The sequence below is a fragment of the Ovis canadensis genome, chromosome 3 (genome assembly GCF_042477335.2).
Source record: "Ovis canadensis isolate MfBH-ARS-UI-01 breed Bighorn chromosome 3, ARS-UI_OviCan_v2, whole genome shotgun sequence".
Classification (NCBI taxonomy): Eukaryota; Metazoa; Chordata; class Mammalia; order Artiodactyla; family Bovidae; genus Ovis; species Ovis canadensis.
The window spans coordinates 137,941,562-138,076,606 of NC_091247.1; the positions used below are offsets into that span (position 1 = coordinate 137,941,562).

The window sequence follows — 135,045 nt, forward strand, 5'->3', positions numbered from 1 at the left end:
CCTCCTGGTTTCAGTTCTGTTCCAGGTATCTCTCCACCAGAGTCTGACTTCCAGATAAGTAGACTCTTCTCAATTCCCAAGCCTCTGAGACACGCTGGTTTCCAGGTTTCTAAGCTTCTGAAGAGTACACATGCTAATGCAGGAGACACAAGAAATGGGGGTTCGATTCCCGGGTTGGGAAGATTCCCTGGAGGAGGACATGGCAACTCAGCCCAGTATTTTTGCCTGGAGAATCCCACGGACAGAGGAGCCTGGTAAGCTATTGTCCATAGGGCCACACAGAGTCAGACACAACTGAAGCTACCTAGCCTCACCTGTCATTCCCCAGCCTCGCTTATTGATCTCCTTTAATCTTCCCCCAAACTCCACTGAATAGGTATTATCATCCTTATCTCCATTTTCCCTTATAAAGAAACAAGCCTCAGGAAGGTTGAGTTGCCCAAAGTCATGTAACCAGTGAATGCAGGGACTCAAGATCTGAATAACAACAACATTCTACTTACTCTACACCACAAAAAGGTGCAGAAGTCAAAGGTCAATACCGAAATCAGCTTGATTATATTCTTTGCAGCTAGAGATGGAGAAGCTCTATACAGTCAGCAAAAACAAGACCGGGAGCACAGATCATGAACTCCTTATTGCCAAATTCAGACTTAAATTGAAGAAAGTAGGGAAAACCACTAGACCATTCAGGTATGACCTAAATAAAATCCCTTATGATTATACAGTGGAAGTGACAAACAGATTCAAGGGATTAGATATGATAGACAAGAGTGCCTGAAGAACTATAGATGAAGGTTCGTGACATTGTACAAGAGGCAGTGATCAAGACCATCCCCAAGAAAAAAAAGGCAAAATGGTTGTCCAAGGAGGCTTTACAAATAGCTGAGAAAAGAAGAGAAGCTAAAAGCAAAGGAGAAAAAAAAAGACATACTATACCAGTTTGAATGCAGAGTTCCAAAGAATAGCAAGGAGAGATAAGAAAGCCTTCCTCAGTGATCAATGCAAAGAAATGGAGGAAAATAATAGAATGGGAAAGACTAGAGATCTCTTCAAGAAAATTAGAGATACCAAGGGAACATTTCATGCAAAGATGGGCACAATAAAGGACAGAAATGGTATGGACCTAACAGAAGCATAAGGTATTAAGAAGAGTTGGCAAGAATACACAGAAGAACTATACAAAAAAGATCTTCATGACCCAGATAACCACGATGGCATGATCACTCACCTAGAGCCAGACATCCTGGAATGTAAAGTCAAGTGGGCCTTAGGAAGCATCACTGTGAATAAAGCTAGTGGAGGTGATGGAATTCCACTTGAGCTATTTCAAATCCTGAAAGATGATGCTGTGAAAGTGCTGCACTCAATATGCCAGCATATTTGGAAAACTCAGCAGTGGCCACAGGACTGGGAAAAGTCAATTTTCATTCCAATCCCAAGAAAGGCAATGCCAAAGAATGCTCAAACTACTGCACAATTGCACTCATCTCACACGCTAGCAAAGTAATGCTCAAAATTCTCCAAGCCAGGCCTCAACAGTATATGAACCGTGAACTTCCAGATGTTCAAGCTGGATTTAGAAAAGGCAGAGGAACCAGGGATCAAATTGCCAGTATCTGTTGGATCATTGAAAAACCCAGAGTTCCACAAAAACACCTATTTCTGCTTTACTGACTACGCCAAAGCCTTTGACTTTGTGGATCACAATAAACTGTGGAAAATTCTGAAAGAGATGGAAATACCAGACCACCTGACCTGCCTTCTGAGAAATCTGTATGCAAGTCAACAAGCAACAGTTAGAACTGGACATGGAACAACAGACTGATTCCAAATCGGGAAAGGAGTACGTCAAGGCTGTATATTGTCACCCTGCTTATTTAACTTCTATGCAGAGTACATCATGTGAAATGCCAAGCTGGATGAAGCACAAGCTGGAATCAAGATTGCTGGGAGAAATATCAATAACCTCAGATATGCAGATGATACCACCTTAATGGCAGAAAGCAAAGAGGAATTAAAGAGCCTCTTGATGAAGGTGAAAGAAGAGAATGAAAAAGCTGGCTTACAACTCAACATTCAAAAAATGAAGATCATGGCATCCTGTTCGATTTTCACAGCAAATAGATGGGGAAACAATGGAAACAGTGATAGACTTTATTTTCTTGGGCTCCAAAATCACTGCAGATGGTGACTACAGCCATGAAATTAAAAGATGCTTGCTCCTTCAAAGAAAAGCTATGACCGACCTAGACAGCATATTAAAAAACAGAGACATTACTTTGCCAGCAAGTCTGTCTAGTCAAAGCTATGGTTTTTCCAGTAGTCATGTGTGGATATGAGAGTTGGACTATAAAGAAAACTGAGCGCCCAAGAACTGATGCTTTTGAACTGTGGTGCTGGAGAAGACTCTTGAGAGTTCCTTGGAATGCAAAGAGATCCAACCAGTCCATCCTAAAGGAAATCAGTCCTGAATATTCATTGGAAGGCCTGATGTTGAGGCTCAAACTCCAATCCTTTGGCCACCTGATGCTAAGAACTGACTCATTTGAAAAGACCCTGATGCTGGGAAAGATTGAAGGCGAGAGGAGAAAAGGACGACAGAGGATGAGATGGTTTGAGGGCATCACCAACTCTATGGACATGAGTTTGAGTAGGCTCTGGGAATTGGTGATGGACAGGGAAGCCTGGCGTGCTGCAGTCTATGGGGTCGCAAAGAGTCGGACACGACTGAGTGACAAGTGAACTGAACACCACACAACATACTCCCCTCTCTAGATTTAGAATTAAGCTCCAGGGGTTATGCTGGACTATTCTGGACTCATCTATCAGCCTTCATGTGTCTTAGGTTACGTGTAGGGCTCTGCTACCCGGGAATAACCCACAGATGCCAGGACTGGGAACCTCAGTCCTCTCCAACTCTCTGGACCCTTGAGAGCCACAAGCTCTTTAGACCTGATAGTGGGGCTCAGTGTCCTGACTCCTGAGTCAATCCTCTTAGAATTCTTATATATGGAAAGGAACCTCTTCAGAGACCTTTTTTTTTTCATCCTATCCTCACCCAAACTGGAACACAAGGAAAAACCAGTGGATGGCTTAGGACATCTGGCTCCACCATCTGGGCCTCAGTTTATATCTCCCTTTCCTTACTTGAGTAAGAGGGGCCTCACTATTCCCTGGTCCCAGACCCCCTCCAACACCTCCCCCAGCCATCCGGGGTAACCGCCAGGCTCTGCAGCCTAGGATAACGCCCAGCCCTCCCTTGCACCCTGTGGCTGCCTCCCCTTTCCGTCTGTTGAGAGAGGAAGCCAGGGGGTGGCGGGTGCAATCCTGCAGGGCACTGATAAAAGGGCCAGCCCTGCCTCCGCCCCCTGGGGCCACTGCGGTCAGCCCAGCAGGCAAGCAGGCCAGGCAGCCAGCTCCCTCTGGGACCTGTGGCCCTCCCCTGGTTTCACCTCTACCCACCCCGCCCTACTCGGGAAGCTGGTTGCATAACCCGGTAGGGTGTTTGGCAACACGGCTGTGGCTTGCCCTGATGCTGATGGTGGTGTGCACACGCACTGGGGTGAGAGTGGGGTGAATTGACCAGAGGTGACAATAAGACAGGCTTTTGGGGGTGCATGAGCAGCATGGATGAAGAACAGTATAACAGTAAAGATACGTGGCCATGTTTTTCTCCACACTCTGTCTCTGCCACTTTGGCTGAAGCAGGAGGATCTTGGGGCTAGGAAAATCTTAGGTATTCTGCCTTGCCTAGCTGCAGGCACTGTCCAACCCATTCAGGCTCCTAATATCCTGTTAATCTTACATCAAGCAGAGGAGATTTAAGATAGAAGGAGGTTGACTCTAGACAGCAGGAATCCGAAAGGAGGGGATTAAAGGAACCATCCACACCCGTGGGGGGCTGTAAAGAGTGTTCTGGGACTGCCCTTGAGGTACAATAGATAGGAATCCACCTGCCAATGCAGGGCACATGGGTTTGATCCCCACTCTAGGAAGATCCCACATGCCGCGAAGCAACCAAGCCCATGTACCACCACTACTGAGCCTGCCTGCATTCAGAGCCCAAGAGCCACAACTACTGAAACTCACATGCACCCAGGACCTGTGCTCCGCAATAAGAGAAGGCACTGTAATGAGAAGACCACACACCGCAGAGAGAGCAGCCCCAACTCTCTGCAACTAGAGGAAGTCCGTGTGCAGCAGCAAAGACCCAGTGCAACCAAAAATAATAAATAAACACATTAAAATAAAAAAAGAATGTTCTAGAGGCAGAACACAGCCTGCTAACCACAGCAACAGCCTCTTCCTACGGGAGGGGAATAGGGTGAGGTGGGAGAGATATCCTGGCCAGCCGCCTAAATGAAGGCTGTCTGTTGACTTAGCTCAGCCTGTCCGACCATGTCTGTCCCCGAAAACAAGTAAACTGCTTCAAACATGTCTTTGACTCGCACATGGGATGAAACACAACCTCCCTAGTTTGACTTTTAAGACTTTTACATCTAGCCCCAGTCAATCTCCCCAAGCTTATTTTTCACTACTTCCTACCCCACACTCAACCCTAGGAAACCCTGAGTACTCTTCTTGGTCTGATGCCTCTGGGCTTTCACACCTCAGCTTGGAATACCCTTCTCCCCTCTTTTCCTGATGAACCCTGAATCATTCTCCACAGCCCAGCTCAGTTGTCACCTCCTCTGTGAAGCCTGCTCTGAATTTCCCCAACAGCAGTTCAGCTCCATAGTACCTTTTTTTTTTTTGATGTGGATCATTTTTGAAGTCTTTATTGAATTTGTTATGATATTGCTTCTGTTGGTTATGTTCTGGTTTTCTGGCCACAAGGCATGTGAGGTCTTACCTTTCAAGCCAGGGATCAAACCCATACCCCTGAACTGGAAGGAGAAGTCTTAACTACTGGCCCTCCAGGGAAGTCCCTCCATAGCACCTTATATAGACCTTTATTACTATATCTGACTCTTTGTGGCCCCATGGACTGTATTCCGCCAGGCTCGTCTGTCCATGAGATTTTCCAGGCAAAAATACAGGAGTGGGTTGTCATTTCTTTCTCCAGAGGCTCTTCCCAACCCAAAGACTGAACCCGCATCTCCTGAGTCTTCTGCGTTGGCAGGCAGACTCTTTACTACTAGCACCGCCTGGAAAACCCCAAATTCCCTGCGTAGGCTGTTAATAAGGACACAGACTGTTCTTATTCATCTTTGTGTAGTTCTGGAGTGGGAAACATAGTAGACCCACAACAAATATTTGTTGAATGAATGAATGATACGTAGACACTCCATAAATATCCATTCATTCATTGGATAACTTGTGTTATAATTCTTTGTGCGATGCCACAAAGAGTGTCCTGAACTGGTAGCTTTCATTCAGCAAATGTTTGTTGACTATCTGATACCATTGACTATCTGACAACCTGATACCATTACTGAGTCAGACACAAGTATGACTATCACCACCTCTCATCCCCTCCAATGGGCCCAAATAAATACATAAGCTACCTGAGTACTCATGTTTGTGACCTAGATTCATACCCAGGTCATCAAGAGATTCTGAACCTGCATGTAACATGCAATGAAGCCATGAGTCCCCTCCTGCCCCACACAGGTCATGCATGCAGAATTATGATCTGCTGGGGTAGGGATTCAAATCACTGAACTATAGGTTTGGCATGGATGTTGATCAAACCGACACACACAGGCTGCAGGTATCACATTGCCTCTTGAGTTGCTTGGTTGTGTTATTGGATTGGGGGCATCCTGAGAGAGAACTGGGGTGGCTGACATAGTACTGTAATGATGGGAAACACTTGGAAGACTCCCAGAAGCTATTCTTTACCAAGTGGGACAGAAAGTTTTCATTATTTTAATAGTGAACACAAGCCTATCACAGAATGCTGGCTGAATGCCAGTCCTGTCTTAGGGTGGTACCTGCCTACCTCCTCAGTCAATAACTGCTTCCAATTTAACTTGAACATCATAAGAAGGAAAAAAAAAATAGAAAAAAGTGTAAGCTGCAGCTGTAAGGAGTGAAGCTAGACATAGGAAAGACTTTCCTTAGAGCTGAAAGCTACTAAAAGCTAGGAGGAAGCCAGACTTTTCTCCTAGTCTCTGGAGAAAGGATCTGTTTGGCCTGGAACTTGGGTTGTGGCTTGGAGACAAATGGATGAATGAGTGACTTCCAGGGGTACTTACTGGCCTGCCCCAGAGCTGCTGTGAATGCTGGGGTGGACCTGACACCCTACACACATGTCCTGTTCTGTCCAGAGTATGCGGCTGCCCTGTGACTGGGGTGACTGCCTGGAAGAAAGGACAGAGGGCATCTAGGGTCCCCTTTAAGGCAGGTGAATAATGTCCCTGCCAGGCGGCTCCCCCCCAACCCCAACTCCCCTCACACACTGACAACAAACCTGGCCCAAGAAAGAGGCCTTTGTCCTAGGATATCTGAGGCTGCAGGGGGAGGGGAGGAGGCTGCAGGGGGAGGGGAGAAGGCTACAGGTGAAAGGACACATCAAAGCGGCTGGGTCCTCCTCCCCTGAAAGCTCCCCTACCCCTTTCCCAGAGCCCAGGCTTTCCTGAAAATAAAAGCAGTGTCCCGAAGGCCTACCTGCCTAACAACTGGGATGCTAGACATCTGGTCCTTTTCTCCAGCTGCTCTCCCCCTTGCCAGGACTCAGTTTCCCTGACCTGAAGAGGGTCAAAGGGGCAAAGGGCAGGGGTTACAACTTGTATGAAGTTTAGAGGTCGCTCTGCCGCTTAGATCATCAGGTTGGAATTCATCATACGCATGGGAGAAACGCAGAGCTGGCTGGACTCCTGGGCTCACACGGAGGGCTGGGAGCCATGTGTGCCCCACGCTGGCCGGGAGCAAGCTGGGGGCGGGGTGTGGGCAGAAACCACACCGGGCTCAAGTTTCCTCTCTTGGCCAGAAGGGGCAGGAGGAGAGGAGGGCCACGGGGAAAGGGGAGGGTTGGAGGAAGGACGGAGAACTCAGGCAGAGGGCTTCAGAGAAGAGGCTGGTGCGCCGGCCCGGAGCTCCCCGCACTCCACACTGGGCGCTCAGCGATGGCCGGGGGGCGGGGCACGGCGCTCCGCGGCTCTCAGAGGTAGCAGGGATCCTCACCCAGGAGGTGTCAGCCCAGGCCGGCCTCATCTCTCTCATCGCTCTCCTCACCTCGCTGGGACCCTGCCACAGGTGCTTGCGGGGCGGGCGGGGAGGAGGACTGCAGTGGGTCTGGGGACAGCCTGGGGAGGTGGAGGAGGCAAAGGGAGAGAAGAAGCAACTCGCAGGGCGATCCTAGGAGGTCGCAGGGCGATCCTAGGAGGTCGCAGACCTTACCAGGCTGCCCCTGGTTGAGGAATGTGACAGATGCGGTAATTTCCCTGGGAGACCTACATGGCTTCTTGAGCCCTTTGGGATTCTTAGGGCAAAATGCTATGGATGGGGACCAGACAGTGGTCCCCCAAGGGACGCCTCAGGGGCTGGGGAGTGACCCTGAGTAACCCTTGGGCAGACTGGCTGTCGCTGGACTCAGGTATACAGTACCATCCTTTCCCCTACTCCATCCCATCACGCTGCCCTGTCCAGCCATCTGGGGAGGTCTAGGGGAAGTTGAGGAATCTGAGACAGTGGACACCTGGGTGGCTGAGAAGTGTTGCGCCAGGATGGGCTGCTAGAGCTTGGAGGTGCTGAGTTCTCTCCTCCCTGTGCGCCTTCTCTTCTCCGGGCCTCGGGCAGTAGGGATCAGCTGGAACTGGGAGGGAGAGGAAGGGATCCCACCGCAGCATAGTTGCTTCTGACTGGAAATCTTGGCAGCTGAGGAGACAGACGGCTGGGGACAGTGGCAGAGAGGTCACCTGCCACAGCTGCTGGAGCTGAGATTCTCTATCATTGGGCTTCCTAGGGACTGAAGTTGGGGTCTAGTGACTGGGTGACGGGACAGCAGAAACTCGTCCCTCTTTCCCTTGTTCCTGTGCACCTGTTTGAGTCATGTGTGACCCCACATATCTTACTGTGCTCATATCTCTCTCCACACCTTCAACCCCCTCTCCCTCTCCATGGCTCCCTCCACCCGCCCCCTTTCCCCTCCATTCTGTTGCTTTCTCTCATTTCTGTGTGCCTCCCTCTCTTTGGAGATTCTTTCTCATCTTTCTAAGCTGCAGGCTGCTCATCCATCACTCCACACCCCAGGCTTTACTGATCCCTCCCCATCCTTTCCCTGCTTCTGTTGACACCTGGAGAGGGAAGGGAAGTCTAATAAGCCTCAGAACAGAGTCCCAGAGGCGAGCCCTCTCTCTGGCTCTCCCCCTTGTCAAGGTGTTAGAGACCTGGGGCAGCAGATGGGGCCGAATACCTTCCTCTCCACAGCATCCCTCCCCAGACTGTCCTCAGTCTGTATCCTGAAATATAAAGCTCCATATCATTCTGTGTGTACTCAGGGATTGTGATAAAATCTCTTTGGGTAAGCCAGAATGGTTTAGGATGAGAGTAAAGAGGGTGGATTAGAGTCCCTGGAGATGGTGTCCATCCTACTTGATATGCAGTGTTGGGGAGCAAGATGGGTGTGTGACCTCAAAGTGTGGACTAAACTGGAAAGTGAGGACCATTTGCTGTGAATGAAAAGGGACACAGGGAGGCAGGCTGCACTTTCCCAGGACCTCTTCAGTTTCTGTACCCTCTGTGATGTTCTATTTGATCTGATTCCTTCTCCCTGAGCTTTATCACTGGCTGCCAGCTCCCTGGCCTGTCTTCAGGAAGGTAGGCTCCTAAGACCCAGAGGGGCCTACAGCTGGTGTATAGACCACCACCCATCTCTGAGTGTCTAGGGACACTCACACTGCTCCCTTTTGGCCTGGCACAGACTTGTACCAGAGAGCGGGTTGGAGTTGATCCTGAGGTTCTCCTTAACTGCCTCTTTCCTAACTTCCTGTCTCCCCTAGTGACCCTTCTGGATTCTCATTTCCCTGTCCTAGGGTAAGGGGAGGATTAAATTCCTGGTCTTTATGAGAAGGGGCTGATATCTAGTTTCAGAGACCAGGGCAGCCTAGAACCCAGCCTTGCCTGGATCAAGGTTGTGAAACGAGAAGTCTGGAGATTACTTGCCAGACTTTCTGGCTTTGTGTTCTTTTAAGTAAATCCATATGGTTGGACTGGTTAATAGTTTTCAAAGTACGGTGGGCCTCTGGCACAGAAACACCCACCAGGCCACTTGTTAAAGTGCTGATTGCCAGGTACCTGTACCTATGAACTCAATTTTGATGGATCTGGGGCAGCTTTCAGAATTCTGTGGGTTTCACAAGCACCCCAGGTGAATGCAACCCACAATAAAGTCTGTGATTGCTTGAGCCAGATACAATCTACTGTAAGGAGGTTCTCCACGTCTGTCTCCATTTAATGGCAGAGAATGAATAGGAAGCAATTTGCCCCAGATCATGCATGTGGAATGCCAGAGAACCTGGTCTCCTGCCTCCTAGGGCAAGATCTTTGTATTGCACCTAAGAGTCAGATCCGGGAAATTATACGGAGGGACAAAACGGGATGTGTGTGTGTGTGTGAGAAGGACTATGAGGCAAGAGTCATCGTCCCTGCCCCCTAAACCCCTTCTCCATTCACTTTGCCTTTGGGCAATTTCCGCCAGAACCTGGGTGGAGAAGGTGGGGTTCCGGTGTTGAAATGGCATCCTGGACAGACATAAACACCCTACCCTCTGCCCACTGGCCAAGGGCCTGTGCCAACTCCCAGCTCTAGGGATGGCCATGTAACAAGGAGGGGCCAAGCAGGAACTTGGGGTGATCCTCCTTCGAAAGGACAGTTTGCAGCTCTCGTGAATTTTGTGGTGAGTCAGAGTGGATTCCACATTAAATACCTGTGATGGGCCATCCTTGTGGTGATCTAAGGTCATCCAACCCTATGCTCTGCCTGTCCTTCTCTAAGTCTCCCCCACTCACCCAGTCTGCCTGCCTTTACTTCTACAGCAGACATAGGGTACAGTGCATGGCCCTAAGAGAGCAGGGGGCCCCTGCCAAATCTGCTTGGAGTGTCTTGCCAAAGGCAGGGAGAACAGATGAGGGTGAGATGGGTGTCAGGGAATAGGGAGGTGGAGTGAGGAGAAAGGGTGACAGAAAGGAGAAGATGAAGGCAGGGCTGAGGGATTGCTGAGAATGTTGAACTGTCCAAGCAGAGAGGGAGGGACCTCCAAATTCAACTTGTCTCACTCCCTGGTTTTACAAATGAGGAAACAGAAGCTCAGAGAAAGGCGACGGCTTGCCCGACATCTTGCTGCTGCGCAGGTCTGCAACTCCAGCCCAGATCCAAAGCAAAGGGGCTGGAGGGGAGTGAGTATTCAAGTCTCTAAAGAAATATTCCCTAGAAGAGAAAAGAGGCCGAGATTCCACAGAAGGAGCTGACTGATGCTGACTACCAGTAGAGTCTCGGCGTAGCAAGACGTGGGAGCAGGACTGGGAAGGCACCTGGAAGATGGGATGGCAGGAGAGTCAGCAACTCTAAGCACCAGACCTGACTCTGCTATTTAGCAGCTTGAGTCTCAGCTTCAGAATGGACCTTATAGGATCTTTGTGAAAGTCAATCTCATAAATGAGTGCCTATAGACCCCCAGGCTCAGTTCTCAACAAATGCCAAGCAAGTCTTTGCTGTGGTTATTATATGACCTGGTTTGTGGGGTAGGGTATAGCCAAGAGGACCCTGCAGGACACAGGGCAGAGGTCCAGTGTCTCCAGAGACCATTCCTCCTCTGCTGCCTGCTGCTGATAAACCTCTTATCTGGCCCAGGCAGGGGAGCCCAGGACCAGGATAGGAGGCGAGGGCAGGGCTGCTATCAGCCAGCAGGCCCAGGGCCTATCTTAGAGAAAGGGAGGGGCTGTCTGCTTGGCTCTTCCCACAACACGCTCCTTGGGGATCCCCAAGCACTCACTCTCAACTTGGAAGGAAAAGACTGAGATCCTAAAACTGAGGGCAGAGGAGGAGAGCAGGAGTGATCCCTGAGGCTGCTGCAGGAGACAGGAAAAACAGAACCACCACCCTAGATGATGTGGCTTCTGTCCTGGCCTGTGATGCAGTCCTGAGGAGTTCAGCAGTAGGGGAAAGAGAAGGCATCTTATCTGAAAAGTAGAGCTCCCAGAGGAACTGCCTACAGCCATAGCAGGTGAGATAGAGATAACACAGCAGAAAGAGGCTTTCTAGCTTAAGGAGTTGTTGATGAGTGCAGCATGGATGGGGGGATAAAGCGTCTCCTTCCCTCAGGGGAAGCTGGAGGGAGCCGCTCTGTGCATGCGTGCGTGTTCAGTCGCTCAGTCGTGTCAGACTCTTGGTGACCCCATGGACTGTAGCCCGCCAGGCTCCTCTGTCCATGGGATTTTCCAGGCAAGAATACTGGACTGGGTTGCCATTTATTCCTCCAGGGGATCTTCCCCACCCAGGGATCAAACCCAAGTGTCCTGCATTGGCAGGTGGATTCCTTACCACTGCGCCACCTGGGAAGCCCAGCTGCTCAATGAAGAAGGATAAAACTGCTGACCCGTGGCAGGAGAGGTCCTAACCTTTGTTTCTCCTTTGATACAGGTTGCTGGGACCATCTGGGCTCTCGGGACCTTGGACCAGGCCCTGGCCCAGTAGGATGTCCCCGTGTCCTCCACAGCAGAGCAGGAACAGGGTAACACAGCTACCCATTCCGGAGCCAGGTGAGATGGAACTGACTTGGCAGGAGATCATGTCCATCACTGAGCTGCAGGTAAGCCAGGCAGTGGGGAACAAGGTGGTAGGGGGAGGGAAAAGCAGCGAAACAGGGAGTCTGGCTGGGATCGAGGCCCTGGGTGTGTGTGGCAGGGGGTGGCACTGGAGCAAGCAGAGCCCAGGGTCTCGAGATGGAGATTTTCTGGACACTGTAAAAAGAAGGGCTGGAGTCGAAGAGATCTGGAGGGAAGGCCAGAGCGTTGAGGGGGAGGGGTGCGGATGAGCAAGAGATAGCAGTGGTGGGAAGGAAGGATCTGATTGGGGGTGCAAGCTCTCTGAGCAGCCACTCTGCTCACGGCTCTCTACCTCACCTCCTGCCCCGCCTTCCCTTCTTCCCTTCTTCACCTTCCTCTGTTCTGCCCTCTTCCAGTCCTGCCCGTCTTCATCCCTCATTTCCTTCCCCTGTCCTCAGCAGCTGGGCCCCTTTCCCTCAGGTAGCAGAGCTGTAGTTCAGGGGCCTCAGGAAGGTGGGGGTGGGGGTGGGGGGTCGGGCTATGCCGGGGTCCTTTCCTCCTGCTACCTGGACAAAGGGGTGTCTGTTGGCCTAACAATGATGCCTTTGTCCCCAGCTGGGCTGGAGCAGGATGGCTCCCCGATGTGGGTTGGGGGCCCTGTTCTCCTCAGCATGTTCTCTCCTCCTCTCTGCACCTGGGCAGGGACAGAGGGACTGGAGGGGAAAGGGCAGAGCTCACGGTGGCTCCCCGAAGTAACTCTCTGCCCCAGACCTGGCACTGTGCCCATGCCAGCCTGGGTCCTCAGGATCTGCCCTAAGCTCTCTTCCCACACAGCAGCTCCCTCTGCTGGGCACCCAGGGCATGGCCAGGGTCTGAACTTGACCCTTTGACCCTAGATAATGGCAGCAGGAAAAGGGTTCCAAGGGTCATCGTGGAGTGACTCCTTGTCTTCCTGAAGGAAATAAAGGGACAAGAGACATCTCAAGCCAGTAAGAACTTCTCCTGAAGAGGAGGGGATTCCACAACTGTTGTGGCGTTAGTCCTTTCTGAAGTCTGACTTCAGCGAGTGCCCTTCCTGTTTAAGCCGCTTTGTTCATGAACTTGCTCTGTCACAACTTTGCCAGAAGCTTTTAATGATTATTAGCAACTTTCTGTTCCCTTGTGATTATCTCACTAGTTCTTTCAGTGGGACTTAGATTGGTTCTGAGAGAGAGATGGTTTCTTCTCTTCCTCAGCCCGTCTACAAACCTCTTGGTGTCTTTTCTTGCAGGGTCTGAATGCTCCAAGTGAGCCATCATTCGAGCCCCCAGCCCCTGTCCCATACCCAGGGCCCCCGCCGCCTCCAAGTTACTGCCCCTGCTCTATCCACTCGGAGCCTGGCTTTCCCCTTCCTACACCACCTTATGAGCTCCCGGCACCCACGTCTCATGTCCCAGACCCTCCGTACTCCTATGGTAGCAACATGACTGTACCAGTCTCCAAGCCACTGACCCTCTCAGGCCTGCTCAGTGACCCCCTCCCAGACCCCTTGGCCCTCCTGGACATTGGGTTGTCAGCGGGGCCATCCAAGCCCCAAGAAGACCCAGAATCTGACTCAGGATTATCCCTCAACTATAGTGATGCTGAATCTCTTGAGTTGGAGGGGACGGAGGCTGGCCGGCGTCGCAGCGAATATGTAGAGATGTACCCAGTGGAGTACCCCTACTCACTAATGCCCAACTCCTTGACCCACCCCAACTATGCCTTGCCACCTGCCGAGACCCCCTTAGCCTTAGAACCCTCCTCGGGCCCTGTGCGGGCCAAGCCCACTGCACGGGGGGAGGCGGGGAGTCGGGATGAGCGGCGGGCCCTGGCCATGAAGATCCCCTTCCCTACGGACAAGATTGTCAACCTGCCAGTAGACGACTTCAACGAGCTGCTGGCGCGGTACCCGCTGACAGAGAGCCAGCTGGCCCTGGTCCGGGACATCCGAAGGCGGGGCAAGAACAAGGTGGCCGCCCAGAACTGTCGCAAGAGAAAGCTGGAGACCATCGTGCAGCTGGAGCGGGAACTGGAGCGGCTGGGCAGCGAGCGGGAGCGGCTTCTCCGGGCCCGAGGCGAGGCCGACCGGACCCTGGAGGTCATGCGCCAACAGCTGACGGACCTGTACCGTGACATTTTCCAGCACTTGCGGGATGAAGCAGGCAACAGCTACTCCCCTGAAGAGTATGCGCTACACCAGGCTGCTGATGGGGCCATCTTCCTGGTGCCCCGGGGGACCAAGATGGAGGCCACAGACTGACCTGGCCGGAGGGGGTGGGACTGGTGATGGGGGTTTCCTTCATTCTCTTCTGATAAAGGTCCTCCCCATCCATGAGGCCCAGGGGGAGCTGAGTTCTGTAGACCAGGAGGGGACCACAGTGGGAAACCTGGCATTTGGAAGGTCCGAGGTGTGTTCAGTGAGGCTTGCCTGGAGGCAAGGATGTTGAGGGGAGGGCTGGAATCTCTCTTCAGTGGTTCAGTTTTCTAGGTCTCCAGTCTGGGTTGAGCTTTGGTATATAAAGCACTCTACGGAAATAGCCTTGTGCTGTGTCTTCTCTCTTGAGGGAGGGTGATGAACTGGGGAGCTCCTCAGAGCTCACTGCCTGGTGGTGTTGGGGAGGGTGTTCTGCTGAGCTTGCTTCTCTCTCCCGACTGTAGGAAGACGGGACAGGCAACAGTTGGGCCTGAGCAGTGTCATCTACCACTTTCAACCCCCTTCTCAGAGCCAGAGGCCATGATTTGAGGAACCCCATCTTGGGTGACCCCCTATTTATAAAGCTAGGATTGCTGCTGGAGCTGGCTAGACCCTCTGTAACAGGTTCCTGAGTGTTAGGACTGAAAAGCCTGGAATGCCCACAGGACAGGCCTTTCTTGGTTGCAACAAAGAATTGGATTGGAACCCAACTTTCAACCTGACACTGGGAAAGAGTGTTAAGAGAAGGTGGCGACAGAGGATGAGGTGGTTAGATGGCATCACTGGCTCAAAGGACATGAGTTTGAACAAATTCCAGGGGTGGACAGGGAAGCCTGGGGTGCTACAGTTCATAGGGTCTGAGTTGAACACCACTGAGTGAACAAGTTTTAGAGGATTTCACACCCAGGACTGCTTCTGGGTAAAACTTGCTCCACAGCCACACACCATGTGCATTGTGGTTAAATCATCCATCTCCCTGGTTACGTTAGATGTTACCCAATTCCTGTTTTCGTGTGCTGCCCTCCCCCCACCCCCTACTTCCCCTTCTAGATCCTTGAAGATCTAGGGCCTTTTGCTAGTATGTTTTTTAGAACACAATGAAGTGGGGCAGTTCCCAATCTTCCTGATCACTAGATTATATAAATTACCTCTTTGGAGTATTTTGCTTCTATTTAACCCTTCTATTCCATTTCACTAGAGAAACCTCACTTCCAAGTTCTTGATACTCACTCCAGTTTTAAGACAAAAAATCAAAAGTGATTGAAATAAAAACTTAATGCCTACAGATTCAAAAAAAGGTTGGTCTCCAGGGAACGAAAACTTCCTGATAGATCTAAAGATAGTCCAACTTGTCAACTTTCTTAAAAACTTAAAATGTGGGGTAAGGTAGTTTGAGATAGCAGACTAGTTTTTTCATTCAAATCAAACCCACAAAAATGGTAATTCAGAGACTAATCTAGACATTTATTCAACAAAGTATTTAATAGGCACATAATAAGCTCAAGGTATTGTTCTAGGCACTGGAGGTACAGTCAACAGGACACACCTCTCGTGGAGGTACACTGTGGTGGGAAAGATTCTCAGACACATGTACTCATCAGTACTTCAGGTGAAAGATGGAAGGGTGGGTCACAAGAATTGGTTACTTCATGTAAGAGAATGGGAAATTTCCTTACTCATAATTTTGGTTAATAATGGACCCGATGGATTCACAAGCTTTCTTTTACCAAGGATGGAAACAGGCTAGAGAAAAATACACTTGCTGAAAGAGTTAAACTACTGCTTTCAAACACATTTTTAGGCTTATTACCTTTGCAAAGGTGAGGTACCTCCTTGGCTTTTTTTGAAGCTGGAAATAATTGACCAGTAAAAGCTCGTTCACTCCTAGATGAGGCCCACTATGCTCAAGAACACAACAAGGAACGAGGGTACAATTCTGGTGTACCAGACACCTGGCTATCATTAACTCCTGTTTCCCATTCTCAAGCTTCATCTGGTAAAGAAAAACCAGCAGCATCAAGTTATTTACCATAAATATCATGAAGGGAGACAAAGAAAATAAGGCACAAAACCAAGTTAAATGCATTTTATTTTTTTAAAGTTCATTCACAAAACTGAATGATTGATTCAAGCTGCACAGCAGGTAGTAAATAACTGCATGGCAGTAACAAGCACCAAGAGGCTCGGATAAAGGTCCTCATAAGGATGTTTCTGCAAAAAGGAAAAAGAAAAGTACATTAAGCAGATCAAAGAGTCTACAATCCTAACCGTTCTCTTGACTGAGAATCCAATTTTTTAATAGTGCTTGCTGGCTAGCCTATTATGTAAGTAACAGATCAAGCTATGAGACCTCTCTAGTCTATGAGAGACAGCTTGTCATTTTTCTTTGGGAACACTAAGCATTGTTACTTTATAAAAGCTTACCTTTTTATCCATGAGCTTGGACTGAAGTTTCTGGATTTTTTTTAAGAGTTGATATGCCTGTGGTAGCAGAGTCCTCCCTAGAAAAGTAAACAGCCTTTAGAACTAGCTTTTTTTCAGAGACAAGTTCCATCTCAGGCTAACCCCCCACCTCCCACTAACGGCCCACCCAACCTCCCACAAGCATTTGGGGGAAGATTCTAATATTACTTTGAGCCATTGTTTTATGGAAATAGGTCAAAGGAAGGTAAGAAATATAGAAATTAAAGGGTAAGTACATATCACAGTAGAGGTAATTTACAAAAGTGCTCATTTCCTTCATTCGGGAGCCACCAAGAGTAGGGTGTCAATTTAAAGCAACTCAGTTCCAGAAAAACCAAGTTCAGCTTAACTGGACTAGTTTTGGCTCAATATTTTAAGGAAAATGAGAAGGCTGGATTTTAGAGAGCTATATGGATGTAAGTAAAATCTGTTCTTACCTATCAGCATAGCAATAAAACCTTTTCTCCTGGTTCTGACTGCTAGTCCTAAGAGCCAGGTGTGCCTTACTCTTGTCTGCCTCCTTCCTTGCGATGGTCACTGAAACTTCACTCTCCTAGCTTTCATGGAGTGCCGTGGCCTGCCCCTGGCTTATCTGTACTCCACATACCACAAGTGTCTACTCTCAGCTGTAGAGTGTCTGGGCTCGGAGCCATTCGCGCTATGCTTGCTAGCAGTTCCTAGTAGCTGAACATCTCTCCTGGATCTTTAAAGGCATTGTCACGAATCCTGAGGTATCTGCAAACTCCCTCAATAGTTAAGGTTCCACCTGCCATTGCAAACTCAGCCAATATCAAGCCCATGGAACTATTACCCATGCTTTCCCACCCACCTCCACCTCCCACCCAACCCCACCCCAACCCTCCCCAAACTTCCAGTTAACACACCCATGGGATGGAGTACACAATCCTAGTGGTAAACAAATATCTATACTACTAGGTACAATGGCACTGAAATTGAGGGCTCAAAGGAAGCTATGTACAAATAACAATGATTGGATAATAACGTTATAAAGCTTTTAAAAGTCATTTTCTATACAAGCAACATTTTAGGATGGTTGTGTGATCTTGTGCTGTATTTAAAGGAAAGCTGCAGTTAGCACATATTTAAGTAAACAATAGTTTCTCACATGAAATTTTAATCTCCATATAATAAGTGGTCAATCCATAAACCTCTAAAGACCCACCCAACCAGGACAGAAACTGCAGTTTTCCTTTAATGTAAGCCTGTTTTTGTGTTGAATAAAATTCTTAATGGCACTAGTCAGTTTTAAAAAAGGTCTTCCCCCAAACTTCGGATTTGTGGATTTATGAGGTGGCATTAGCCAGCAGCTGGTTTCTATTCTCTGGCAGAGTTTTGAACTTGAATTGATAGAAGCATTCAACATCAGGGGTAGAGGGTAGGGAAGGTCCAAAACTCTGCCAGTCCCGAATCCATACAGTTGTCATTCCATTCAAGAGGGTATTAAATCTTTTATTGATTACACATGATAATGGATGATACACAAGCTTCATTCCCATCTATAACTTTATCTGGTACCATAATTCAGTTTAGATATATTGCATAGGATGTGCCAACAATCATTAATAACCAAAAAAAATAAAAAAACCTCCATGACTTTGCATGGGTGACCCTTTTAGTGGTGAACTCCAGGTCACAACACAGCAACTGTCAGCTCAACTACACCAAGGTTCTGAAGACAGCAGCTTCTCCACCAAGCAGGTTGTAAATAAATTTCAAATGAACCTGGCATCACCCTGAAGGAATTCTAACTTCACACTGTTGGGGTAGTTTACCAAAATGGCTTCAGAGTAGACTAACTTTACACAGCACATTAAAAAAAAAAAAAAAAAGACATTTATTCAGCGTCATGATCAGACTATTACATTTAGCAATCAACAGCATGGGTGCAAAAAAAAAAATCTACATTAAAACCCTTTGTTGGAATGCTTTACACTTTCCACAGAACAGAAACTAAAATAACCTGTTATACAATTAGTCACAAGTACAGTCCTCGAGTTTTTTGCCCATACACATGAGTATTGTCTAAAACATGTCTTCTTTGTAGCAGCTAGGCCCTGCCACCACTGTGCTTGGCTGAGTTCACAAATCTGTTGTAACCTGTAGCTTCCCTGTCACTTCTCTGGCTCTCCTCTCCTGCTAAGCTTTGTTTCCTGTTGAACAATATGGAATAAAGTTGTTAATCTAAACATATTAAGACTCAAGGCTACAATCCAATAGCAAGTTGTTTCCCACAAATTTTGCTGATCTGAATATTAACTTAATATCCACAATTTTACTGTAATTATAATGTTAACTATGTTGCACTGCTCAGCTATATTAGGGTTACTGGGTTCATTATAAATTACAATTAAGTGAGAACAGCAACAAAAAAAGGTGTTCACTTACCTGGCAGTAATTAAAACCTTCTGCCACTGCCATAGCTACTGCTGCTGCTGGAGCCACCATAGCCACCTAGAAACAAAATTTATTCTCTTAAGCTTTAGAAGTACAAACAGTAACGATGTTTTTTATAGTTGGGGCTTAACCTATTTATATTGCATAAGTTGAAAATCACAGGTTGGGGCTCATGTGATTTTCCCAACTCAAACTATTTTAACTCAGTCATTTTCCTCAACGTTTTAATTTGTCAGCGTTTTGGTTTCTACATTTCCTAAACAGTATTAGTTTAGCCCTCCAATACCACATATATACCATACCTTGGTTTCGTGGTTTGGCAAAGTATTGGCCTCCACCACCATAGGGGCCAGAACTTCTTCCTCCAAAGTTTCCTCCTTTCATGGGTCCAAAATTTGAAGATTGATTGTTGTAATTGCCAAAATCATTGTAGCTTCCGCCACCTCCAAAATTGCTTCCTAAGAATGGAAAAGAGGACCTTTATATGTTATTCAGGGAAAATGAGAAATCCTAGTGTTCAGAGTAAAAAGTTGCTTGATCTGCCTTGCTCCCAAACTTCTGTGGCTCCAATTTCAATTATCTTTGTATTTCATGTGCAAGGCATTCAGTTGAATAATCCAGTAATTAAAACTTCACCCAACTCACCATGGCAAAAGGTATACATTCTCTTGCCTTTTAAGGCCTTTACCCAGCCAGGGGCACAGCAAACACATGCTGGACACATCAACTAAGCACCTAAGATCCCAAGAGTTAACACTAAATCCGGCTAGAAGCTAATCTAATTCCAGTTGAAGACACCACTATCCACTTAACCATCTATCTATTTGGGAGTGAGGCGGCCCCAGCTTAAAGCTAGGAGGAGGTAGCATTGCAAGCCCATTAAAAAAAAGTACCATGCAGCACAACACACAATGCTTTAAGACCATCAAATCCTCCTAAGGATAAAGTCTAAAAGGCTAATCTAGCTATTGCACCAAGTACTTGGATCACTGGATACCTACCACTACCACCGCCAAAGCCGCCTCCGCCTCCACCGTTGTTATAGCTGTCATAGCTGCCACTCCCGCCATAGCCACTGCCCTGGTTTCCATAACCCTGTCCACCACTTCCATAGCCTCTGCTTCCTCCAGAGTAACCAGGGCCGCCTCCTCCATAACCACCTACAAGAATACAAGTCTTCTCAATAAGACAAAAGTATTCAGCAGTCAAATTCTGTGCAAGCATGGCTAAAGGCCTGCTCACAACATGCTATTAGATCATAGTTGAGCTTATCATGCACTAGGGTTTTAGTCTCTACTAACCTATTCTAAAGGTTGCCAAAATTTTTTACCTGTGGTTCTTTAACAAAACTTACCGTCATTACCAAATCCATTATATCCATCCCCACTGCCACCATATCCGCCACCACCGCGGCTGCCACCAAAGCCACCTAGTAGAAGAAAGTGGAATTTAAAAACCAGGTCTAAAGTACGTGGATTGCATACAAGTTACCTTATATTAAGTATAAACTTAAGGAAGCATTCAATTAGAACTATTCCCATATTTAACAGTTACTGGTTAGTGAGAAGCCAGAACTACATTTAGGTTAAAACGTAACTTTGAAGAAGTCATCAGGGGGTCATTACAATTTTACCATTAACTCTTTATTAGTAAATTACAGCCAAACATACCTCGACCACTGAAGTTTCCTCCACGACCAAAGTTGTCATTCCCACCAAAACCACCTCCACGACCGCCACCAAAGTTTCCAGAACCACTTCGACCTGAAGAATCAAGATGAAGTGTTGGGCTGTCCAGACTATAATTATGCAAAACTATGTTTACGGTTTAGTTAAGTAGCAAACTTACCTCTCTGGCTGGATGAAGCACTAGCCATCTCTTGCTTAGACAGGGCTTTTCTCACTTCACAGTTGTGGCCATTCACAGTGTGGTATTTCTGAACTAAACAATTTTGAAAATAAACAGATCATCTCAGAATTCAGTATACAGCATAGATTTCAGAACCCTTAACAAATGCCAGCCACCTGATACTTACTGACAATCTTGTCTACGGAGTCATGGTCATCAAAGGTTACAAAAGCAAAGCCTCTCTTTTTGCCACTGCCTCGGTCAGTCATGATTTCAATTACTTCAATTTTCCCATACTGTTCAAAATAATCTCTCAGGTGATGTTCTTCAGTGTCTTCTTTAATGCCACCAACAAAAATCTTTTTCACAGTTAAGTGGGCACCAGGTCTTTGAGAATCCTAATGTAGGAAAAATTAACGTGTATTATCGAAACGTATTTAAGTGAGGAATATTAAATCTATTATACCCCCACATGTAAAGTCTCCCTAGTGGAAATCCTCCAAATGACTAATTCAAGGAGGAAAAAGGTACTTACTTCTCTTGAGACGGCCCTCTTTGGTTCCACAACTCTTCCGTCCACCTTGTGTGGCCTTGCATTCATGGCCGCATCCACCTCCTCCACCGTGGCGTATGTGACAAACCCGAAGCCTCTGGATCGCTTGGTGTTTGGATCCCTCATTACCTTAAAATGTTTAATACGTGTTAAGACCCCCGAAATGGGTGATTTTCTACCTTGACTAAGGTTAACAAGAAACTTTATTACCAACCTTTTATCTCAAGTCCTTCCATTTCCCACTAACCATCTGCAGTGAATTAGCTGGGTGCTTTTTTACTTAAAGGCACTCCATACTTAAAGCTACCATCCTATTAGCATTCAAACAATAACCGCAGCAACTTAAGCCAAGGAAACCAACTAGTTCTACAGCCCTTTGTCTCTTTCGAGTCTTACCACACAGTCTGTGAGCGTTCCCCATTGCTCAAAATGGCTCCTCAGACTCTCATCGGTTGTTTCAAAGCTCAATCCTCCGATGAAGAGCTTCCGCAGCTGTTCGGGCTCTTTGGGAGACTAGGAGTGGAGGAGGGAAAAAAAATAAGTGGGGCTATAGCGCAAATCATCTTTCTGTTGCAAAAAAAAAAGATAGCAACGTACGAAGCACTTATTGTTCCTTTGGGGCGCAACAAACCACGTGCTTCTCCCCTCTGGGGGAGGCAGTATGTTGGGGGCTGGGTGGGCTCGGAGGCCCTGAGCGCATGCGTCCCTTACTCTCCCTCCGACGCACGCGCAACAAAAGGACTAGGAAAGAGAACTACATGGCCCACATCCGTCTGTAGGTACTCTCTTAAATAGCAGCCCATTGGGACAAGGTAAAAAACAGACTAAATGTGCCTAAGAGTTTTGCAAGGGGCACAGAGCAGGAGTGATTGCTAAGGGTCGCAAGACAGCAGCCTCATGGCGACGAGGACAAAATGGCGACCTCAACTCAGGGAGGGGGAGGCCCGGGCAGCGATCGAAGAACCGTCGACAGGACTGGGGCAAGCAGCCAAACAAACTGCACCCTACTAAACTCAGGAAAGGAAGACGAAAGGCTATTCAGCTGGAGAGAGCGTCTTACCCACCTCTGATTTAGACATGACGGCAGTGGAGGCGGGGAAGACTTCAACGATGCTTTCTCGGCGGCGTCCACGGGCAGAAAGGAGTAACCTCACGAACGTATCTGCCAGCCTACCTTCGGCCTCCCTTTTTTATCCCGCCTCCGCGCTTTCGGCATTGGTAGACTCCGCCCCCGAATAGCTCTGATTGGATATTTGAAACAGCTTTCCCCTACCATTGGTCTCTGGTGCTGCATTGCTGCGTAACGTCATCCATTTGGGCGTTCTACGCAGTCTCCACCCCTCGGGGGTCTATTGGATCTCGAGTAATATTATTCTTAACTAGAGTGATTGGCTAGTAATTCAGTCATTCATGTTTGAATGTACTTAAGTTATTTAAAGAAACTTTTTAATCCTCTACGGCCTTAATTTTATATTCAGTTTACCTGGCAAACCATGATTAATACTATGCCTCAGAAAAGCAGTTAGCAAGTTACAAATTTTCGTTTTTTGACAAGGACTGCCTGCTGAGCGCATGTGTAGGAAAATGGCGAGTTTACGCAGGCGCGTAAGAAGTTCCGTTTGGCGCTAGGGACACGTGAAATGGCGGGCAGAAGACGGCGGCTAACCTAAGGCGCCTGCGTAGTGGCGGGAGTTGGACCTCTTTTGCGCAGGCGTAATGGGCGGGGAAAGGGTCCGGTCTCAGGATTGGTCGCGCAGGCGCAGGGAAGGATCCGTTTTGGCGGGCGGTTGGCGTTGCGCAGAAGGCGGCAGCGGCGGTGGCTTGTGGTCTCACCACAGAAGAACAGGGGAGACGTTAGCGTGAGTGATCGGTCTCGATCCCGGGTAAGTGGCGGACAGTCTTGCCTACGCATACGAGGTCTTGAACCGACTCCAATCGGTCCCGTTATTGTGTGTAATGAATGGACCGCGGGGTGGGGGATCGTGAAGGGGGAGCGGTGGGTCCACCCAACCAATGGAAGAACAGGGGCGGGATGTTTTATCCCCGTAGGTTCTGTGGAGCTTTGCAGCCGAAGAGCTTGACTGGCGAGTGTATAGGCCAATTGGGTCTGCCTTTAGCTGCCGACTGACCGGTCCTTGGGCCATCGGTATGTAGGAGGAGGGCTTGCTCCTCCTGAGCAGCGGCTCACTGAGCCAATGAGCACGAAGCGCGCGGTAGGTTGGGCTCCTCCGAGAGGCAGCGGTTTGACTCCAATGGGGGATGCGGGAGTCGAGCGCTTAAATGGATAGACCAAATCTGGAGCCAGTAGACACAGCCTATTGAAAGCGCTCGGGCTGACTGCCCAATCAGCGCTCCAGCAGAGGGAGGCCTTAGATTTGGGGATGCGAGGATGAGGAGTCACTGCCTGCGATGGCGCGTGGGGGTGGGTATTTTATCCACAATGATTTGAACGAAGCCTTTGAGCTTCCAGGCCACACACTTACCTGGTAGGAAAGCTGTAAGTTTGGTCCTGAATGCCTGAATTTTGGCCCCACATCGCTACATCCCACAATCTCACACTTTTAGGTTGGGGGGTGGGGTGGGGACAAGAAATGTTTTTTGAGTTTGAGAACTTCTTTACGAAGACTGACTTGAAATATTAGAAAGTGTAGGATAAATCTCTTTGTACTGTTGCGGAAAGGTACCCAGGAAAAGTAAACATAATAGTAATAATGCATATTTCCACGGACAAAGAGATTTGTAAATCCATAGAAAAAGTTTTGGCAAGCTAACATAACAAAGGGTGTTAACCTCCAGGGTTACAGTGGGATGGAGACAGGTTGGATCTCCAGTGTTTAAATCTTTGCAGGGGTAATAATTTGTGATTAAAGTTACATTTTAAAGCCAATTGTTTTTGTGTTTTTTAGTTACAAGCAAGTACTTCTCACCACCTCCTTACACCTCAAAAAAGTGCTGTTTTTCTGTTAAGAACTAAGGTGACCCTCGATTTTAAAATGCAAATTTTGAAAAGGTGACTCAGTACTTGCTAGGCATCCTGCTAAATATTTTGCAAGCATTGCCCGTGTCCCCAGAGTCTTTTAAGTTCTTCTCTGAGAATCTTTTCTCTGCATCTGTATCTCCCTCTTTAAGCCATTACAGATCTCCTAAGCCCTTTCTGCTGTTCCTTTGAGGATATCTGGATTTAGATAAAAAAACTAGTTACTTAAGGAGGTTAATACTTAGGATGTTGGAGATAGGACTCATTCATCACCTGGGTGGTTTTTTTTGCCTTTTGATTTTATTTCCTTCAAAGTATTTTATAAGTAGTCCATATCATGTTGGTAATGGCCATTCTACTCTCCCCAGTATATTTTAGTAAAACATTTTAATTACATATTGACTGTATCAGAGTCTATACTGCTCTATTATTTACTGATTTATTGTCAAAGAGAAAATCTTTACATATTGTAATAAATTCAGATACACATGAGGTACTGCTATGAGTAGAGACTTTTGTGATATACAAAAGGAAGATGATTTTAACTGAGCTTATTGTGAACAGAGGAAAGATTTTCCTGTTTGGCACTTGCAAAAGGAAAACCTATTTTGTACTTGCTTGTAAGCTGTTTGTAGGTATTCTAATAATGTAACTACTTCATTTATAACATTTATAAGAACTAAAGTGATACAGATTAAGGGTGAAAAAAAAGTGAAAGCTTTGGTTGGTCAGTCCTGTCTGACTCTTGCGACCCCATAGACTGTAGCCTGCCAGCCTCCTCTGTCCATGGAATTGTCCAGGCAAGAATACTGAGAGTGCGTAGCTATTCCTTTCTCCAGGGGATCTTCCCAAACCAGGGATCGAACTCGGGTCTCCTGCATTGCAGGCAGACTACCCTCTGAGCCACCAGGGAAGCCCCGTCTGTCCCTGATTTAATACAGTCTTGATCTACAGAGTTTTTCAGTCGTAGCGATATTGACATTTTGAGCCTGATAAATGCATCTCACCTCCCCCACACCTCTTCTTGTGACAATCAGAATGTCACCAAATGTCCTTTGAGGGAAGGGTGCAAAGTCTCCACTTGAAAACTATTGATCTTGAAATGACAGATGGTAGAATCGATCATCTTGTCAAAATCTTTTATTTGACCAGTTGGAATTTAGAAGATGGGTGAAGTGTTCACGAGGTGTTCTTTGGTGAATGGATCACTAAGTCCTTATGATCATCTCTTCACATGTAGAGCGATCACTGTTTGATTGGATAAAAGGAGAGCTACATTAACATTTTCACCATTTGCATTTAAACACTGATTGCATCTTGTGTCTGGCTTCCTAAAATAATGGCAAGTAAGTGTTTGGAGAGGTAGACTTTGCTTCAGATGCTTCTTACATTCTCCTCTGACTTAATCCTCTTTCCTTTAAAGTTTCACTATACAAATACATACGCAAAGCATTCTGACATTTTCTCATTTATAGTACTCTTTCATTTTTTTTAAAAACACAGGTTGATTTCTGCTGAACTGATTTTTCAGCTGTTTAGAGACCCATACTTTGGGGGAAAAGAAATACTGACTTGAAGAACAGGTAATCCAAAACACGCCTCCCTAGGTTACTCTGAGTAGATTCCTTTCATCTTCAGCCCTGCCTACTTTGGTCTATAAACAAATTAATCAGTGATCCCTTATTTGATGTTTTTTAATAGTATATTTTTATTTGAAAATTTTCAGGAATTGTACCTAGACTTTTTGGCTTCCTGTGATGTGTGAATAAAAGTTGCTTGTTCTATTGTAAGTTCTCTTACACTGTCATAGTTAATAGGTCTGATAAACATTTCTCTCTGGTGGGGAAATTTTGGTGAGTAGTTTTTAATTGAAATCTGAGACTGTCATATTGAAAATCCTAAGTTTAGACTTTTATTTCTTGCTTTTGGAGAACTTGGTTTGATTGTTAACTTGTACACTCTGTTAACAATACAAAATGCTGAGTCTATGTTACAAAAATTTCAGACACTTGTGCTTAGAACTTAGAGGCATATCCTGTTGCATCCAAACATAAAATGACTGTTATCTAAAAGGAAAATGAAATCCAGTAGGTAGAAAGTTTCTCTCAGGATGATAACTGAAGAAAGACAAAGATAGAGCATACCTTTGAATTGACTGGATTTTTATATATCTAGGAAAGTTCTGGTGATTTTCAGAGCCCTTGACAATATTTCTGGAAAAGAGAGAACGGTATCCAGGATACAGAGGTTTCTGAGGAAGACTAGTATTTTTTGCTTTTACCATTTACTTAACCACATAGCATAATTTTTATATCTTATTGAAATAGCTCATATCACATCTCCTGGTAAAGCATTTTTTTCTTGTCCTTTTACTTGGTCTGTTTTTATTTCCATTCACCTAACATGAAATTGGGCCTAAATGCTCTGGATGTTGACTTTAAAAGCAATAAATTAATAGTGTTAGATATCATTTATAACTGACTCAGTGTGGCTGATATTTACACATGGTTATTGATGACCTTAGACTTTGGGCAATTGTCTTTTTTTTCTCTGACATAAATTGATTTCCCTTCCCTCCTTGTAGAGGATGGCTTTAACTGATCATTGTACTAATGGGAAGGAGTCCAGGTCATCCTGAAAAGAGTTGGCTTGTGCAGAGTCCAGGACGCAGATTTGTTGGATTTCTGTAAGCCACTCGAAGCCACATATTCATTTCTGATGACAACTTTGCACTTGTGTTGGCAGAACACCCACAGTGGCAACTGTTGCCTGTGTTTAGTCTGCCCGGGAGCTCTACCAGCTAGCATGTTTGGGGGAAAACCTGCACTGTTCTTGTTAGCAGCTATGTAAATATTAGACCTTTCTGAGTTTGTCTTCTCAGATCTGCCATCCTTTTAGGTAAATTGCATCCTCTGATTGCCTCAACTTACCTTTAAAATGAAAGATTAAAGGATTTAGGCATTCTTTGGGTCATTTAAAGCACAGTTCTTTTTGCATCAGTAATTAGTTTTATAAATGTTTGGTTTATTATTTTTAAAATTTTATTTCCCCTGTGTCTTAGTTTCTTGTGGCTGCAATTACCACAAACCTGGTGGCTTCAAACAACAAGAGTTTATTCTTTCACAATTCTGAAGGCCAGAAGTCTGCAATCAAGGTGTTGAGCCGGTTCTGGAGGCCCTAGGGGAGAATCCCTTCCTTGCCTTTCTAGCTTCTGGTGGTTGTCAGTTTTCCTTGCCGCCTCACTCCCTGCTCAGTCTTCACTTTGCTTTCTCTATATGTCTCTCTCAGAACTCCTGCCTCTCTTAAAATGTGTGATTGCATTTAAGGCTCACCTCATAATCTGGGATAAATTTCTCCTTTCACTTCTTTAAAGCACATCTTTTGCCATAGAAAGTAATAGTCACAACTTTGAGGGGGGTGCATCATTCAGACTACTGTACCCTGGTTCTTTAATCCCTATCCAAATAAATATTACCTAATTCAAAAAAGAAAAGGTTATTTTTTAAAATGAGGAGCAAGTGGTGAGAGTAGGCAAAGGCTCAGGAAACTCAAAGTGAGCCATTTGCCTTCTTTGGTCCTTAGTTTCTTATGGAAGGAATTGGCTAGGTGATAACTAATAGTTCTCTAGCCCTAAAATTTTTTATGAAGTGACTCCTACATTGTCTTGGGAGTTTATTTTTGAAGTCAATTTTAAATGGAAATCAAGAAGTTGTTCTTATATTTGGGGCTAATATAGTCCAACTGGTTTTCTCTAGAACTTGAGGGACAGAAAACTGAGTTGTCGACTGGTTGTCAATTTCTTGGGGTATTAACACGTGATAACAAACCTGTACTTGTGTGTGATTTTCTAAAACGAGTGTAATAGACTAGCTGAACCACTTTTCAGTCATTCTAATGAGGCTGAGGACTGGTGTAGTCTGGATTTCCTATCCAGTAAGAATAGTTAATCAAACTTAAACACTTAGAATCAATTTTACCTCAGTTAAGATAATTTTTTTTTTTAAAGAGAGGGGAGTAAGCAGAATTTTAAGGAAAAAAAAAGACAGATTTTTCTACCTGAAACTAGGTCATGGACCTAGATTTAAAATTTTTCACTTGCAGTCTTTTTTTCTTTTGGCTGTGCGGCATGCTGGATCTTAGTTCCCTGCAGTGGAAGCTGTTAACCATTGGACCTTCAGGGAAATTCTGATGTGCAGTCTTACTCTTCAGACTTACCGAGTGCCTGTTCGATCATGTTTCACTGCTAGGAAGCACACCAGAAAGCATGGGATTGAGATGGTGTCATTGAAAGGACTGCTTCAAGATCAAGTTTTATAACACACTCATTATTTATTTCTTCCATGGAGTGGAGGAACCAAATTGAATTCAAGTGTTTCTCTGATTGTAATCTACAGTTCTTAGAATAAAACAAGTTCATATCTGAGCCAACGGGCATAATTATGTCGGAATAAAATGCCCTCTACAAAGAGGTCAACCCAACAGGCTGGGAAATCTATCTTTGGTTTCTGAGGCACATCCTTGAACTCCATGTGCCTTGTTTCGCATCCCTAAATCAGTAAGACTCACTTACCTCACAGGGAGTTGTGGAGGGTAATATACTGCTAATTTGTTCAGTATTTCACAACAATAAATTATATCTAGTAATCTGATAAACATAGGCAAGCCTCATTTATACGTGTAGTTGGAGACAAGGATAGATAAAACTTACAGATAGTTCAGAAAATTCATTAAAGTTAATTTTAACTACTTCTGTTATCAAACATTTTATCCTCTGTTTACTGTGTACTTTCCAAAGTGTTTTCTTGTTCTTTTTCCATAACAGACATGAGGTAAGTAGGGCAAAGAGTTAACACTAATGTAGATGATGAAGGGATCAATTCATCAAGAGGATACAATAATTCTAAAATTTACACAACTAATAATAAGCATCAAAATACAAGAAAGAAAACAATAGAACTAAATAATACAGTCTTGCGATTGTATTGGCAACTTCAGCACCTTCTTTTAGTTAAAAAACAAAACTGAAATAATGTGTGCTCTGGGGTCAGTCATGTCTGGCTCTGCAACCCCATGGACTTAGCCTGCTAGGCTTCTCTGCCCATGGCATTTTCCAGGCAAGAATACTGGAATGGGTTGCCATTTCTTACTCCAGGGGATCTTCCCAACCCAGGGATCAAACAGAGTCTCCTGCATTGGCAGGCAGATTCTTTACCACTGTGCCACCTGAGAAGCCCATTAATAGAACAGGTAGCAAAGCAGTAAAGACGTGGACAGCACTGTCAATGAGCCTGATACATAGACATTTATAGGATATTCCATCCAACAGTAGCAGAATATACATTTTTTTCAAGTGCATAGCAATATTTAACAAGTCAGACCATCTGTCATAAATCTCAAAAGGATTTGGTTATACAAAGTGTGTTTTCTGGCTGTAATGGAATTAGAAATCAGTGACTGTAAGACACCTGGAAAACACCCCAAATAATTGAAACTAAACAATATACTTCTGAGTAACCCATGGATCAAAGACAAGATCATACACAAAACTGGAAAATATTTTGAACTGAATAAAAATGATGATATAACAAAATGTGTGGGATATAGCCAAGGCAGTGCTTAGAGGGAAATTTATAGTATTAAATGCTTTAATTAAAAAGAAAGTTTGAGATCGACATGGACACACTGCTGTGTTTAAAGTGGATAAACAAGGTCCTACCATATACCACAGGGAGTGCTGGTAGATGTTACCTGGCGGCCTAGGTGGGAGGGGGTTTGAGGGGAGAAGGGACACATGTAGATGAAGGGCTGAGTCCCTTAGCTGTTTACCTGAAACTATCACAACATTGTTAATCTGCTATACCCCAATACAAATAAAAGGTGGAAAGATCTAGAGTCTTTCTATCTTAACCCAGAAAAAGAGATAAGAGTGATGATGTTTAAGGGTACAAAGTTGTAATAAGTAGTAAATCAACTCTGAAGACCTAATGCAGGACTTCCCTGGTGACACAGTGGATGAGAATCCGCCTGCCAATGCAGGGGACGTGAATTCGATCTCTGGTCTGGGAAGGTTCCACATGATGCACCACCGCCTCTGAGCCCATGCTCTAGAGCCTGCAAGCTGCACCTACTGAAGCAAGTGTACCTAAAGCCTGTGCTCTGCAAAAGGAGAAGCTCGTGCACCGCAGTGAAGAGCGGCCCCTGCTCGCCAAAACTCGAGGAAGCCCCCACACAGCAGTGAAGACCCAGTGCAGCCAAAAATAAAATTATTTTTAAAAATAAAAGAGACCTAATGCATGGTATCATGAATATGGATAATACTGTACTGTAATTATATAATGTGATAAATATCACTACACTGTCTACCATGTTACAATATATAAGTATACCAAAGATACACATGCTGTATACCTTAAACTTAGAATATTACATGACAAATTCATTCAATTAAAAAAAAATCAAGCCCACAGTGAGCAGAAGAAATAGTGAAAGTGAAAGCAGTGACTAGTTGATTAAGTATAAAACAACCAGTAGAGAAAAAAAATCAATGAAACTGAAAGTTGTTTTTTGGGGAGAAGATAATGTAGTGAGCAAGTTTGATCAGTGGAAAAAAGACATAAATTACTAACATCAGGAATAAGGGAAGGGATATCACTACTAATCCTGTAGACACTGTAAGAGTTATAAGGGAGAATTATGAACAATTATGCCAGTGCATTTAATGTCTAGGATAAAATGAATGGCTTCCTTGAAAGATTACCAAAGCCCACTTCAGAAATTAACCTCACTATCCCTATGTGTATTAAGGAAATGGAATTTGTAGTTAAAAGTCCTCCCACAGAGAAAAACTCTTGGTCCAAATGGCTTCACAGGTGAATTTTCCCAACTTCTATGGAAGAAATAACATCAATTCTACACAAACTCTTCCAGAAGACAGAAGTGTATTTTTAACTTCATCTACTATCGGACATTTAACTTCTCTGGTTTATGTATTTAAAAGTGTTTTCTAATTTTTTTATTCCCCCACAGCAGACCTGTGAGATAAGCAGGGCAAAGTGCTAACATCTTAGGTTAAGTGACCTGTCTAGTTCAACTTTTCAGTGATCTAGTTGGGATTGGACTCCTATCTTATTCCTAGTTCTGATACTGCGACTGTTAACTGGTTGCCCTTTTAGTAGCTTTTTTTTTTTTTTTCACAACAGCGTTTGGGATGGTGCTAGCCATTGCTGACTGAACCAGGGAGAGACTTGGTGATACTTCAACTTAGTTCATAAGTTGAAGACGAGCTTAAACTCAGTGTTCATGCAACATTTGACACTTATTGGCTCTCAATAAATATATAACCAACCAGACAATTTTAGAGCAAGGGTCAGTATTACTGTATCATCCTTTTGGCATAGGCTCTGAGTTGGGATGATGGTTGGAAGCTGAACAAAAAGAAACATCTTATTTGGCTTAAGCAATGTGTCAGAATGCTCAGTGGAAGAGCTGGGTGGTCTGAGATTGGCCATCCCTTAAGCCATTTATCTGATGGTGGCCTTTCTTTGCATTTAACTATCAATATATCTAAAGTGTAGAGCACACTTTTATGATATTGTAGCATAGTAACTCACACTTATATGTCAATAGAGACACTTGCAAAGATGTACAAGGTTCAATAATTTCTGGTGTGGGTTTGTTTCTCCTGTCATCACCCATTATGTATTTTTTTACAGCTTTTAAATTGCCACAGAGAAATTGGTCAGGATCTTAATAGATGGCCAAGGAGCTGCCAAGTATGAGATGGGAAAAAGTTCAATACTGGGTTGATTTTATTTATCTAAATTGTAGGCTGTGACTTCAATATAATTCATGTTGCTAATACACCAAGGTAATGGCAGAGCACAAAACTATGCCATATGTTGGAGGAATGCTCTCTTTTACTCCTGGAAGTTTTACAGTCTGAGATATCTTTCTTATTCCAATTATGTAAAAACTTTTTGTCAGGATGTGTTAATCAGATTTTAGCATACTGATTTAAAGTCTAATACCATCTCAATAGTTGCATTAGAGATTTTAGTTTATGGTTATGCAAATTAATTTTTATGGCTCTTGAATGTCTTTGCTAAACTAAGACTGTGGTAGAATGTAAATTGTTAGGCATGGTAGAAGCTGTTCCTTCAAATAGAAGTGAAGTGAAGTGATTTGAAGTCCCTCAGTCGTGTCCGACTCTTTGCGACCCCACGGACTGTAGCCTACCAGGCTTCTCAGTCCATGGGATTTTCCAGGCAAGAGTACTGGAGTGGGTTGCCATTTCTTTCTCCAGGCTTCAAATAGAGGATATGTTGAAATGACCTGAAGAAGCCATTGTAACTCTTAAGCTGCTGATAACCAAAATCTGTACAAGCTAGATGAGTGTGAATCTTAAGTTTATGACTATTTGAGAAATGCTTTATGACTGTAATTTAATTGGGGATGGGTACTTCAGTTCTCTTTTAACCCCTCCATATTTTGTGAACATGATTTGCCAAAGTGGTATGTAAAAATCTGAGGTTTGCAGTCATCTACTCAAATGGTACTCTTATCCATTTTTCTTAAAATTTATGGAGAAATTACCAGGTTCCTCATGAAAGGTGACAAGCTCTACTAGTTCATGCTTCATCATATTTAATTAATAGAGAGGAGTGGGTGTGAGATTAACACTCGCCAGAAACTATGGTGCTTTGAGAAATTCAGTACATTCCAAGGATAGAGGTGTTCAGAGGCACCATCAGGAAGACATTTCCCCTTAGTGGTACCAAATTCTACTTTCTCTTGAATCGAGAAACAATTGAATAGCTAACCTCTTGCCCATGATGGCTTTAGGTGTGCCCTAACTAAATTTAGAGAAAGCAGACACTTGAGAGATGAAACACTGTAGATTTGAATATAGGAAAAAAAAAATCCCATGTAAGATTATTTTGTGGGATTGTGATCTGGTAATGAGATATCAAGAATGTGTGTTACTGCTAAATATACCAATGAACCAAACATAAAACTGAGTTGTTCTGAGAACTGCTGTAGTACACATTCATTTATATTTTTTAATGGGGTCAGAGCTTAGAGGACAATACAATGAAATGTATAGGGTAGCCTTTATCTCTATTTATAATGTATATGTTTTAATCTAAAAGAAGAAAAGACTCTTTACTCCCTTGCTTGCTGGTGCAGGAGGGTTAGATAATCAGCAAATAGGATACTTTGCCTCAGAATAATTCTGTGACTGGTGGAAGCAGCGCCTTGGCCTGATTTTTCAAGGATGGAGAACTGGAACTCCGCTGGTCCAGAGAGAAGCATTTCCTCTCTCCACACTCCTCTCTATTAATAAAGTTTGTGTTGCCTAGATGTGGCTTGTTAATGATAGGGGTGTTAACGACCACAGTTAATCTTCCTCCTCAACTCTTTCCTAATCCAGTCTCTTAAATAGACATTTAAAAAGCTTTTAACTCCTCTTGAATTGGGTGCTCATGGGCTTTTGGTGGAGGTGAAATGATAGTTATCAGCCCATTTAACAAAACCTGAGACAGCCAGGACAGCTGTAATGTGCATCTCTATGCTGTGTTTTTGTTAAGATGCCACATGGCTAATACTTTGGAAATCATAAATCTAGTGGAAGAAAACATCTTTATAGAGGGTATTTTAGTTTTATGCTGTATGTGTGGCAAACCTAAAACCATTGGTACTTCTAGATCTATAAAGAGCAAAGAATACAGACCAGATTAAAATGGTTCTGTAAATTTGGTTTCTTTTCATCTGTTTTATTTGCTACCATAGGCTATAAAGAGGACGCCTTGAAGACAATGCTGTAGCTGACAGTTTAATCTTCACATAAGCCAACAGCTTTCCCCAAGGGCCTTAGGGGAGACTTGGGAGTTTCTCAAGCCTGGACCAACGGAAGTTGCCCATCAGTGGCATATTTAATTAATACATGTGAGAGGGACCTTTGCATATGCCCTCACCCTTTTCTGCTCTTTAGAATGACTTTTTTTTATAGAAGATTTGCGTTCCTAGTGTGCTTATAAAATTTATGTTAAAATTGTATAAAAGAGCTCATTGATTAATGCATTTTGACACTTGGTTTGACTACCACTGCCAGATAGTTCAGCAGGTAGTTCAGTGAGGCAACTTAGCAATTGCTTTTGTTACTTTTTAAACAATACAAAGAAAGCTTAGAGAAAGACTTAGAATTATTATATATGTGTATGTGTGTGTGTGTTGGCTGCCCTGGGTCTTCACTGCTGCACACAGGCTTTCTCTGGTTGTGGTCAGTGGGGGCTTCCCTTCTTCGTGGTGCGTGGCCTTCTCATTGCAGTGGTTTCTCTTGTGGAGGAGCACAGACTCTAGGTGCACAGGCTCAATAGTTGTTACTTGTGGCTTCCGGGCTTTAAAGTGTGGGCTCAGTGCTGTGGTGCGTGGGCGTAGTTGCTCTGCGGCCTGTGGAATCTTCCTGGACCAGGGATCCAACCTGTGTCCCCTACATTAGCAGGTGGATTCTTACCCACTGCACCACCAGGGATGTCCTAGTTTTTATATATATACATATATACACACACACACACATAAATATATATACATATACACTGTGTATACATATATGTATATACACATATGTGTATGTGTGTGTATATATATGCTTTTGCTTGTCAGTTGTCGTGAAAATGCAAAAGCCATCAGGACAACTGACATTGAAAAGTAGTGAATGGAGGGATTGGGCAGAGTACACAAACCAACGATCTCATGTGAGTGGTTCTCTGCTTCCAGTATTGATCTGTTAATGCAAACAGTTAATCATGACATCTGTTGTTCTTCTGCGTTGCCCCAGCTTTCTGTGATGCCCTCTCTAATTTCTGGGGACTGGCAGTTTTTACTTTTTTTGAAATCTTCTTTTACCCTTACAATGTGTGGGATTTTTGGGTCCCGCTCTGCTTCACCTCCTCACCTCTTCCCGTTTTCTCTTTTTTTTTTTTCTGGAAGATTTCATCTGTTAAAGAAGTTTCCTGTCATCGACTTGGAATGTGCGTTCTGACTGCCTGACCGCAAAGGTCTTTGATGTTTGTCCAAGGCTGAATTCTCACCAGATTCCCTGGCTTAGGTGTTTTCCCCCGGCACACAGGGGCCTGCCTGCAAGGTGAATTTGCCTTGTGTCATTGATATGAAGGGTGGGTGGGGCCTGCTCTCTTTCGTGATCTGATGGGCAGTTAAATTGCTGGACTCTGTCAGTAGTTGTTGATGCCTTTACCAGAGAGTTCCTGTGTGTGTTCAAGAAAAGGCTGAGATCTGTTATGTCTGAAAGACGGGACTTGAGAAGCTCACCGCTTCCCATGGAGATTTCCATAAGGATAATAAGGTTGTGCTCAAGAGGCTCGGCGTCTCTTCCTCCGGCATGGTATTGGGATTCTACCTTAATCTCTCCATCATCCTGCCAGCCATGTCTCATTTCTCACGCTGGAACACTCCCTCCTCCCAAGCTCAGCGTGAACCACCAGTCTAGATGCTTTATCTGGTCCAGGCTCTAGCCCTTAAATTGTCCGTCTGGCTTTGTGTTTCATTTGACCCTAATACACTGGGTCGCACTGTCTAAAAGAGAATTATGTCCCCTCCGATGTCTGAGTGCATTTCTCATTTCTTACTGCTGCTCCTGAGCAGATCTGTAACTTCAAGGTTAAGATAAGACACATTCCATCAGAACTATGTCGTCATCCTTGCCAGCTTCTGATCTGTGACTGTCCAGGAGATTTACAAGACAATTGCATGCCATTCTTTACAGAATATTATGGTTGGACTCTGACTCCTGGCATCAGGCCCAATTTGATTTGTCAGCTGTTGCAAAACCCATTTCCCAAAGAGAAAAGGATCTTAGCCATGTGCCTTTTAAGCCAGTTCTTAAGAGTGGGACAGAGGGAATTGATCTGGTTCTTCATTTACTGATGTTTTAAGGAGAAAGATGGAACACCAGAATGTTTTTGTCCCTTTCCTCGTTGGATTCCCTTGTTTTCCCTGAAAGGTTTCACTAAAATCTTAGTATTGCTGTCATTCTTTCCTGTCCCTTATCCCTTCACAGAACCTGTTTTTTCATTCTGCAGTCTCCAATGTTTTCCTGAGTTTTAAGGAGTAAGAATTTTGCCCTTGAGAGAAAAGGTTACCTGCCTTTTCTCTGAAAGTGTATTGGTTTACTAGCAGCAGGTTAACAAAGACAAGGTTCCCCCTTTCTTGCTCTCTAACATGTGGAACTGCAGGAGTTACTGCATGTAATATGGCTTAATGGCTTAGGAATTTGGAAGGTCACGTATTTCCTGCTGCTGTTGTATTAGGCCCTGTAATATTTTATAAAAGCTTCTCGGGGGACTTAACAGCCTCTGGTTTCAACATAAACTCACCCTTTCCCTTGGAGGTAGGCAGTGGGGATTTATTTGGCCCCCTTTAGTGATTCTGAGGTTAGACCTAAAATTTATTTACTCAGGATCACACATGGCAAGTTAATCACAGAATCACAACTCTGATCTAATTCCTTTGGCATTATTTTCATATCCCTTAACTACAAAAAGTTTTTAAAAGTTACGAAGAGTTGAGAAAGGCAGATTTTACTCAGATTTCCTGATGAGTCTATTCAAAGTTGAAGAAATTCTCGTAGTTGAAAACTGCCCATTGTGCTCTCATTCCCTACAGTTTCTTCTGTTGGATAGGCAGAATAATCACCATTCTTTTTTTTTTTTTTTCCCCTCAGTCGGGTTCTTGGCTTTTGATTGTCCCTTATTCATACTCTCTTGTGGCAGCAGCCTTTGTCTCTAAAAGACTCATATCTGTAAAGAAGAGAGCAGAGTTGTGGAGCTCTCTAAAATGTTAAGGCCGGCAGAAAGGAACATTCACAGGACTGCAAGTCTCTTAAGTCTCTTTTCTTTATCTCAGTCCTCCTTTTCTCAAGTATTAGGAATTTTTAATACACGAGGTTTTAATTATTATATTGTATAATTAATGTTCCAAGTGGGTAATTATTTTAAAAATTTGTTTTATAACAAAAACAACTAATGAGAAGTGGTTTTCAATTAACAGTAATGGTTGTGAGTGGACTGTTCCTTCCCGTTTTTAAAACTACTGGAGAATTAAATTGTTTTCTATCTATAATTTCAGTTGAAAGAGTCTTCGGTAGTGCTTCAAGTCTCTAGATTCTGTTTCTGAATCTAGTAATCCCCCAAGAAGGAAAGTTGTATAGTATCTTTGAAATACTTCTCTTCTCCCTTTCCTGTTACTCCCTGCACCTCCCCCGCCTCCCAATTTTAATTAACTGTTCAGTGACAGATGGTAGAAAAGACCTCGCCTAAAGTGTTCCTGGTGGGCTGGATTAGGGGGTCGGTAGTTTGTCGTGATCTTGTTGTAGAAGGATCTAGCCTTTCCCCGCCCCCGCTTCCAGTTGAGCGATAATCCTGTTAGATCTTAAAATGCTATTGATTAAATTCCCAGTGCTCTTAGAGAAATAAGCACAAGTTCTGGATTTAAAAACCCAAGAGCCAATTCCCTGGAGCTCTGAATGCCTTAGACTTGAGGCCAAGGGAGGTACCTTCCAACTTCTCCACCCAGCCTTCTCTGAAAAGGAAAGTTAAGCCTTTTAACTTTTCCGTTTGCTTCTCTCCCCCCCTTAGTCTAGTAAGGCTGCCAGTTGCCATGGCAACGGACTGGGACAGCTGCGCAGTGGCGCCTAGGCAGCTGGGTGGGGGCGGGGGAGCTGCCAGCCCGCCAAGCCCCAGACCTGGGAGGGGAGGCCCCTCCTGTTAGCCCAGAGGGAAAGAAAGAACTGGGGCGATCCGGTAGGTAAAGGAGGGAACCCCCATTCATCTTCTGCCTTTGGGGCTCCTCTTCTGCATGAAGGTATAAAGGGAGATTGTCCTCTTTCCTCCCTGAAACTGAAGAACACATATGTAAATCCTTGTTTTTCCTCGTGAGGCAGGGGAGGCCATAGTCACAATGCTTAACTGCATGCATCTAACCCGGGGCTGGTTTTAACCCTGGCGCTCTGACCTAAACTGCTCAGCTCCCGGAAATTCCAAGGTGAGTGGGGGTGGGGTGGGGTATTCTCCCTGGAATAGGACATTTCCTGTCTCTGGTGAGGTTGGAGGCTGCTTTTATTTTAAATAAATCAGATTTTTTTTTCCTTGAAGCTAAAGGACTCCCGTCTGAATTCGTGGAAAAATTATTTTGAAACTCCTTACCTTACGTTCCCCACACTCCCACTCCCTCATCCAAATGAAGTATTTTGCTAAAAACATACAGACAGTTTTTTGGGTGGGCAGACCTATTGCTAGTAAGTTCTGGAGGTATGATTTACAACTATATATTCTTGGAATAATTCCCTAAATTTTGCTAGTTTGAAGTAAATTGATTAATGCAACTTTTTATGGTACTCAAAGACAAAATTCTGAGATTAGTAGTGACCTTTCCTGTTCCTGGGGTGGTCATCTGATCAGAAAGAAAATGTTTTTAGAATGCTGAAAAAAAGCTTTAAGGTTTACAGCAAAATAAAATGGAGTTCAGCTAAGAAAACAATCCCTGCTACTCTATAATCCAGACTCTAGGCACTATTTAACATGGTTAAGGAATTCTTAAAAATGATTGTGGTGACAAGGAGGGAATTTAAAACACTAGAGTCTCTGCTGCATACCCCCTGGTTGTGCATGTTTCTGAGCTTAACTCAATTTCCATTTGTGTTGCCTTGCTTCAGCTTTCCTTGGGCCTATGAATGGTTCTTCTGTGTTTGGAGGCTTCATGTTGCTGTGAGTCTGGGACCAGACCTCTTGTTTTCCTCCTCCTCTTCCTTTGGCCCAAAGTCAGCTCCAGTTAAGAGGAGAGGTACCTCCTTAATATTTGGATTAGTTGAGCCTTAAGAATTACCGAACAGCCCAATGACTAGTTTTGATTTTTAGGACTAAAAAATATTTTTCTCCTCCATGCCTCCCTCCGATCCCCAAATGAAAGATGAGGCTTAATATATTTGAGGTGTCAGCCTTGCTTTTGTGAGCTGATGGGTGCTCTGAAGGGACAAGCTCAGTTTGTTGAAGGGAAATGTACCGAGTCACTGAAAATGTGGTGAAACATGCCCGAGCAGGCCTTTTTTGTCCTGTTAAGAGACTGTTCAGGATGCTCAGAGCAGAGGAAAGTTAGATTTTGCTGGCTTTTCTTTTTTTTCTCATTTTTATAGAAAATCTTATTTAAATGGAAGGTTTTCCATGTTTCTGTTCCAGTTTATGACTTGTAGACAGTCGTAGAGGTACCAGGAGTAAAATACCACCCTACTTGTTTTATAGACTCTGAAATTAGAGTTAGATAATTGTGCCCATCTAATAATTTTGATCTTGTGAGCTGAAGAGGAAGTTGTAATTAAGAAAGTGGGGACCTGCCCATTTTTGGTTACCTTCTTAGGACTCATCTGTAGAATGTTTCAAGACCCAAGAGAAAGGTACATGGCAGCTTTGTGTTATACCTGCTGCATCCCATTGAAAGACTGAACATTTTAACTGCTTGCATGGATTCTGACCATTTTTGTCCTTCCCATTTGCAGGAACCCGGTGGCCTTAGTCCTTCAGGTGAATCAGCGTGAGACATGGGAAAGAAAACCAAGCGGACAGCTGACAGTTCTTCAGAAGATGAGGAGGAGTACGTTGTGGAGAAGGTGCTAGACAGGCGTGTGGTTAAGGGACAAGTGGAATATCTACTGAAGTGGAAAGGCTTTTCTGAGTAAGTACTTTCTCTCATGCTTTGGGACTCAGGGAAGTAGACAGCTTTGGTTCATTTCCCTGTGAACCATCACCATCTTTGTCATATTCTTTCCTCGCCTGCACTCCTTTCTAAGAGTTGCAAGACACAGCAGTGAACTAAGCAAAGTCTCCCCTTCTTGGAGCTGATGTTCTAATGAGACTGCTTTTGAGAGGCAGTGTAATGAACTGGTTAGAAGCATAGATTAGGGGCCAGATTGCCTGCGTGCAGATTCTTGCTCCCACCACTTACAGTATGAGCTGGGTGACCTTGCTGAAGTTCCTTAATCTTTCTTCCTCAATAAAATAGGGATGAGAAATAGTATATATCGTAGAGATGTTGGGGAGATGTATAGAGTCAGACACATAAGGTCAGTGTAAGTGTAAACTGTTGTTATTTTGGATGTAACGAAACTAAAATACATACATTTAAGTAGAAGTTGTAGTTGATCCCATAGCGCTCCATAACGACCCTTGGCCCTCAAAAGTGTCCTAGGATGAAACACTCATCTTTGTTATTTTTTTTTAACACTCATCCTAATAAGATAATAAGAGACTTAAATCTGAGACCCAATATTTATTTTTAAAAATGTAAAATATATATATAACTGACGCAAAAGAAATTGAGTGAACACTCAAATACATACCACCTCATTTCTACAATAACATTTTAATATAATCTTTATTCCTCAATCTATCTTTTTTACTATTAAAGACCTTAAAACCCCTCTTTTACGTCAGTGAGCTTTAAGAAGTGTTGAGTATTCAGAGTTAGGCAGTAACTGGCTTTAAGTGCTAAAGTAAATATACACATACTGAAGCATAGAAGAGGTAGCTTGAAAAGTGAATTGCATGAAGCTGTGTAATCATTAGGCATTTTGCCTTAATTTCTCATTAATTCTCTTCCCAGGATGCCTGATAACAAAGAATGGATTTCTGTGAACACCAGTGAGCTGATAGGAACTGGTTTAGGCTCCTAGGAGTATTCAATAGGAATGGAATGCAAGCCAGATGTAATTTTAAATTTTATGGTGACTACATTAAGGAAAAGTGGAATTAATTTCAATAATATATTTTATTAGACACTCCCACCAAAATGCTATTTCAAAATTAATACAAAAATTATTAATGAAATTTTATATTTTCATGCTAAGAATTTAAAATCTGTTGTATATTTTTCATTTTATAGCACATCTCAGTTCATGCTAGCCACATTTCAAATGTTCATTTACCATATGTGGCTAGTAGTTACCGTATTAAACATCGCAACTTAAAAGTGTGAGACTTTAATAAAAGATTGAATGCTTTGTCAGTCCCTTTGGACAAAGGTATGATCAGGAGCCTTTGGAGTATAGTTAAGGTTATTGTGGGAATCAAGTTTCTCATCTAGACCATTGTTGGTGTTTTAGTTGGGACAGTTCATGCACTGCAGGATGCTTAGCATTTGTAGCACAGAGAGAACTAAATGTGGGTAGCACAGCAGTCAGAATGTGCCCTCCATGTTTCTAAAGAAGCGTGGTATCGCAGCATCCTCTAGAGTTGAGCACTACGGATTTGAGAGGCCTAGAGCATCATGAGATAGGAATTAAAATACACCTTCAGGAAGGGGGCTTCCCTGGTGGTCCAGGGGTTGAGAATCTGCCTTGCAGTGGAGGGGGCACTGGTGTGATCCCTGGTCCAGAAAGATCCCACGTGCTTCGGAGCAACTAAGCCCTGGGTACCCCAGCTACTGAGCCAGCAGTTTAGAGCCTGTGCTCCGCAGCAGGAGAAGCCAACGCAATGAGAGACCTGCAGACCGCAACGAAGAGTAGCCCCTGCTTGCTGCTGCTAGAGAGAGCCTGAGTGTAACAGAGAAGATCCACCACAGCCAAAAATAAAATAAATCTTTAAAAAACAAAAGTACACCTGAAGACTTTAAGAATGTTTATTTGACCCATTGAATCATCACTGGAAATTGTTGGGTGTTTTTGAAGAATTTGAAGACTGTGTAGTTGAGCTATTGATACCTTACATAGATAAAAGAGGTAAAGAAAAGATTTAGGGTAGATGGATTAACATTTGTCCTGAGTTTTTCAAAAGTATCCAGAGTTTCATTAAAGACTGAGACAGATTGTGCCCCTTCAACATTGTCCACAACTGAGTACCTACTGTTTGCTAGGCAGTGGTTATATCCTACCTCATGTGTTCTCTGTAATTCTCATAACAGCCTTTAGAGGTATTTACAGATGAGGAAATTGTTTACTAGAGATAACATACCTGATACATGCTAAAACAAGGATCCAGCATCACATTTCTTTGGTGCTAAAATGCAGATTCTTAAAAATAAATAAAACAAAATGCAGATTCTTTGTAAGTTATGCCATGTTTCTTTTGGGTGAAAACTGATTGATGTAGAAATAATACTAACCTGGTGGGGAAAGGGATAATCCCCTTAGAAGATTGGCTTTCCTTGGTGGCAACAGAGATTCTTCTCCTACCTCTGCATCTTAGCTTGCTTACTGTACTACAGTGTTGGCATGCCTCTTGGTTTTTGTGCCTTAATTTCTCCTGGGATAGTAAACTATATATAATCTGTGAATTTGGGAGAAAGTTATTGTATGAGGATTTTTTTTTTTTTGGCTGAAAGAAGAGCTGTGAGGGAGAGGCTTTCCAGTTTTAGCTCAAATGATTTAGAAATAAACTTTGTTTCATTCTTAAGCTCTTTTTGCAGAAAGCTGAAGTCTAGAGTAAATAGCTCAGATTTTTCCATCATTATTAAGTTATAGCATGTGTTCAAACCATTCTTATTTAAAGATACTACATCGTTTTTGTTTTTTAATGAAGTATCTAAAATAAATAGTGCATAAATGTAAAAAATATTTCCTAAGTCAGTGAAGGGATTATAGAAACTGTGTCTGTGATATGTGTACAGATATATCTTAATGTAGCTAGTTCTTAATGAAAGAACCTCTGCCACTGGCTAGGAGTGAAGAGGATGCCTGGTCTGGTTTTTCCCAAAGAAGATAAATTTCTTGCTTTTATTACATAACCTGCTCTTGGTATTAGTGATTTGCACTTCTAAAATCCATGCTAGAAATACAGAGAACAAGTTTGTGAATGCAAACTTTATTTTCCTCATAGAAGGACTCCCTTTGATCCGAGTTTAATTAGACACAGTTATTTAACTTGAATTATTTTTGCTTATTAATATAGAAATGCATTTTGATTACCTAGTGACAGTAGACTTGAATCCAGAGCAATGAATGAATGGGCTCCAAATCCCAGTTTTGAGTCTTTTCCTTTTTATGGTTCGCTTATATTCTAATGATTTAACCCCTTACTGCCTTTTTTTCTAATTAACTACTTAAGTCTTCCATCAATTTGTTGGCATTTCTTGGAAATATAAGTAACATAATTAAGACAGTGTAAACTGGAATGCATTTAGAATTAGATTGTCCTCTCTCCAGGATTTGCAAAGATGATGTATGAAATCACATTTGCCACTTACAAAGCAGAACTTATATTTGAGTGTTTAACAGGTTTATTGAGCCATAGTTTACATACCATAAAATTCATTTATTTAAAGTACACAATTCAGTGATTTGTGGTAAATTTTTAGAGCTCTGCCGCCTTCAGCATAGTCCAGTTTCAGAACATTTCCGTAACCTCCCCAAATTCCCTTGAACATTTTTGTATTTAATTGCAAGCCCCAGCCACAAGGAACGACTGATCAGCACCTGTTTATTTTAGCTTAGCACAGTCTAGAAGTGCTTCCGTGTTGTAGCATATATTAGTACTACGTCCCTTTTTTGTTGCTGAATAGTATTTCATTGTATGGATATACCATGTTATGTTTATCTGTTCGCCTGTTGGCAGGCATTTGAATTGTTTTCTGTCTTTGACTCCTAAAATGCTGCTATAGTTGTGTGCAAGTTTTTTTTGTGTGTGTGTCTCAATATATTGGATAGATTCTAGAATCAAATTGATTATCTCCTTTAAGCATAGGAATTCTATTCCCTTTTTGCCTATTTGTCTTCTGTAAAGTAAGGTATTGGATTTCCTCCTACCCCAAAACTTCTTCATTTCTTTCCTTTTTTCTCCATTCTTGCCCAGGGAGCACAATACTTGGGAACCTGAGAAAAACTTGGATTGCCCTGAGCTAATTTCTGAGTTTATGAAAAAGTATAAGAAGATGAAGGAGGGTGAAAATAACAAACCCAGGGAGAAATCAGAAAGTAACAAGAGGAAATCCAATTTCTCAAACAGTGCTGATGATATTAAGTCCAAAAAAAAGAGAGAGGTAAGCTTTATTTCTCCTCTCCTCCCCCCCCCACCCCCCACTCTTCTGCTTCCTGTGCTTCCTCCTCGCTTCACCCAAAAAAGAGGGGCACTGTTTTGGTTGTTTTTATTCTAGGGATGGCCTATAAGGTAAATTGTTGAACACAGGAGCTCCCCGGGGAGTTTTGTTGATCCACTACAGCGCCCCCTCCTGGCTGAGTAAGAAATGTACTATGTGTCCACTGAATTGTGTCAAGGTGGCAAAATTAAATCCTTGTAAAACATTCAGCCACTCAGTGCCTTTTTTGTGAATAGGTGGCTGAGTTGTCTTATGGAGAGTCTTCAGTGAATTTTTTAGGGATAGAAAGAAGCTTTAAAATATCTACTACTTCACTTTTTTCTTTTATTCCAAAGAGAGCACTTAACTTTAACCCTTTATATTCTTTTTTAACCAGGTGAAATCACATAACATACAACTAACCATTTTATTTATTTTTTAGTTATTTATTTATGGCCACACCAACACATGTAGGATCTTAATTCCCTGACCAGACTCAAACCCATGCCCCTGCATGGGAAGTGCGTAGTCTTCACCACTGGACTGTCAGGGAAGTCCCCAGTTAACCATTTTAAAGTGAACAGCTCAGTGGCATATGTAGTCTCTCTTGATCCTATTGTATTTTTGCATTCTTCAAATAAATTACTTTTCATCTTATGAATATTTTTATTGTTCAGTTTTTGAAAATGTGTTTATGAAACTTTGGTTTGATTCAGTTATTTTAATCCTTCTGATATATAGCTGTTAAGTAACTAGCCATAAGCACTGTTCCTGTCTTTTTTTTTTTCTTGTCTATATCTTTTCCATGTGTGCACATGTGTCTCCATCACCCCCCACAGCTTCCATTCCTTTCATTAATTTCAAGATTGTGAAGTCTTTTGTGGTGAAGGATATATCATACCCTTAAAGTTTAATAAAATAAAAGTGTAAGTCTGCTTCTGAATCTTCTAGCATCCCTGCCATAAGCATCCATATTTATCTTCATTCTCCTTGGATACCCGTCTTGCTAGAGCATTAGTTCTCAGCCCTGGCTGCATATTAGACTCATGGCAAGGGGGGCAGGCGGGTGTTTCAAAAGCCTCCGGTATTGCTGTGGAAAAAGAAGCCTCTGGTGCCCAAGATGCACTCCAGACCAATAAAATTCAAATTTCTGTGGGTTGGACCTATGCGTTAGTATTTTCTAGAGACTTACACAGGTGATTCCTGGTCTCCAGAGGAGAGAAAATGGGAGAACAACTTTCCAAAAAGAATTGAAATAAGAATGAAAGATTGGAGGCTGTCAGTGAAAGTGGACGCTAGTATTTTGTTTCCCTGATTAATTTTATTTTTTGCAATCTTATTTTTTAAAACTGCCCTGTTCTGGTGAGGTGTGTATATCATTATGATATAGCATACTAGTAGATAATTTGAAAATGCCTTTCCTTCTCTAAGGAGCTAAGACTTGGGTCTGTCTTTCTGTTTTACTTTTTTATTAGTCCTTTGTATTCTGGTTCTTGTCATTTGATGCATTTTCCAGCTAAGTAAAGAGACCAAGAAACAACACAGCATGACTTCTGTAGCCGTTTTTGACATTCAATGTGTATTTCCTCAACCTAATGTTTATGTCCTTTTAAAAAGGAGCAGTCTGGGGGCGGGGGGGGGGGGGTGCAATCTGACTTTGAGACACTGGCCAGTGCAGAGTTTGGTTCCTAGGCCAGGTTTTGATGCTGCTGACCTTGAAAACCACCCCCCCACACACATGTCCCTTACATTGTAATGTTCATCTGGGGCCCCTGGCAGCATTCTCAGCAGTGCTGATGGCTGTCATGTAGGCAGCTGGTAAGATAGGTGATTGTATATTTTAAAGGTGCAGGGGGGGATTTCGTTTCTTTCTTTAGACCACTGCAGAGGAAATTTGTTAGTCGGCATTATGCCTGATTTAAGATTACTGCCTGTGTGATGATTTTAGCATTTTCCTCGCCTCGGCTCCTTTTCAGCTGCTTGAACATTTTTCTTCTCTTCCCTCCCTATGTGGCAAACTGTTTTCAGCCGCCAGCTATGATTTACGACTTGGTTGCTGTGCCAGCATTCCAGCTGTGAGCAGCTGTGTGCACATCTGGGACCCTCCTCCCTTTAAGCGCCCCCAAAAGAGGCTATGCTTTTGAGCCTGTATGTCCCCTGATTCATGCATGGGGTTTCCTGCTCCGTGCGGGTCCTGGTATCTTTGGGACCACCTGGAGGCTGAAGGCTTTGTATATCTCAGAAGAAAGCAAGGTGAAAGGCAGATCAGAGATTTTAGCATGAAAATCAGACATTGGCGATTTAGTTCATTTGGACAGTCTAAGTCTTTTTTGTGTTACCAATAGATAAGCTGGCATTATCTTCCATAGTAAGGTTGTTTAAATTACCTGGTTTGTATAAAATTTCACCATTTTGCTCTCACCAGTGCCATCGAAACGGAATCAAATCCTATGCTCCTTATCTAGATTGCATGATTGCAATTTGACCAAGTTTGAATAATCCCCTGCAGAATTTTTTTTTTTTAATCCCTCTCCAGTTTACTCTATAAAGCTAATGACCTATCTCCATCAGGAGGGGACAGGCACAGATCAGGACCTCTTCCCCAGTTCATGGGGATTATAGTATGTGATCTCTGAAAGAAATTTGCTATTTTATGGTAGTTCTTTGAATCCCTTCTTAATCTTAATCATTGTTCATTTGTAAGTACAGATGGCTATGTAAAAAGAAGTATTAAAAATACTGGTCAGTATTAGGTGAACTGAAAGTCCAGAGAATAAACTCCAGATTGAGAGGTGGTATAGTTGAAGTTTATAAAATGAAAAAGGATTTAGTTCACCTGGACTTGTTTAGCATCTGAGAAGCAAGTTTAAGGATATTAGATTAGGGGATGAGAGGAGTTCCTAGATGATGACTCCAGAATATTTAAGGGATATTAGCAGTTTTAGGGGCCACTCCCAGGCCTTTGATGAAATACTAAAAGGACAGCTGCATCTTCCTGCAAAGTAGCTCTTAGCATCTCTGTTACTGGCTGACCCAGTATTGTATTTCTGCAGTTCTAAGAACTTTATGAATTGAGTGACAAATATGATATCCAGTAATATTAACTTAGGTTGTGTTTTGTTGAGCTGAGAAACAGGAAGGTTTTCTACTCTTACCTCCAAGCCATAACCTTTCTTCATCTTCTGTTTATAGCAAAGCAATGATATCGCTCGGGGCTTTGAGAGAGGACTGGAACCAGAAAAGATCATTGGGGCAACAGATTCCTGTGGTGACTTAATGTTCCTAATGAAATGGTGAGAGAGATTGGGCCTCCCTCTGCAATTGTGTTTCTTTGCAGTGACTTGAATTCATATGGAAGATAGGGAGGGAAGACTGAGTACTCCCCAGCTAAGAATTTTGATTGTCAGGGATCTAAATTTTTAACTGATACCAGCTGTCAGTATTAAATGGGAATTACGGTTCAGAGTGAACTTAAGATTGTAAAACTTTGGTATTAAGCCAAATTACATTAGCCCACATACCAGAAAATGGTAGAATTGAGGTAGGAAACATATAAACATGACCTAACCATTTATTTACACAGTTCTGAATCATTTACCGTTACACCATGAGCCTGTGGCCATGGGCTAGAAATTGAGTGAGGCTTTCTGCCACCACTGAAGACCAAGACCGCTGAATAATGTATAAAAGAGAAAAGTAATCTTAACAAAAAGCATTAAGGATAATACTAGCCAAAGCACAAGTTATTTCATCCGGTAGAGGGAATAGCTTTAGAGGAAAGTGTAGTTGCTTCCCCTCAGCTTGGTTTCTTAAAGTCAGAGTGATTTATGGTGCAGCCCCCCTGCCTTTCTGTTTCCAAGTGTTCTGACTTGTGATTTAAGTTGGATCTCTAAATAGAGCGTTCCTGCTACAGTGCCACTAAGGAAGCTAATTACCTTGAAAGTTGGATAGTCAGGAGGTTTAACATTTTATTTGATCGAAATTTTGCTGGTAAATTACCCAGAAGCCTATATTTGAAGAATCACTATAATCTGTCCAAAGTCAGGAGCTGTATTGCCTGCTCTTCCCACTTAGCCATATGTGGAACTTAACGATTTACATTCACATATTAACTAGCTTTTTCCACCACAGTCCAAATTTGGGTAGCTGCTCTAAGCTGTGTGTTTCCCCCCTCCTCTTCCTATCCATAATGCTTACCTCCATGAGTTCAGCATCTCCATTTTCTAGAAAAGGAGTTAGGTGGAGGGGAAAAAAAAGAAGTTAGTTGTCTTTTCCCACATCTCAGTGGAATGTTAATTTAAAAAAAATTTTTTTCTTGATTTGGAATCTTGATTAAGGAACTTGCTAGATTTTTGTTGTTTTTGTTACACTGGATAGTAAAAAGTGTAACTTGAGTAATTGAAATTTGCAGCTAATTCCTGCATTTCATTTTAGTGACTAGGTTTTACATTCTTTGCTGACTTAGGTTTCTATTTTCTTATTGTTCCAACCTACAGTTCTGACCAAAGGGATGAGTGTTTAAAAGGCCAGAAGATGAGGAGGGTTAGGACCCTTTCATGATCCAGATGATCCAGAAATTGGATTGAGCAATTTATGCGTAATCAATAGGGCTGAATGTAGCTTTGATTGTGTGTTCACTCCCATGCTCATACACACAAATAAAACTTCTGAAAGCAGAATTTATAGAGTAGTTTAATTTTCAGCCTTTTAATTAAACCCGCTATGTGTTCCATCTATTCTAGCTGAAGACTATTTTCTTCCTGATGTAGTCATTAAATGATGTTTACTAACAATTTGATTCATTAGAGCCGTTAGGATCCTTTTCCTTTTGATGGAGAGGAAATCAAGTCAGCTAATTCATAATTCAGTAACACAAACCAGTGTTTGGACAGACTCTCATTCTTCCTCCCTTCTAAGTCTCCTATTCTTTCTCTCCAGGAAAGACACAGATGAAGCAGACCTGGTTCTTGCAAAAGAAGCTAATGTTAAATGTCCACAAATTGTGATAGCATTTTATGAAGAGAGACTGACGTGGCATGCATATCCTGAGGATGCGGAAAACAAAGAGAAAGAAACAGCAAAGAGCTAAAGGAGGGGGTGGTCTCTGTCATTTCTCTTTGTACATAATACATTCAGCTCCCTGCCTCCTCTCCTTTCTACCCACCCCCTTCTATCCTAAACACATCCATAAAAAATGTGCTTATCACTGTGCTCCACAGGAGAAATGTTGGTATTGGTTCTCTTGTAACATAACTGATGGTCTGATTCATGATAAGTGTCTCTCTGTGAAGACCAGGCATTTACATACTGTGTGTAATTCCCACCATTTTTTCCTTTGCCCTGCTCTCTCCCTTCTGCTCCCCTGTGACCTCAAGATGAATTTTAACTTTTTAGTCACCTTAGAGTCTTGATCTTTTCGGGGTTGGTTGCTTTTTAGGTGGGGGATTTTGGTATAATGATGTTGAATTTTGGTTTCTTGCTTTGGCTCTTAGAACATGTTGATGACCAGCTAGCCTTTGTTTTGAGATGTTGGGATGGAAGAGATGTTGCCCGTCTTTTAAAAAAGCCAATAGCAACTGCCTACCTGTTGGGGCTTTCCCAACCTCATTCAGCTCTACCCAGGAGAATACAGGGTTCCTGATGTGGTCTTCTGGGCCACCCTCTGTTGTTCATCCTCACCATCCTCCCAGAAGAGCGGCATCCTTAGGAGGGCTTGAAATTTTACGTTCAGATTTGTCAAGGCACTCCTCCTAGCCCCAGGACTTCTGGCGTTATTTCTTAGCAGTCCCTGATTCGGCTTCTGCAAGTTGGTGAAGTCTGTTATAAAATGACAAGATTATTAACTGTGGAAATTTGTAGCTATTAGTACATGAGGATGATGGGGTAGGATACAATTGTCTTTATTATCACATTTGGTATGTATGTATTATTTCCTTCCATCTCTCTCATTTGGATTATATATTTATGTAGGTGTGAGTGACTGCCTGGTGCTTGTGCCAAGGTGCTAGGCACCCTCCAACCCTGCCAACTTTTGTGGCCTCCCAAAGCAGTCGTGTTACCAAAGAGGCTTCAGACTTCTCAGTGGACCCCACTTTCCCCTCCATGCCATTATTTTCAGTGGGGAATTCTTGGAGGGGAGCCACTGGCCACAGTATCAATTTTAAATATTCATAGCATTTATAATCATAAATTCCTTGCTTTGTTGACTTACGGATTTGCCACCAAGAGTCCCCAAAGTGTTAATGCTCTTGCCTTTTTCCACCGTCAAACTCTTCGGTTGTTGGATCTTATTTTTCCTTTTTAATTAATTTCTATGGAAGACTATCAACCTTCGAGAATGACATGCCCCCGGCGTCAGCATGTTGATACAGCCTCTCCCCAACTCAGCAAAATATTTCCTTTTTGGCTTCTTCCTGCCTTGCCAGTATGTTGAGAGGTTATTTTTCTGATTATAGCCTTCAGCCTTTGTTCCCCAAGAAACACCCTACTTCTCTTTTCCCTTTTTTTCTTGTAGTTAAAGGGGGCTAGAGAATCAAGACTAAAAGTAAGGAAATAGCAGGGTTTTGAGCATCCTTGTCCCAGCCTGAAGCTGAGGAAATAAGAATAAATGCTTGAAATAGCCTTAACTCTAGAGTTCACCAGCCATTGAGGTTGTTTTTGTGGTTGCTTTTTATTTTTAAAACATAGCTGTCTGGCCAGGAGCATTCAACCATCTCTAGATTTTTCAGAGTAATGAGGGGAATGGAGAGATTGCTCCAGTTCACAGATGAGCCAAATAATATGCAAATCATATACCCATTCATAGCATTTGTTAACATTGCTTCCCTGCTCAGCTGCTGATTGAATTCTGTGTGCTTGTATAAATTATGTCAAAGATTATACTGCACAGTTGAGAAGACAGCTGTTGCAGTGACATGACAGACTGGAACAATGAAGCTTTTGGTTTTAGCCATCCAGGAAAATCCTTCTGAATATGTGATTGGGTGAGAACTCATCACCCATACCTCAGATGGGTCGGAGTTTAATCTCCATCTTCCTTAACTAAAGGAATTAAAGGCCTTGATCAAGTGCTGGATAATTGACAGTTGTTAGTAGTTAATCTGATGGGCATGTGAAAGAAAGGATGGTCAGAAAAGAGGTCTTTCCTGCGAGTAACTAAGGATATCAATTAGGATGTGCTAGAACAGAACAAGAGTAGGCCAGAGCTGCTGAGGAGACCATCTGGGTCTCTCCATTTGCAGGTGGAAAAAATGACAGCTCATCCATGTAGCTAGTGTGTGTCTCCCAGGAGGAGTGGGCATGTAAACAGAGTACAGTGGCCGTGTTTTTAGAGCGCAGATCTAGGCCATGGATGAAAACCAGCCGGATTACTTGGTACTGAGATTGGTCTTGAGGAACCTGGGACACATGGTTGCCAGGGTTATGGGTAATGTTTAAGACATTCATCAAAATCTGATTTCTTTCAGCAAAAAAACCCCAGTATTGTCTACTATTCATCACTGCTTTAATACTTTAGTTTTCACTCCATTCATCTTTTTCTGTCCACAGTTATTGAAATCAAGGTCTTATACTGTGTGCTGCCCAAACAGCTTGTTCTCTCCCTGCCTAAACAGAGCCAGTTCTGTAGGAATAGAGGGAGCCAGCCGCCAGCCTGTGCCTCCCGCATTTGATGGTGTCAAGTAGCTGTCCAGGCCCTTGGAGAATTGCAGCCTCGAACAGGAACCTGCTTTCATGGGGCTTTCTCCTCTCAGAAAAGTTAGTAGCCCTGGGCTAAGCACTCTTAAATACCTAGGTCTCAAGTGCTCAAAGTGTGTTTTTCATGTGTTAGTCCTCTTTCAAAACATCTTCCTAATGCTGAGTTTCTTCTTGTAATCAGCATTCAAGGATTTCTCCTTCCACAGAATGTAGCAGAGCTGTGAGCAGCAGAGTCTACCAAGTCAGCATAGCTGCTTCTCTGAGCCCTGGGCTGGACAGAAGCCCTCACGTTAAGATCAGCTGTTAGAGAATGTCAGCCCTGATGGAAGCACCCGTTCTTAACCTGGAGAGGGCCATATCGTTTTTCCTTCTGCAGTCCAGTTTTCCTCTGCTCAGGAGAACATTTGGACCTGTGGTGGTCTAACACTCGAAAGTCTAGATGGTTCTTGGCAGTCCCTCAGCCATATATCTGTACTACTTTTTGTTGTTGAAGAAAAGCTGGTCTTGTTCTTGGGTGGTTTTCAGTTATTCCTAACTCTTTGTTCCTGTGCTATAGCCTCCCTACAGTTCAATTTCCTTATCTTTAGGCCAAATCCTGGGGCCTGGGGGAAAGTGCTTGTGATTTTCATCTTGTGATTTGGTTGGATCTGTGTTTAGCCCAGCTTACCTAAAGGTGCAGAGGGGTCAGAGGGATCCAGCAAGTGATTGTCTTTGCCCTTAGGGTTTGGATTCTGGGGCCTAAAATAAATTCACGGTGACACAAGAACCTCAGGAAGGGTTATGTCATTAGACTGGAGATGTGGAAATGGTTTCTCACAAACGAGGTCAAAGGAAAAGCTCGTTTGGCACCCATAAGTCCATCCTTTTGGTTTAGTTTTTTAGAGTGAAGGTTAAGTGCTGAGATGTGTGCTATTGTAATCAGACCACCAAGCAAGCATACCTGTCAGGGCAGAGAGAGGAAAGGTCTGAACCCAGTGTATTTATTTTTTTCCATTTTGGCTCTACCACTAATCATAAAAGTTAGGTTTTTCAAAAATTGAGGTGTTACCTGGCTTGCCCCTAAGAGCATATGCTCAGAATTGGGGCCCCCGCCCGCCCAGTTAGTCACAGTGGATTTGTATTGAGCTGTCCAGTTCCTGTCACATTCGTGTACATCAGCATTTACTTCATTCATTGGACATTTTTTGGCCCTGGGGATACAAAGTTCAAAAAGATGCAGTCCCTGACCTCAGAAGAAGCTTCATACTGGTGCATAGTGTAATAAATGTTACAGATGGGCACATATTTTATATTTGGGGGCAGAGACCACTGGTTGGTGTAGTTTGTGGTTCTAGAGTAGTAGGGTGATGGTTAGGTTCGTGTGGAGAAAAGATCAGTGACCTTGGATGAACCAAGGTAACTGGCCATAGATGAACTGCAAGGGCTTTTTAGCCCAGAAAGTAATGAGAACAGGTTTAGTTAGAAATGCTGCTCCTGAGAGAGAACAACAGGTTACGTGGGGGTTGAGAACCCCTGGCTTTGGTCCCAAGGTTCTTTGCTGAAGTATTTAATAGTGTAGTTAATCCTTGCTTGTGGAAAGCATCAGCTGTGATGCACAGCCAGTTCTGTGTTGTTACTTCATCGTAGATTCTGTAAAATGTATTCCTTGCAGATCGAGAGTTGCTCACACCCTTCTCAGTTTCTCACGCTTTTTGAAGGAATTAACATGAGGCTGACTTGGAGCCTAAAACAGGGACATACTTTCCAATGTGCTGAAAAGAAGGCTTGGGCCCATCTGGTGACACTCTGTTCCGGACAGTGTAGTTTTATTTCACGCCGCAAAATGGTGATTTCTAAGCAGATATTGTGTCAATTATGCGGAAACCTCCCAGAAACACATGTGACCTGGAGTTTTGGACTTAATGCGTCTGGGGAGTTCCAGGGTGAGGCCGATCCATGCTAAGAGAGCCGTGCTAAGAAACAGTCTGACCTTAAGAAATGTCCTAGTTCTGACCATGTGACCACAGGGAAAATGATACTTTTCTCTGCCTGCATAATTGAGAGTTGGATAATTGAAAGTTGACTTAAAGGTGAAGGTTCTTTGGATAGCTTCATAAAAATTCTAGTTCCTTTTTGCTTGTGCTGAGTTTCTTGAATTTTAAACTACCTCATCTTGTCTCTTTAGAGTTTCTTCAGCTTGTCGTTTGCCGCTTTGACATCGTGCTTTACTCTGACTGTTTTCTCAGATGGAGTATTTCCTCTTTGTTGAGAGCATGTTTTCTAGCCTTTCGTTCTGATTCTCATTTCACCCAGCATCTCACGTTGCTCCTCTGTCAGAGAAATGTTGTAAGATAGTTTAAAATCTTGGTTCATTGGAATAAAGTGATCCTCCTGTTCGTCTCTGAGGTCAGTAGGAGAAGGAGTTAAAACAAGGTGGTGGGAGGGGACAGACCCTGCGCTGGAGGCAGCCAACAAGGGAAGAGCCATTAATTAAGACAATTTCAAAGTCAACTGATTGTGATCATTAATGTCACAATAGATCAAAACCTAATTATCACAGCCTAGGTAAGAGCCATCAGTATTAATCAGAAAATCTAATAGGAAACTATTATCAAGAAATTAGGCCAAATTGAACGCAATGAACTTTTTATCTTGTCATTCTCTCCTCTCCTTTTTCTCTTTTTCTTTTTCAATTTGGTGATGTCCCCTGGCATTGGTGAGTGTGACCCTCACAGCTGACCCAGGCCCCAGTGGCCAGCTTGTCATGCTTTTTGAGGAATTCTAATGCAGACTGACCCTGAACTGTCACTGCTGCTTTAATCAGTCTTGAATTTGCGCATCACCTGGACTTACCCAGTGTGATCAGCAATCAGTGAGAAAAGGTTATATTTGGGTCTTACAGTGGTTGGTCCTTCCTGGAACTAGAGTGTCCCTGGTGAACGTGATGCTGTGTGTGTTAACTCACTGTTTGAGCTTCTGATGGGCGTAGGATCCTGTTGCTCTGGCAACTGCAAGTGGGTATGGAGGAAAAGGGGCGCTTCCTGCCTGGAGATTCTTCCAAAAAGACCTTGGAAGAGGTCGAGTGTCATCATATCATGGCACTTTTAAAGGTTCAAGTCAGTGTTTGGCAGTTTCCAGTAGCTTATGATTTGATCTAAACCAGGACTGGCTGTGGGTTTAGTTGAGTTTATCCCCTAGTTTTAGGGTAACAGTCATAGTGATTTCTATCAGAATCCAGTATAAATCCAAAGGGGGTGGGGATATGTTTTTCCTTTGCCTTTTGTTAAAGATTTAGGCCTCTGGCAGGAGGAAGGAATGTTAAAAGAGTCTCTGACTAGTTAATAGAGATCCCTTCATACCACTTCATACCCCCTCCCTAGATGGAAAAATGAGTGTCACCATCTCTCTCCTTCGTCTTGAACTGATGTGAAGATACCACAACTCCTGAGGTTGAGCTGAGGCAGAAAGGGTGGACAGCTGCCACCCCTGGGGGTCATGGGGGAAGGGCGAGTGGCAGCAGCGGGTTGGTGCCAGGGTTCCCAGGGGAGCCTGTAGAGAAGGTTGCCACTGCTGTTGCTGGCTTTCCCCGCCAGCATGGAGCTCAGAGCACTCCCCACCGCCACTGAGGAAGTGGTTCTTAGCTTTCTGCTTGAGCGTGGTCTTGCTTCTTTCTGAATTTCAGGGTTTGGGTTACTCAGTATAGAACTTTGAGAAATCGGTGTGACTTGGTCCTTCACGTCTTAATGGTAAACTGAGTATTTCTTTATAAAAGAATTCATGCCCTTAATGTTTAAAATGTAACTTTATTTTCAAAACACCCATTAACGCATGAGTTTCAGAAGTAGTTTGTTTCTTCTCCAAGACTCCTTGGGTTACGCTGGATGAATAATAGGCCATCAGTTAATACTTGTGGGTTGATTGGGTTCATCTGGTTGCAGAGTGAGTTCTACCTACCGACTTCTGCTCTCAGTGCTCCAGGGTGTGGAACAAGAATTGAGTGGATGCTGACTGTGTGTGCCAAGCTCCTCCACTGACTCATAATGGCTGACCTTGGGCAAGTCACTCCTTTCAATGCCTCAGTTCCCCATCTGTCAAATGGGGGTAATAATACTGACCTACCTCACAGGGGTGTTGTGAGGCATTGTAAATCATAGTTGACAGAATCCTTTAGGGTCCTCGATGGAGGATGCCTTGAGCCGAAGTCTAGGTTTTTGTCCTCACTGAGTTGTCCCAAGGTTGGAACTACTTAGTGACCTCGGCAAGTTCTCTGGCCCCCACCCCTCATCAAAGCTGCTAGTTCAGATGTTGACAGTGTTTTCATGAATGTTGGAGTCTTAATAGTCCAGACTTACTTAGGATGTTACGGGAGAACGGCACTCAGTATTTTCTGTCTTGCATCCACAAAAAGAGGCTGTTTTGAGACTGAGAGCATTGGATTAAGGAGTCAGGGGTGCTACTGCTTGTTTCCCTGCAGGTTGGGAGTTAAGGTTTGGAACTTACGGGAGCTGTCTCTGGAGCAAAGTACACACCATGGGCGTGATTTATGTTTCTCACTCCCTGAACTGATCCCAGGACAGCTGGGTCACTTCACTTCTTCTAGGTATCTGTCCTTGAGCCTCCGCCTCCCCATAGGAACCAACTGGTTGAATAAACATAACTGCTTCCTCCATCCCCCACCAAAAAAAGAGCCACGGTGGAAAATTTTTTTTTTCTAGGGACATGATTAACACTCAGAATTGGGCCTTGATACTCCTGAGAGCTTCATCCAGTTCACCCTTTTCAGCATCTGTCCTCTCTTTCTCAGTGTCCACAGTCTGAACCTGACTTTGACCTTTTTTCCCTCTGGTTTGGGAAAACTTTCGGACACTAGTTGCCCAGGTGTGGGCTCAAGAGCCTTACTCTCCATCTCAGTTTAGGGGCTCAGCCGGCTCCTTTTCTTCCCAATAGGGCTCTTTCTCTCTCTCTCCTTGGCCCTAGATGTGTAACCCACAAAAAAGCACAAGGTCCTGGCCCCTTGCTGCAGTCACATTCCAGTTCTTGGTCTTTTGTGGACTCCTGTTCTCAGCACCGGCAGCACCAGGCGGTTCTGGGGAGGCATGGAGGGTGGAGAGAGCATGTCTGCCATCCTGCCAAGTAGTCAGGAGCTGGTTTGCCCTCAGCCCACAGGCCTCCCCACCCCTTCCCACAGGGTGGGCTCAGAGACTCCAGGAGCTGGGTTTCTTTCAGCACTCAGTACCATCGTGAGCAGCAAAACAAATCACACGTTGTAGCCAGATTTCTGAATGGAAAAATGGGAAATTGAATTCTCTACGGACCTTTTTGATTTGTGGGGGAGTTTTGGTTGTGTTTCTTGGTTATATTTCAGCCAAACATGTCTGCTTTTGATTTTTTTTTTAGGATAAGTGATATATATATATGTTCTCCTTTTAAATGTAAATGTTTCAAAGTAGGCAATTTACGTGTTTCCATACCTGACATCTGATGCAGACCTCATTCTCTCCCCCCTTCCTCCCACCCCCTTTCCCTCTTTTCATACTCTTGTATTGGTTCTAATAAATGGTTGCTTTTCAAGTACGGATCCTGAGTGGTGATTTGAAGATGTGGGTCTTACCCTCCTTCCTTAATTTGGACTCAAGCTTCGGCCAGTAGCAGCACATGGGTTTCTGAAAGAGCTGGGAGAAAAAGGGCTTTTTTCTAAGCACTCTTGTCTCTGACTTTCTCCAAACCGCCACGGGGTGGCGCAAGCCTGAGGGAATAAGAGCAACTGCACCCTATTTCCTGCTCCTTCCCTTAACCCCTTCAAATTCTGCGCCTGCCTGATCCCCACGTAGAGCTCCTGTCTGCTCCAAATGGCTGGAAGAATAAACATTAACCTTTGGGGACCCCTGGAAACGTCAGCTCATAGTTACTGAATTTGTGGAAAACCACGTAGACAAACATTTAAAAATCCCAATACATGTAAGTTTATAAATAATGACTATGATCTTTTTGATTTGCTTCACAAACACCAAAGGAATTGAACATCTAATGATTGTGGGGCACGGTGGGGGCAGGGGACAATTGGAAGTTGGATTAGAAAAAAAAGTAGATAATTAAGCATTTGCTGGGTAACGTAAGCCTGTCGCAGTTCTGAATTTCATAGGAACGTGGGCAGAACCTCAGGGAGTGAGCAGTGAAGATGAAGGGATGCCAGTGAGCAGAACCTCAGGGAGTGAGCAGTGAAGACGGAGGGATGCCAGAACCCAGACCCGCTGAGAGGCGCCTCCTCTCCTTTTCCTCCATCTCTCATCTGCAACTCCCCCTCCTGTTTTCCCTTCTTGGCTGCTGAGTTATAGGGTCTCCCCAGTCTAATCTCGTAAAGTCTCATGAAGACATCTGTAGGTTGGCTGGTTTAATGGTCCATGACCTCATAAACATGGGACAGGAGAGCCATTTGGTCCACTTCAGAGCCAGACCCTTCTGGACATTATTTATTTCCCACCTCTGAAGCTGGGGACTGCTTGCTTGCTCCCTTCCCTTTCCATCTCTTTCTAGTTCTCTCACCATCACGCACTTTATCTCTGCCTTGGGCCCATCAGAAAGCAAGACTCTGGAGTTTTGACACTCCCACGCCTAAACAGCCGTGTCTCGGTTCAGCTAAGCTCTTCGCCGCTCATCACTCCTCCCGGGAACCCTGGCCCTCAGCATGCCAGCAAACGAGGCCGGCCAGTCGTGCCTGCCCCTTTGTCTCCACTGAAGGGCTGCGGAGCTTGCAAAATCAATGCAGCCCCAACAGGCTGGGGAAGATGGAGGGCCGCCACGTGGGAGTCTGTGCTTAGCTGGATGACTGAGTGCATAGCTTGAAATCGCCCTGTTAAGAGGAAGCAGCCCCCCAGGCAGCCTCCTGCTTTTGGAAGGAAGTGGGAGAGGAGCCCCAGAGCCCCCGTGCTGGGAGCTGCTGCTGCACCAGAGTGTGTGCGGAACGCAGCCCATTACAGCCTGTGGATAGGCCAAGAGGCTCTCCAGGCCCGGGCTGTGACCTGTGGTGGTGGGTGGGGGACAGATAAGGCAAAGCCTGGCCAACTGGTGTGTGGCACGCCACATGCACACAGTGTGGAGAGTAAAGGGGGAGGGAGAACCCACACAGACTCGCCTGCATAAAGTTGTGAGCCTGGTGAAGACATGAATGCAAGGGTCTGGTTGTTTCCTCCTCCCAGGGTTCTCCTCCTCCCCCAACCCCCTCTGCAGCTGTAACATCTTGCTTTCCAGGTGCCAGCTCCCTCCTCTCGCAGCTTCTGTCTTTATTTGGGCTTCAGCGTGTGTCGGCTTCTCCCTTTTGTCTACTCCCATCGTGTGTGTTTTTCTTGTCGGGAGCTGCGTTAGGCATTACTGACAAAATGGAGGCACGGTCCCCAGCCCCCTCTCCTCATTCTGCAGGCACGGATCCCGGGATAAAGGAGTTAGGCCTTGTAATCCTGACTTGTCTTTTCCTCTCCTCGGCTGAGTTGACTGAAAAGGAATATTAAGGTGTTTATTGTTCTTGAGCATGAGAAGGCAGAAAACCTTCTGCAGCATTGTGCAGAATATAATTCATAAAGTTAATCATTGAGATTTGTTTAAGGACTTTTACAAAAAAGTGTTCCAGGATGAGCACATAGGCCGCAGCTTGAGGCCATGGGAGGGATTGCTATCTGAAGCCTATTTGTGAGGAGAATGTTTATGGCAAAGGAGTTTACTGAATTTAGGGCTCAGAAATAATTAAAACAGTTAGAAGTTAAAGATTTAAGGAGTGTTGTAAAGTTAGCATATTGTACTATAGCTTATAGAAGTTGGGAATTTTTAGAGACACACTATAGCTAGAAGCCTTTTTAAGAGATAGTGAGCTCAGGATGTTAGGGGCAAACAGGACTTAGGAAGATTAGTAAACTGAGGAATGTAGCATGAGTTACAATGTAATCACAAGTTAACTATAGGACACATTAGAAGAGGTAGCTAATAGATGATAAGGCTGATTCCCAGAGAAATCACTGAAGCAGGAACTCTGTTTGAAGAGCAACAATGATTTATGGAGATAATAAATCTGGGAGAGGGGGAACTGAAAATGTCAAACCTCTGGCCTAATGTTTTTGTAAAAGTATAAAAGAGAATCTTAAACTTGGAATAAATAGGCAGTCCATAGAAAAATGAGAGGCTGTCTCATTCGCTGACACCGTTCACCTCTTCAGGTTGAATCCCTGGATGCTGGAGCTGGACTCCAGCATTCTCTCTTTCTTTTTATTCTCATTCTGGTCTCTGCCCTCCATGTTCTCTCCACCCTCTTCAAAATCCATAAGCAGCCTCAGTTTGGACATTTAATTTCAACCCCATCAAATTATTATCTTTCTTGCGACAACCTGGGACTCTTTATGAGTTCTTTCTACCGCACACCACTGCTGGAAACAGGTGCATCTCTTTCTCCGTATAATGTGGTGCCCCCCACTCCCTCCCACCCCCCAGACTGGGAGAGGCGATGCCGGCTCAGCGGCCTCATGCTTCCTCTCAGCAAAGCCTTGTGCGATCATTTGGTTATGAGCCAAGGAGAGAGAAAGAGCTGCTGAGAATTGAGCTTGCTGATAAATATGGAGGCTGCTGAGATGAAAAGGTTTGGGGTTATTATTGCACCCTTTCCTCTTTCCCCCTCCACCCCTTCCTCCTGCTGCTGCTCTGTTCTGGGGAGGGAAGCTGGTGAGGAGTGGAGGCGCTGGCCACAGCTGCTGCAGCTTATGAAATTCTGCTCCTACATCTGCAGCAAGGGCGGGAGCGGGGCAGGTGAGCTCTGCTGGGAGAGGGAGGGGGTAGGGATGCTGAACCCCCTGCCTGGGCTGTGCAGGAATGTGATGGACCACTCCTGCTACTTCCAAGACCATGCTGCGCCTCTCCATGCAGCCTGTTTCCGCCTTACTTCTCAGCCCCGACTGTAACCTGCTGCTGCTTTCCATTTCAACTCTCCTGGCAAGAACCGGGAGAGTCAGCTCCCAGAGACCGACCGGAGCTGACCGGGCTCTGGCCTCTGCCATAGCCCCCCTGCCTCTAATCCCTTTCTCACTTCTCCACTCCAGTCTGCACCTGGAGCTGGGAGGTCGAGGGCATGGAATTGCCGCTTTGATCCTGGGCGAGAGCGGGGGCTGTCTGTTCCTCAAAGGTGTTGTTGGGGAGAATGCAGCACCTCCGCTCCCAGACTAGGACACCAGATCTCTCCACGTGTTCTCCACCCTTCCTGCCTCTCCTCCACCACCTGCCCCTCTGACTTTTTCACCCTGTCAGTTTCTGTTTTTCCCTTTTAAAATCATTTAAAAATATTTTTCCCTTTTTTTTTCTCCCTGTTCTTTTATTTTCATGTTACTAAGAGTAGACAGTAAGAGGGCTTGAGGGAAGAGATTGAGAGGAAATGAAAAGTACATTTTCCCCCCCATTTCTCCTTTAGAGGAATGGGAAAGAGTGTCACCCGTTTTCCTTTTTCTGGGATTGGAGCATCTCTACCCGCAGCCCTTCTGATTTTCTCAGCAATGATGTCTAAAACAGGGATTTTCTTAACCTTGAAAACCCATTTCTATTTTTATTGGTTTCTTTATGATTTTGTAGGGGAGAGAAAACCTTGCCATCCCTACAAAGTCAGTTCACTGTGTGATATTTTTCCGTGAGAATTTTTAAGATAATCACTTTTGAGAATTTCATAACCCTCCTTGAGATGACTGGAGTCTTGGGTGTTGTAACAAGGCTGGAAAACACTGATCTTTAGTGTCCATCTAAGCCAATTGGATACTTATTTCTGTATGAATTTGTTGCAGCCTTTCATCATGGGAGTAAAAACCTTCTTCATGGGGAACTCCTGTTGCCCCATTCGTCAGTTTACGGGATCAAGGGCAAGTCAAAATAGTTCTCAGACTCCCGCCCTCACCCCATAAGGCCAGCGAGCCTGCCTTGTAGAGGGAGGTGAGGGACAGCGATCTGATCTCTCATCTCCTTTTATTTCACCCCACGCTTGCTTTTTTCACTCATTGCGGATTTGAGGGTTTGGTTTCTGGTTTGGATTAAGGAGCTGGGTTAGGCAGGACTGGGGAAGAACTTGCAAGCTCCTATTGGAGGAGGTGGAGCAGGGGAGGGAGAGAAAAGGGGGTACAAGGATGTCCCTGCGAAAGACTGGGAGACCAGAATTAAACGAGGAAGGATGGGAGAGAGGAGGCTTGGAAAACCATGATGTGCTGGGAGCCTGTGCGCATGCGCGTGCGCTACCGCAGATAGGACCGAGGACGCTCACCGCGGAGCCCTCAAGGCCCTTCAAGACTGCCTCCTTTGCGTCCAGGCATAATATATTCTCCTTCACCCGACGCAGCGGGCTGGAGCTTCACTTCTGAAGAGCTCTGGGCGGTGACTCAACGTAGTGTTTACCCTCATGTATCCTGAGTTAGAATCATCTTTGCTGTGGAGTGGATGACCACCCAGAAAATCTAGAAACTGTGTTAAATTTGGAACGCCCTTCTGCATCCTGAATGACTTCAATTTCCACCCTGGTGTAGGAGGTGGAGTGCCTGGAATCCTGATATTTCTTCCTTCAATCCCCAATTTTGCTTCCAGCATCCCAGGAAGGGTCTGAGAGGAGAGGGTGTTGCGCGCGGTGGAGTGGCTGTACAGGGGTCCCATTGACTGAAGGCAAGGGTCTGCTAATGTGCATTAGAGATTTCTCAAAACAAAATAGTTGTTGCTCTCCCCCCAAAATGGATGAGGCAAACAGCTCCCCTTTTGCCACCAAGGAAATGGCAGGTCTGTGTGTGTATCAGAGTTGAAGGGGTGTGTTAATTTGAGTATAATCAATCCTGAATATTCATTGGAAGGACTGATGTTGAAGCTGAAGCCCCAATACTTTGGTCACCTGATGCGAAGAACTGACTCATTGGAAGAGACCCTGATGCTGGGAAAGATTGAAGGCAGGAGGAGAAGGGGACGACAGAGGATGAGATGGCTGGATGGCATCACGGACTCAATGGACATGAGTCTGAGCAGACTCCGGGAGGTGGTGATGGATAGGGAAGCCTGGTGTGCTGCCGTCCATGGGATCACAAAGAGCCAGACACGACTGAGCGACAGAACAATTCTGAATATATGTTTTTGCTCATTTGAATATGTTAAATTCCATGGAGTCCAAGTCGAATCACTCTAATGGAGGGAATGCAATAGCCTGGGTAATTCAGGGAGAAGATCATCCCCAAAGCCTTTATGAATATGGTTGAGAGGTGCTTCGAACTGTGCTCGGGACAGGCTCTGGAAGATGCCTTATGGGCCAAGGGGAGGAAGTCACTGATGATGGCAAAGGAAAGCTGCTCATAGCTCTGTACCAGGACAGCCATACAGATCAGAAGCAGAAAATTGCAGGCGCTGTGTCTATTCAGGTGGAAAGGCAGAGAGGCCAGAAAGGGCCTCAGGGGCAGCCTGCTAGTGCAAGGCTAGCAAGCATGTGGGAAGGTCAAGGGCGCAAAGAGTGGCAGGATAAACTGTGGTTTGAGAGAAATTAGGAAAGAATAGACACTCACAACTGACCTTGCTCCAGAATTAGCCAAAGCACCAGCCCAGAACAGCCCAGGAAACTGGGAAAAAAAATCATCAGATGAGAATTCAAGTCAGGTCTTGTCATTCATAGGCTGTATGATATTGGTTAAATTAATTTCCCGTGCTAGCTGTCAGTTTCCTGAGGGGAGTCAGCTCAAATGTTGAATAATTATTTCATTTTTCACAAAATATTTTATCTTTTATTAGAATCATAACAAAAAAGTTGATAAAAGGAAAAAGTGGAAAACCCATAATCCTATCATATTAATATATAATACATATTTTTATATTTATGTGCTTGATCAGATTTTTGCCCATGGGAGACAAATTCATATTTTTACACTGTGTGCCGTTGGTGCAGTGGTAAAGAATCTTCCTGCAGATGCAGGAGACACAAGAGATGTGGGTTCGATCCCTGGGTCAGGAAAAGCCCCTGGAGGAGGAAATGGCAATCCACTCCAGTATTCTTGCCTGGGAAATCCCATGGACAGAAGAGCCTGGTGGGCTACAGTCCATGGGGTCTTAAAAATAGGACATGACTGAGCGAGCACTCAGCACTCACCATTTTGTATGTTTTTGCTTATAAAATAGTTCCATAGCACTATATATTCTTTTTTTTTTAACCCCAGGTGAAACACAAATAGCAGTATATATTCTTAACAATTATTGCTTAAAATTAATATGAATGTACTACATATGGATTCTACCAGGACCTGGGGTCTGGAAGGCCCTCTTCTACCTCTCTGGCTGTTTCAGCTCAGCCTCGTACCTTTGAACTAGTGATGGTTCCAGTGTTCCACTCTCAGCTCTGGTTCTTATCCTTGGGTTCCCTCCTCCTGAGATAGCTCAACCACTCTCATCATTTCAGCCACCACGTATGATAAAGCTCATGAGTCCCAGACCTGTAACTCTGGGCCTCAACTGTTTGTCTCCTCTGGGTCCACGTGCCTTCTGCTGCCCCCTCCCGAGCATCCTGGAGGCTTCTCCAAGCAAAGAGCTTTATAGATGGAGTTATATCTTGTTTTTTCCTTCTGAGCTCACAGTCTAGGACATAGTTTGTGCTGGGGGATGGTCATTACAGACTTCCTGAGAGATGGACAGTGAACATAAGGATGTGAACATAATTTAAAGAATGACATCCACTGCTGTGGTCCGGGTTCAGTCCCTGGTTGGGGAAATAAGATCCCATAAACCATGCTTCATGGCCTAAAAAAAAAAAAAAATGACATCCAGGGAGGTTGGATTTGTCTCGCTCATTACCTTCTCCAGAGGATCTCTGCACTGCAGGCAGATTCTTTACCACCTGAGCTATCAGGGAAGCCCTCCCTTGTTACCAGCAAGTGTGAAACTCACCAAGAACGCTACCATGGTTGGCAAGACCTTCCCTGCCCAAACACTGGCCTCAGCTCCAGGCCTCCCTCCCGCCCTCCTCCTTTCTGTATGACACTGTCTGGGTCTCAACACCCTTATCAGTGAGGCTGGCCCTTGAAGCACCAGAAGATGTTCGATGGGTATTGAAAGGAGATGCTGGAGAGCTCTCCTAGGAGAGCAGGGCAGACATCTACGATGGAGAGAGAATAGGGTTTCTAGAGGATGAGAGGATGGGAAGAAACCAAGGCTCAGAAGAAAGAGGAGAGAGGAAACAGAAACGGTGGATGCATAAAAGGAAAGAAAAAGAAAAGAGAGTCAAAAGAAAGCTGAGAAGGATGAGGTATGGTGGAGAGTGAAGGAAGACGCATCACGGCAGGGAAGGGCAGCTGCGTTGTGTCCAGGCAACTCCTGGTCACCATCTCCATGAAAGAAAGGTGAGGAGAGTCTTTACAGGGACAGTTTTATCCAGCCTCCTGCCTGTGAGATGGGGCAACAGAGGGCTGTGTATCCAGGAATGTCTCAGCGGGTGGATAGGTCTTGTCACCAGCTCAGTGAGGTGGAGACCAGACCGGAAATAGGGCTGGTGTGAGGGAGGCTCTGGCCGAGCAGGGGTAGGGTGAACCTTGGTTGGAGGCAGAGGGATCAACACTGAGCCAGATGCGCAGGGCAAAGCAGAGCTGGCTGTGCGGCGAACGCACCGACGCCTCACAACTCTGAGAGGGACCGAGCCCTTGGGGGTCAGCCTGAGATGCCACGGTTGCTTGGTGATAGAGTCGGGGCTGGAACCAGGTCTGTCCTCCCCAGAACTTTTGCTGTGTGCTGCTCCCAGAGTCTTTAACTGTACCCTCCTCAATCCCGGGGTGCCTGCTTAGAGCAAGACTGGTCATGACCGAGGGGAGGCTGGGCATTGAGGAGGCCAAGGGAACACAAAACCAGCAGAAAAAGCAGGAGGCATTGGGCGAGGGGTTGGGGGTGGGGGAGTCACCAAGACCTGCCTGGGAGGGGATGGTAGAAATAGACTAGGGAGTCAGGGACCAGGACTGTCCTGAGAAGGGCCCAGAAGGTACCTGCCACTAGTGGTCAGGCAGCCTGAGGTGATTTGGGAGTTTGCTGCCCCCTGGTGGCCGTTAGGGGAACAGCAGCGAGGACCGTCCGCGGACAGGCAGGTGTGACCTCCTCCACCCTGGGTAAATGTCTTGCTATCCCATGCGTTCCTGTAGAATGCAGACTGCTGAAACTGGAGGCCCTGGAAACCTCAGGCCCTTAAGTGTCTTGGCTTGGGCTGTTAGTGGAGATGCTCTCTTGCCCAGGAGGTGGGGGGCAAGATGGATCCTCACATCGTCTGCCTGGAATCTCAAGAAATCCAACACTTTTTGATATGGAGCAGGCATACACGAGGGCTTCCCCCGTGACTCAGTGGTAAAGAAGCTGCCTGCAGCGCATTAGATGCAGGAGACACTGGTTCGATCCCTGGGTCGGGAAGATCCCCTGGAGGAAGGCATGGCAACCCACTGCAGTATTCTTGCTTGGAGAATCCCATGGACAGAGGACCCTGGCGGGCTACAGTCCATAGGGTTGCAAAGAATTAGACACGACTGAAGTGACTGAGCAGGCACTCGGGCACTTCATGAATTATTTCATTCAATCATTAGGAAGTCCCTATTAAGTGGTCAATACTCTTCCCATTATTCCCAGTTGAGGAAACAGCCTCAGTGGGAGGAAGTAACTTTTCTGAGGTGATGGAGCCCTAGGCCTCATGACTCTAAGTCTCTCTACTCATAATTCCGGTTTCTCACTCCTCACATCTTTCCAGTGGAGAGGTGCTTGGACCAAAAGGGAATGGGGTCAGGGTAGGAACTCTCCTGTGGCCTCACAAATGTCTTGTAAAGCATGCTTGGAGCCAGAATAATGTCTCAGATGTGTGTTCTACTCTGGATGCCTAGGGGAACTGCAACTCCATTCATTCAGTATTTCTGAACATCTCCTGGTGGGAGAGCCAGGACACAGCAACAAACAGTCCCTGTCTTAACAATTTGGTGGGTGCAACTGACCAAACGTTTATACTGTGAGTTAACAGATGTCATTACAGATTGCCAGGGGTAAGAGAAATTAGGGTGGGAACAAATTTCTCCCAGAGGAGGAAACGTTTTAGCATGGATTTAAGGATGTGTTGGGCCGGCAGACAAAAGGGAGGGGCAGTCTAGGTGGAAACATGGAGCAGATAAAGGTCAGGCAGAGGGAGAGGGCTCAGGGAGTTAAATACCCTCCCGCAGTTTTGTGTTACTGAAGCACAAGCTGTTATGTGCCTGGGTCTGGCTGTGATGCAAGAGACAAGGCTAAAGATAAAGAAGAGAGATGCTGGTGAAATGTGAGGGGCTTTCCTTGGTGAGAGTGAACAATACACGGTTTATTCTGCAAGCCTGGCGAGACCATGGAATTTCAAACGCTGACCATGATTAGTCCTGTATTTTGGCAAGGGGCTTCCGGAGGCAGGGCTACCACCTAGAAGGCTACGCATTAGTCCTGGCAGGAAAATCTGCCCTGAAATCCCTGGCCTGAAGCGTCAGAGCAAGACGAATACGTCGCTTGACCCAGAGAGACGAAGAACGGGAATCTGGGCTTTTAGGCCTGGCCTGGGGCTGGCCCAGGCAGACAGACGCTCGGAAGGTGGCGCGAACTGGGGGAGGCGGCTCGGAGAGGCGTGAGACCCCGCTAGCGCCCGAGGCGTGAACAGACCCGGCAGAGGCGCGCGGAGAGATGGCTCCCGCCGCGCCGGGCCCGCTGGCCAGGAGCCACCCGCCACGAATTTATGGTCCAAAACCGGATGCAGCTGTGCGCAGCTGGCGATGCAAATGTATGCAAATTCACACTGCCCGGACAGGGCTCGGTCGCCGGCAGCGTCAAAGGGGGATGGGGCGGGGAGTGGCGCAGCCTAGTGAGTACTCTTCCGCTCAGAGTTCCGGCAGGGTGTGTGGGGTGCATGATCCCTGCCCTGACGGTCCCCTCTCAGGCCTGTGACAGTCTACTGTGACGAACATGGAGTCCCCTTCCTGTTCCCGAAGACCCTGTGCACCCCACCCCTCAACCCTCACCCCCAGGATGCGGGCTGAGGGACGGCCCCGGCTCCTGCGCTCTCTGAACATCCCGGCTGGTGAGAGCTTCCTTCTCCGAGCGGAGGCAGCCGCACCGCAGGGGCTGATAATCCCACACTCGCCTCAGCCTCAGGAACGGATCTCTCCTCACCGCCTGGGGAGGGTCGGAAGGCCCGTTTCTTTCCATCCTTTCATTGCGATGAGTTGAGTCCTCCCCAAACCGCTTCTAGAAAAGTCCTTCCAGATGTCTAACCACAGTCACACGTGCCACTGCTTCAGACATTTTCCCTGTGATTTGGTAAGAACACTATTCGCGAAGTGCGGGTGGTTGCGTTTTGAGGGTGTGGAAGTGGGATGAAGGATTGCCGGGCACGGCTAGCCTCTGAGCACCCCCTCGCCTCCCCCACCCACACCCCGTCAGGCAAGACCTAGAAGGGAGTCTGGCTGTCCTCTCCCGGCTGTTGCCCTCTTTTCTTGCCTGCTCTTCCCACAACGGCCACAAGGGGTCTTCCTTGCGCTACGAATGGGAAATCCTTGCGCCAGGTCAGAGCGCCGGGAGGCTCCGGCGCCTGGCGCAGTGTCCTCTCTGCGGTCCCCAAGCATTCAGACCCGCAGGCGTCCGGCTAGCCCCGCCCTACCTTCGTGGCTTCACCCGGTTGCAGATGACCTTCAGCTCTCTTGACTCGAGCTCCGGACTGGAGATCGGCACTCTTGGATCTCTTGCTCCTTCCTCCAAGCTTTGGAAGCAGCAGAAGGCTAAGAGTGAGTCGAGGGGAGGAACTCAGGCCGGACACATAGTAGGCGCTCAGTAAATATTTTTGAGATGAATGAAAGAACGTGGCGGTGTCCTGTTCAGAAGCTGGGGGAGGGGACCTCAAAAAACCAGAGGACACCATAGAGGCAGCACACTCAACGCCCTACTGGGGAAACTGAGGCCGTCTGTGGATCATGGCGAGTGGGACTTGGACATCAGCACAGGCGGGGAGGTCCGGTACAGAGAAGGGATATTGGAAGGGAGAGGACAACCAATCAGAAAACACTTTGGGTTATTTTGACCAGGAAAGGCAAGAGAAACGAAGATCACGAGGATCCCTAAAAAGAGGCCTTGTCAGAATGGGGAAATAGGATGTGGAAAAGGGGCTGGAGGCTTGGATTCTTTAGCTAAAAGGAGGAAAGTTGAAGCACCCACTTTCTCCGATGAGGACAGAACTTGTTAAGTTTAGCTGCAGCAGGCAGAATGGTGGTCAGACAGCAGGAAGGACTTCCCCATTTGGCGTCAGACCTGCGGTGTAAGGGGGTAATGATTCCTTGTACTCAGGAGCTGGAGGCGAGTTACCCGAAACCACGGAAGTCCGTCAAGGGTGGTTGGGGGTGGGAAAGGTAATATAGTTTCAGAGTTAGACACAGTTGGCAGAAGCCTAGGTGGAGGCGGCAACCCTTCCCCCACGGAAGCGGCTGCAGGACCCAAGGGGTTGGCGGCATCTGACCAGGTGCTCTCACTCTGACCGCCCACCGGCAGAGACGCTGGGTGGCCCTGCGACGCGCCCCCGCTGGGGCTCGCTGGGAGCCCTTCCCCAGCCGGGAGGGGCGAGCTGTCTCTGGATGAGAGCAGGCTTCGAGACTCGGACCTCACGCTGGCGGCACAGATCTCCACGAAGGTCTGCACACTGGCTCTTGCTGCACCTCGGTCCCCCGCGCCCCGCCCTTTAGTGCGCTCAGAGCACTTCCTTCAGTGGCCTCTCTGTACCCCTGGGAAAGGGGAGCTTGCCCTGCGCGAGCCAGCCGGACTAATTTTCCTCTTGGCCTTCTAGTTTGTTTCCCTGGGTGATCCTTCATCTGTGAACAGTGACCACACGTTGACTAGCACATAGTAGGGACATGAATGGAAAAGGAAATGGCAACCCACTCCAGTATTCTTGCCTGGAAAATCCTATGGACAGCGGAGCCTGGCGGGCTACAGCCCGTGGAGTCGCAAAAGTCAGACACTGCTTAGCGACTAAACCACCGCCACCAACAGGAACATCAAATATAGCCTTGGGGTGGAGGCCTGGATTTAAGATGGCTGGATGGCATCACTGACTTGATGGACGAGAGTGTGAGTGAACTCCGGGAGTTGGTGATGGACAGGGAGGCCTGGCGTGCTGCGATTCGCGGGGTCGCAAAGAGTCGAACACGACTGAGCGACTGAACTGAACTGAACTGAATTTACTAACCATGTGACTTCGGTTTGAAGCCTCCATCTCCCCATCTGTGAAATGGGGATGTACCCCTGTCTGGAAAGACGGCTGGAAAGAAGAATGGATGAGAAAGTATTATTTTACGTAAATTGTGAGCTATGGAGGTTCAACCCAGAACTGGCCGTCTCAGACCTAGGATCCATTATTCCAGGGCGAGACCCCAGGTTCCTGTGGAATTCTGGGTGTAGCCCAGCGGGAGAGATGGAAGACGACCCCACTGTTGGAGCCGTGGGTCCGGGTCTCCAGGATCGGCCCCCAGCAGAGGGCGCCCGGGCCCGCGAGGCCAATTCAGTACGGCTAACTCCAGATCGGGCCTGCCTCCTGCGCGCCCTCTGCTGGCGACAGGGAAAACCGCCGCGCGGCCCCTCCCCTGTGCCCACCCAATGGGCGGGTTTCTGCTTGTCTCCGGTCTCCTGTCCACGCCCCCTGCTGAAGCCTTGCTGAACCCAGACATCTGACCCTCCAGCCAGGCCTGGCTCAAAATTCCCCTGTTCCTCAGCTCTGTGGAGGAGGGTCTGGCTCTTCCTCACCCTTCAAAATTGTGGGAGGATCAAAGTCCCAGTCCCAGGTTTCCTGCCCTTCTCTATACCCTCACTGGTGGGATAGCTGTGTGTGGTGAGGAAAATCATTGCAGCCTGAGGCTTAGAGTCTCTATTCTCAGACTCATGGAGGCTTGAAATCTAAACTGCCTGCTCCCAGCTTCCAGACCACTGCCTGGTCCTGACTTGTCAGACCTTCAGGATCTCAGCGGGGACATGCTTCATTCACCCTTCTAACTGGACCTTCTGCTATCGTCTCTCTTCCGCGCCTTCCATATTCTCTTTCCAAAGGGCAGGTCACTATCCTACTTAAACCTCTCCTAGCTCGTCACTGCCTGCAAGAAAAGGTTTGGACTCCTGTTCAGGCCACTTCCGTCCTTAATAACTCTCCAAGCACCTCTCGCTCTTCCATGTCTCCACACTACTTTCCATCCACACTTGGGGAGAGTAGGAACTCTCCCCTCAAGGCCGAGTTCAGATGTCCCCTCTATGGATTGTTTTTCTCTGACACCCCCAGGCAGGATGGTTCTGTGCTCCTGTGGATTTTATATACTTTTTTTTTTTTAATGGCACTAAGGCAGAGGGAATTACCTATTTACAAGTCTGTTTTCCCCCATAGGAACTTGAGGGCCTCTAGGGCAAGGTTTAGTTATTTGTCCTTGCACATACTGGCAGCCTACCACAGGTCTAAACTTACAAGTGGATGGCTGGCTGACAGCTCAGCCGCAGACATCAGAGAATCGGTGTCTTGTGTATGCCCCTCTGCCTGGAATGTGGCAGATAGCTCTGCCTGTTTAAAGACTGGCTGGATATGCCAATCATCACCTTCCCTGGGGCCAGATTCTGCCTCCCTTCCCAGCCCCCAGGAGGTCAGCTGTCCCTATTTTCTCCCTATTCTTTGCTCCCATCCCTATTGGGAGGGGGGTGGTCCAGACTGTAGGTTCTAGAAACTCAATTCTAAGTCCTGTGCAGAGCTTTGTTTCTCAAGAGCCCAGAAATAGATGATAGAGGGAGACTTCTCCCCTCTGCAGAGTCCTGGAGACACCCCGCAGATTCTTGGACCTCACCTTCCCTGGGGCCAGATTCTGCCTCCCTTCCCAGCCCCCAGGAGGTCAGCTGTCCCTATTTTCTCCCTATTCTTTGCTCCCATCCCTATTGGGAGGGGGGTGGTCCAGACTGTAGGTTCTAGAAACTCAATTCTAAGTCCTGTGCAGAGCTTTGTTTCTCAAGAGCCCAGAAATAGATGATAGAGGGAGACTTCTCCCCTCTGCAGAGTCCTGGAGACACCCCGCAGATTCTTGGACCTCACCCCAAGTCAGCCCCCTCCCTATCCCAGGACTCACCAGATCCTTGCTTGTCTAGCCTGCGGCTTGGGGGCAACATCATAAATTTGGGAGACAAGAGGCGAGATAAAGATCATTTGTTGAAAATGGTGTCATCCATCATGTGCTGGAAAGAATACATCCAAGAATTCCCCAAACCTGGGCTCCCCACCCCCAACTCCCTGTTATGGTCTCCTCTCCTCCCCCCCAAAAAGTGTCCTCCCCCTCCCCCACAGCCCCGACCTCCCTAGTCAGCTCCTTCCAGGGCTTGAGGTTGCCTGGTTTGGTGCAGCCCTTCCCATCTGCACTCAGGCTGTCTCTTCTCCTACCTTGGGAGGATCTCAGGATGAAGAGGTCCCATCCCCCCATCCTTCCTTACTGGCCTTAATGATCACATTTCTGAAAGAGCCTGGAGGGGAGATTCCCAAACTCCTAGTTGCAGAGTTTCAGGTTGAGGATGAACAGATAAATAATGACTTGCCAAATTAATTAATTATTTTATTAGCCTGAGTAATTATTAATCAGGTCATTAATCACCCAGCTGTGCACTGTGAATAGTAATTGTGTGGTGGGGGGGTGGGGGCGCAAGCAGCGGTGGAGCAGGTTATGGCTTTAAGGGCTGATGATGTCTGGATCTTCTCCTGGTCCTTGGAAGATTTGGGGAGGTTTCTAGGCCCCATCATTCCTCACCCCGGCCCCCATTCATGCTTACAGATTAGGAGTTGAACGGGATCTACCTGGATTCCTTTTTTGGCAAGGGCAGGTGCCAACTTCATCCTTCTCTTCCTGATTTCCGGAGTTCAGATGGATGCAGGGCATGGCAGCCCAGGACGTGCACACAGAGATGAAAGGAAAACGAAGAGAACTTGCACTTATGAGGGTGTGTGAGTATGAGGGTGTGTGAGTGTGTGTGGACAGGGTGAAAATGCCGAGAGACCTGGTAGGGAGATGGAGAGACAGCAAGACAGACAAGTCCTGAATGTGCTGGGGGTCCCTGCAGTCTCAGCCTGCCGTGTCCGCTGATACAGAAGGGTGATGCTGGGGTTGACTCCGAGTTTTGGAATGATGCTTTGGAACGGGGTGGATGCTGCCCGAGAGGAGGGGAAATAGAGGTGGTAGAGACCAGAGGAGGGAGAAAGGGAAGGTGAGACAGTAAGGAGAATGGGGGAGGAAGGAAGGGAGGATGCAAAGGGCTAGCTCTTTACCTTTGAATTTGGAGCCCCGCTGACTCCAGTATCTCATATTTTTTTCTTGCTGAGGTATCTGAGGATTTCTTCTGTGCCGTCTTTTCCATACCACCTACCCTACTCAGGTGCTTCGTCTCCTGAGGTTTGGAGTGGGCCTCAGCTTCTGGATCTTCCCCCTCGGCTATTTCCTGGGATTCTGCCCACTGCCCTGTGGGGCTGGAGGGAGGGGAGATGTGAGGATCAACAAAAAGGCAAAGTGGTGGTAGAGGACACTTGCCCTTGACACCAGAAAGTCATTCTGTGAGTTTCACATCCGTCTTTCTTGCTCCATCGACTCACATCCATGCTGGTGCCCATCAGTTAGCAGTCAGCTCTCGTCCCTCGTGCTGTCCCTTTCCCAGGCCTCCTTCTCCCTGGCCCAGGCGCTCCCAGGGCCCCTTCCCTTCATGGCTCACTTGGGAAGGGGTCAGTGATCATGTTTCTAACTACCCCAGGTCCCTCTGTCATAGTCCATTTCACTTTCTGTTTATGGTGGATTTCACTCTTTATTTACTGTAGGCCAGCTTTGTTTATGACCTGCTTAGGGTCAGTTTCAGCTCTGTAGCTCCAGTTTCTCTCCCATGCCCTGTGTTTATTCCTGCCCTTGACATCCTCTTTGCAGGCCCTTCCTCAAGAAGCTACTCTGAAAGGGGTAGGGAGGGGGCCCTCACAGGCTCAGCTCCACCTGTCTGGGGCTCAGGCTGCTCTGAGGATATGGAACCCGCACTCCCGAGGCCCTGGCCTGTGGGCATCCCTGCTCAGTATATCCTCCCAGCAGAGCTCTGGGGGTGGGCAGGGGGTCAGGCACAGGGGCGGCTTCTGACAAGACAGAGCCTGTCATGAGATAAACACAAACACGGGGCCTGGAACCCAGCCTCTTGTTTGGAATTCTTGACAGTTGGGTTGGTGGTGGGATAGGGAGGGGGTAGTTGGTGGGAAAGGAATTGAAAGAGGGGAGAGCAGAACTGGAGTGTATGGAGACTCAGAAAAAGGGGACTGTGGCCCCACAGCCCTTGACATTGCTCAAGGACTCCTTGCTGATGACTTTGAGGAAAGGTCTAGCATCCAGAGTCCCTGGAGGTTGAGTTCCCTTCTTAGGAAATTGCCCAGTGGTGGGCATGGGCCAGTGAGCCAGAGGAAGGGGGACCCATAAATGCTCAGTGCCTGGGGGCCAGGAAGGGTAATGCTGTGCAGTCTTAGCTGTGGTTGCAAGTTCTTCCTCTGGCCCGACTTCTGTAAGGGACTGGGGGAGTGGACAGGAGGGAGGGAGAGTGGAGGAGGCCGGGTTCCTGGGTCTCCCCTCCCGATCTCCCTGGGAGTTGTTCATCTTCAGCCAGGTTCTGAGAGTTATCTGGAAGACACTCCAGGGAACCAGCTCCAGCTCCGCCGGAGTCTTTATCTCGCCTGCAGACAGACTCGATTAACCTCTTCCCATCCTCGGAGTGTGCGAGAGGGCGTCCTTCTCCCATCCCTAGTGCCCCCTTTCCATGTGTCTCTGGAGGTATGCGGTCCCCTGGCCCTCCCTGTCTTTGTCGGGTGGGCACGGCTCTGGAAAGGAGCTGTCTTACACTTCCCCTTGCTCCCTTCCCCTTGACTCTCCCTGCATCACTGGGAAGCCCTTCTAGAAAGACTTCCTTCATCCCTCCTCGTCCATTCAGTTTCATCCACCCAAACTTTTCCCTAGAATACACACGTTCTAGTCCTTGACTCCTGCTCCGAGCCCTCTCTGGGTTCTATCGCCCTTGGTCTTTTTCTGGGTTCCATAGAGGTTGTCCCTGTACTTGCTGCCCGGGGAACAGCCTCTCCACCTTCCTTCCTGGTGGCTCTTTCCTCCCAAAGCCTCTGGTTTCTAGGCCCCAGGTAGGGGGAGGAGACTGCAGTTCTGCCCACTGCCAGCAGAGGGCGTCACACCCCAGCCCAGGCAGAGGGTGTGGAGGCTGAAGGGCCTGGGATGGGGCCCAACCTGCTGAGCGGTGGGAGCTAGGAGCAGAGGGACTGGCTTGAGAGCACTGAATGGGGTGGGACTCTCTAGTTCTTGGCCTCGTTTACAAATTCTGTGATAGCTAATAATATCGGCTACCATTTGGAGCAGATGCTTTATTTATAATATGTCAAGTTCTCAAAATAACCGTGAGGTACTATTATTTTCACTTTACATAATGGTGAACTGAGGCTGGGGAAGGTTAAATCATGGGAAATCATGTGTCCAAGGAATTGGCAGAGCTGGGCCTTGGTCCTAGTGGGGTGGCCCAGGCCCGGGAGGCTGCTTCCTCCCCGCAGACATGCAGTAAGGAGCCTGGAAGGGGCCCTTGTGGCGCCCACCCAGCCCCCTCCTTCCGGCGCCCAGCAGGGTTCAAAGGAGGGGTTGGGAGGCTGGGCGGGGGACCCCCGCCCTCACAAGCCTCCCTCAGCCTGGCCAGATGCCTTTGGGGCCTGGAGACAAGGGCTGGAGAATGGGGCTGCCATAAACAGTGTCCAGCAGCCGAGAGGCTGTAAAACCAGCCCAGCAGAGGCTGGAATGTGGAGGGATCCAGGAAGGATTTTCCGGCAGGTCTGGCCTGATAGCATCTTTGGGGCCCTGGGGTCAAAGGGGAGCCCGCCCTCCACCCCTCCCTCTCCCGGCCATCCCGCTGCTCTTTCCTCTCCCCCTCCCCACCCCCTCCTCGCCCACGTTTCTGTAGCTGCGTCCACGAGTCTGAGTCTCTCCCTCTACTTGGTCCTTCTCAGCTCCTTCCCTGAGGGGTGGGTCAGCCTCTATGTGAGCCCGTTGGCTGTGTAATGAGGTGACTCTGCCTTGTTCCCCAGCTGTGATGTGGGGGGTCATGCTAGATGGGGTAATATGTGTAAAGCGCTTAAGACCCTGCCAGGCTCATATGAAGTGTCATCTATCTGTCTGCTAATATAATAAATATTAGTGCCTCTGGTATTTATTTCTGTTTCCTGTCTCTATTCCTCACCTAGGGATCCGAATTAGCCAATGGGTTTTCTTGTCATTTTTTTCTCAAGCTTTCATCTGGATCCTGGAAGGGAAGCAACTGAAGGGGAGTTGACTCTAAGGACAGGGTGCCTGCTGGACCTCCACCTCCCACCCCTGCAGGGCCTGTCTGGCTTCGCAGGCCAGGCAGCCATCCCTTCTTTGGCCAGGAGGGGGCAGCAGACACTTGACTGTGCTGCCTGGGAAGGGGTGTGCCCCATCTCACCTGGCCCTGTGGAGGGAAGGGGCAGGAGGGCCCCTGAGAAGAGCCCAGCGTCTGTGGCAAGGGAAGGCTGATTCCAGAGTGCCTCCATCTGGCCTGTGGTCCTGTGTGTTTGTGTGTGTGTGTGAGGGTGAGGTGGGGAGGGGCAAGTGCTGGCTGCCCTGTGGTTACCCACGTTGCAATGTGCACAGGGGGGCAGGTGTGTGTTTTTCAATGTACCAGAACCATGGAATCAGAATGTTACAAGTGATTGTTTAATGGTCCGATCCTCTTTAGATGAGGAGGCTGAGGGCACAGAGGAGGCAAGCTACTTGTTAAGGCTCGCACAGCAAGTTTGTGGCAAAGCTTTCAGACTCTTGCATGCTAAGTCGCTTCAGTCGTGTCTGACTCTTTGTGACCCTGTGGACAGTAGCCCTCCCAGGCAAGGATACTGGAGTGGGTTGCCATGCCCTCCTCTGGTGGATCTTCCTGACCCAGGGACTAAATCAGCGACTCCTGCTTTGTAAGTGGACTCTATCCGTGAGCCACCAGGGAAGCCCCTTGAGACTCTTACCCTGCTATTACTAGTGGGTGTTTGTGCACATACAGTCTCATTCAGAAACGGGGCTTTGGAGCGAGTGCCTGCTCCGTCCCTGGGCACAGCAGCTGCTGACAGTGGTCCTGTCCTCCCCTTCCTGACTCCCCTTCCAAGAGGTTCTTCCCCAGCGTCTTCCTCATGACCCAGCGGGTGCAGAAAGCTAGGTTTCTGGACATCAGAGCTCTCGCAATAATAGCAGTAGAAACATTTGTCGAGGGACCTCCCAAGTGGTCCAGCGGTGAGGACTCCTTGCACCCAGTGCAGGGGCCACAGGCTTGATCCCTGGTTGGGGAGCTAAGATCCTGCGTGCTGCACAGTGGCCAAAAAAGATTGTTGAATAAAAAATGAAAAAAAAACTATCGAGTAGTTATTGCCATATGCATCAGATCATTCAATTACTTAATCCTTCAATAACTACAAGGGAAGCACCCTGACTGCACGGAAAGGTTGAGTGCCTTGCCTGAGATCACACAGCCAGCAGGTAACCAGGCTGTCCCGAGAAAGCTCCAAGCACTAAGGATAATGGATCATACAATGGTGTAAGCCCTAGTTCCAGTGACCTGACTGCTTCCTGAGGGCTCACCGCGGGCTGAGCACTGTGCCAAATGCTTCTCATTCCACGTGGACCCCAGTCCTCCTGATGACCCTGTGAAGGAAGGTTTGTCATCACTTTGCAGGGGAGGGAACAGTAAACAGAGGAGCTGGGCCTGAGTGGATCCATGAGAAACCCACGTGCTTGGCCATCTGCTGCTCTCAAACCTTACATCACTTGGGGATCTTGTTAAAATGCAAATTCTTGGGAATTCCCTGGCGGCCCAGTGGTTAGGACTCCATGCTTTCACTGCCGAGGACCCAGGTTCTGTCCCTGGTTAGGGATCCAAAAATCCCATAGGCCACTTGGCATGGCCAAATTAATGCAGATTCTGGTCCAGTTGGTCTGGGGCTGGGTCTGAGACGTAGCATTTCTGTAAGCGCCTTACTGCAGTGTTGAGGCTGCATGATCACATGTCAATCACTGAGGGTCTGTGGGTCCTCGAAGTCCTGGCACGATGGGCTCGCTCTGGGCTTCAGTGTCCCCATCTGAGAAGAAGAGGCACGTATGCATCTGGGCTCGCAGTGCAGGCTCTTTCCCTCCCCACCACTGCCTTATGCCATCGCTATGCACTTGGCATCTCCATCTCTCGGAGTGGAGGTGGAGGTGATCTTCAAGTCCTCCCGGCGTGCCCCCTCTGCTTTGGCAGGTAGGAAAATTAGGGCCCTAGCGAGGGTAGATTCTTTCTGACAATTACAAAGCACATTCATGGCAGATCCGGAACAAGAACCCACATGCCTGCCTTTGTCAGGCGCCCTGCACTCCTCCTGGAGGGGGTCCTCAGTGCTCTGAGAATCTGCAGGGAGGCTCAGCCGCTGGGCAGTGGCTGTGTGATGAGTGATGAGTCCGTATAATGGGCAACAGTGTCAAAGGGGAAACTGAGGCAGATGGAGGCAAGTTGCCCTCCTTGCACGGGTGCCACTGTGTATGTTTTGCTCTCCTTCTCTCGTCTCTCCCCCTCTCTATCCCTTGCTGTCTTTGCTGTCTCTGAGCCCTGGGGGTTCCTACGCTCACCCCAGCTCTAGTTGACTGTCTCCAGTCTATCACCAGCCTGCCAGCGCACGACTGCAGAGCAACAGTGGACGGTGCTGACTCGCTCGCTTGGACCACCCTACTGTCCACTCCTGCTCAGTTGGAGCTTTCCACTGTCTGTGCCCACCTGGCCTTCTGCAGCAGGAGACCTTCAGGGTGGACAGACCCCCTGAGGTGGACCACGTGGTACTTGCCTTCAAGTTGCACCACTGGCATTGAGGTTGGTCTCTCTCTCGGCCTTTGGCTGGGGAGTAGGGGTGGGGCATCCATAACCCTTGGTCTTTTCATGCCACCAGCCCTGCTTGGTCTCCCGAGGGGGCTCCTGACCTCACGTGTTTACCTGGAGGAAGCAAGCCCCAGAAGCAGAGCTGGGTCCTGCTGCTCTCCTGGCCCTGGTTGGGGCTGGCTCCAAGTGGGGCTGGCTCTGGAAGACTAGGGGCAAGGAAGCTGGTCCCCGCCCCCTCTAAGACCAAGACTGGAGGGAACAGGAGCCAGCAGATTACTTCCTGGCCTCTTCCCAGGGACTCCGAGGAAGTTCCTGCCCCGAGGGTGGAGGTTAGGAAGGACTGACTAATGGAGTTGTTCATTTTACAAAATGTCTATTGAACGCTTCTTGTATGTTAGGTGTTGGGATGGACATCAGAGTCTCGGACCCAACTCAGGTCCTAGCCTGGCCAGAGCCCCTGGACACAGGTCAGAGAGGGGACAGAGGCCCCTGTGAGTCAGCACGGAGAGGCAAGGCCAGGAAGACCTTTCCTGGAATCTGCAGCCGGAAAAGAACGAGAAGCTCTCCCTGACTGCATGTGTGGGGACCGTGTAGGTGTACAGATGGCTACCTGGGCAGGTTGCTTGGTCTCTTGGAGCCTCATTTCCCTCCCCTGAAAAATGACAGTGTGAGGTAAGTCAGCAGTTCTCAGATGTTGACTGAGAATGACCTGCGGGCTGGTTAGAATTCACACCTGGGTCCCTCTGATCCACGGGCTCTGGGGTCAGCAACTACCTTGTTCCCCTAAGGCCATAATGGTTTGATGGCTGGACAGGTGATGGGGGGGCTTCCCTGGCGGCTCAGGGGTAAAGAATCCACCAGCCTATGAAGGAGACACAAGAGACGTGGGTTTGATACCTAGGTCAGGAAGATCCCCCTGGAGTAGGAAGTGGCAACCCATTCCAATATTCTTGCCTGGGAAATCAGTCCCATAGACAGAGGACCCTGGTGGGCTACAGTCCATGGGGTCCAAGGGTTGGACATGACTTAGTGACTAAATAACAGCAACAGGTGGTGAGAGTGGAGCCGGAAGGCTGTGGGATCTCCCAGGGCCCCTCCTGCCTTTTGCTCTGATTCAGGGACCAGTTGGCACCTGGGAGGAAGCCACTGTGCCAGGCACTGGGCTGCGTTCATTGGGAGTCCGGGCAGGTGCTGTCACTCCCATCTTGGTGAACAGAGCAGCTAAGATCGACAGTCCTACCGCAGTCCTCACCGCGGCAGGTCTGCGGCCCTTGTCTCCACTCTGTCCATTTTTCTTCTTTTTCATGGATAAGATGTTTCCCTTTTCCATTTCCTGACCTTTTCTCTTGCTCTGCCTTTCCTCTCTCTCCCTATCGTCTGCAGTTTGTAATAATCTAAAATATTTTGAGACTCATCAGTCTTTTTCTGGAAAGTCCTCCCTGTCTTCTGCCCCAAGTGCCTCCTTCAAAGGGAGTTCATAATCTCCATTCCGTCCTCAGGGATGGGGAGGAGAGTCATAAGCCCCACCTTCCTGATGGCCGCCTGTCCCACCTACCTCCCCATTGCCTGAGGTGCCCTCCCTCTCATTCATTACCAACACCCTTCCCCACCCGTGCTTCCCCCTGAGGTTTCAGAAGTGTTTGTTTGGTTCATAACAGAGGCAAGAAGCCAGAGTTATCCCTAGGGAGAAATCTTCTCTGATCCCAGCAGGAAGGATCGAGGTTAGATGCTCGGAAGGACTTCCAACTAGCTAAAGAGAACAGACCTGAAAGAAGGCTGTGGACCCAGGGGTAAGTCTGGTCTCCGTCTCGGCTTATGACGCTGTCTCTCCCTCTCCCCACTCCCCCGTCTTCACACCCCCCAGCCCCTGTTACGTGGAGTCTGTACCCATCCTCTGACCTCTGCATTGACACTGGTGTGGGGGTGGTAGTGGTCTTGGGCTCCTCAGGGTCCCATTGATGATGAGGGATGGGCCAGGGCACCCTCCCAACCTGGCCTTGGCCATTGTCCTTGCTCTGAACCTATGCCCTCACGACCCACTCCAGTCGCCCTCTCTTTCTCAGGACAGGGGCAGCAGAGAATCTGCGGGAGCCACCTCTTGGGAGACCCCTGTGTGTGCTGTTACACCTGTGGAGCCAGGAGTGTGCGTGCCTGCCTGTACTTAGGAGGTTTTGCGTCAGCCCTTGACACGGCTGCAGAGACACTTTGGTCTCTGTCCACACCTTGCCCCTGGGGCTGACTCGGGGGGTGTGATGAGCTCAGGGCTGCATAGTGGGTCTGTCTCCAGAGATGGGGCACTGGGAGCTGCCTCCCTGAGCCAGAGCTCCCAGGTCTCCCACCCCGCCCTCCCTGGGGGCAGCGGCAGGCAGAGCTGCCTGTCCTGCCTGCTTGTGGCCACAAGGGGGCTCTGGGATCAGGTTTTTCTCCTTTCCGGCGGAGCCGCAGGGATTCCCAGCAGCGTCGGCGCACTGAGCTTTACTAGAAGTGCCGACCTTTCTCCTGCAGCTGCTGCTAAGGGGTCTCTGCCAGGCTGGGAGGCCACTGAGGGGGCACACTGCCTTTGCCCTTCATCATCCAATTCTGTCAGGAAGCCTTCAGCCGTCTATCCTCCATTCCTCTTGCTTTGAGGAGGTGTAGAGATGGAGCTGAGTGAGTGAGCCCCATCTTCCTTTTTTTTTTTTTTTGGTATTACCACTCCTCCTTTCGCAGGCTTAAAGTGAAGAACTTCCTCTCCTCCCCATCCCCTGACCATTAGAGCGCAGACTGCTCTGTCACAGCTGAGCACTGGACAGGCAGCAGCAGCAAAGATGTAAGCTAGACACCAGGAGGGACTTCCTGACTAAGAAAGGCACAAGCCACTGGGTTGAGGGAGGCTAGACACAGGGAAGTTGCCTGTTCATCTGAGAGGAGGCTCTGGTTCTGTGGGAAAGGGGGACGTCCTCTGTGACCCCACGCTCCCACCTCTACTTCCCCAGTGAGGCACAGAGAGGAGGGCTGGGTACCAGTACCTGCCCCTGGGCAGAGAACCACAAAAGTTGCTGGATCCTTGGACTCCGGGGGTGGGGAAGAGCCCTGTGAGGGGTCGTTCAGAGGAAAGCACCTGAGCTGGTCTCTCCACTGCCCTGAGCACTGACGGGGGAAGGGAAAAATGACAGCAGATTAAACATCATCGACCTGCTAGGCAAACTTCACTGATGCAAGGTGGTGGGGGTTGCCCTTCCTGCCGTGGGAGATGGCCCTGCACTTCAAGCTCCTCCATGGAGTGTGGAGGTGACTGCTACCCCCTGTCCTCGCACCTCGGCTTTCCAAATGCGGCGTGAAATGTCATCTGCCCCTCTTTCTTGTGTGTCTTCAATGCCGAGAGGGCCCTGGGCTTGTGGAGAGAGCAGAGTTTTGGGGTTCGACCCCAGAGCATGAAGGCAAATGGGGTACCTCTCTGCTTCAGTAGCCCCATCTGTAGGATGGGAATGACAGCTCCCGCAGCTCAGGGGAGCTTCCTGAGACAAGGTGTGTGAAGGGGCCTGAGGGCACAGGCACAGCAGGCGCTTCTGTCCGCCCAGGCCCCCTCCCACCAGCCTCACTGGTTCTGGGGCAGGAGAGATGTTCCTGGCTGGGAAAAAGGGACCAAACATGATACTAGGGCCACAGGCGGGGTCTGTGTTGGACATGCTTGAGGATCAAAGGCTTGGTCTCCCCACTTCTCCTCCCTGCTCTTGTCCCCCTTGCCCCCTCACCCCACCTCTTTTCTTCCTGTTCCCCGTTCTCCCCTCAGCTCTATTTCTCTCTTCCTCCACCTTCCTCTCTCCTTGAGGCATTAAGCTAGGTGAAAGGGGTTGTTTAGAAAACGATGAAATGCACATCCCGTACTCCTGGACAGTCTCCTGGGACTTCTCCTCTTGCATGTGGTTCCAACTTCTTGGTCTTTTTTGTTGACCTTCCCAAGAGGTTGATGCTTCTGTTCATAGGCCTGGGCTGGGGAAGGAAGGCAGTGGTGAAATCTGGTCCAATTAAACACTGTGTGCTCTGGGGAAAGAGCTGAAGAGGATGTGGTGACCCCTGCCCTTGAAGGACTCTCAGTTAAGGAGGGAGGCTGGGATGTCAGCATGAGTATGGCAAGTATTGCCTCGGAGGCTTCAATATGGTGCTAGAGAGCCTTGGAGGAAAATCAGGGAAGGCTTCTCTGAGGAGGTGATTAGTTGAGCTGGGTTTTGAGGGAGGAGCTGGAGTTTTCCTACTTCATAAAGGGGTGGGAAGAAAGCCAGACCTTTCAGAGGGACTGAACATGGGCAAAGACATATTGTTAGGAAAGGGCACGGAGGATTCAGGGAACTGCAGTAGTTCTCTGTGGTGGAACCCTGGAAGATTTTGGGAGACTAAAATCCCAATCTAGGAGAAGCTAAGCAATAAGATCCAATGGTTTGCTCACTGGCCAGAAAAGAAGGTTCCCAGAACATGGCATTGCTCCCAGGTAAATGAATGACAAAGAGAGAGTAGGACAAGGAACAGTGAGAGAGTGTCCTGGGCTCAAACTCCCTCCCTGCTTGCTGCCTATACTGCCTATACTGGGAAACTTAACTGATTCTGGGTCTCAGTTGCCTCCCCTGAAATGGGGATAGTGATGCATTGTCTACCTGAAAACCAGTAAGACAAACCATGGGGTTTCTTGAAGTGCCTTCCAGTACTGAGAAATGTAATTTTATGATCCTTCTGGGCTATGTGATCAGGGAGGTCTTCATGGAAGAGGAGGGCTTAATGATTGGCCTTGACGGATGCTAATGTGGAGTTAAACACAGAGGGATGGGGAAGGCTGGGGGGCATGTGGGGACAAAGGTCAGAGGCAGGACAGTGAAAGTCATGTCTGGAAGACAATGTGTGGCTGGCAAATGGGGTTGAGAGGGTAGCTCTAAAGTAGGAGGGGAACTGCCCATTGGCTGGGCAGAAATGTGGCTTGTGCTGGCAGGAGGTGTGGGAGGGAAGACTGGCAGGCACCAGTGTGTGAGCCCCACCCTGTCTCCGCCCCCAGCCCTCCTAGGGACTGATTGAGCTGGAGAGTCTGCAATTGGAGAGACAGGGTGTGAGGGATAAGTGGGAACCAGGACATGCAAATGAGATGCAAACAACATGTAAATCAGCCACTCCCCCCAGGCCCACTGCCTAAGGTCTGTTTTGTCTAAGGTTGAGGCACTGGAGGGGGAGGGGAGAGGGTCCTTTCCGGCCTCCTTGGCTAAGCATGGCCAGACGTGGGGACACAGGCCATGCTGCACTTTCCCTTCTGCGGGCCTGGGAGCTGTCCCCCGAGCTGGAGCCCTGCCTGTCCTGTCCATCCCTAGAGGACTGGCCGGGTTCCTATGGGAACCTCCCAAAGCCCACAGGAAGTGTCTGAGTCTCCCTGAGATGGCCAGTGAAGGGCAGGTCAGAAAGGTGACCTGGGAGAGAAGGAGTGAGAGGGATGGGGCGTGGCTGGGGAGGCTGAAGGGTGAGGGACAAGGCATGGAAAGGCCCGAGGAGAGCGCACACTCCCGGGAAAGTGGAGAGCTGTGGACCCAGTGGGCGACAAACTGGAGACCCTGACTAGGTAGAGACAGACGAAGAGAGCCCTTCCCATGTGTCCAGCCTGGGCCACGCCGCACCAGCGCCTCTGTCGGCTTCCTCCCGCCTGTCTGCCTGTCCCGGGCTAATGGTCCCTTTGTCTGTCTAGCTCTTTGTTTGTTTCTTGTTTGCCTGTCTCTCTCGCGGCTCCTCCTTTCTCCCCCTCTGCTGTCTGTCGGTTGGTCTAGACCTCACTATCTGCTGCTGCCCTCTGCCTTGTCCATCCCTCTGTGGAGAGAAGACTGCTCACTGGGACTGTGGGATCGTTGAGTCCTTGTCTGTCAGTCTCAGACAGGTTCTCGCCTTTCCTCTTCCTGAATTTGGATCTCAGATTCCTCTTGTCTAGGGTGGGTCCCATGGGTCCCATCCTCTGCCTCTTATTGCCTCTATAAGACTCAGGGATGTGGGCTGGTGACTGTGTTTATGTTTGTTCGGACCCTGGAACAAACAGTCTACTTCACTTGAGAGGTAACATTGCTTTTCAGCCTTCTAAGGACAAAGCAAGAAGAAAATAATGACTGCAGCATGAGGAACACTGGTTAGATATTCAGAGGGACTTCCCGAGAGATAGGTATGGGAAATACTAGTATAGGTCAGCTAAAAGAGGTTAAGCAACCACCTTCATAATCTCCTATGGAGGAGCCCCTGTGGAGGAAGGAGGGGTGTTGGGCAACATGGACTGACCTAGTCGGTGCAGTCTAAGGAAAGGTCTTTCGATGTTGTGACATAGCAGGGATTCACATAAGGAGGCTAGGTTACCAACCTGCACAACCTCCCAGGTGGCGGGGGAGAGGGTCCAAGGGGAAAGGGGTGGAGAGGAAGTGCCGTCTATCTCCCCAACTCTCCCTGTTTCCCCACCATCTACCCAAGCTCAGGACCCCCCCCCCCCCCCCACAATCCATGAGAGATGGCTGCTGGGGACGGAGTGATGTATGTAATGTAGATAAAATGTCAGCAATTCTAAATGGGTCCGGAGATGCAGCCGTGGGGGGTGGGGAGGGAGAGAGGGCGGAGCAGGGGGGAGAGAGGAAGGGAAAATGAGATGTGGTTCCTCACCACGATGGCGGCAGGGGCAGACACCCCCTCCTCCCAGCAAAGGCCAGAGGAGGGGTGGGCCCAGGCGGCAGGAACCCAAATGGGATTTTGAAGAGGGAGCTGGAGGGTGGGGGGGTGGAGGAGAGGAGGCGGCGGGCGGGGGCAGTGGGGCCGGAGCTGCTGATGTATAGCGGTTTCATAACTTCCTCAGTATTAAAGGCAGGTTCATGGGGAGGGCAGCGCCATTAATCACCAGGCTGAATGGGGCTGGGATTTGCTGAGAGCCGCGCTTGCTGTCTGCTGTGCCCGCCTGGCTCAGGGCGGGAGGGGGCAGGCAGGGATGTCCCTCCTGAACTGAGGAGTAAGACTCCAGGAGTCTATTTTGGATGTGGGGCAAGTGGGTCCTAGCGGGTAAGGACGGGCCGGGCTGGGGACCCTGGCAGGAAGGAGGAAAAGGATGAGGTGGGTTGTGGCAGGGGTCAGGGAAAGAAGGACAGGGCCTGGGGGGATGATGGGGGCAGTGGCTGAGGGGACCCTGGGGGAGAAAAACTGGGGTGGGAGGATTGTGCATTTGAACATGAAATTGATCACATGTAAATATAATGCAAATGACATGCAAACGAGCACAGGATTTCTCTGAGTCCGCAGCTCAGACATTCTCTTCCTTGGGCTGAGAATTGGGGCCAATTTGCATCCAGTTCCATGCCCAGTGCCTTGTTTCTTTATTAATATTTTTAGAGGGAAACACAAGGTCTCACTTGTTAAGGGGCAGAGGGAGCGGAGGTGAGCCTGGTCCACTGGGTTCCCTGGGAGAGGGTGAGACCATCTCCCCTCCCTCTAGGGAATGATAGCATCAGGAAAATCGACATGCCTGAGTGACATGAAGGGAGATGTGGTAGGACTCCTGGGCTATGGGCCTGAACTGATGGGGGCCTGAGAGGCAGAGGCTCAGTGGTGAGGCAGAAAGATGGGGAGAGACAGACAGATCCCCACAGCTCAGAGCCAGATATGCAAATAAGACGAGGATGCCTCACATGTCCTGCGAGGTGGGCATTGTCATCCTGCCTTCTAGGTGAAGAATGAAATGCCTAGCCCAAGGTCCAGGGAGGAGGTGATGACTTCCTAAGGTCACACTGCTGGTAAGTGCCAAACCCTCAACTCTGGGATTCCTTGAAGGTTTAGTGATCCTTTCAACCCACCATAAAAGCATCTCCAAATGAGATAAAAACAGAGAACAGACATTCATATTTTCAACAGATATTTATTGAGCACCTACTAGGTAAAAGGCAGAGAAGGAACTGGCAACCCACTCCAGTATTCTTTGCCTGGAGAACCCCTATGGACAGAGGATCCTGGCAGGCTACAGTCCATGGGGTCACAAAGAGTTGGACACGACTGAGTGACTTAGCATGGTACTAGGTACAAGGCAGTGGGCCTGTGTTCAGGAGAGAAAATTGAAGTGTCGATCTCTAGCAGGGTTCATGAGACATTTTAGCAATAAGTGAAACTGAACAGTTGGTGACAAGGGTCACCAGAGAGCTACAGCTAGGGGAGTTTCAGGGAATGCTTGCAGGGGGAGGTAGCATTTGATATGAGCCTTGGGGAGCAGGTAGAATGTTTTCAGTGGGAGAAATGGGGAGGGAAAGAATGTTCCAGGCAAGGCGGGGCAAGATGGGCCATTGGGGAAAGGCAGGAGCAGGTGAGAGGGTCAGGCTGTCTGATGTGTGGGAGCAGAGTGTATGGAGAGGTGTGAGGGAGCTCCAGCTGTGATGGGGATGGGAGGAGGGTCAGGACAGGAGTGAGCTGGGACAGGGATGGAACCGGGCTGGAGATCAGCCGGAAGTAGAGGAGAGGGTGAATCATTCATTCAGTCATGACTTCAGTAAACAGACATTGACTGTACGTGAGCCACACACCAGAGCTGTCCTGGTAGCTTGGGATGCCAAGACCAGTTGTGGTCCCTCCTTGAGGAAGTTGGGTCAGCAGCAGTGTCCTCTTCAGCACACGGGGACGTGAGAGCATGTCCCTCATGGTTGTAGCGTGAGGATTAGATGGGAGAATCCACATCAAGTTCTTAGGGTGCTGTCTTGTCTAGAAGGGGCACTCAGTAAAGGCGGCTTCTTGCTGTCATCCTCATCACTGCTCTGGAAGGTATGGGACAGAGCACAGAGTCAGGGAGAGGGCTCAACACTCCCCTGCAAAACTTGGGGAGAGATGGAGCGGGGCGGCAGGGTGGTTAGGAAGGAGGGGGCAGATAGAAGGCTGCGGGACCAGAGAGAGCAAGTGACAAAGGGAGCCAGAGCCAGAGAGCCAGAGGCAAAGGGAGGGAAAGTGATCTGGAAGCACTGTAGGGAGAGGAGCTGGGCTGGAAGACTCGGTCAAGTCCCTGCCCTGTGGCTGGTATCCTGGGAGGGCAAGGCAGGACAGGGCCTGGGTCGGGGGTAGGTTGGAGGCTGGGGCTCTTGGGTCCTCTTCTCACTTGGCTACTTGGTCCCTCTCCCAGACTCTTCTTGACCTCTCTTCTCAGTTGCTCAATTTGGCTCAATCTGTGGGAGACACACCTCCCACTTTGCCCGAAGTGCGACTTCCATCTCTTGTTGCAGGGCGCTGCGATGGGACGAGTCGCCTTGGCTGTCTGTCTGTCTGATATCTGTGTGGTTGCCTCAGAATTGCTCTGGACAACTCTCACACCACTCAGACAGATTGTCCAGCCTCCTGGCCCCGACATCTCCCACCACTGCATCAAGCCAAATTACTCAGCCACCCCCACCCCCAGCCCTGCCAGCCCCAGGCTCTGGTGAAATCCGATTAGTGAGGAGAGCACTGCGCTGAGCTGACAGCTCCTCCGATAATTGCTTTGCAAGTAAGCCATGCAAATCAACCCATCCAGCCAGTCCCTTCTTCTCTTCTGGGGACCCAGGCATCCAGGCCCCAGGAGAGGGAGAGCACCTGAGTTGGAGAGACTTTGGAAGCTGTCACCTGCCTCCAGCGAAGGGCCATCAATCCATAAAGCTGGTTTGTGCTGCCTTGGGGCTGAGGAGGGGGTGATGGAGTGGTGAGCCTGGACTAGGGACCCCACTGGCTCTGTGTTTCTGTCTTAACTGAGAGGGTATCATTCTGCCCCTCTTTCTTGCCCCTTGGAAAAGAATTCTATGTACCCATTTCCCAGTAAGGTAGATGAAGGCAGAGATACAGAAGACACAGAGACAGGGAGATGACTAAATCTGTTAAGAAACAAATGGATGGATTCACAGCCAAGCTCCCCCTGGTTCTTCAGGTCCAGGAATGAGGTGGGAAAAGAACCCGTGGGACCTGCGGATGGCTTTCTCTATTTGTGAGTCCCCTCCCCCACCCCACCAGCCTGGGGGAGAAACATCAAGCACTAAGCCCCTGCAAGCTCTGGGATGTGGCTGTGATGTGATGTATCTTTGGAGGTGTGGGGAGCCTGATCAAACCCTGAGACTGCAGCCTGTACCAAGGAGGACAGGTCTTTGTGGTGCAGTGGTCCTTGCTCACCCCATGCATCAGAGATTCCTCGAAAGTGTCAGTGAAAGTGTTAGTCACTCAGTCATGCCTGACTCTTTGTGACCCGGACCCCATGGACTGTAGCCTGCCAGACTCAAAGAGTCCATGGGATTCTCCAGGCAAGAATACTGGAGTGGGTAGCCATTTTCTTCTCCAAGGGATCTTCCTTACCTAGGGATTGAACCTGAGTCTCCCACTTGTGGGCAGATTCTTTACCATTTGAGCCATCAGGGAAGCCGAGACTCGTTGCCACCTCTCTAAATCAAGGTCCTTTAAAGGGCTTGTTCATACCTCTTCTTTAATGCCTTTCCTTCCTCCAGCTTCCCCTCATCCCATCTCCTGTTGACTTTGGTGACCTGAAACCACTTTCCTCGCAATCCTGAACTTCCATCCCCCAAATCTAGCTCATTTCTTTGTGGGTATATCCAGGGACGAGTTGCCTAGTCTTGTCCTCATGTCTGTGTGTCTGATGTGGCTCTGTGGCCTGGATCTGGGGTCCTCAGACTAGCATCTGCCTGAGATCCTGGCATATGGCCATAATAAAGCAACAACTATGGATCTTTATGGATCTCCAATCCTGTGCTAAGCACCTTACGTAATTAAGTCATTTAATTATCACAAAAGAAGACATAGATTACAGTGATCATCCCATTTTACAGTTGTGCTGAGGCAGAAAGAAATTAAGCCACTTGCCCCAAGTCACCACTAGTAAGTGGCAGAGCTGAGATTCAAATACAGGCAGAGACCACACTCTAAAGTCCTCTGCTACATCGCCTCTCCACTCCAATGCCTTTAAATGTTTATTGGGCAACTGAGACAGCCCCCAGTGCACTGAGGCAGAGGGTCATGGCTACACTGAAAGTCAAACACCTGAAGCTTTTGGGGTTCCAAAGGACACAGGTGGCAGGAGCTAACAGGGTGATACCAGGTGCTTGGGGAGGGGGAAACACGGCCCTCACCTTCTCCAATCCTCATAGCTTTTTTTTTCACTGGAGCCCTGCAACTAGACAGCTCCCTGCTCCTCCCCTAGGAGCCTGGAGATAGCAGGGAAAGGGCTGAAAGATCAGCCTAGAAGCCCAAGTGAGCTGGGTGTCAGAGCTAGGACCTCCAGAGGCCGATAGATGGCGCTCGTGGCCCAATACAACTCAGACAGCCCAAGAAAACCAAGGGAAAACAAGCCAGCAGATTAACCCCTTACTACCTGGGCTCCAGCCCCAGAAGCAGGCTGGTGGGCAGCTGAGGACCCTGTCCCAAACCCGGCTGGCCCCCAGAGAGTGACCCAACTCTCTAGGCTCTGCCCAAGCCACAGCTTGGGTCTGCTTCTGCTCCTTCCCCACAAGCTCTATCCATGGATGCCAGGCAGCCCCTTGGAGTCTTCCCAGAGGGCCAGGAGACTGACATGGACAAGGCAGGGTGGGAGGCCCCACCCCAGCCCAAGTGTCATCTCTCAGGCTCCATCTCTTAAAAGTCTATGGATCTCTGTCTCTAATCACCCCCACTTTGGGAGAGCTCCTCACGTCCATCTTTCCTGAGAGGGACTCACCAGGTGGGGAGGAGTAGTGTGGACCAGAGACACAGAAGGCCCTCAGGCCCCTCTAGGATCAGCTACAAGGTCTGCAGATTGCCCAAGACTTAGTTTCTCCCCATGTTGGGACTCCCTATCTTTGGGTTCCCAGGGGTGAATGGGCTTACAGGGACAGAAACAGTTATGTAGCCCGTCCAGGAAGATGGAATCGTGGGTCGGGCTCCTGGGGATCTCTGCTTGCCTGTCAGTCACTTCACTCATTACTGCCCTGCCAGCTGACCTGGAGTGTGGAGAGGCTGCTATAATGGCAACCTGGTGGTGCTTGGCAGCAAGAGGTGAAGGGTGGGGCGGCAGGAAGGTTGTCAAAGGGATGGTGAGGTTCCTAGATGTTTTAAAAAAAAATTTGGCCAAGCCATGCAGTTTGTGGGATCTTAGTTCCCTGACCAGGGGCTGAATCTGGGACCACAACAGTGAAAGCACTGAGTCATAACCACTGGACCATCAGGGAATTCCCTCCTAGAATTCTTAGGTAATAAGATAATGCCACCAGCATGGTTCCCCTCTCTGCCTAATTTTTGTTTAGAAACACAGAAACATGTAGATCTACTGAGACAGAGACGCCTGAGTGAAGAGCCAGTCAGAAGGTCAGGATACTCTTATTTCACTCATTCCAGAGAAAAAAGCAGAAACAGGGAGACAGATGTACACAGAAGGAGAGAGAGACTATACAAGAGACTAGGGATAGAGATACATATACATAGGCAGAGAGAGTCAAAGACACAGAGAAGGAGAGAATCCGGCACAAATGAAACCTCAGGAAATAATGGACTTTGTTGAAGGGGATGATTAATTCAGTTTCCGAAGTCTTACAAGGGTTGGGGTGGTTTCTCATCTGTGGTTCAGAGGGTCACTACTCAGTTCCCTGAAGCTCCTGCTGCACCCTTTAAGTTTTTGTCTGTTGGTAGGAGAGCAGGGGAGGCTAGAGAAGGGGGTCGCATCCTTGTTCTCTCACCTCTTCCTCTTCTGGGATTCACTGGTCTCCACCTGCAGGGAGACTGCTTTCCTCTGGTCTCAGTCATACCTGTGCTGGGGTATTCAGGAGGTGGGGATGAGAAGAATCTACCAGATAAGTGACCTTATGGGGTTTCCAGTCTAATGACAATATTATAGTCAGGACACAGACACAGATCCAGCCACAGGACAAGAACAGAGCTAGGAGTGGGACAGCTTTGGACATTAGTATTGGGTTGGGACGGTGGGAGTGAATGAACTGTTAGATGCAGCCATAGAATCTGTCAAGAAAGGTGTCCTGGACAGAGTATTCCAGAGGTAGGACTGGGAAGGATGGAAGGTAATAGGGCTGGGTAGACAGCAGGGCCGAGGAGGGAGAGAAGTGAAATGGTAAAGCTGTGGAGACGGGCTTGGACAGTAATGTGGGATGGAAGAGTCTCAAAGTTATTACTAAGGAGTTTAGCTAGAGATGCCAGAAGTGCTTTCGTGGGTGTCCTACATACAGTCCTTGGAGGGCTGCATAGGAGAGGTCTCTTATATCTGGAGCAGCAGGAGGGCTAGAAATAGTCTGTAGCCATTGTTAATACCCTCAGGTGAGTTAAGAGACTGCAGATAGTTGAAGCTCCCTGATTCACAATCCCTTTGAGGAAAGTGTATGAACTTTTGGAAAGGTGATGCCTTTTACAGCTAAAGCCCAGGATCTTCAAGGTCCTTACAGAACGTAGCTTCTCACTTCTCAAGTCGTCTGGATTTAGCCCTGGTGTAAAGAATAAACTACAACCCCCAGAGTTACTTACTGCCAACTTAGCACACTTTCCGGGAATTTGAGTATTTCCGGCGGAAGTGGCCGCAGCTATGCCAATCTCTTTCCCTAAACAAAGTGGACTACAACTCCCACAGTCCTCCGCGCCCGGCGGGAGGGGTGGGAAAAGGAACCGGAAACCGGATGGGGCGCTGGACCAGGTGAGGAAGTTGGAGTCTGGGAACCTGGGGCGCTGGGGGGCGGGCTAGGGGCTCCCCGGGCTAGCTGGAGGTGACAGGCGGGGAGTGGAAATGTCTGTGTTTCGGGCCCCCTCTCTCCGTCAGGGGCTCGCCCGGCGCAGAGAAAGCCGAGCCCATGGAACCGCCCCGGAGACCTGCTGAGACGAGGCTTTCCCGTCGGGCGGAGCCCGCGGGCGGACGTGGAGGTTTCTTGTGGATCCTTACTTGTCAGCCCCCTCGAACTAGGAGGGGAGATGAAGTGTTGGGAACTTCTCAGTCCATGCTCTATTAGTATTATTGTTATCATTATTGGTTTTAAGGATTTGCTGATTGTCCATGTGGATTCCTAAAGTGCCCCCAAGGGACACGGGAGTGGACAGTGTCTTGGATTCCTTCTGCCTTTACTGAGTTTAGTGCCAGAGAGCCTAGGTGGCCAGACTTATCGGTGGATCACCCTCCACTTGTGCTTAATGTGACACTGTAATTTATCAGTGATTTCAGAAACCGACATTTCTTGCTCTCTGTCCCTGGGTGACTTTACATAGAATTTCCTGGTTTCTCCTTTGGGCTTCCAAGGTGTTTTCTTCAGGACATTAAAGCTGGAATCACAGTATGTCACAGTGTATTACAGTTGTTTATGTGCCATGTCACAGTCGTTTGTGAGTTGTTTGTTCATTTTGGATTTCTTCCCCACCAAAAGACTACCACAATGCCTGTCATGTAAGAGACTCATAAATATTGGGGGGAAAAATGAGTTAACAGCTGGTGGTAGGTTGGATGGGAATTTTGATTTTCATCTCATAGAGAAGACAGTTAAATGACTTGCTTAGGAGAACCTTAGAGATGAAACCGGGACTAGAATTATAGTCAGTTGACACATAGCCTGTAGCTCTTGCCTTCTGATCAGGCTTTGAAATTCTAGAACATTGAAAATAAGGCCTTGTCACTCTTCTGTGTATTCCTGGCCTTGCTGTCTTCAGGATGGGTCCCTAAAGATCAAAGGTAGGCTCAACCTTAAGACCTGAAAGAGATGCCAGACTTGGAGCAGGCAGTCTGCTAATGTTGGCACTGTATGGGGAGATGCAAAGGAAGGGCCCCGGAGCCAACGGAGTTCTCCACAGCGCCCTTCTCAGCCTTTGTTTGAGTCCAGCTGGCCCGGGTAGCCACCCGGACAGATCGGTTAAAGAGTTCTGAGAGCAGTCTAGGGAAGGATTTCCTAAGTTTAGCCCTGACTTTTAAAATTTTTATATTATATTGGAGCATAGTTAAGATGTTTTTTCTCTCTCTTTCCCACTCTCCCAAGGCTAGGGTCAGAGAACAGGTTGATGGATCAAGCTGTTGTGTCAACCTTGTGGTCCCACCTGGGGGAAGAGGTTACTCTTGACCTGCATATGGGGTTGAGAGGGAGAAGAACCATGATCCCTGCCCTGTGGGAGGCCCAGATGTGATGGAAACGTGCCCAGAGCCTGGCAAGCTCTCAAGCAAGCAGAGTGCAAAACGTGCAGCTGGGCCTTGAGTCAACTCGGTGTAGAAGTGGAGAGGAGTCTGTCAGGAAAGGCTCTTTGGTAGAAGGTAGTTTTGTTTTTACTTATTTATATTGGCTGTGCCACGTGGCTTGCGAGATCTCCGTTCCCTAATCAGGGATTGAACCCAGTCCACAGCAGGAATCCTAACCACTAGGCCACCACGGAACTCCCAGAAGATAGTTTTAAACAGCATTGAAAAAAGATGAGATGGACACAGTTAACTGTCAGATAAAAGCTGGGACCTTGGAGATACGGAGGAAAATGAAACAGGGCTTCCTCTCTGATCTGCCTCAAGTCTAGTCTAGGAGGCAAGGTGTGAATTCATGGAGATGCCACTAACCATGGTGACATGCAGTGGTTCTCAGCCATCACTAACCATCAGAATCGCTTGAGGAAGCTTGTTTAAATAGATTCCCAAGCCCCACTCCAGACCTACTTGGGTTGGGTAGGGCTGGGAAGCTATAGCAAATGCTGTGGTGTCCTGAAGAGGGACAGCTTTCCCCGAGGGAGAATTTGAGCTTCATCTGGAAGGGCAGGTATGACTCAAATGTGTGTGTGTGGGGGTGGGGCAGTCAGTCCTGCTTCAGTCAAGGAGTCTATGAATTTGTGGAAATAGAATGTGTTAGGTTTTGGGAGTTTGGATAGGAAAGGCATTTTGAAAGTGTAAATGGAACGATCAGTTTGGGCCTCTGGGTTCACATGGGAATGATGAGGAGGAAGATTGGAAGGAGTGGCCTTTGTGGGTTGCAAAGCTAGCGGGGGTGCTCCCTCTGCCTCTTCCCCATTCCCTCCGTTTCCCACTTGCTCCCCCGACCACCACTTACACATCTTATTCCATTTGTTATAGTAATAGTTTCAAGTGTTGCTGTTTAGTCACCCAGTCATGTCCAACTCTTGTGACCCCATGGACTGTAGCCCACCAGGCTCTTCTGTCCATGGGATTCTCCAGGCAAGAATACTGGAGTGGGTTGCCATTTCCTCTTCCAAGGGATATTGCCGACCCAGGGGTTGAAACCATGTCTCCTGCGTTGCAGGCAGATTCTTTACCACTGAGCCACATGGGTCTCCAGTATTTTTAAGTGGATATTATTTTTCTTAGTATTTGGATGAGGAGACCTGAAGCTCTGGCCGTAGTTACATAGCTTGTAGGCGTCTAGTCTGAGTCTGCTAATTGTCTCACCACTGAGGATTCTTGAACGTGGGCAAAAAGCTGGGTTGTAGGGGGTTGGGGGGCCTCTAGAATTAGCAGGGTGGCTGATCAAACCATCTCAAGCAAGATGGGTGTGGATGGTGAAAAGCAGAGTCTTGTGTCAGATGGTTTGGTTCAGATTCCAGCTGCATTACTTGCTGAGTGAGTGACCCTCAGCGAGCTGCTTCATCTTGCTAAGCCTCAGTTTTCTCATCTGTAACATGGGAGCAGTCATGCCCACCTCACGTGGTTGTTATATGCATCATTGAGGGGTACCTGGCACAGAGCGATTGCTCACCACCTGGAATCTGTTGAAATCAGCTCTATATTCAGTCTCTGCGCTGTGGCTGTGCACCTGCAGCCCATCCTTCAGCACGTTGGTTTCCAGAACACAGCCCATCCTGGATGGGCTTGTTTTATTAAGATGACAGTAACAGTGCTCAAAGTTTGCCAACTAAATATTCATTGAAAACCTTGGCATGGCCTAGGAGCTAGTGACCCTAAACCTATGCCTGGTGGAAACGGGTTTGGAGTGGGGGATGACTGGTGGTTATGGGCTGTGCTCACTGGGTGATTTATGAAGAGGAAGAGTACTTGAATCCAGGAGAGGAAAGGCCCTTCATTACCAGGACCTGGGATGAGTAAAGACCTGCCTAGAGGTTGAGGGCTAACTGACAGTCTCTTCTGAGCCCAGGAAATGGTAGTAAGGGCCCTGGTCAGCCTGGACCCCTCCCACTCGATAGCTGGCGCTGTTGGGGCCTCTGTCCATCTGTTTTCCAGGTGACAGTGGCATGGCTGTGCCCCAGCCTTTCCCATCGGGGCCCCGCCTCCAGCCTGCAGGTGCCCTGATGGAGCCCCAGCCCTCCCCTCGAAGCCTGGCCGAGGGCTTCCTGCAGGAAGAGCTTCGGCTTAATGACGAGCTGAGGCAGCTGCAGTTTTCCGAGCTCGTGGGCATCATCTACAACCCTGTGGAGTACGCGTGGGAGCCACATCGCAGCTACGTGACCCGCTACTGCCAGGGCCCCAAGCAAGTGCTCTTCTTGGGCATGAACCCAGGACCCTTTGGCATGGCCCAGACAGGGGTAAAGAGCTTGGTTCCCCTGCGGGGTGGAGTGGGAGGGTCCAGGGTGGACGCTTGGCTGCATGTGCTGTGGAGGCGTATGTGCATGACAGTGGACACGTGTGGGTGCGCCCCTCACCCCCATCCTCATACCCTGGCTCCTGTGGTCTCAGACACTCTCCCGGCCTCGCTGGCTGGAGTTAACCAGGCACATTAATGGTAGTTCCGTTTCCCTTGTGAGCGGTCCACTAATTGCCTCTGAGAGCCCTTCCTTCCGCCAGCCCCATCCTTACCTTGCGTTGCCGGATCTCCCCTCTCCCTAGAGTGTTGTTGGGGTCAGGAGAGGGACCAGGGCTCCTCAGGGGAGACTAGTTGACAGGGGTGGTCAGGGAAGAGAGGCAGGGCATTCTGGCAGCCCGGGTTCTGTTTCTTAGCGGAGGAGAGGTTGGAACAGAGCAGGCCGCAGGGCCTGCCTGCTTCCCCCTCAGACGTCCGGATGAGTGACTGCCCCTCCGTGGGGGTGCTCAGCAGATGGGGGAGGGGAAGAGGCTTCAGGGCAGGAGGCTCAATCGCTTTTATTGACCCCAACTGGGGGCTGAAAGGTGATCAATGATGATCAATGGAAATGACAGCCTGAGGCTTGGGGCTGAGAGGGCACCCAGGCAGCAGTGGTCAGCCCTGTCCTTGTGTCTCCTCTCACCCTGGCCGCCTTTCTGTCCCAGGCCATCTGTCTGTCCCCCTATTACCCATCACTCCCTGTGTCGGGCCAGAGATCCCCTCGTGTTTATTGTTCCTGGTCCCAAAGGCTAGTCGGGGTAGAGCTAATAGATTCTTCTGGACCATAGACCACAGGAAAACTGGAGAAACACAGACAGGCTCAGACAAGGGCCAAGAATCCTAGTTTCTGGCCTTGGGGCGTGGGTGGGGGCAATGGGAGACAGATCCTTCTGGAAGGTGGAATGGGGTTGCTTGGTCCAGACCCCAGGCATCAGGTCTCCAGTTCGAAGCCCTCGTGTGTCTCCTCCTCACAGGTGCCCTTTGGAGAAGTGAGTGTAGTCCGGGACTGGTTGGGCCTTGGGGGCCCTGTGCGGAGCCCTCCCCAGGAGCACCCCAAGCGACCAGTGCTGGGACTGGAGTGCCCTCAGTCCGAGGTGAGCGGTGCCCGGTTCTGGGGCTTTTTCCGGAACCTCTGTGGACAGCCCGAGGTCTTCTTCCGTCACTGTTTCGTCCACAACCTGTGTCCGCTGCTCCTTCTGGCTCCCAGCGGGCGCAACATTACCCCTGCCGAGCTGCCGGCCAGGCAGCGCGAGCAGCTCCTGGGGGCATGTGACGCAGCCCTGTGCCGGCAGGTGCGGCTGCTGGGGGTGCGGCTGGTGGTGGGCGTGGGCCGCCTGGCTGAGCAGCGGGCGCGGCGGGCTCTGGCTGGTTTGATGCCTGAGGTCCAGGTGGAGGGGCTCCTGCACCCCTCCCCTCGCAGCCCACAGGCCAACAAGGGCTGGGAGGCGGTGGCCAAGGAAAGGCTGAACGAGCTGGGCCTGCTGCCGCTGTTGACCAGTTGAGCACCCCTGCGGCTGGCACAGGACATGTTCAAGGCCTCCGGGTCCTTCTGGTCCAGCGGATGACCACACACCTCTTGGACTGGAGCCACAAGGTCCCCCTGGGCTCCCCAGTTTGGGGGACCTGCCGGTTTGACATTGCTCCTGGTTGCCTTCCTGATTCCCGCTCACTTCACCTTCCTTCCGTCTGTGGTACCCAACTCCACAGAGAGCCAGCGTCTGTGAGCTGCTCTACCTCACTGCTTCCCTGGAGCCTCTCTTCTGCAGAGAGAGACCCCAACAGTGACTTCCAAGGTCCTATTTGCTGTTTTAGAGGAAAGATCCCACCAGGATCCCCACCTGTGGTCCTAGAATGGCTTCCTGCAGCTCACCCATCTCCCCATAGGCACTGGGACAAAGCATGGGTTGTGGCTGCTAAAAGTGAGCCTCTGATGAGAGGCTGAGGGTGGGTCGGGGGAGTTCAGTGTGGCAGCGTGGGAAAGGCCAGAAGACCTGGTTTTCCATCCCAGCCCTGAGACTTGTGAACTTTGTGATTCTGGACAAGCGGATTGACTTCTCCAAGCCTCAGCATCCTTCCTCACCTATAAAATGGGGTCCCTGCCTCACCGGGCTGGTGTGGGGATTAACTGAGATAACACTTAACAGTGCCTTGCGTAGTGCCTGGCACATGCGTGCTCACTACACCTTTTCTGGGTTTTCCGCCTCCTGGTTGGGGACGCGCTACACTACACTACACAGGAAGCCCCTCTGCCCTGAAGACCAGGGGGAGGGGAGGGGTGGGGGTCTGGGCCTCCACCCATACCCCGAGTGACGGGCAAGGTCTTGCCCGAGATGGACCAATGACTTCATGGAAAACCCAGCCTGTGATTTTTCAGGCTAAGCATTAAAAGCTCCTAAACCCTTTTGTGTTGGCCCTTTTTCCCCTCCTGCACGTCAGGGGTGGAAGGTGGTAGTTTATATTTTCCCTTTTACCTCTTCCTGTTTGCAAAAGTTTCTCTTGGGTGGCTGGGTAATGGTATGAAGTCTCTCATTACCTTGCCAGAGCTGCAGGATCTCTGTTAGAGGCCTGTTGAGTGGTTTGTTTGCTATTTGGGGCACTTTGATGGGTGGATGGGAGCCTGGTATCTCCAGCTAACTCATTTCTTACCTTTGCCACATGTCTGCCCCTGTAGTAAGGGCTTGGAAGTGAATCCAGTCAGGAGCAGAGACCACCTTAATAAGGAACACGTGATTGGACTCTAGCTCCTGGTATAGACCATCTCCAGATCTCAAAATAACATTTTTAATATGTGTCCTCCCCATTATATAATAAATAAATTGAGTGGCCTCTGTTCTTGGTTGTTGAGAGGGAGCCTCTAGGTCCTCGTCATTTCCCAAGCGCCAGGAGTTTTGTCATTCATGGTGGGACCCTCAGACTACACATGAGCTTTTGCTGAAATTTGACTCAGGAGGGCTGACCATGCCCAAAAGACCAACCATGTGATCCGAGGGTGGGGACTTTGAGACAGGTGATATCAGCCTGACCCCCAGGGAGGGGAGGTGGGGCTGGAGATTGAATTCAGCCGCGTGGTTAAGATTTCAATCAGTTCTGTCTTCATAATGAAACCCTATAAAGACTCTGGACAGGGAGACTGGTGAACATGTGGATATGTCAGGAGAGTGGTGTGTCCTGATCCCAGGGGAGAAGGGACATGATGTCACTTTGGGACCCTCCCAGATCTTGCATTATGTGTCTTCATTTGGCTCATCCTGATTTGTATCCTTTATAATAAAAACTGTAATAATATGTGGAGTGCTTTCCTGAGTTCTGTGTCATTTTAGTAAATTATTGAACCTGAGGGGAGTGTAGAAACCCCTGGATTCGTAGCCAGTCAGCAGTGCAGGTGACCTGATGACCCCTGAACCTGAAGTTGGCATCTGCGGCGAGGGCAGTCTTGTTGGGCATTTTGCCCAGTTTTGTTGGGCGCTTTGCCCTTAAACCTGAGGGGTCTCGGCTAACTGCAGGTGGCTGGCATCAGAATTACAAGAGGTCTCAGTTTCAATCCCTGGTCAGGGGACTAGATCCCATATGCTGCAACTAAGACCCAGCACAACCATATTAATATTTTTAAAAATATTTACAATGTTGCACCCCCACGTGCCTTAGACTCCTTTCCTCTTTCTGTTGTCAGTGCAGTGGTGCTACGTAGTTCTTGCCCCATGTTGCAGAGCACTGGGTCAGGCACTGAAGTAATTGCATGGAGATCGAAGCCATTGTTCCCTTATATATTTAGCTAAGGTAGTCAGGGAGAGCTCCCTGGAGGAGGTGGCATTTCAGGTGGCTTTAGGGACTGAGACAGTTTTGGAGAGCTTAGAGAAGAGCACTCTTGGGTTCATGGGCTGGCAAATAGATTCATATTGACTTGGCCCAGCTAGGAGAACAAGGAGAAGAGTAAGCTGGGGTCAGCTTGTGAAAGGTCTTGAATGCTAGACTAATCTTTGAGAATTTGCGGTCCAGTGAAGTGAGAAGAGGGGCCGGCCAGCATAGGAGGCGGTGTAGGTGCGTGGGGTCAGGAATGGGGAGGGAGGGAATTCGTGTGTAGGGAAGATGTCTGGGGGCGATAGAGTTGGTAAGTGTGAAAGGTGGGAATCAGGAGGGGGTAGGGGCAGGGTTGGGCAGTGTGTAAAGGCCCTTGAATGGTAGTGACCAAGAAGATGGCTTGAAGACTTAGGTGTGGCAGTCACTGCTGGGTGTGGCTTCTAGTGGCGGTGCCCTCAATTCTAGGGCTGCATCTTTTTAGGGAGGGGCTGAATAGGTCCCTGGGCCTGAAAAAGTCCTGGGCCTCCCTTTCCCTAAGGGCACCATGATAGTCTGCTAGGGCTGCCGTAACAAAATACCGCAGACTGGGGGACTTAATTTATTTTCTTACAGTGTTGGAGCCTGGAAGTCTAAGATGCAGATGTCAGCAGATTTGGTTGCTCCTGAGGCCTCCCTCCTGGGCGTGCCTCCCCGCTGTGTCCTCCTATGATCTTTTCTCTGTCGCACTTCCCTCTTATCTCTCTTCTTAGAAGGGACACTTGTCATGTTGGATGAAGGTCCCACCCACCCTTATGACCTCACTTAATTGCCTCTTTAAGGCTCTATCTCCAGATATCTCTCCAAGTCACCTGGGGATTAGGGCTTCAACGTAGGAATTGGGGGAGTCACAATTTAGTCCATAATAGACACCTGAAACGTCACTGCTTTTTCTTCCCCAGCTCATGTCAACCACTAACAAATGGGTGCTCATTGCCTTTCCTCCACTCTGGGGATGGAGGCTGGTGTGGTGGTTCAGCTGGCCGATGGGCCTTAACCCACCAGACTGGCCCCTACTCCCCATCCATTCTAGAGCAGGTTCTTCAGTACAAATGAGAGTGTCCTTGTTGTGGGGGGGATCTCATTATTTTCTCCTGGGCCAAAGGGAATGGTGATGTCAGCTGCTACAAAACAATATTGTGGGGGAGTTCCCTGATAGTCCAGTGGTTAGCACTTGGCGTTTTCACTGCTGGGGCCTGGATTTGATTCCTGGTCAGGGAACTAAGATCCTACAAACTGCATGGTGCAGCCAAAAATAAAAAACCAGTGTTGTGAAAAGTATTTTAAAGCCAAATTGAAGTGATGTGAGATCATCAAGAGTTTTACAGTCTGACATGCTGGCCACTAGCCATGCATGGCTGTTTAATTAAAATGAAGCAAAGTGAAAAATTCAACTCTTCAGTCACTTGCCGTATTGCAGGTGCTTGACAGCCACACATGGCTAAAGGCTACTGACTGGATGATACAGACACAGAACTTTCCATCATCGTGGAAAGTTCTGTTGGATAGAGCTGTGGAGTCAGTTCACATGTAGAGGTGTTAAAAAAGGAAAGTGTCCCAGCTCCACTTTAAGAGATGTTGCTGTCTGAAGTACAGCCTCGTATCTGTTTTTCTCTTTGTGCTGTGGACATGCAGCCATGTCCTGTGGACATGGACAGGATTGCACTCGGTGTCCTGGAGGCAAGAAGAGGGTCTCATATTCCTTTCGTCATATACAGCCCTACACCTGGCGCACAGTAGGTGTCCAGGATGAATGTGCAAGCCGTGCTCAAGTCTGGCTTTGGGGATCTACCCCAGAGTGTCCATCCATTAACATGAGTATTCAGAGTTTGTTGTTTTTTGCGCAGTGATGGTGATCCAGTTCTGGTTTGGAGGAGGGATGGGGTCTTCTAAGTCCCGCCTCGACATGTATGCATGTGCACACGCGTGCACACAAGTATACACATTCCACTGGATAGAAACCACACTGGGCTTCGGGGTAGCGGTGCTTCTGAGACTCTGCAGGATGGAGTGTGTTGGGAGGAAAGAGACTTTTCCTCTTTTTTTTTTTTTCCTCTTACTGAAACAGGATGGCTTAAAGGAAGATTGAGTCGTGTCTGACTGCTGTGTGGTCCTTCACTTTCCCAATTTGACAAACATTTATTGATGTCCGCTGTGTGCCTTTCCCTACACTAGGTACCACAGGGGGTGACAGAGGTGAATTAGATGGCTCTTTGCCCTCACGTTGCTCACTGTCGGACACTAGGAGATACAAGCATATAATTATAGTATAAATCAAGCGGAAAAGGTGTTGTGAGCAAGTTCTAAACACAGCACCCTGGGCGCATGGACTGAGGAAGGGATCAGCTCTCCATGTGGGCAAGAGGTTGTGTGCCAGTGGGACAGGGTGGTGACTGGGGAGTTCTCTCATCACCTGCTGGGTTTTGCCATCTCCATGGAGTGGGTGTTCAAAAAAGGGGACCATGGTGTCAGATTGCCCCAAGAATTCCCAGCCCCACCTGCAAGGATGAGCTCCGGGCCAGGATTGGCTGGAACCAGGGGTTGGGCTTGGCTTTATGGGAGATGGGAAAGGGGGCTTCCTTTTTCATCTCTTGTTCCATGAATCTCTTGGATGGAAAACAGCAGTAGGTGTTTTAGGGGTTGTCCAGGTGCTAAAACAAAAAAGGTCAGAAACAGCCTGGGCATACACTGGACAAAGATGAGTGGAATGGAGGGGAGGAATAGAGACTAAGGCCCAGCCCAGACTAGGTCTTAATTCTCCGAATATTCCTCTTTAGGAATATTAGGCCAGCAGTTTTCTATTTTTTCCTAATGCCCCAAAGAAGGAAATAATTTCAATTGGAGCATGAGACATTGACTTTAGACACATGGATAAACTTCCCAGGTATGACCATCAGTTGATACAGAAATAAATTGCTTTGGGGGAGGCTAAACTGCTTTCTTCTTCAGAGGTCTTAATGCCAAGCCTGGCCCCAGCCCAAGCTTAACGGTCAAGGTTGAATTATAAACTATTTAATGTATTTGGGGAAACTTTCTCTCCCCTTTTTTCTCTCCTTATCTTGGTCCTCATTCTGTCAAAAACAAAACAACTGCAGTGGGATTTTCCTGTACATCTTTTTGCCTGTTCTTCTGCTCCTAATTCCTTCTTGAGGATCTCAGTCTGATGTCAGTCTCTAGGCCCGGTTGGCAGAGGGAGTGGCTGAGAGCCCAGAATAGTCCTCCATGGTGGCCTGCGCCAAGGCAACTTGTCATTTCCATTTTCATTAATTGAAGCAACTTGACCCGGATCATTTCAGGCCAGCAATTTCCGGGGAGTGTGTGGGGGACATGCCTCAGCGGGTCATTCTGTCCTTCCATCTACCTTGATAGTGCTGACTCCTAGTCCTGGCTGCAGAATGTGTCTCTTATTGCAGTTGATTGGGGAGAAGCCCAGTCTCATTGCTTGGGATCTTGAACTTTCTGTCTTCTGAGGAAGGCCCTTCCAGTATTCACCTGTTGTGATTTTGATTCAGTTGTTTGTTCAGTTTTAAGAAACTTGATGACTGATGCAGTTGCCTCTCAGAACCTCATCTGATGATGCTTTCTGCTGTGAACTGGGAGAGGAACAGGATGTTTTTGAAGGAAAGGTTTGCCTTCCAGCACCAGAAAGGCATCACCAATGAGCGAGCTATTGGGGTGTGATGGCTGCTCTGAGAGTGAATGTGTGTGTTTTACTCCTTACTTGGCTTTGTTGTGTTCAGTAGCTAAGTCATGTTGGGCTTTTGTGACCCCATGGACTGCAGCACACTAGGCTTCCTTGTCCTTCATTATCTCCCAGAGTTTGCTCAAACTCATGTCCATTGAGTCGGTGATGCCATCCAACCATCTCATCCTCTGTCGCTCTCTTCTCTCCTGCCCTCAGTCTTTCCCAGCATCAGAGTCTTTTCCAGTGAGTCAGCTCTTTGCATCAGTGGTCAAAGTATTGGAGCTTCAGCTTCAGCATCAGTCCTTCCAATGAACATTCAGGCTTCAGGAAGGTCCATGAGAGTTCACACTGAGCATGATCTTGCCGCTTATATGGTGGTGTCACTTTGTCACAGCCATTCCAAGGGGTAGGGTGATGTGTTCCCTGTAGAGTGTGGGTCTCAGGTTTATTACAAGGATTTGTGTACTTTTGTGATCCATGGGGATCTTTTTTGTCTCTGCATTTTGAAAAATCTCCCAGATGGACACTCGTGTCATTCACTGTGACCCATTTTTGCTGCCGGTAGGTCCCTGTGCATCTGGAGTATTTCTGTGTAGCCCCTGCGTTTTCACGCATCTTCAGAGGACTTGTGTCTTTCTGAGTGTCCTCTGGCTCCATCTGGGAGGAGGGAACAGAAGAAGGAGCCCAGACGCGGAGGGGAGTCGTCGGGGTGGTGGAGCGGGTAGGGAGGGGGTGCGCTGCAATCTGTGACTCGGAAAACAGATTTGTGGAGGAGGCAGCCGCCCGGGCGCGCGGCGCGTGCGGGGAGGGGGCGGGGGCCGCTCTGGCCCCCAGCTCCTCCGCAATCCAATTAAATAACATTTAAATGCATAACCAGCCCGCGCGGCGATGAGGCTGGAGATTGGAGCGGGCGCGGCGGCGGGCCGCGCGGGCGGCGTTTTGTGGAGCTCAGCGATTCTGGCGGCAATTTCCCCGCTCGGCGCGGCTTTTACGAGCCGGCTCCCGGCGCCCGCGCCCGCTCCGCTGCGCCCGCCCCGCGCCCGCCGCTTCCCGCCACTCCCGCCTCCGCTCTTTTTTGTCCCTCGGCTTCTTTGCAGCCGTCTGGTCTGTCCGTGCCTCTCTCCATCTCTTTGGGTAGTCTCGGCCGCCGTCCCTCGCTCCCGGGCGGGCCTGGTCTCTCAGTCTCTTTCCTCTGGTGTGTCTCTCTGTCCGTCCGTGAGACTGTGAGACTGTCTCTCGCACTCCCTGTCTCCAGCTCCTGCCATCTGTCAGCTCTCACTTCTCGCCTCTTTTCTGCCCCGGAGTGTGACCCCCGTTTTCAGGCCGATGCTCTCTTGGTACCCTCTGGATCACCATCTCAGTACCACCGCTTCTGTATCGCTTGTCTCCTTGCCTCTCTGGTGGCCCCCCACACCCAAAGCCTTCCCCCCACCACTCCGAGGCCCCCCACACTGGAGGCAGGCTGAGGAACACCAGCCTTCACTCCTCCGCCTGCCTCCAGTGTGTGCCATGGGGGGCCTGATGCTTGGGAGCCAGCAAGGCAGGGCTGAGGAGGAAAAGAAAGCCCAGATTGAGAAGCGGGGAAGGGTGATGGACTTCACCCGCTCAGGCCCGGCTGGACAGTGGTGAAGATGAGGTTCCTGCATGAATGTCTGGAGAAAACCAGTTCTTGCCCACCAGTCCCCTGGAGCCGAGCAGAGAGGGCCCTCTCATTCAGTGTCACAGGAGTGAGGTGTTTCCTATCCAGGAGGCCCATGGAGTCCTGGAGGGATGTGCGCTTGAGGCTCTCGGAGGGTGGGAGGGAGAGTGGGACCCTTCCTAAGGAACTAGGATGGAGCAAGTCCCTCATGAGGAGGAAGACAGAGAAAGCAAGACGACCCATTTTGTTTCTTATGTGGGACCAGACTCCATCAGCATCTCCTCTTCCTCCTCATTCCCTGTCTCATCCCTGCTCAGGCCCCTCAGCATATGGAGCCTGCCGTTTACCAGATGCTATGGGGCCATGCAGATTTCTGGGGGAAGAGCATTCCGACAAAGAGAACAGCAAGGGCAAAGGCCCTGATGTGAGCGTGTCTGCTGTTAGAGGAACAGCAACAAGGCTGATACAGCTGGAGAGAGAGCAAAAGGGAGAGGGTGAATGGTGGGTCTGTGAGGTAGTGGGGACCTGATCACATGGGGATGAATAAGTCGCCATGAGGCTTTGGCTTTAGTGCTGAGTAAGATGGAGAGTCACTGGAGGGTTTTGAGCAGGCAAGTGACATGATCTGCCTTGTATTGTTATGGAAAATGCTTACTGTTGTGTTGAGACTCAACTGAGAAAGCAAGGGCAGAAGTGTGGGGACCAGGCAGGAGCCCATTGAAGTACCAGGTAAGAGACGACAGCGGCCTGGACTAGGGGGTGCAGTGGTGATGACAAGTGGTCAAATTCTGAATATACTTTGCAGAGAGCCCAGGAATCTGCAGATGGACCTGGTGGAGGGTGTGAGGGCAGGAGTGGAGTCAGGATGAAACCAAGGGGTTTGACCTGAGTGACCAGAACCCCGGGAGTTGCCATGAGCTGACTTGGGGAACATTGCAGGAGGAAGCTGGTTTGGGGGAGGCATCAGTCTTTGACATGTTAGAGTTTTAAAAAAATATTTATTTGGTTGCTTCAGGTCTTAGTTCTGGTACACAGGATCTTTGTTGCAGCACGTGGGATCTTTCATTGCACCCACTAGGTGTAGGATCTTAGTTTCCTCACCAGGGATCAAACCCATATCCTCTGCATTAGAAGGCAGATTCTTAACCACTGGACCACCAGGAAGTCCTTTAACAGGGTAAGTTTGGAATGCCTATTAAGCAACCAAGTAGAAGTGTATGATAGGCTGAGTGACATACTGATCTGGGTTTGGTGTGAAGTCCAAGCTGGAGATATAAAATTTGGGTCCTCGATGACATTAAGATCCCCTAAGGAGTGAGAACAGAAAGAGAATAAAGGACATCCAATGACTGAGTCTAAGCATTTCAATATTGAGAGGTTGTGGAGTTGTAGAAACTCCCCCCAAATGCTGAGACATCACAGCAAAGAAAATTTGGGTGTGAGATATGGGGGGCTCCTGCTGTTTGGGTCACTTCTCAATAAGCAACAAATGTTTACGGAGTACCTGATTAAACCTACCATGTGCAGAATAGCAATGAAGGACCCTAGGGGACACAGATGATACTATTATTGCCCTCAAGAAACTTGAACTAAGGACCCCTGAATGGTTTTCCCCTTCTTTCCCATCTCTTCACTCTCATTCCTTATGACTTCCCAACATGGACTCTCTTCTCCCCATTTGAGGTCCTAGGTCTTTCCTTCCCTCCAAAGCTTGCTCCAAACCTTTCTTCCAGAACCTTCCCCAGATCACCTTGGATTACGCTAATCTAGCAGGTAGTTTAGGTCCTAGACCCAGGAGTCAGTCACCTTCATTAACTCTCTTTCCCTCACCTCTCATCCTCAATCCATATGCAAGTTCTATCAGCCTTATCATCCAGATATATTCCAAATCTGACCACGTCTCGAGATCTCCACTTGTACAGTCCTAGCCAAGACATGGTCTTGCCTGCACTGCTGAGCACAGCAGCTCCCCAGCTGTCCTCCCTACAGTTCATTCTCCAGGCCCTGGTCCCTCTCATCTGAAGCACCCGCCCCCCTCCTGCATCTGTGTGCTTCTTGCTACCCCTACGCCCCTCAAATCCCCTGGCCAGGGCCACTTTCCTCCGGGTGTGACCTATCTTCTCTCCTCTCAGCCCCTGGAGTAGGGCGGGTGCCAGAGAGCTGAAGCTGTCCTCCATTCCTGGGGGCATTCGGTACTCCTGTTGTGGGAGACCATGTGCCTGGAGGTGGGGTCAGGGATGTCCTGGAGGGGGCACTCAATGAGGAACTCAGGAAGTGAGGCCGTGTGTCTCTGGAATGAGCAGCGAGGGTAGTTCTGAGCATCTTCCGTTTCTACCAGCTCAGCTTTCTCCCTTGTTCTCATTGCTGCTTCCTCTCCATCTCACTGACTGATCCTCTGTATTGAGAGGTAGGAGGGATCCCTTACCAGTGTCAGGGTCTTGGGAGTCTCCTGTCGAATGCCCCCTCCTTGTTCCTGACCAAATCCGCCGCCTGCCCCTCCCACCTCCGTCTTTCCCTCCCCCTCCGCCAACACCAGGAGCTGGCCTCACCCTCTCCAGCCTGTGCACCCAGAGCTGAATCAGTCACCGTGTCCTCCCCCAGGGCCTAGCACCCAGTAGGTGCTTATTAAATATTTATTGAAAGGATAAATGGATGAATGAACGAATATCTGAGGCATTCAGCCTCCCTGTTGGGCCCTGAGCCTAGCTTTTCTGGCTCTTTAAACGAGTTCTTTCAAACTTTAATGTGGATACAAACCACCTGGGGATCTTGTTAAACTGGAGGACTGGATTGGCCGGGGCCAGTCTGGGGCCTGAGAGTTTGCGTTTCTAGCCCGTTTTCAGAGATGCTGATGCTGCAGGTTCTCAGATCACTTTTTTTTTTTTTAAGATTTTTTTTTTAAAATCTAGACCATTTTTTAAAAGTCTTCATTGAATTTATTTATATTGCTTTTGTTTTTTTGGCCACAAGGTATGTGGGATGTTAGCTTCCTGACCAGGGATTGAACTCGCACCCCTTGCAATGGAAGGTGAATTCTTAACCACTGGACCACCAGGGAAGTCCCATCTTGGGTCACATTTTGAGAAGCAAAGCTCTAAGGGGAGGTGTCTCTCAGGCAGAAGGAAGCCCCTGCCTAATGAAAACAGAGAATTATGATGATTGAGAGAAACTGAGAGAATGACAGAGAGAGGAGTCAGAGGAAGAAAGGAAGCCCACCACCATTGGTCTAACGGCCCCTAGAGCCCCTCAGAAGTACCATTCCCCGACAGTTGCAGGAAGCCTGGAAGCACCTGTAGCGTCTCCCTCAGCAGCAGCCTCAGTTCCCCAGGGTCCAGTCCCGATGGGGAAAAGGTGCTCTGGAGACACCTGCCACCTCTGTGTCACAGATTGCCCACTTAGTTCTGAGACGACTGGGAGTCTTAGAACAGGTTTGGAGTCTTCACCCAATTCCATGAACATTCCCCAAACTGCCTCTCAGCATGCGAGTGAACAGTGAAGGATAGCCCAGAAGTTGGTCTTGTGAAAAGGGAGACAATAAGCATAAATGAAAGGTGGGTTTGCATTTGGCTTTGGAGGAGGATGGGGAGAGCTTTGATGGGCATATGGGAGCCCCGGGAAGTGGTAGAGAGGGCATTCCAGGCAATCTGGGCTGGAAGCAGCATGGTTCAGAGCATGCTCCTCGACGCATATGGGGATCAGCAGCTGGGGAGGGGAGGGTGATGGAGGAAGGAGAAATTAGAGGAGCTCAGTATGAGTCTGTATTAAGGAGGGCTCTAGATGTCAGTCTGAGGAATCGGTGCTTTGGCATGAAGGCAGATTTATTCTGTATGCCTTAGGGAGCCATGGAAGGGATGTCCAAGTATTGGAAGGGGTGCTTGGAGGGAAGGCTTTGCCATTTATGATTTACCTAGCCTACAGGAGAGGGACCCATCTCTGTGAGTTGTCTTGCCCATCTTTGTACTCACTGGAGGCTCGGTCAGGCTCTGGAGGTGAGAGAGTGGGGCCTGGGTTTGGGAAGAGCTGGGGTGTTGTTGATTTTTTTCCCCCACTGTGGGAAAGAGCAGATTTTGTTATGTGGGAAGTTTTATGATCTTCTGTCCTAACTCCAGGTTCTTTTATCCAGGAGTCCCTGATGAGGACAAACTGCTTCAAGAAAGAGAGGGAGGGGAAAAGGAGGCTGGTTTCTCATGGCAGCTGAGTGGATGGAGTGTGGCTTGATCCGAGCTGGTGAATGCTTGGACGCACTTACCTGTCTAGGACTGGGCTTCAGTCTGAAGCCCCACCAGCTGCTCACACTCCCTGAAAGCGTTTTAAGGTGTTAAACTGGTCATGTTCCCAGTCCTCTAGTGCTGGCCAGTCTAGGTGTCGGCCTTCCTGAGAACCAACTTTTAGGCTTAACACGTACATATCTTATCCACAGTCACATACAGGTGTAGGCCCTAATTTTTTTTTTCAGGCCTGTTTTTTGCCGGCTGCTGGGGAAGGCACAGCATTTTTGTGATTGTGGGAGGGTGCCCCCCAACAGATCTGGGGTTCTCCCCAACAGCGATCCGTGTCTTTCCTCCCTGCCTGCCCCTGTCCTCTGTCACCCTCATTTGAGCTCACCCTTCCCGCAGGCAAGAAATTGTGCCAACAGGGAGGGCAGATTTTGTTTCTGTGGGAGAGTGTGGCATATTATTTTCATCTGATTTATTTTGGTTCCTGATGATCCCTGTGCTGATGTGCTAACGAGCAGAAGTAGCCAGGAGCAGGCGTCAACAGCATCCTGTGCAAGGTGAATGGACTGACAGGCAGGCAGGGGCCTTGTCCCAAAGAGGCCTGAGGCAGAAAATTAAAGGGGCCACAGACACACGCCAGCCTGGGGCACTCTCCAGTCTGAGACACACTAGCTTGGGACAACGTTGTGTGGGCCCTTCCTTCTCCCTGTGTCCCATTGCCTCCAACCTTTATAGTCCTCACCGCTCTCCTGCTCATTCATTCAGCCCAGAGTCCTTTCATTTCTTCCTTCCATAGTAACTGCACCCAGCCCATCTCAGGTAAAACCTCCTGAAACTTGTAGTGATGAGTGAGTGACAGTCACTCAGTCGTGTCTGACTCTTTGCGACCCCATGAACTGTAACCACCAGACTCCTTTCTCCGTGGAATTCTCCAGGCAAGAATACCGGAGTGGGCTGCCATTTCCTTTTCCAGGGAGTCTTCTTGTAGAGTGAAGAGAAAAGTGTGACCTTGGCGTTAATCACATCTTTGATGCATGGCATACAGTGGGTGCTGGGTCCATGACCAATGAACAGGGTTTTGGTGGCGGCGAGGAGGATTTCAGCTACCCCCTGGTTTCATGTATTTTCAATGTTCAGTAATTCTCCCTGCCTAGGTTTCCTTTCCTGGGGGCATTCTCTCACCCCAACTTGTTGACCTTGTCTTCTCCCATGTGTGTTTGAATGGTTCTGTTTTATCTGTGTCTTACATGGTTCAGATCTTTTGGGGAGGAATGTGGGGAAGACCAGCATCTTTGAAGACATTGTCCTAGTTCACTTCCTCTGCCGTGTGATTTTTTTTTAGGTTGCTCCCTGCCAGGTGGCACCCCGCCCCCGCCATGAAAGGCTCCATGTAGTCACACCAGCTCCTGCCTGTCCCTGTGGGGGTGAGGAGTGAACAGATAGCTAAGTTGAAGTTTAGTGAGGTGGCCCCATTGGATGAGGGGAATCAAGGTAAGACAAGAGGAGATGAGAGAATAGAAAAGAGGGTCTAGCAAAGATGCGAGAGATCAGAGATGAGATCAGAGATGGGAGAGATCAGAATAGGAGCCTAGGATCCAGCCCCCAGCTTGTCATCTGCAATATGGGGATAGTAGGCTTGCTGTCAAGAGAAGTGATTAGATCGAGTGACGCACTTAGCAGGTAGGAAGCATGGTAGACTCCTTGATGATAATGATAGTAATAAATGGGGGTAATATTGCCTACATCACAAGGGGTACTGGGAGACTTGAGGCTTGTAAACATTTTGTACACTGCAGACTGCTAATGTTTTAGCTGCTATTATTATGATTATTTCATTCTTGCATTTCTTTTGGCCGCTGTTTCATATTCATACTGATGGAGGGGAAGATGCCAGAAGGAGGTAAGGACCTGGGTTCTGTTCTCCTTTGGGGGGACTGTTTCCTTCCTCCCCTCCTCGCCCCCTGGGGAGCAGAGCCTTGCCCTCATTACCTGGCCCCCACCCTCCCCGGGCATGGGGCTGACAAGGTAGAAGATGGCAGGAGGGTGCAAGAGGGAGGCCAGAGGAAAGCCAAGCTGAAAATGAGGGCGGGAGAGGGGGCAGCGCAGCAGCGGCTGGAATCACCTTTGCATAAGGGGCCGCACCAGCTCAGCTAGCTTTTTCCAGATACTGCTCTCCCTCCTTTGTCTCTCAGCCTGAGCTCCCATCACTTTTCTTCTTTCCTTTCTCCTCACGTCCCTTGCCCCTCAATATGCCCCACAGGCCCCTTCTCCCCCTCCCACTTCCCCAACTCCTGCTCTGAGGCCTCATTCATTTGTCCTCCTGACCTGGGGCCCCCCACCCACCCCCAGGATTCTCCTCTCCCTCTCTCCATCCCCCCATCTCCCTATCTCTCCCTGTCCCCCGTCTCTCTGCCATTCCCTTTTCTCTTTCTGGCTCCAAGTCTCCCATCTTTACCCACCTGCTTCTATCTTCCCTTTCCATTTTCTCGTCCCCTTTCTTGTTACTGACTGCCCCTGCCCCCAGCTTTTAGCCCCTCTCCCCTCCTCTGTTTCCCTGTTGGCTTCACTGGTTGGATTTAGAATCCACTGTATAGCCTTCACTCCCTTGATGAAATAACGGTTATAACAAGGTGAAAATTTAATGAGCACTTACCACGGGCAAGGCACCACTAAACAGTTCTATTATGTCTGATCTCATGTAATCGCTCCATAACCCTGTGAGGTGAATGGTATTACTGGCCCCATTTTACAGATGCAGATAATGAGGTGCAGAGAAGTGAAATATCTTGCTGAAGGACTCGTAGTTAATAGGCGTTGGAACTTGAAGGCCAGCCTGTGTGATCAAGGAGCCTGTGCCCCTAACTGCAGGAATCCATCGACAGTGACCCCGGAAGAAGCTGTTCTCACTTTCTCCCTGAGGGGGTTAAGAGAGGCCTCTGTCTTTAAACATCGTCTTGGTGCCCCCAGGTTTGCTCCCTTCTTTCTCTGCACAAGACCGGATCCAGCGTGGCATGGGTGGCTAGTTCGATGGTACCACTAACACGACATTGTCAGGCACTGCTCTAAACACTGTAGGCCTGTCACCTTTAGTCAGCCCCATTTTACAGATGGAAAAACTGAGGCCCAGGGAAGTGAGTAACTTGCCCAGGTCACACAGGTAATCAATAGCTGAGCCAGGATTGGAGCCCAGGCATTTGGGCTCTAGAGAACCTGTTCTCCTAGGTGGTGACACTGCCCCTCTCAGTTCCTGGGCAACCTGGTTTTGCTTTCCCATCCATTTTTACTTGCTCAGCTGCTCTGGGAAGTCCTGGCCCGTCCTGGGCTGCAGCTGGCTTCTGTGGGCACTGCCCGCTGTGGTGTAATCTCTGCGACCAGCACCGTTAGCCCTCCAGGTCTGGTCCGGCTGCCAGCCCTAATCGGTGCCTGAGGGGATTTATTGGCTGATGTCCCCAGGGAGCAGGGACAAGTGTTTTCCTCTCCAGCCCCTCTGTGCCGCCTCCCGGCCCGACAGCTCCCTCGTTCCGGCCCATCGCGGCAGCTGATTTAACTCTGTGGCCAGGGGATTTAGCTGCTGTCCTGGCTCCTACTATAAATTCCCGGGCAAATAACGGAGCTCTGCATCAAAGCACCCGACAGGGGAGCGAGCAGGAGCAGATGGCCTCTTCAGCCATGGGGTGTGGAGGGCAGGGGCAGGCAGGAAGGCTCCAAGGCTTTTCTCGTCAACTCCTGGCCACAAGGCCATGCTGTGCCTTCCTCAGGCCCACGGATCCCCTTAACTTTCAGAGGCTTGGACCACCCCGCCCCATCCTGCCATCTCCCAGCCCCCAGCACCCACACGTTCTGGTTGATGTTGCATCCTGTGGCCCCATGTGAAGCCTATTTGCCTGACGTTGTTGAGAGCTGACTACCATCCCTGGGTTTGATTAGGCTTCAATCAAATTGATATGGCACCTATTGGACTTATGTTCACCCTAAGTCCAATGGGACTTTAGGGAAGACCCTAAAGCCTTCCGCTCAGATTCAGGATGGCTGCCCGGGGTCCACACTGGAGCTAGGGATGAGTGGGCCTGGACACGGTCAGCCCTCCGTCGGTGCCCCTGGTTTTCCTGGCTTCCTTCTGACACTCTTTCTCTGGCTCTTCCAACACCTGCCAGCCGCCCCTGCCTGCTCCCCTCTCCTCCTTTCCATCTGCCTGCTCTTTCCTGTGGCGCCGGCTCTCATACCCAGCACACACTTCTTTTGCCCCACTGACCAGCTGGCAGTGGGGATGGGGTCGGGCTGAAGCTCTGGGTCCTGGTTTACTCCCCGGAAGCTGCCTCAGCCTGGAGCCCGTCCCTGGAGTCCGTGCCATTTTGTTCTTCTGCTCCTCATCCATCTTCCCTGTCCCCCCTCCCCGCCCCCCTGCCACGGCCGCCTCCGCCTGGGAGATTACAGACACTGAATCAGCAGCCAGCTCTAGCGTTCTGCTGACGGGGACTTTCTGCCTCTGAGGGCTCTGGGGTGGGATCAGGGCCCCTCCTGGGGCCTGCGGACTTGGGACTGAGGGGACGGAAGGGCAGGGGTGGAGAACAAGTGGCGAGAGAGAGGTGGGAAAGAGGAAACTTGGAAGAAGAAAACACTGGAAAAATGGAAGAACAGTGAGGGAAGTGGAGAGAGAGGCCGAGGGCCCGGAGGTGGGAAAGAAGACGAAGAAGGAGAGAAGGAGTGGAGATTAGGTGGGGGTGAGCCCCGGGGCCAGCCTGCAAGCCCAGGCTCCACCTCTGTTCTCCCCGCCCCTAGTGCCCACCCAGGCAGGCTCCTCGGAGGCCCAAGTTCACCGAGACCAGACTGCCGGGTGCAGGCTGGAGCCTGCGGCCCGGGGTCTGCGGCTCTGCGGCTCTGCCTTGCGCCTCCCTCTCTCCCTCTCACGTGGTGGTTTGCACTTCATCTTGTTTGCGGGGCGGCTGGGCCTGCTCTCGGGGTTTAATGATCTGTGCCATTATTTATAGCTTTGTGCGCCAAGAAACACACTGAATTTATCGCTTGCTTCTATAAATAACCCTGGCAAACGGGTGCCCAGGGAGGAGGGCGGGAGGGGGAGGGAGAAGCAGGGAAAGGAGAGGTGGGGGGTAGGGCAGGGGACGTCTCTGTGGACTCTGTCCCCAAAATGGGGTGCCGGTGTACTCAAGGACAGCGGAGGCTGGAGGGATGATTTAAGTGTGTGTCTGAGGGCAAGTTCACCTAAAGTGGGCCAGCGTGTGCCCCAGAGGTGAGGGTGACTACATGCTTCCCAGGGCCCGTGTGAGCTCATTGTGTGTTTGTGTTGGTCTCTGGTGCCATGTTGATGGCAGCAAGGTGAAAAAGCACAAGGCAGCTTGGAGGAGTGGCTGGTTTATAAATGGATGCCCAATTGGGCTGAGAGGCAGCGACGACTAGAACCAGGCTCTGTTCTCTATGGTTGGGTGACGGGAAAAGACGACAATGAGACCATTCTCCCCTGGGCTCGATGGCAGAGGTGCAGGAGGTGAGGCCTGGGAAGCAGGCTGACTGTAAGTCTGCCCATGGCTCAGGCTGGGCTGGTAGTGTCAAGGAGGCGCCTGGCATCCTATGGAACAGGAACCAGAGTCACCGGCTCCCAGACCCAGAGGGACCCTGGCTTTTGGGCTTGGTGGATGGAGAGGTGGGGGTGGGGCGTGCATTTCACTACGGCCCTCCTCAAAGGACCGTGCTGGCCAGTGCTGGCCCTGGGTGGGGGTAGGGGACCAGGAAGTGCCAAGTGCCAGAGCTCTGTCTTCTGATCCCGCTGGGCCTGCCCTCCCGCGGGCTCCCCCACCCCCAGGGCTGCTCAGGACTGGGCATGGGGAATGAGAGCCTGGGTGCCATTCAGCCGGAGGGCGGTGGTCCCGCCTCCTCCTCTCAGCCGCAGTCTCCTTCTGCTCAGCACTTCCACGCAGAAATGGCTGCAGCAGCCATTAGCTCTGGGAAGCGCTCTGCATCTCTAATGAGGACATTTGCATATATAACGAAGAACCTTCACAGGTGTTGGGGAGGCCACCCCTCCTCTCTTTCCCTTTCTTCTCTCCCACCAGCTGCCACCATGACCTGTAGCTCTGGGGGCGGGCATGAGGGTCTCTGCCCACTCAGCTGGGGGATGTACCAACGGATCCCAGGCACAGGCAAATTGCGGGGTCAGAAATTGGCAAGGTAAAAGCCCGTTGCGACAGTGTACTTGGAGGGGGCCGGATACTTGTGGACACGAGTGGACAGAAGCCTGTGCATGCACACAGGGACAAGGTCAAGGTCAAATCACCCATCTCTGCCCAAGGGCACTGCAGCATGCGGTAACGTACCCAGGTCAGCGCAAGTATGCAAGCCACGTCCCAGGCTGTACCCACGCGAGGCGCCTGCACATGGCTGCCAGCACACGCTCCTTCACACTTATGCCCTGGCACCAACACAGGCAATTAGAGAAAAATGCACCTGTACCCACACTTCCTCCATCCAAACAGCACCCCCTCCCTCCTTTCCGCCCTCCTTTCCTTTCTCCCTTCCAACCCTAACCTCAGTGTTTCTCATGGGGTCACCAGCCCCTGTCCAGGCCAGAAAACAACCCCCTCCCACTCCCGCATGCTTTTACAGATCTATTAAGCACACAAGAGGCCATTTTCCTCTTAAAAAAAAAATACAAGAGTAAGAGGGGCCCTGCACCCTAAATAAGTGGTACTGGAGGAGGAGAGAAAAAGGCAGGGCAGGGGCGGCTGGGAGGGTTAAGGACTGGGGGAAAGTGGGGGGTGTCTAGGGAGGAGCAGAGACTGGGGGCTGAAGTCCCTACAAGGTCATTCTCAGGCTATATCCCCTATAGCCCTGACTCTCCAGCTGCTGATCAGCCAATCCCCAGCCCCCACAGCCTCCCCCCGCCCTCCTGTTGGTCTGGCTGAGCCACGTGCCCCTCCCCTTCTCTGGCAGCTGCCCCTGATGATGGATACAGCTGCTCAGCTGTACCTGTTGGGGGACAGGGGCCGCACAGTTCCTAATTACCTCCTTCTCGAGCCTGGGCTGGGGGCAGGGCTGGGCAGGGCTGACGGCTCCCCACTTGCTTGCTCCACTGGGGCTGGGCTGACATCCTGAGCCAGAGCCAGGCCTGGAGGCAGGCATTCCCTGAGCCATTCTGGGGTGGAGGAATTGAGGGGGCACTGGCTGGGAGTGTGGTGCGGCGGGGGGTTTCTGGAAGGCTGACAGAGGGAACAAAAGCACATCACCGCTGTAACATCATGACTGGGATAGGCCTTTGGATAAATGACCTTTCTCCAAGTCCACCCCACTGAGGGCAAGGTTCAGGTTAAACATGGAGGAGAACTTCCTGGCAGGCAGGGACAAGGGACATTTGTGCACAAGTCAGAAATGTGGAGGCAAAGGTTTGGAAGCCTTCTTAGAAGGCGAATGAGATCATCTTTTTCTGGGCTGGTGGGAGGCTCACAGCGAACAGCTGCAGGAGAAGATGGCTAGAGTTAGAGTAGCGGGGTTGGAGATAGAACTTGGAAGGGCTTCTTGGAGGGGTGGGGCTGGGTGACCTTGGACTTGGACATTTGAGGAGCTTGTCACAGATCAGTGGGGGAGGCTCTATGTCTGGGCTGGCTTGGGGAGGGGTGGGGAAGACCTTGGGATTGTAAAGAGGGCAGAACTCCAGCAGTCTTCTCCACAGTGGCGCCAAGGTCTCAGCGGGGTGGGGCACACCTTTAACGGAACACCACTGCAGAGCATGCCTGGTGAGCGCTAGCGCCTGGGCTGGAGGTGGGCAACCAGGTGGCCGTAGAGGGAACGAGATTTGTCTTTCCAAATTTGTCCTGCCTCTAAGACCCTATGAATCCCCAAATTAGGATTCTTCATGGGATTCAAGAAAGGAAACCAGGCCAGCCTCAGCAGAGCCAGTGAGTAGCCCCAGGAATCCTAACTACCAGCCCCGTCCACCTCGGGGCCACGGATATGATGGTGTGGCTGTGATGGTCTCTGATCACTATTAATGGATACTGCAGGTCTCAGTAAAGACAGCCCCACCGAAATCGATGAATCACAGTCCCCCCACCACTGGGGGTCTCTCAGCTAAGGGAAGAGAGGGAAGAGGTGGCCTGAGTCTCTGGCGCTCTGGGTCCCAAAGGAGGACAAAATAAAACATCTGTCCTGGTCCTGGTTAGACCGCTCTTCCCCTTGCTCTCCCTTAGTGCCCGCAGTGAGGAGGACAGTGAGCAGAAAGGTGAGGGGTGGGTGGGCTCCCAGTGCCCCCAGTGATCACTTTTCTGAGTGGCCTCTACTTCTGTCTCTCTGGGTACTTCCCCGCCTCACTGTGTTTACATGGGTCCTGGTTGGCTAAACTGTACCCCACCGCTTGGCTCTCACTGCCCTTCTGAGTTCATGGGCAGCTGAGGAGTCAGCTCTAGCCCTGCGCTGCCCTTTCCTAGTGTCCGGGGTGGCCTTCACTGCTGCCATGAGACTCAGGGAAGTCTCAGGTGAGGAGATGCTCCCTCTGTTCTCGAGTGTCTCCCCTTCCAAGGGTTTCTTCCTGGGCCTGCTGGGTGCAGGCTCGTGGAGTGTCTGGGGGAGGTGGCCTATTTAGGGCAGTTACGAGGGAGACAGAAGGGGTGGGGAGCCGGTGATCCATCATCTTCCCAAGAGCAGACCAGGGCGGTTTTTGAAACCAGATTTTCCTGATCTTAGTATCACACTAACACGTGCACTCATGCACACACACACACTCACCCCAGAGACAGCACACAGATACACTGACACATTTTCTCCAGCAGTCTGCCGTGTGGCCTGCTTCCAGGGTAGATTCCCTAAGAAACTCCTCTGTGTGGGTCCCCTCTCCTACCCTAGATGAAGACCTTCCATGACTTCCCAGTGCCCACGGATGGAGGCTCAGACTGTCTATCCTAGTGTTCAAAGTCTGATCTCGTTCCAACCTGACTTCTCAACCTCAATGTCTCCCATAATCCGCCAACAGGAACATCTTCCTAAAGAAAGACATGTTGTGTGAACTTACATTTCCTCCTCCTATGTGGATCACCAGGGCACAAGCCTTCTTCCCACTCCCATTTCTACTGGGTTAGGCCCACATCCTCCAAGAGGCCTTCTTGACTGCCTCATCTTACAGCAACTTCCTTCCTTCCCATGTCCTTGACATTTGGAGAAGTTTTTCTGCAGATTGGGGTGGGGGGAAGGGGCCCACTTCTGAGCCGCTCCAGGCAAGGCCTGTATTTATTCATTTTTATTTCTCTGGTGCCAACATGGCACCTGGCATCTGTATGTGTAAACAGTTCAGAACCTGGCTCTGGGAAGAACATCCCTCTGAACTGGACCACGTCCCTGCTCAGACTTCCTGGCTATGTGACCTGAGCAGGCTTATCCTTTCTGTGTCATAAGGAGGTTAGACCTCCCTACTCGAGGATTCTGTATTTCTGTTGTGATGGGATGGAGACAAACATCCTCAAGTAGATGCAGGTATGGCCCCTTTCAGTAGAGTGGGTGAGGAGGCGGGGGTGGTACCTAGCTCAGTGGCAATTAAACTCAAGGGTCCAGAGAGTTCCTGACCCAGGGAGAAAGCAGGTTGGTGTCACGTCTAGACAGATTCGTGCGATCTTGGACAACTTCCTCTACCTCTCGCACCCTCAGTTTATATGAAAAATAGGATGAATGTTTCAGGCTTCTTTCAGGCATTAGAGAAGATTAAGTAGGTGGAAGCTTAATTCATGCACACAGAACGTCTAGGAACTTGGTTATCTGGGGAGTTGTGTGTCTGGGTCCCCTTCCCTTCTCCTGTCCTCTCTTGAGGGTTCTGCTCTGTTTCTTCTTTCCTTGATCCTAGGAACCCTGCTCATATCTCTTGCAATCAGCCGGGGGTACATGGCATCAGGCTTTACTAGGGTCTTAGTCTGGGCTGCAGAATGCCCTGGGGAGCTTCCAGTTAGCTCCTGGCCATGGGCGGGGGATGGGGGGTGGCGGGGTATGGGGGGAGTCTCCTAGGCACATGTGCTATGCAGGGATCACGGGATTTCCCTCACCCCAGGTTCCCATAGTCCCCTGGCCACCCTGCCCCCAATCTGACCTGACCTCTGGGATCTCTCCCAGCCTGAGAAATGTTCCCCTTGCCTCATCACCCTTCCCTGGGAATACTGAGGCTGGAGTTGTCCACAGTGGCCAGGAAAATTCCTCAGAAATATGAGGAAGGGGGAGGGGTCTTGAGTGAGGACAGACCCCTGTCCTACATTATGGCCTCTGGCTCCCCTTCACTTCCCACGTCACCCCTGGGAGAGGGTTGGATGAAGGCCCCGAGTGCTCCCTCTCCCAAGCCCCCATGCCCCAGTCTCCACAAGAACTTAGAGGCATGAAACTTTCTTCATAGGGCACTGAGAAGGACCTGGGGTATGTTCAGGAGACCCCAGGGTCTGGCTTCCCGCTCTGTGATCTCCCAGGACCTCAGTGCATCCAGACCCAGGAGCTGCTGCTCTGTTTATGGTGTGGGAGGTTTATTCTTACCGACATCTCTCCACCCAGGGCTCTTGAGGAAAGGGGATGGGACTGTGGGAACATTGAGGAAGAGGAACCAAGTTCAGCTTTGGGAGGAGTTTGGTTAGTGACTTTTCCCCTCCTTGGAGCAACTGGCAGGATTTAGTAAAATCTAGCACTTTCTCCTCAGGAAAGAGGACCCTGGAAAACAAGTGGCGGGTGGAGACCAGAGCGGGGAGACCGAGGACAGAGAAGGGTCAGTAGTTTGCAGGGCTGAAGTTTCTGGGAGTGAGAGCTAGTGAGCAGAAATGCCAGTCAGGACACAGCGAGGTTGGTTTGGTTGTGAATCGAGTATCCGGATCTTTGTGAATAACTGTGTGAGGGCCCTCAAGGAGGTGGGGGGCTGAGTCTTTATGACCAGGACTGGCCTCTGCTTGTGGGAGGCCCAGAGAGGGTGGAGGGCTGGGCAAAGTCACACAGCACTCACCTCCGACCAGGGACTGTCCTGACCTGGCTTTCTCTTGCTTTTAGTTGCCCAGCCACTCTTGATCTGATTTTTAAAATACATATTCCCCACTCTCCACAATCTCCCATGCTCTCTCCAACCCCCTTCCCCCCTAAATAGTTATGTATGAACTTTGACCCTGAGAAGCCGCTTGGGGGAGCATTTTGGGAAAACATGATAGAGACTCGTAAAGAATTCCGACAGCTTGCAAACAGCCTGTGCTAAATTGCCCCTCCAAGTGAAAATTAAAGCAAATGTCTGTTTTATGGACATGTTTTCTTGGGCTGCAGCTATGGCAGGAGTGTGGGCGGCTCAGAGCTGGGAAGCCTGGAGAGGGTGGAGGCGCTTTAGGGCGGTGTACACCTGGGCAGCCCTCTGGTCCACTCCCTACATCCCTCCCTCCTTCCACCCGGTTTCTGTGCAGACAGGATGTAGAACAACCTCATCACAGCAGTCTTTTTTCCTTCTTCTTCTTCCCTCAGTGGGGCTATTAAGAGTTTTTCCTCTCTCTGGGCTCCAGCCTCCCAGAGTGCCAGGGGCAGAAGCCTTGAGGTCATTTGGCCAGGGGCTTGTGACACCCTGGCAGGGCTCTGGAGTGGTAGCCAGGGCAGAAGGAGGGACCGCTGCTCGGGCTCCAGTCCACCTCCAGCTCTTCCACTATTTTCTCTAGACCTAGTCCACCTTCGCACATTAGGCATAGTGTTTGAAAAGTGGTTCTTAGGCAAGAATAGCAATAATAATAATAAATAAAAGAAGGAAACCAGTGGTCTACTCTAATACCCTCACTACACAAATGAAGACACTGAGGCTCAAAAGAACATTTTTGGAGGATCCTTGGAGATCGGCCCTGTGTGTTCTTTGGAAGGAATGATGCTAAAGCTGAAACTCCAGTACTTTGCCACCTCATGCGAAGAGTTGACTCATTGGAAAAGACTCTGATGCTGGGATGGACTGGGGGCAGGAGGAGAAAGGGACAACAGAGGATGAGATGGCTGGATGGCATCACCGACTTGATGGATGTGAGTCTGAGTGAACTCTGGGAGTTGGTGATGGACAGGGAGGCCTGGGGTGCTGCAATTCATGGAGTCGTAAAGAGTCAGACTGAGCGACTGAACTGAACTGACCCGACCTGGATTGGCTAGAAGGAAATCTGGGCTCTGACTCTGACTCGTTGCTTCCCCTCCCTGGGCCTCAGTTTCTTCACTGGTAAAATGCAAGGATCAGATTCCATGAACTCCAAGGTCCTTTTCAGGTCTGTGAAGGCCTAGATAAATAAGTACACAATAATGTACTAGGATGTGCCAGGTCCTAAGTGCTATGCATTTTCCATTTAAGACTCAATAATTTTATGAGATGTCATTATTCCCATGAGATCACTAAGGGACAGCGAGGTTAAATAACTTGGCTGAGGTCTTTCCATGGCAAAGTCAGATTGGACCCCTGGCAGTCCCTCTCTAGGGCCTGGGCACTCAGTTCACTGCTCACTTGACAACTGGATCCAGATCAGCCAGCCAGTGAGTGGCAGCCCAGCCCCACTGAGCGCTGGACCGGTGTGAGTTCAGCTGAACCAAGCCACCTGTTTAGCCAGGGTGGTAAGAGCCTCACACTGTCTAGAGGCTGCCGGGGTCTGCTGAGCTCAGGCTGTGAGCTAATGCTCAGTGCAGGCCTTGCAGAAGGGGGCTTCAGGGCAGAAGGGGGCTTCAGCGCAGAAGGGGGCTTCAGGGCAGAAGGGGGCCTCAGGGCAGAAGGGGGCCTCAGGGCAGAACGGGGCTTCTTGAAGGAGGTTTTGAAAGGCTGAGAGGAGCTGTTAGATTTGTTACAAGGGACTCTAGGGTTCTACTGCTGGTGACTCAGATGGCAAAGAATCTGTCTGCAATGCGGAAGACCTGGGTTCAATCCCTGGGTCAGGAAGATCCCCTGAGGAAGGGAATGGCAACCTACTCCAGTATTCTTGCCTGGAGAATTCCACGGACAGAGGAGCTTGGCAGGCTATAGTCCGTGGGGTCGCAGAGAGTCAGACATGACAGAGTGACTAACATCACAGCTGATTTACAATATCGTGTTAGTTTCAGGTGTACAGCAAAGCGATTCGGTTATACATTTATTGTATATATCTATATTCTTTTTAAAAATTCTTTTCCACTGTAGTTTATTATAAAATACTGAACATAGTCCCCTGTGCTGTGTGACACATCCCTGCTGTTGCTGTGAAGTTCTTGATCAGCACTGTATAATATACTAGAAAGTCCCCTTCTTGCCTCTCACACAGTGGTTTGCCCACCTATGAGATCTGCAATAGGCAGTCAGACTGGTCCAGCCTGCAGACGTTCAGTGACCCACACCCCTCCCCATAACCACCTGGTTATTCTAGCCTCTTCTCAGAGGCTTCACGGCTAGAGCTGGCTGTTGGATCTGGCTTCTTCCTCCGAAGACAATTTATGGCGACATGTCGGAGACTCTGTTTTAATGAAGTTGCAAAAGTAGGTTAATGGGCTGTGGGTGTTTTTCATTCCCCTCCCCCTGCCCCATCTCCACCCCTGGGCGGATGAATGATGCCTCTCCCAGCGCGATGCAGAGCCGGCCTGTGGATCTCAGGCCTGGACTCACGTGCTCACACACCTCTTCCTTGGCCTCCTGCTCAGCTCCTCAGATCTCCTCCTCCTTGTAGCTGGGAAGGCGCTCAGAATGTCTGACCCCAGTCCCTCCTGCTGTCGCTGTGGCTCAGAAGATGCTCCAAAGTCTGCCCAGACTAGCATATTTGAGTGGCAGGGCCTAAGGCAAGGGCTTGGGGAGGGGTGGGACCCTGGGGAAGAAGGAAGCTAAATTTATGGGTGATGGACATCTTTCGGCTTGGAGAGGCATGGAGGTAGAAGCGTACAGAACTCTGCAAGTGTGAGAGGAGGAACCGAGCTTCTAGGAGCCTCTCCGGGGGCTGCCCCTGCCTCCCTAAGTCGTCTGTGTGTCCTGGTGCCTTGCGCGGAACACGGCTGCCCTGCGAAGCCGTGAATGATGAGTGAATGATGGACGCAGTGACGATTCCTCTCCGCTCACCGAGCCTCTGGGGCTAGAGCTCCCCGATCCTTGCTCACCTCTGAAACGGCCCTCAGCCTGTTCCTGCTGGGGACCCTCTCCTGCCCTTCCCACCTCTCTGCCCAATCCTTGCCCCACACCCCCATCTCTCAGGAAGTTTTCCATCACTAAGCTGCAAGAACAGTTCTCTATTTATTTGCCTGAGTCCAAGGTGAGGGGCTATCACCCAGGAAGACTGGGGTCTCCAGGAGGAAGGATCTATATCGTTTTCCTCCAGATTTCCCCTGCCTCAGTAACACTCAGGCATGGCTCTTGGCTTGAGAGAGGAGCTCAGAGCCTGGTTGTTGTTGGGGACAAACACCCAGGAAGACTATCCGGTTGCCTGTGTCCCTCTCCTTGGTCCTTCCTCCCTACATGCCCCGTCTCTAGCCAACAATCACTCCTGGCCCCTCACTGTCAATAAATAAGGGTGTTGACCAGGGTTTGGGACCTGAGCACCCAGGTGGAGTGGGGAAGGGCCTCACTGCCTGCAACCTCAGATTATTCCCATCTGCTGGAAACCTGGGCCACCTCTGCTCCCTCACACCTGCCTTAAAAAAATTTTTTTAATAGCCTGAGTTCTCTGCCCTGTTCAGGCCCAAGAAGAAGCACAGGCTTTGTGGCCTTTTAGACTACCTTATAGAAATCCCAGAGGAACCCTACTGCAAAGCCCAGAGAACCCACCATAATCTTCAGGGAAACACCAATATCCTTAGCCTTACACCAGCATCCAGAATCTATACCCACGTCTCCAAACCCGCTGTAACACCAAGGACTCCCCGGCCCAGGCAGTGCTACTGCGCTGCCCCACGCACCGCACACCAGCACAGGCCCCTGCAGGAGCACCTGAGCCTCAGGCTGGCCTTCTTGCTCTCCTGCACTTGTTTTCTTTCCTGACCCAGACAGGACATTGTTCTTGAAGACTCCAAAGTCTTCACTGGACCCTGCCCGCATAGTTTCAACGTGGCAGAGGGAAAGGTGGGTACGCAGGGCACGGGTGTGGGCTGGGTGGCTCATGGAGGATGTCAGGACTCGGCAGAAGGACCCAGTCAGCTGCCAACTCGTCCGATGTCTGAAGAGCTCGGGCAGGAGGCCTAGAGGTCGGACCTTGGGAGGCCTTGCCTGAATCAGTCGGGCCCAGGTTCACTCCTAGGTGGGTAAGCAGAATGAGGATGTGGTGGGGGTGGCTCCTGTTTTCCTTGCTCTCAGCTAAAGGACCCTGCTCCCTAGAGATATGGGGGAAGTAGGGGGTCTGGGAGGACAGCAGACCAGATGGCCCCGGAGGGCCAGGGAAAGCCAGAAGCCATGGGCGTTTATACCTGGGGCTTCTGTGGACACATCCACTGATATAAAAGGAGACAGGGCTTCTGGGTCCCCTGGACACGCATCTGTCCACATGCCTGCTGTACAAGTGTTTTGGGCCTAGACGGGGGGCAGACATGGGAGGGCAAGATGAAGGGAGGATTGGGAAATGGCAGTTCAGAGGGAGGACACACAGGCCTGGTCTGTTAGTCTCGTGACAGGGGACACTCACATCTAGGACCTGATTTAGCAGGAGCTGGAGGGAGGTGTTCAGTGCAAGAACAAACAGAGGAGAAGAACCACGGGTTTCAAATCAGGAAGCCTTCATGGAGGAGGAGAGTGGGCAATAGGGATGGAAAAGAAGGGAGGGGCAGAGCTGGGGAGGGTTCTCACTGGGGGTGAAGGGGAGGCAGATTTCCTGGCCAGGCTGAGAGTCCAACCTGCAGTCACCAGAGGTTAGAATCTGGAGGTAAGATTCTGAGAATGAGTGTGAAGGTGGAGGTGTTGGTACTCTGGGCTCTGCCCCTAACCCTCGACCTTGAGCAATTTACATACACTAACAGAGTCTTCTTTCCCTAATCACAGGGGATAAAGCAAGCATTCTCGATATTTAAAAACTTCTCTGGTGGGTGAGAACACCACTTGGGAGGAGGCTATTTGGGCCCTAGTTAAATAGATTTCAGCAGTCTCAGCCCCTTCTTATAAGTGAGAAGGCACGTTCTGAGAGGACTAGGTCAGCTCTGCCGCTAGCCAGTCACTTCTGCAGCCCGAGTCCCCCTAAAACGAGGGCCTTGTTCTGACAGATCACTCAGGCCCCTCCCTCCATCTGATATTTGTTTAATAATTTTCAAGGTCCTTACAAGAATCAAATGAGATCATGAATGCCGAGAAGCTTTGCAGAAATATAATGTGTGTTCTCAGTGTGAGGGGTTGAGGGGCTGCCTGGGCTGGAGGGAAAGGTGCTTACTTTAGAGTTGGGCCATGGGCAGGGGTCCATCACTGGGGCTGGGACCCCTGGAAAGAAAGGCAGGGCCCCTGCTGGGTGTATGCCCCTCTCTTCCCACAGCCTCTGGACACCTGGCGCCATTCCCTTCCCCCTTCCTAGCCCAGCCCCAGGCTCCAGGGGAAATGAGCCCTGCTCAGGATGGGGGTGGGGCTCCCAGGGGCAGGGGCAGAGGGGTGGGCATCTCCCCTCTGAGTGGCTCCAAGCTGGAGCACAGCAATTACGCAGGAGGATTTATGTCCCTTTGCCTTTAATCGGAAACTCCGTGTCAAGAAGAAAAATCTGCACTGTCCTCCGGCCCAGCTTCCTGCTTTATCATTATTATTGGAGGAAGGTTGGTTTGGAAACTTAAAGAAAAGTGGGGTCGGGGGTGGGAACCACCGCAGAAGGGGAGGTGTGGGGCAGAGGGTAGCCTTCCTACTGTTCGTTCCGGTTCATCCCAAGAAGGGGACAAAGGGCGGGATGCTGGGGATCCTGGAGGGCAGGGGAGAGACACAGCAGGTTCATTAGGGGACAGGTGGTGTCTGGGGGTCATGGAAGGAAGGGGCATCTGGGGAGTAAGGGAGACAAGACGCCAGGAGGGAGGGAAAGGGTGGGTGACCAAAGCGGACAACCAGGAGTTAAAGGGACTTGGGCAAGAGGACGAAGAGAACTAGGGCTCACGGTGGAGGGAAGGGGAGACCACCTACTGGAGAGGCATCGTGAGGGTGTGGGGAGAGTGTGGAATAACCAGTGGGGGGACCAGCTCTCAGGGAGCTGTGGGAGAGAGTATGGGGTACCCAGGGGGATACAGCGTGGAGGGAAGAGAAGGGCTGGAGCCATGGAAGGAAGAGGCATCCAAAGCCTGGGAGGGGGTGGGGCGGGGTGGGGATTAGAGGTAACCAGAACCTGGCCTAGGGCTCTGGAACTCTGGCCAGAGCACTATACCTCCCAGAGAAATCGCTCCCAAAGCCGAAGTGGAAGCCTGAGGCTTTGTGGGAGGGCAGCACCCTCCACCCAGGAGACCAGGAGACAGGGGCCCCGTCCTGGTGGGGCGAGGGGAGGAACGGCTTTCATGGGGCCATGCCAGCAGCTATAGTGCTTGGGGATTCGCTGCAGAAATCCCTAGGCCCTAGGGAGACTGGGACTGAAGTGTTGGAGGGTGAGAGGCCTGCACCCTTGGGAAGGAGAGGGGCCCAGAAGGCCTCCCAGCACCCCACATCCTTGTCCGGCAGGCCCCCTAGTGCCTTACCTGTTGCCCCTCCTGTTACCCGGGTTTCATCGTCACCTGTGGAAAGGACGCCAGCTCCGGGGTTGCTCCCTGGGGACTGACACCCTGTGTGCACCTCTGTGAATCTGAGGTTTCTTATCCAACAACGTGGCGACGACGGTATCTCTGTGGCAGGCCGTTGTCAGGGTTCGAGATGATTAGGCGAAGGATCCAGCACACAGTAGGCCTTCTGAAGACACCATGCCCACCTGGGGTAGCACGCAGTGTGTGCAGCCTCCTTCCTTTACAAAGGCCAGGCTGATTCTGTGTGGCTCCTCATCAGGCCTGGGTGTGTGTCCCTGAGCGAGGGGCCCGAGGCCACACAGCACATCTTGGGAGCAGCCGGATGAGACAGCCCCATACCACCACCCAAGGGGCTTGAAGATCTTCTCTGGGTCTCCCCCCTCCCTCCTTCCCCCAAGGGCCCCACCGCCGGCCCCTTGTCCTGGGGTGCTCAGTGGAGTGTCTCGGCTTCCGATCCTACTGCAGCCTGGCCCATGCCCACCCTCAAGCGCCTCCTCCCCAGCTCAACTGAGAGGTTTTATAGCCGTTTACGAGCAATTTCTGTCCATATATCACCGGAGATATATAGCCAGGCAAATATTAGGGACCCAAGCGGAGGTTTTAAGAGGTGAGTTTTACTGCTGCTGAAAGAAGGCGTGATAGGCAGCGTGCGGAGACCCACCTCCCTCTCGCGTGCTTGGCGGCGGCCGGGCGGTGGCAGCATGGACTGGGGTTCGGCCGGGAAGACTGCCTGTGAGCCTTGAGTGTTAGGCTGGCACCCAGGGGTGGCTGGCGGAGGGCGGTGATCACAGGGTGGGGTTCTGTTCTTCCGAGAGCCGTGAATGGGAGGAGGTGGGGGCGGAGAGCCGACCTGAGGTCCCCATCTGGCTGGGGCAGAACACCTGCTTCAAACCCAGGCAGGAAGACACGGATTCCAGTGGGTCCGACCCATGAACAGTTGTCAGTGAGGCACCAGGAAAGTGCTGCCCCGACACGGGCCCCTGGAAGGGGCTGCTGTGTGGCCTTTCACTGCAAGTCCTTAAAAACTGGATCTGAACAAGAAAATGGCTGGCTCGAGGCAGAGGGCTGGACACGCAGCCTCTTACCCTGTTGGGCCCTGTCCGCTTGACCCTGGGGGAGGGCCGATAGGAGGCCTACCTTGACCCGCTCTGCGTAGGACCCCAAGCCTGGCCCACCTGGCCCCTGGCCCGTGTGGGCGGCTGGGTTGGGGTGAGCGCAGAGGGGTGAGGAGAGCCTTCTTGGCTTGCAGCATATGGTGAGAAGATGTCCCGGGGAATCCTCACTCCTGATTTAAGCAGCTCCGACAGCTTTATGGCGCCTCCTCGAGTGAGCCCCCAACGTTGGCCGTTTAACTTTTTAGCGTCGTTTAGCGCTTAGGCTCCGGCGGACAGGCAGGCCCCTCGGCCCCAGAGGCAGCGGCACTAAATCAGGGCGCTCTGAGGCCCCGATAAATAATTTTCACAGGGCACGCAGCCCATAGATCACCAATGGGGTGGGGGGAGAGCGGCTGTGATATTTCAACCAATTGTCATATATGACTACCCCGAGCTCTGATCCAGGTCGTCCGCATGGCAGCCAGCTCCATAACCACAGCCCCAGGGCCCTCCACGCAGGGCCTGGGAGGGGTGTGGGGAGATGGTGCCTCTGATAACCCCACAGCCAGCTGGTGACCTGGGAATGCAGGTCTGCTCAACCTGCCCTGGTTTGCAGAGCACAGGGCTCCGTCCAAGCTGCCTCGGGCACTGCGAGAAGGAAGGGCTGGGGGCCGGGTGGGCAGAGAGGAAGAGAAAGAACTTTTTGTAGCCAGAAAGTCACTTTTCAGACCACCTTCCTGGTTTCCCCATCCAACTCCAAACCTGAGGGGCCCGGGAGAGAACAGGCAGCAGGCCTGCAGCCAGAGGGAGGGCAGAGCTGAGGGCTGGAGGGAACAGGAACTAGGCACCGTTGACACCTCCATTGATGGGGGCCAGGGAGTGGAAGAGAAGGGAACAGTGGAGAGGGAGAAGGCCAGGGAAAAGAGGGACAGAAAGACGAAGATGCAAAGATGCATGAAGACTCAGGAAGAAAGAGAGTCAGAGGCAGGCGGAGACAGACAGAAACTTACCCAGAGAGGATGTTCCAACAGACAAGGTCTTTTCCTCCAGCCTGGTACCCAGCCAGAGAGATGGTGGTGCAGACAGACCGGGGAGGGTAGTGTCTGTCAGGCTGGTCCGTCGTGCGCCGGGAGGGCACCTCCAGCACCTAGGGGCCCGTTTCCCAGCACCAGCTCCACGCTGCTCCCCACCTCGCCCCCTCCCCCCCAGTGCCCTTGCCCCGTCCCCTCATCTGTAAGATCTTGGGATTTGCGGGGACACTTAATCCATATGGAGCTGATTCATTTCCATCTAAATCATCTCCATGAGCTTCCCTAAGAGCCCTCTGATGTGCCAGCCGCCATTCCTCTCCCCCGCGATGGCGGGCTAGGGGCTGCCCGTAAACAAACCTCAGCCGCCATCCATCCATCCTGGCGTCGTCCGTCAGTCCAGCCAAGACCATTCATCTCTCCAACCCTGCTTCCCTACCCGCCCCCTTGGCTCCTCCAGTCCTTCCTTCTGTCTGTCTGTTCATTTGTGTGCCCCTCCCCTTCATGCCCCTCTTCTGGAACCTCCACTTCTCTGCCTTGTCTGGGGTAGCATCTTGAGAGGTCAAGTCGGCTACACCCCTGCCTGCAGACTGGAGCCTTACCTGATCCTGGCCCATCAAGATGGGGGTCTCCTGGTTCACCACCTTCCAAGAGGAAAGGCCTTCTGATGATTTTACCGAACAGTGTTGACAACCCAGGCTCAGGGAAGTTCTTCTTGCATCTAGCGCGCGTGTGATCACGTGTTTGAACAGGAGTGAGGGTAAGATCGCACAGGGTTTGGTCTCCAGTGTTGGTGATGTGCGCCTCTCTAGGTCTCCTCCAGCGTGTCAGGCCCGTGCCGAGCACGTAGTAGACGCTCTGTGTCCACTGGCCACGGTCTTCTCTATCAGCTTCAGTGAATCCAGGGCCCTCACATGTGCCCTGCTGACCCAGTAGGTCTGTCCCAGGGCCCCGATCGTGGCACCTCTGGCCTGGCAGGGTTTGCAGGAAACACTAAGGAAGTGTCTTTCTCTTCTGCTCTCCCACCCAAACTCCTTAGCCCCGTCCTGGGGTTCGAGGCTGCCCAGACAACTCTGTCTTGGTAAAGACGGTACTGAAGAGGAGGAGGGTGAGCAGCAGGTGCTGGGGTCTTTCATGGCACCAAAGTGGAAGCCTCACATTTGGGTTTACACGCACTCATAAGGAGATCATGGGGAGCATTGCTGCTCCCGGCCCCAGTCTTCGGCCTAATGACCCTTCCCTTCTCAGGTTCTTCATGTCAGCCTGGGAGGTGTGATCCTGGGAAGGAGCTGGGGATCTGCGGGGCCCTCATGAGAGGAGATGGGAGCATTTCTTCTGGTCCCACCTCAGTTTCTCCATCCACAGCAGCTGTGGGAGTCGGGGACTGGGTCTGTCTCTCGAGTAAGAGACTCTAGCGGCCCTTCAGGGGCTGGTGTGGGCATGCATTAAAGGGTTTAATGCATGGTGGAAGTGGAGCCGCAGGAAGGGATGAGGGCAGTCTCTGTCCATTTCACAGTAACGGCAAGTGGGAGAGGCAGAGGAGGTGGGGGGCAAGTCTTTGGATGGCCTGAGCCGGCAGATGCTCCAGCCTCCCCCCACCCCCTCCGTTGCACCGTTAAGATCCGGGACACCTTGCTGAGCATCTGACCTCCCCCAAGGTCAGACCAGGCCAGGTAGAGCATCCCACTGCATGAGTCGCTTCTCCCCAGGCGAGTGCCCAGCACCTTTCCCACTTGTTGTTGGTCCTCTCCAGGGAGCTGCTGTGAGTGCACAGAACAGGTGGGGCTCTCCCAGCTGCTATCCAGCTGGGAGGATCCTAGCCCAGGCTTCTCCCACCCTCTGCAGGGGAGAAGGCTCTAATTCTAGCTGGAAAGATGAGAAGGGTTGTGGTGGGAGAGAGGGGCCAGAGGGGGCCGTGGGGAAGCTAACCACTTGCCCGAGTTGTGTGAACATATGTGTGGGAGGGGAGGGGCCCACAGGTGGCAAGGCCCAGCTTAAGAATGATGGAGTGTTTCTTAGTTCTCTGAGCTAGAGACATATGGGGTATATAAGACCAAGCAAAATGAGAAATTATTGCTTAAGAGAGAGAGGACATGGGGGAATAAGAAAAAATTCAACCCAGTGCCACCTGCCCCCTCAACATCATGACCTGACCCATCTGTGTTTGGCTGGATCAAAGTCCAAGGGGAGGGGGAGGCCTGAGAACTGACCCTCAGGGCCTTTGGGGGGCAAAAGCTGATGCCCAAAACGTGCATTTCCCTGATGTCACACAGAGCAAGGGGAGCTGGGAACAGCTGCCCAAATTCTCCAGGTGGGACTGTGGGTGGAGCTTGCTGCGTGGCCTCCTTCCTGCGCCCGCCTGACTCCCCATCCCTCCCCCTCTATGTCCAGTGGGGAACCAGTTCTCTCTTCTGCTGCCCTGTCCACTCATTGGCTCCCAACCTCTCTTTTTTCCTCCTTGTCTCCCCTTCCTGCGCCAAGCCTCCCAGGCTTTGTCTCTTCCTACATAGGCCCCGCCTCCCAAATCAAGTCCACTTACCTAACCTTGTGGCTGATGAGAGTTCTTCAGGGTCCACTCGCGGGCTGGTGTCTTGGTCCAGCGGGGTTGGAGTTTCTTTGATCCGTCTGTCCTCTGTCACTCAACATCCACATGTCCAGTTTAGGTTGTGACCTCCACAAAGCCAGCAAGGATCCGAGTGTTATGTGGTCACCAACATAACTCCGGGAGCAACCTGATTTTTGATAGAGTTGAGAGCTCTTCTTTTGATTCCATGAGGCAGAAGTATCTAGAAGGGTGCGGAGGGTCTTAGAGGACCACTGAGTATGACTGATACCCTGTGCCTGGGGAAGCCACCTCCCGCTATTGCAAGCAGTGACGGAGGCTGGACAGTGGGAAGACCTTCTGAAGACTCTTGAGGCGGAAGGAAAGACTTCCAGGGTTTCCGTGAAGCCTTTGGGGAGGGACGGCCTTGGCCTTTTCAAGCTTGGAGGGAGTCAAGGGGCTTGTGAATGTGGGAAGGTTTCCTTCCAGCCTTATAGGACTGATTAAAAGAGGGCTGGCCACTTCCTCTTCAGGACTCATTGTTCTCAGTGCAATCCCATTCACAGTTTCTCTGATAACTGTCTGTTCTTTGGCCAGAAATCTGGTTCTTGAATTCCCTCTCCTGTTCTTCCCATGGTTTGAGAACCAACTCCAGCTCCATCTTATGGTGCCGGAAGAACAGAGAGGTAGAGCCCCTTCTGGACGGTGGCACAGCAAGCCTGCAAGGGGCTGGGGACGTGAAGGGAGAGGATGTGATCCCCAGAGGGGAAAGGGCAGGGTTGTCCAGAGCAGGGTTTGACATCAGCTGGAAGAGCACCCCCACCCAGCCACTGAGATCCAAATGTGCACACGATGGAGCTGTCTTCACAGCCAAGGGCCCCCTCCCTCCCAAGGAGAAAATCCCACAAGTGGGGAACATCTGGATCAAACCGCAACCATGAAAGCACAACATCAAACGAGTGCTTCGGAGTGACCCTCCCCACAGGCCCCGCTCCAGGAGAAACTGCAGATCTTCCTGCTCTGAGCTTTTAAGTGTCACTGAACCACTCACGTTTGGGATCTCCCCTTATTCACCGGAGACAGATGTCCCCGAGTGAGCATGGCTGGGGGTCGGGTTCGATTACCCCAGCGGGAAAGGGTTTCTGTGACCTGATCCAGGCCGCATCGTCGGGGGCGGGGGGGTGGGTAGCTTGGGAGTCGGAGCCGTGAGGAGGGGCACCAGCAGTTCAGGCTGGGGGTAGGGAGAGAGAGGGGACAGGTGGGCCTTTTAAAACGTGCCTACATCAAAGGTCTGAGCAGGCTCCCTTCCCAGCTTCGGCGCCTCGGGGCAGGAAAGCAGTGATTTCACCACATAACTGCACGTAGTCCAACGGATCTCAGTCTGAGAACTTCTGGGGAATGTGGAGAGGGGAGGGAGGGTGCTCCCCAGAGAGGAGGACAGGGCAAGAGGGGTTCCCCTTTCCAGATAGCCTACCCAGGCCAAGGAGAATGGGGCCAGATGCTGCCTCCCTCCCACTGGGCCCCTGTGGAGGGAGGCAGAGGAAGGACATTCTTCCAAGGTGCAGGGGAGGGAGCAGCTGCGGCTGCGGGAGGTGGGAGCTGGATCCAGATGGAGAATGAGGGGGAAGCAGGGGCATCGGCTCCAAAGGCCGAGGGAAGAGCACGTAATTCCAAGAGGCTGGTGGCTCTTCCCTTCCTGCTCCCAGGCTCCATCCACTCCTGGGAAACCGAGCACCTGGCCATGATGCCAGCAGGGAGGGATGAGGGAAGGGTAGATGGGACCAGGAGGCGCCCCAGAGATAACTGGGACCTCAGTTCACCTTTGAATACTCTGCCAAGAGAGAGGGCGGCTGAGAGGGTGCTGACACCCCTCTGTTTGGAAGAAGCCAAAGGTTTCTTCTCGTGGTGGAAGATAAGCTTCAGTTGGGAGAGTATGGGAAGAAAAAGGGTACCACTCACTCTTAGTTCACATCAGCCCCCCTTTCAGGATGCCTTCCCTGCCCCCTTCTTTTCTTTGCCCTGAGAGGTTTAGGTGTGGGCGCGGTACCCCACGATGCCTGGAGAGGGTAGCACCGGTGCAGGGCCTTCCCTCACTGCCTTGTAAAGATCTGCTTCTGGTTTCTTTCCCCATCTAGACTGTCAGCCTTGGAAACATGGGCTCCTTCACTCTCACTGGGTTCCCAGTGCCCGGCAGAGAGCAGGTGCTCGGTGATGAAGCCCTATCCCAGCTCCCACCACCTGCATTCTGGGAAACAAAGGGCACCCACGTGATGATCCCTCCACAGTCGCAGGCCCTGTGAGGGTCTCCAAGGGCAGCTCCTATCTGACATCCTCTGGGGGTCCTTTGGGGGGCCCCTAGCTGAGAGCAGTCTCTCTCACCTCTGAAATGGACTGTGCGCAAGTCTCACCTCCATGGTCGGGGCTATCACTGTTATGTGTAATCTGGGATGGCTGTGTCTTTTTTGATCACATGAGATCCGATGCTCTCTGGAACCAGACTCTTTTCCTCCGACTCTCCACGTGGCCCGCAGTGCCCAGCGTGGAGGAGTCCCGTCAGGAGAGGCTGACTGCGGACTGGCTAACTCTTTCTTCCAAGTCCTAGTATCTCAGCCTCTGATGTGGTGGCTCATCTAAGGGTCTGATGGCTGAGTGCCCGGAGCTGCGGAGTCGGGGATGTCCTGGCAGAATGGGGTGAACTGGACACGAAGGAGCTTGGTCCCAGTGAGGTAAGGACACGGAGTCTGAGTGACCCTGCACGCCAAGAGAATGCTTGAGGGAGCTGCTGTGGAAATGACTGAGGTCACTGGGCTTTATTCAGACTCTTTCGGAGAGGAAAGCATAAAAGAGGGTAGAAGGAGAGAAGAGCAGGGCTGGCAGAGGATGCAGAAGAATATCCAGGTGGGATGGACTTTGCAGTGGGTAAGGAGGCTAAGGCAGCTTTACCTGCAGGTGAGGGCCTGAGCAATTGTAAACAT

At 49.4% G+C, this 135,045-nt stretch overlaps 4 protein-coding genes across 21 annotated transcripts; 3 read left to right on the forward strand and 1 right to left on the reverse strand.

The window, feature by feature from the left end:
- Positions 1–6,487: 6,487 nt before the first annotated feature.
- On the forward strand, positions 6,488–14,267 carry NFE2 (nuclear factor, erythroid 2). Of its 4 annotated transcripts, none has more exons than XM_069584252.1 (3): positions 6,488–7,203; positions 11,587–11,755; positions 12,982–14,267. In XM_069584252.1, exons 2-3 carry the CDS (start codon positions 11,642–11,644, stop codon positions 13,990–13,992), a joined length of 1,125 nt encoding a protein of 374 aa, XP_069440353.1. In that variant the 5' UTR covers positions 6,488–7,203; positions 11,587–11,641; the 3' UTR covers positions 13,993–14,267. The 4 variants fall into 4 exon arrangements, with proteins under 4 accessions (XP_069440353.1, XP_069440352.1, XP_069440351.1 ...); XM_069584251.1 differs by lacking the exon at positions 6,488–7,203 and adding an exon at positions 9,557–9,844; XM_069584250.1 differs by lacking the exon at positions 6,488–7,203 and adding an exon at positions 9,895–11,170.
- Positions 14,268–15,997: 1,730 nt separating this feature from the next.
- Positions 15,998–22,812, reverse strand: HNRNPA1 (heterogeneous nuclear ribonucleoprotein A1). 4 transcript variants are annotated; one of them, XM_069584245.1, is made up of 12 exons: positions 22,270–22,386; positions 21,602–21,718; positions 21,188–21,334; positions 20,840–21,050; positions 20,653–20,745; positions 20,475–20,567; positions 20,159–20,233; positions 19,806–19,964; positions 19,107–19,262; positions 18,796–18,861; positions 16,351–16,427; positions 15,998–16,137 (listed from the first exon to the last, which is right to left on the reverse strand). In XM_069584245.1, exons 1-10 carry the CDS (start codon positions 22,282–22,284, stop codon positions 18,806–18,808), a joined length of 1,122 nt encoding a protein of 373 aa, XP_069440346.1. In that variant the 5' UTR covers positions 22,285–22,386; the 3' UTR covers positions 15,998–16,137; positions 16,351–16,427; positions 18,796–18,805. The 4 variants fall into 4 exon arrangements, with proteins under 4 accessions (XP_069440346.1, XP_069440350.1, XP_069440347.1 ...); XM_069584249.1 differs by having other exon boundaries at positions 16,351–18,560; positions 22,270–22,377; XM_069584246.1 differs by lacking the exon at positions 19,806–19,964 and having other exon boundaries at positions 16,351–18,560; positions 22,270–22,812.
- Positions 22,557–49,652, forward strand: CBX5 (chromobox 5). 7 transcript variants are annotated; one of them, XM_069584258.1, is made up of 7 exons: positions 22,805–23,088; positions 23,255–23,418; positions 35,172–35,325; positions 39,748–39,923; positions 44,033–44,219; positions 47,448–47,548; positions 49,194–49,652. In XM_069584258.1, the coding sequence occupies exons 4-7, from the start codon at positions 39,790–39,792 to the stop codon at positions 49,342–49,344; spliced, it is 573 nt and encodes a 190-aa protein (XP_069440359.1). In that variant the 5' UTR covers positions 22,805–23,088; positions 23,255–23,418; positions 35,172–35,325; positions 39,748–39,789; the 3' UTR covers positions 49,345–49,652. The 7 variants fall into 7 exon arrangements, with proteins under 7 accessions (XP_069440355.1, XP_069440359.1, XP_069440360.1 ...); XM_069584259.1 differs by having other exon boundaries at positions 23,255–23,351; XM_069584256.1 differs by lacking the exon at positions 35,172–35,325 and having other exon boundaries at positions 23,255–23,351.
- A 42,823-nt stretch (positions 49,653–92,475) lies between these two features.
- SMUG1 (single-strand-selective monofunctional uracil-DNA glycosylase 1) lies at positions 92,476–99,685 on the forward strand. 6 transcript variants are annotated; one of them, XM_069580691.1, is made up of 4 exons: positions 92,504–92,550; positions 93,872–94,140; positions 96,064–96,365; positions 97,375–99,685. In XM_069580691.1, the coding sequence occupies exons 3-4, from the start codon at positions 96,075–96,077 to the stop codon at positions 97,900–97,902; spliced, it is 819 nt and encodes a 272-aa protein (XP_069436792.1). In that variant the 5' UTR covers positions 92,504–92,550; positions 93,872–94,140; positions 96,064–96,074; the 3' UTR covers positions 97,903–99,685. The 6 variants fall into 6 exon arrangements, with proteins under 6 accessions (XP_069436791.1, XP_069436792.1, XP_069436790.1 ...); XM_069580689.1 differs by having other exon boundaries at positions 92,507–92,550; positions 93,872–94,630; XM_069580692.1 differs by having other exon boundaries at positions 92,510–92,550; positions 93,872–94,630; positions 96,117–96,365.
- The last annotated feature ends 35,360 nt before the right edge of the window (positions 99,686–135,045 follow it).

Coding starts and splice junctions, on each gene's coding strand:
- NFE2 (XM_069584253.1), top strand. Junction 11,756..12,981: donor TGTCCATCACTGAGCTGCAG/GTAAGCCAGGCA, acceptor CTTTTCTTGCAG/GGTCTGAATGCTCCAAGTGA.
- SMUG1 (XM_069580690.1), top strand. CDS start 96,075: ATGGCTGTGCCCCAGCCTTTCCCATCGGGGCCCCGCCTCCAGCCTGCA. Junction 96,366..97,374: donor TTGGCATGGCCCAGACAGGG/GTAAAGAGCTTG, acceptor TCCTCCTCACAG/GTGCCCTTTGGAGAAGTGAG.
- HNRNPA1 (XM_069584245.1), bottom strand. Junction 21,335..21,601: donor GAACGCTCACAGACTGTGTG/GTAAGACTCGAA, acceptor AAACATTTTAAG/GTAATGAGGGATCCAAACAC. Junction 20,568..20,652: donor TGCTTCATCCAGCCAGAGAG/GTAAGTTTGCTA, acceptor TTGATTCTTCAG/GTCGAAGTGGTTCTGGAAAC.
- CBX5 (XM_069584254.1), top strand. CDS start 39,790: ATGGGAAAGAAAACCAAGCGGACAGCTGACAGTTCTTCAGAAGATGAG. Junction 39,924..44,032: donor AAGTGGAAAGGCTTTTCTGA/GTAAGTACTTTC, acceptor ATTCTTGCCCAG/GGAGCACAATACTTGGGAAC. Junction 47,549..49,193: donor TTAATGTTCCTAATGAAATG/GTGAGAGAGATT, acceptor CTTTCTCTCCAG/GAAAGACACAGATGAAGCAG.